Source organism: Dermochelys coriacea, chromosome 2 (assembly GCF_009764565.3).
Source record: "Dermochelys coriacea isolate rDerCor1 chromosome 2, rDerCor1.pri.v4, whole genome shotgun sequence".
Lineage (NCBI taxonomy): Eukaryota > Metazoa > Chordata > Testudines > Dermochelyidae > Dermochelys > Dermochelys coriacea.
This window is the reverse complement of record NC_050069.1, coordinates 59,047,301-59,191,479: the sequence shown is the minus strand read 5'-3', so window position 1 is coordinate 59,191,479 and position 144,179 is coordinate 59,047,301. Positions and strand designations below refer to the sequence as shown.

At 41.2% G+C, this 144,179-nt stretch overlaps 1 protein-coding gene and 1 long non-coding RNA gene across 2 annotated transcripts in view; both read right to left on the bottom strand.

Annotated features, from left to right (window-relative positions):
- Positions 1 to 41,633: 41,633 nt before the first annotated feature.
- Positions 41,634 to 101,923, bottom strand: TRPA1 (transient receptor potential cation channel subfamily A member 1). Its single transcript, XM_038390381.2, has 27 exons — positions 101,807 to 101,923; positions 99,635 to 99,797; positions 98,972 to 99,147; positions 95,679 to 95,786; positions 94,297 to 94,405; positions 92,632 to 92,777; positions 89,585 to 89,721; positions 87,337 to 87,385; positions 77,630 to 77,729; positions 76,408 to 76,508; positions 74,471 to 74,640; positions 74,219 to 74,383; positions 73,403 to 73,517; positions 71,798 to 71,964; positions 66,517 to 66,610; positions 66,084 to 66,143; positions 60,176 to 60,274; positions 59,010 to 59,080; positions 58,257 to 58,404; positions 55,740 to 55,829; positions 55,351 to 55,520; positions 52,156 to 52,285; positions 50,822 to 51,004; positions 49,451 to 49,519; positions 44,932 to 45,042; positions 44,226 to 44,323; positions 41,634 to 42,822 (listed from the first exon to the last, which is right to left on the bottom strand). Exons 1-27 carry the CDS (start codon positions 101,921 to 101,923, stop codon positions 42,624 to 42,626), a joined length of 3,345 nt encoding a protein of 1,114 aa, XP_038246309.1. The 3' UTR covers positions 41,634 to 42,623.
- Positions 101,924 to 141,556: 39,633 nt separating this feature from the next.
- LOC122458445 overlaps positions 141,557 to 144,179 on the bottom strand; it is a 3,643-nt gene continuing 1,020 nt past the window's right edge. Inside the window, exon 2 of the long non-coding RNA XR_006278494.1 lies at positions 141,557 to 141,635. This is a non-coding gene — a long non-coding RNA (uncharacterized LOC122458445). The remainder of the gene's footprint in view (positions 141,636 to 144,179) is intronic.

Below are 144,179 nucleotides of genomic sequence, written 5' to 3'. Positions count from 1 at the left end.
GTTCACTCATTTAATTCATGGTTCAGTTTAATACAAGTGAAGCCAATGCCAAGGTGGATGCTGAACAAAGGAAAGTGTGTTTACAGTTCCAAGCTTGTACTGTGTGATGTCAGGAACTAGCCTGTAGAGAGACTGTAAGAACATAGCTCGGGCACTAACTATCTTACCTCCTCCCGTGATACTGTGCACACTAACAAGAGTAGACAATCCATAAAAGACAGCATGATAGTGTAAATCACCAGAGGCCAGATTCAGCCTGGCTCTTAACTGGATGCACAGTAGGAGAGGAAGGAAAGGACACAAGCAATGTTGCCTGCATAAAGGCCAGGCAAAACTGCAGTCCCTTCACTTTGGAGAGTGCAGAGACTGCTCTATCCCTACTCTTTATGGAGCTCATGGCATCCCAAGGGATGTGGGAAAGCGGGATACCGGGAAGTGGGATACCAGCAAGTGGGAAAGCGGGATACCGGGAGGAAGCACAGGCAGGAATGTCTGTGAGGGGAGGGCTCCTGCCTCATACTGGGATTGAGGGGCGATCAACAGGTTATCTCAAGTGCTTATATACAAATGCACAAAGCCTTGGAAACAAGCAGGGAGAACTGGAGGTCCTGGTGATGTCAAGGAATTATGACGTGATTGGAATAACAGAGACTTGGTGGGATAACTCACATGACTGGAGTACAGTCATGGATGGTTATAAACTGTTCAGGAAGGACAGGCAGGGCAGAAAAGGTGGGGGAGTAGCACTGTATGTAAGGGAGCAGTATGACTGCTCAGAGCTCCGGTACGAAACTGTGGAAAAACCTGAGTGTCTCTGGATTAAGTTTAGAAGTGTGTGCAACAAGAGTGATGTCATGGTGGGAGTCTGCTATAGACCACCGGACCAGGGGGATGAGGTGGATGAGGCTTTCTTCCGGCAACTCACGGAAGCTACTAGATCGCATGCCCTGATTCTCATGGGTGACTTTAATTTTCCTGATATCTGCTGGGAGAGCAATACAGCGGTGCATAGACAATCCAGGAAGTTTTTGGAAAGCGTAGGGGACAATTTCCTGGTGCAAGTGCTAGGGGAGCCAACTAGGGGGAGCGCTTTTCTTGACCTGCTGCTCACAAACCGGGTAGAATTAGTGGGGGAAGCAAAAGTGGATGGGAATCTGGGAGGCAGTGACCATGAGTTGGTTGAGTTCAGGATCCTGACGCAGGGAAGAAAGGTAAGCAGCAGGATACGGACCCTGGACTTCAGGAAAGCAGACTTTGACTCCCTCAGGGAACAGATGGCCAGGATCCCCTGGGGGACTAACATGAAAGGGAAGGGAGTCCAGGAGAGCTGGCTGTATTTCAAGGAATCCCTGTTGAGGTTACAGGGACAAACCATCCCGATGAGTCGAAAGAATAGTAAATATGGCAGGCGACCAGCTTGGCTTAATGGTGAAATCCTAGCGGATCTTAAACATAAAAAAGAAGCTTACAAGAAGTGGAAGGTTGGACATATGACCAGGGAAGAGTATAAAAATATTGCTCGGGCATGTAGGAAAGATATCAGGAGGGCCAAATCGCACCTGGAGCTGCAGCTAGCAAGAGATGTCAAGAGTAACAAGAAGGGTTTCTTCAGGTATGTTGGCAACAAGAAGAAAGCCAAGGAAAGTGTGGGCCCCTTACCGAATGAGGGAGGCAAGCTAGTGACAGAGGATGTGGAAAAAGCTAATGTACTCAATGCTTTTTTTGCCTCTGTTTTCACTAACAAGGTCAGCTCCCAGACTGCTGTGCTGGGCATCACAAAATGGGGAAGAGATGGCCAGCCCTCTGTAGAGATAGAGGTGGTTAGGGACTATTTAGAAAAGCTGGACGTGCACAAGTCCATGGGGCTGGACGAATTGCATCCGAGAGTGCTGAGGGAATTGGCGGCTGTGATTGCAGAGCCCTTGGCCATTATCTTTGAAAACTCGTGGCGAACGGGGGAAGTCCCGGATGACTGGAAAAAGGCTAATGTAGTGCCCATCTTTAAAAAAGGGAAGGAGGAGGATCCTGGGAACTACAGGCCGGTCAGCCTCACCTCAGTCCCTGGAAAAATCATGGGCAGGTCCTCAAAGAATCAATCCTGAAGCACTTAGAGGAGAGGAAAGTGATCAGGAACAGTCAGCATGGATTCACCAAGGGAAGGTCATGCCTGACTAATCTAATCGCCTTTTATGATGAGATTACTGGTTCTGTGGATGAAGGGAAAGCAGTGGATGTATTGTTTCTTGACTTTAGCAAAGCTTTTGACACGGTCTCCCACAGCATTCTTGTCAGCAAGTTAAGGAAGTATGGGCTGGATGAATGCACTATAAGGTGGGTAGAAAGCTGGCTAGATTGTCGGGCTCAACGGGTAGTGATCAATGGCTCCATGTCTAGTTGGCAGCCGGTGTCAAGTGGAGTGCCCCAGGGGTCGGTCCTGGGGCCCGTTTTGTTCAATATCTTCATAAATGATCTGGAGGATGGTGTGGATTGCACTCTCAGCAAATTTGCGGATGATACTAAACTGGGAGGAGTGGTAGATACGCTGGAGGGGAGGGATAGGATACAGAAGGACCTAGACAAATTGGAAGATTGGGCCAAAAGAAATCTAATGAGGTTCAATAAGGATAAGTGCAGGGTCTTAGGATGGAAGAATCCAATGCACCGCTACAGACTAGGGACCGAATGGCTCGGCAGCAGTTCTGCGGAAAAGGACCTAGGGGTGACAGTGGACGAGAAGCTGGATATGAGTCAGCAGTGTGCCCTTGTTGCCAAGAAGGCCAATGGCATTTTGGGATGTATAAGTAGGGGCATAGCGAGCAGATCGAGGGACGTGATCGTTCCCCTCTATTCGACACTGGTGAGGCCTCATCTGGAGTACTGTGTCCAGTTTTGGGCCCCACACTACAAGAAGGATGTGGATAAATTGGAAAGAGTACAGCGAAGGGCAACAAAAATGATTAGGGGTCTAGAGCACATGACTTATGAGGAGAGGCTGAGGGAGCTGGGATTGTTTAGTCTGCAGAAGAGAAGAATGAGGGGGGATTTGATAGCTGCTTTCAACTACCTGAAAGGGGGTTTCAAAGAGGATGGCTCTAGACTGTTCTCAATGGTAGCAGATGACAGAACGAGGAGTAATGGTCTCAAGTTGCAATGGGGGAGGTTTAGATTGGATATTAGGAAAAACTTTTTCACTAAGAGGGTGGTGAAACACTGGAATGCGTTACCTAGGGAGGTGGTAGAATCTCCTTCCTTAGAGGTTTTTAAGGTCAGGCTTGACAAAGCCCTGGCTAGGATGATTTAACTGGGACTTGGTCCTGCTTTGAGCAGGGGGTTTGGACTAGATGACCTTCTGGGGTCCCTTCCAACCCTGATATTCTATGATTCTATGATTCTATGTGGGAGGAATGGGAAGAAGGTGGACAACATGCTGTCACCTGCACCAGTCCAGGGATTGGGACTGGAACTCAGGAGAGGAGCAAGCTACAGAAGTGTAGTAGCAGGCACACTCCCCGTCCCTATGTGCTGGGGAACTTATAGGGTCATTCCTGTATTACTGCTTCCAGCAGAACCCCAAATCATGCAGCATGCGCATGAGCTACATGTATTCTACCAAACAAGCTCAGAAATCCCCACCTAAGTGGGTAAGCTCTCTGTGAGTCATCTCTTTGTTTCCCTGACTATTTTCTCCCATTACTGCTCATTGTCCTTACACACAGGCAATTCCATGTCCTCTGAGCCAATACCCAGCATGTAAGTGAATGTATCTCAGTACTGCATGCAATAGCACAGTATAATGTATTGCACCTGAACAATGCAGCCAGTTCCAAGGCCACAATTGCTCCAGTCAGACAGTGAAATTGCCTTTTCAGCATTCAAAATGTCTTCTCCAGGGTGTTCTTTGTTCATCCAAAGGCAACATTGTGTTTTCTCAATGCCCTCTTCTGGAATGGGCAGATGGGGTTAGCAGATAAGAGGCACGTCTACAACCAAAAGGGAGCCAATTGGAGTCCTTACAGGCCTACTTGTCCTGTCTAGCCATTCATGTTGCATCCCATATCCCATAAGAAATGGGAGCTTAAAACTCACATCTCGGAGCCTCATATCCACCTGGATGTTCAAGACAGAGGTATGCTCAAGTTGCGTCTAGAACATCTCTGTATGTGCCTGGAAGTAGCAGCACTATAAAAGGTGCACAGCCATATGAATGGAATCCTGGTCATGGTCCCTGATTTACCTGAAAGCCATCCAGAATTAGCAGACATGACCCTCAGTTAAGAACATAAGAATGGCAATACTGGGTCAGACCAAAGGGCCATCTAGCCCAGTATCCTGTCTTCCGACTATGGCCAATGCCAGGTGCCCCAGAGGAATGAACAGAACAGGTAACCATCAAGTAATCCACCCCCCCCCCCCCCGTTGTCCATTCCCAGCTTCTGGCAAACAGGCTAGGGATAATGACTAATAGCCATTGATGGACCTATCCTCCATGAAATTATCTAGTTCTTTTTTGAACCCTGTTATAATCTTGGCCTTCACAACATCCTCTGGCAAGGAGTTTCACAGGCTGACTGTGCATTGTGTGAAGAATTACTTCCTTTTGTTCATCTTAAACCTGCTGCCTATTAATTTTATTTGGTGACCCCCTAGTTCTTGTGATATTTACTTTCTCCACTCCAGTCATGATATTATAGACGTCTGTAATATCCCCCCATATCCAAGCTGAAAAGTTACAATCTTATTAAACTCGACTCATACCAAAGCTGTTCCATACCCCTAAAGATTTTTGTTGTCCTTTTCTGAACCTTTTCCAATTCCAATATATCTTTTTGAGATGAGGTGACCACATCTGCAGGCAGTACTCAAGATGTGGGCATACCATGGATTTATATAGAGGCAATATGATCGCTTCTTTCTTATTATCTATCCCTTTCTTAATGATTCCCAACATTCTGTTCACTTTTTTGTCATGAGAAGAACCAGGAAAACTGAATGGGACATGAGTGATGACTTTCCATGCACTACAAACTGCATCTTGAAATGGCTTCTTGTTCATTATGAAGTGGAATCTCTGCTGCACGTTTGCAAAAAATAGATTCTCTGTGATGTTGCTGGCAGCTTAAGGAAAATCAATCATACAGTCTACATGATATTTGAATGCTGCAGTAAACTGGGTAAAACTCGGAGACACTGAAGGCTGTGATAACTCAGACTTCTGCAGTTATTGCCCTGGAAAGATCTTTTTGATTCACCATTACTTTCTGTGTCTGGGACAATTTCTAGAGACTGGGGTTAGCTGCTCTGCCAAGTGATAACAGAATGCAGCATGACTCCCTCTTTGGGTCTGAACCCATTTATTTACCTATTGTTTTTTAAGCCCAAACCAAAATTGACTATGAAGAGCCAATCTGCTTTCCTTGTGGGGCCTGCGTTTTCTTGGGCTGGTGCATGTCATTATAAAGAAGAACATGACTGTCCAATATTACTCCACTTGTCCATCAGTTAACTGTTCAAATCCACATGATTACTTTAATAAATAGATCTGTAATATAGTGCTCAATTGTCTCACCTGGCTTCTTGTAAAGAAAATGGCTATTTATTCTATATAGGTTCTTATACCATGACTTTCCCAAGTGACATTTTTGCATGGATCATAGTATTCTTGAAAATTTGAAATGACTTTGTCTAGCAGTTTGCATTCTCCTTTATTTTCACATTGGAATTTATTGTAGAACCCCATTATTTCCAACTTTTTCTTCAAATACCACTTGCTTTTAGGAACAACTGGCAGCACCAAAATCACCTGCTTCAGTTCTCTCACAGTTTCCCTTCTATACTGAAGGATACAGACACTTTCACTTGTTCAATTTTTGACAAAAGACCTAGTTTCTAAACACCATGTAATCTAGACACGACACACAGGAGTCTTTGAAAGAGACCAGTCTGTATTCTCTGGCACCAGCCACATAACATTGGTCATGTTTCTAAAGGTTATGCCCTGGTGACATGGCAAGGATCAGTATTCACTGACCTGAAGGGATGCTGTTCCACTCAGATGCTCTGATGAAGTGCTGCATGCCCTCCATTTAATTTAAATCAACAGGAATTGAGGGCTCCTGGCTCCGAACAGATAGTGGTCAGTGGGATGATTGAGTCCTATGTGACTTCTCATTTTCCTATTGGCTAGAAATGCATGGAAAATGCAAATGGTGATATATTATTGCAATGGTTGTTCTAGCCAGTAGCTGTGTTTAATTAAATTAGGTTGATGACTGAGATCTATAGGACAGTATTTGAAAGCAATGTGGGAGAGAAGTGTCTGGAAGCTGGTTGTATTGTTATAGTCATCCTTAGTATGCCTAGACATTTTTGTTCTCTGATTCAATAACAGTACATCTTTGGTTAAAGAAATCCAAGGATATTTTATAAATTTTGAATGTCCTGCAGGGAATATTTGGCAAGAAGGATGGGATCTTGTTAAGATTAGCTAAAGGTTTTCTAGTTTGCTCCCAGACAAATCATTTTTGGATCTGATCCCAAGAGAACAGTACATTTCTAGAAAAAAAAAACCTTCAAATTTTCATTTCTTTTGATGAAAATATTAAGAGCTTTGATGCTTATCTTAACCATTTGGAAAAGTTCTTTATAGCTAATAATAGTGCCAAAGGGGAAAAAAGGTACATAATGTAATGCTGTATTTTTGCCCATTGTGGGAAGAAAAACATACACATGAATATCAGAAGCCAAATTTTGTTTGCAATTCTTCTATACAGTAGAACCTTAGAGTTATGAACACCCCGAGAATGGAAATTGCTCATAACTCTGAAATGTTTGTAATTCTGAACAAAACATTATGGTTGTTCTTTCAAAAGTTTACAACTGACGTTGACTTAATACAGCTTTGAAACTTTACTAAGCAGAAGAAAAATGCTGCTTTCCCTTTTTTTTTAGTAGTTTACACTTAACACAGTACTGTACTGTATTTGCTTTATGTGTGTGTGCGTGTTTCTCTCTCTCTCTCTCTGCTGCTGCCTGATTGCATACTTACAGTTCCAAATGAGGTGTGTGGTTGACTGGTCAGTTTGTAACTCTAGTGTTCATAATTCTGAGGTTCTACTGTAAAATGCTCAGTGACAGATTTGTTTGTGCACAAAGTCCTGAGCTACAAGATCACTTACGGCAAGCTACTCACACAAAAGACTTAACACTGTAATTTCTGTGGGGGGAAAGCAGGAAATTCTTCAACTTGTTCAAAACTTCAACTTCAAAAATATTTGAAGGCTTATTCTTTATTATTAACCTATTCAGTGAATCCCAGTGAGCTTGCAAAATGTAGCAGATTGTCCAGGCACAGTCCCCAATGCAAGCCCACAACTGCTCTTGCTCAAAGGTGCTTGCCTGCAAACATTTGATCTGAACATAAACAGCACATGTGCACTTATAAAGGAGATAACTGAAATCAGTGCCAATGAACTTAGAAGCCACCAGAGCCTTAGGGTCTGTACAGGGTCTTTTTACAGGATCATTTTCATTGTAGTCTGTTTACTGAGTTTATAATCTGCCATAAAAATGTGATATGATCCAATACTTTGCTAACTTCTAACTATATGTCAGCTTGTGCGTAAATGTTTCTTACTAACACCAAATGTGCATATGTTAAGTCAGAAATAGTATTCTCTAGAGTATAGTGGGCTTAAATATTAGTGTGGATAAGATAGTAGGTATTAAGAACACAAAATTGAAAATGTTGGAAATATTAACACTTTCAACTCAGCTGCTATGATTGGCTAGTGAGAGAAGGTGGATGAAGTAATATATTTTACTGAACTAACTTCTGTTAGTGACAGAGACAAGCTTTTGAGTTTACACACGGACATTTTAAAGCATAGAATCATAGAAATGTGGGGCTGGAAGGGACCTCAAGAGGTCATCAGGTCCAGCCCCCAGCACTGAGGCAGGACCAAATAAACATAGAGCATCCTTGACAGGTGTTTGTTTTCTTGAACATATTCAATGATGGGGATTCCACAACCTCTCTTGAAAGCCTGTTCCAGAATTTAGCTAGTCTTACAGGTAAAAAGTTTTTCCTAATATCTAACCTAACTCTCCCTTGCTGCAGGTTAAGTGCGTTACCTCTTGTCCTACTTTGTTTGGACATGGAGAACAATTAATCACCATCCTCTTTATAACAGCCCTTAACATATTTGAAGACTTATCAGGTTCCCCACTGTCTTCTTTTCTGAAGCTTAAGAGGACTCTTTTTTTAATCTTTCCTCTGAGGTCAGGTTTTCTAAACTTTTTATCATTTTGTTGCTCTCCTCTGGACTCTCTCCAATTTTTCCACATCTTTCCTAAAATGTGGCACTCAGAATTGGACAGAGTACTCCAGCTGAGGCCCATCAGTGCCAAGTAGAGAGGGACAATTACCTCCCATATCTGACATACAGCACTCCTGTGAATACCGCCCAGAATGATTATTAGCCTTTATTGCAACTGCTTCACATTGTTGATTCATATTCAATTTGTGATCCATTATAATCCCCAGATCTTTTTTGGCAGTATCATCACCTACCCTCTCTTTGTAGTTATACATTTGATTTTTCCTTCCTACATGTAGTACTTTGCACTTCTCTTATTCGAATTTCATCTTGTTGATTTCAGACCAATTCTCTAATCTGTAAAAGTTATTTTGAATTCTAATCCTGTCCTCCAAAGCACTTACAACCCCTCCTAGGTTGGTGTCATCAGCAAGGTTTATAAGCACTCCATTATCCAAGTCATTAATATTGAATAGTACCAGACACAGGAGTGACCCATGCAGGACCCCACTGGATACACCCTCTCAGTCTGACAGCAAGCTATTGATAACTACTCTTTAAGTACAGTCTTCCAATCAGTTGTGCACCCACCTTATGTGTAAGAACCTACCGGACTGGAATTTGGGACTATGAGGGTTCTATACTGCTGCTGCTGCATCACCACTGGAGGCTTAGGCTGGGCTCCTATGGGAGGTCCATGTGAAGCTGGCCTTGGCAGGAAGTACCGCCCAGCAGGACCTAAGTGAAGTCCCCTCACGGCCCACTGATTGGCTGGTACCAGTACTTAGAGCAGAAAGCCAAGATGGGAAGCTGCCTGAGCAACAATGCAGACTGTCTACTTGTCTTCAGTCACTAAAATCAAGATATATCACATTTACTGTTTCCCCCATCAACTATGCCAGTAACCTTGTCAAAGAAGGAAATAGGTTTATTTGGCATGATTTGTTCTTGACAAATCCATGCTATTTCTTATAACCTATTATCATCTAGGTGTTTACATATTGATTATTTAATAATTTGTTTGAGTATCTTTCCATGTATCAAAGTCAGGCTGACTGGTCTATAACTCCCCAGGTCCTCTTTGCCAGTGATGCAAGTGGAATCCATTTCTTACCGGTACAGGAAAATGTGGGGGGCATGTGACTGCCTCACATGACCCTCCATTTGACTCCTCTCCACCACACCCCCAGCCAGGGCCACTACGCCCTCCCTGTCCCCTCTCCATGATCCACCCCCCTTACTTGGGGGGGGGGGGAAAGGCCCTCTATCCTCCTCCCGCTGCGCTGGAGACTTCGGAACTGCAGCAGCGAAAGGAGCCAAACGTGGGCCCCATGCCTGCAGCTTCTCCGATGTGGCTTTACCGCCCCAGCCCTTCCACGCAGGGTCTCCTCCATCTGTACAGCAGCGCCACTAGAAGATGGGGCTGGGGGCGGTACAGCTGTGCCAGAGGAGCTGTGGACGTGGGGCCACGCAGTAGCCCTACGTTCTGCTCCTTTCCCTGCTGCAATTCCCGGGAGAGCCCTGCGGTTCAGGACTCCAGCCCCGCCCCCACCCTTCCACGGAGCTGTCTCCCCTCCGGCTCCATCTGAACAGCAGCAGCCCCGCTGGAGGACAGGGCTGGGGGGCGGGGCTTGGGGCAGTACAGCCACCGGAGTTGCTGCCAGCAGGGCCGGCCCACAACATTTTGGCACCTGAGGCGGGGAACTCAAATGACCCCCTCGTCCCCCCTCACTTGGGCCAAAACTTTGAAACTCTGGGTCCTAGTGGCGCCCCCCCCTCCCCCACGGCCGCCTCAGTTCGCCTCATGGTAAGGCCAGCCCAGAGTCAAAGCACACAGAGTGGTGGAAATTCTGGGCAGTGGCGTGACCCATAGGGCAGTCTGGCAATAGTGCTGCAACTTAGTCCGCAGGGCTGCGTGTTCTGTGCTGAGCCTCCTAGAGGCAAAGTGCAGAATAGCATCCTGTGTTTATGCATGCGGGCTACAGCAGAGATGTTACACTAAAAGCCTACATTTTTAATGGTTACACAGAGCTCTTCTTCAGCACTCACCCAAAGAAGAGCTCTGTTGAAGCTTGAAAGCTTGTCTCTCCCCCCAACAGAAATTGGTCCAATAAAAGACATTACCTCACCCACCTTGTCTCTCTAATATCTTGGGCCTGACATAGTTACAACACCGCTGCACATATTTTTAAGAGCAGCAGGAAGAGTTTGCGAAAGTCCATATAGGCAGAGCACACTGGTAAACTTACTGCCTAATAGCTTTTGTTTAAGAGTTATTCAGTAGTATTTCAAATACTGTTTAATATTGTATTAAATGTAAATATTTGTTTGCTAAGCAAATTGTGTAATTCTGTCTCTCGGAGGGTGAGTGGGAGTTGTTACTAACTTCTAAAATCAGGGTTTTGAAAACAATAGCCCTGGGCTTTGTCTCTGTAATGCTTCCTGAAAAGTACTGAAAGAACAAAACACTGTCCTGGGCTTTAGCAATGAGTCCAGCTGAAGTTCAGGAAAGGGGAGTGTAATAATAACTGTACATAATTTAACCCGTCCCACTCAACATGATTTTTGCATGAATCCATAATAAAAGTACCAACTGGATTTTGGATCTGATCCATTGTATTAGACTAGCTGCTTTGGAACCATTATATTGATCTCTGTGATGCTTTTTTGTCTGGTCATCTGTTAACTTGCCATTAATTAAAGCACCAGACATAATTCTAACCTTCTTTGTTAGGTACCCAGAATCTCAAATATTACAGACAGCCTCTCAGTTCAGCAGCCAAACAAACTCTTGAGTCTTTCTCTGACACATCTCCCCACTCATTCCACTAAATACACTTTTACATTCTTGCATTATATATATTTATTCAGCAAAAGAAGGATCCCCTCTACAGATGGACTATTACAATGTAGATACTTGTGAAATCAGTCCTGCAAACAATTTCCGCCAGGTATATTGCTTACTAGCACGGACTTCAATAGGAATAGCCATGATAATGCTTGCAGTATTGGGCCCTTGATCGAGTCCATGGAAGCCATCCCATGATATTATATTATCTTGTCTGGAGTTAATATTATGATATATATTTCCATTTCAGATTCCTTAACGACGGGAAGCTGTTCCAGAATGAAAGTCTGGTGGGAAGAGATGGGATCCACCTGATCAAGAACATGAAGAGCATCTTTGAAAAAAGAAAAGGAGTACTTTGGCACCTTAAAGGCTAAAAAATTTATTTGAGTATAAGCTTTCGTTAGCTACAGCTCACTCCATCGATGCATGCAGTGGAAAATACAGTGGGGAGATTTATATACACAGAGAACATGAAACAATGGGAGTTACCATACACACTGTAATGAGAGTGATCAGGTAAGGTGAGCTATTACCAGCAGGAGAGAAAAAAAAAACATTTTGTAGCGATAAGGTGGGCCATTTCCAGCAGTTGACAAGAATGTGTGAGGAACAGTACGGTGGGAAAATAAACATGGGGAAATAGTTTTACTTTGTGTAATGACACATCCACTCCCAGTCTTTATTCAAGCCTAATGTAATAGTGTCCAGTTTGCAAATTAATTCCAATTCAGCAGTCTCTCGTTGGAGTCTGTTTTTGAAGTTTTTTTGTTGAAGAATTGCAACTTTTAAGTCTGTAATCAAGTGACCAGAGAGATTGAAGTGTTCTCCGACTGGTTTTTGAATGTTATAATTCCTGGCGTCTGATTTGTGTCTATTTATTCTTTTAATTAGCGACTGTACATGGCAGAGGAGCATTGCTGGCACATGATGGCATATATCACATTGGTAGATGCGCAGGTGAACAAGCTTCTGATATTGTGATTAGGCCCTGTGATGGTGTCCCCTGAATTGATATGTGGACACAGTTGGCAATGGGCTTTGTTGCAAGGATAGGTTCCTGGGTTAGTGTTTTTGCTGTGTGGTGTGTGATTGCTGGTAAGTATTTGCTTCAGGTTGGGGGGATGTCTATAAGCAAGGACTGGCCTGTGAGATCTGTGAGAGTGATGGGTTATCCTTCAGGATAGGTTGTAGATCCTTGATGATGTGCTGGAGAGGTTTTAGTTGGAGGCTGAAGGTGATGGCTAGTGGTGTTCTGTTATTTTCTTTGTTGGGCCTGTCCTGTAGTAGGTAACTTCTGGGTACTCTTTTGGCTTTGACCTACCAATCTGGTCAGGAGGGCTTTACAATAATTTCAAAGGGGGCAGATGACAAAAGCCCACCAGTAAGCATGAAAAGGAGACCTTAAAAGAGGGCTAGATGTTGGGGGAAGAGAAGGGATGGAAAATTGCAGTAGGGGCAGAGGAGCAACAAGAATAAATCTGGGGGATTCTTCTCTACATATGAGAAGTCTATATATAAATGCAAGGTGTATGGGGAATAAAAAGGAAGAACTGGAAGTATTAGTACATAAGCTAAATTGTGACTTGGCAACACAGAGACTAGGTGGGATAAATCTCATGACTGAAATATTGGTATAGTGGGGTATAGTTTGTTCAGGATGGATAGGCAGGGGAAAAGGGAGAAGGTGTTGCATTATACATTAAGAATATACACTTGTTCTGAGGTCCAGAACAATGCATGAGGCAGAGCAGATGAAAGTTTCTGAATAAAGATAAAAGGAAGAAAATAGTGGTGACATCATGGGACAGCTCTACTATAGACCAGCAAATCAGGAAGAAGAGGTGGATGAAACATTTCTAGAACAGATAACGGAAATATTGAAAACACAAGACCTGGTAGTAATGGAGAACTTTAAGTATAAAGACATCTGTTAGAAAAGTAGTATGACAAAACACAGCATTTCCGATAAGTTCTTGGAATGTACTGGGGACAACTTGTTGTTTCAGAAGTGGAGGAAGTAACCAAGGGGCTGGCCATTTGAGACTTGATTCTGACTAACAGGGTGGAATTGGTTACAGATCTGAAAGTGGAACGCAATTTGGGTGAAAAGCAGGGGCGGTTCTATCAATTTTGCCACCCCAAGGAGCTGCCGCTGAATTGCCGCTGCCACAAGAGCGGCAGAGCTGCCGCCGAATTGCCGTCGCGGAACACAGACTGCCGCCCCATTCTAAATGCCACCGCAAGCACCTGCTTGGAAAACTGGTGTCTGGAGACAACCCTGTTGAAAAGGATCATGAAATGATATATTTTATGATTCTAAGGAAAGGAAGATGCGAGAGCAGCAGAACAAGAACAACGGACTTCAAAAAAACAGACTTTAACAATCTGAGAGAACTGATAGGTAAGGTCCCATGGGAAGAAAATCTAAGAAATAAAGGAGTTCAGGAGAGCTGGCAGTTTCTCAAGGAGACATTATTAAAGGCACAACTGCAAACTATCCCAGTGAGAAGAAAAGATAGGAAGAATAGTAAGAGGATAACATGGCTCCACCAGGAGCTTTTTAATTATATGAAAATCAAAAAGGAATCCAGAAAAAGTGGAAATGTGATGAATTGCTCAGGAGAAGTACAAAATAATAGCACAACTATGTAGGGACAAAATTAGAAAGGCTAAGGCACAAAATGAGTTACACCTAGCAAGGGACATAAAGGCAATAAGAAGAGGTTCTGTAAATATATTAGGAGCATAAGAAAGTCAAAGGAAAGTGTAGGACCTCTACTTAGTGGGGAAGGAGAGCTAATACCTGACAGCTTCAAGAAGCCTGGGGGTTTAATGCCTCTTTTGTTTTAGTCTTCACAAAAAGGGTTAGTGGTGATTAGATACTTAACCAAATTAATATTAACAACAAGGGGGAAGGAACACAAGTCAAAATAGGGAAAGAACAGGTTAAATAATATTTAGGTAAGTTAGATGTATTAAAGTCAGCAGGGCCTGATGAAATTCGTCCTAAAATACTTAAAGAATTAGCTGATGCAATCTTGGAATCATTAGGAATTATCTTCAAGAACTTGTTGAGGACGGGTGAGGTCCCAGCGGACAGGAGAAGATAGTATCTATCTTTAAAAAGGGGAACAAAGAGCAGCAGTGCAAGTAGGGCGGTACACTCCGGTATGCTGTATCAGCAAGATATTTATAGCTGGTACAGTATACCAGAAAGAAACAGGAGGAGCAGCTGTACCGCCCCCAGCCCTTCCATGCAGGGTCTCCTCCATCTGCACAGCAGCCCCACCAGAGGACTGAGCTGGGAGTCGGGCTGGGGGTGGTACAGCTGCCCAGTGGCCCCACATACTGCTCCTTTCCCTGCTGCAGTTCCTGGGAGAGTCCTGCGGTTCAGGGCTCTCCCAGGAACCGCAGCGGGGAAAGGAGTAGAACACCGGCAGCCAGGGCTGGTCTTACCATGAGGCGAACTGAGGTGCCAGAGTGTGGGAGGCGCCACTAGGACACAGAGTTTCAAAGTTTTGGCCCAAGCGAGGAGGTATGGGGGGTATCATTTGAGCTCCCCACCTCAGGTGCCAAAATGTTGTGGGCTGGGCTCTGCTTTGACCCCATCCAACACACCCCTCCTGCCTCCATTCCTACCCCCTACATTATGAGTTCTTAGGGGCTCCTCTGGAGGAAGCCTTATGACTCTTCCACAGTGCTTTCACAGGAGTATCCTCCCCTGCGGATATACAAGGCTTTTAGGGCCCCTTTACACCACTCTAGCTCTTTTACTTGGTGTAAAGGGACCAGAGTGCAGGGAAGGAACTCAGCCCATTCTTCCCCTGATATTCTTTCAGGATGATTTTCTCCACTTATCATGTGGCCCTAACATGCAGTGTGTGTCATCTCGACTCTGGGACTAGAAGGCGAGTGCAGAAGTCTCTCAGACCAGACTTAAATACTTGTCGGCAAAACAGAGGTCTGATCAGTGCATCCTTCTAGCTGGCAGCTCTCAGTCTTCCACTAACAGATAATGGCCTCTCTTCAGCTTGTACATCAGATAGTTTTAGTAAGATCTTGTCTATAGCAAAGCTATTACAGATGCTGATACCCAGCCCTAAGAGCCAACACAGCTCTTGGCCTTGTGTCATCTTCATCAGCCAAGTTCCCTTAGGGCTTTCAGTAGTATCTATATTTATAACATTCCCCTTTAGCTCTGATTCACTCAGCTCTCAGGCTGAGTATAGGATATGCAGAACAGCCTGCCCATAATGAAGACTTTCTATATGGCTTCAAGACCCCTACTGAGCATGCTCAGTAACTACTACACTTGTCTTCTGGATGTTTCTGGGCTCTTACCTACCCCTGTTCCCTGCACATGTGCAGAAGCACAGATGATTTCAAATATCCATCTTTATTCACCATTGCTGCTCCCCCTTTTTTGCACTTAAAAACAAAATGGTGCAGTATCAAGCATACGGGTTACAACCATCAAACACAGGAAAGTATTACAGTTGAATGAAAAAAATATCAGTTCCATTTTTCCTCAATGCAAAATTGATATATGATTTTCATGAAATATTCCCATTGCCAACTATGATGAGAAGCCAACCAACTAGAAATTACAAGTTGCGCCCCCCCTCCCCCCCAGTCCACAAATTGGTTGCATTGTGTGTCTGGTTAAGTATTATACTTCACAGCCCAAATACTGTTTCAATACATACTTCAGTGAATGGTTAGTCAGATAAATTATGAATATTTTTAAAATATCTAAATATATTTGGGGCCTGATTCTAAAATATACAGAGCCCCTTTACACAGCTCTGGTAATGTAAGGGGGGGTCTTAAAAAGGGGAAAGCTGTAACTGGGTTACCTTGGGCAAATTGCTTAATCTCCCTGTGCCTCAATTCCCCATATGTAAAATGGGGATAATCCTACCAGCCTCAGAGGGCTGTAATGAGAGTAAATGTGTGGGAGACACTCACATACTACTGTGATGGGTGGGCCTTGTAAGTAAACACAAAGGATGAAATTCCATCCTCAGTTCATTGTGCTCATTCATTGCTGGGGCTCCTGAAAGCAGGGATCATAGGGCATATGCAGAATGACTCTAGAATACCCTTTTAGATGTATTGCAACTCATAGGCACAATACACAGAGTTAAGCATGGTGTTTCAGACTTTGACATTTCCTAGCTTTTGTAGGCTTACTTTAGAACTTTAATGTTGTCTGAATAGAGTTTCCTGTGCTTTACTATGAGAGGCATTGTGTAGCTATATAGATGTTAATAATGCAGGTTTCATGAATTAGAAGTAAAGATGGTCAAAGCCTACAGCATAAACTCAAAATTTATAGCTGGAGGAAAGGGGAGGGAGTTATTGTTCAGACATCTTGATTGCAGGCTACAGTGAATTCTTCTGTACTTCAGTTTTACAGTGCTCAGGTTGATAGTTATGGTAAATACATTCCCGATGGCACATGTTTTTAAGGGTCTTGCCTTCATCTTTTTTTCAATTAAGCTTTTCTCTTAGCCACATATATTTTAAAAGACCATTTTCACTTGCTTTGTAGTCAGTGACAATATCAACTTAAAGCAAAACTGGAGAGAAAATGAAAATCAGTTCAACTGTTATAAATTAATAATTGAACGGGTGAGATTTTAATGGAAAGAGTTTGCAGTAACCAAGACATTAGACAGAACCATTATTCAAATCAAAATGTCTTACCATAACTTCAGATCAGTCTAAAGCCCTTTTTAAAAACACATTCCATAAAATAAGGATGGGGCTAAGACTGAGTTCCCAGACAGACAGCAATAAAGTCTCTGTCATGCCACTTCATTACACATTCCATCAATGCCACTTGTTTTGTTTCAGTTTTGAAATCGTTTAGTCTGCCTTTACTTTTTCCTCCTACAAAGTAGATTACTCACTATGAGGGAGATGTTCAAAGGCACAATTAGCAGTTAGGATCGCAACTCCCCACTGGCTTTCAATGGGAGTTGGGCACCTAAGTGACATTTGTGCCTTTGAAAATCTGCCTGTATGGATAGACAAGGCCAAACAGAGCAGATGGAACTTCAGTGACTTCAGTGCAGTTCACTGGGGCCCACATCCGTGCACCTGGTATGCACAATGCATACTGTTGGGAGACAGGGTCACCAGGGGCAGAGAAGGGATAGTTAGCCTTGCGCCCCCGTTTGAGAGGGGCCCAAACCAAGTTGTATTGTGACCTGGCAGGCCGTGTTGCATCACCACTCATGTGGGGGCTGCCGGGCCAAACCTGAGTAGTGCTGAAACCTTACGTGGCAGGTCGCAGTGCCCAGAGTGCGGCGCCAGGGCCAGCCCCAGGAGAAATGAGCCACCACTACAGTCCCAGGATTGAAGTAAGTGCACTTTTAAAGTTTCATTGGTATTTTAATTTTGTAAGTATCCAAGGTAAAAATGTATAATACATTTGCCTGATGGTTGACATTAAATTAGATTAGAAGTTGTATTAATATAATCATTATCGTTTTAATTTTTTACTGCCTCTTTTGCCACTAAGTGTATGTGTAGACACTATGCTAAGTTAAAGTGAGAGTAGTTCAGTTGTAAATACCATGTGAAAAATTTCTGGGGGCATACCTTGTTCTCACTTACACCAGGGTTGACTCTGGTTTAACAACATTTGCCTGCATAAGGAAATAACTGCAGCTATGGGGCCAAAGTCACTTCATTTCTCCTCTCCATCTATTTTAGAGCTTTTCATAGAATGTTTCACCATATAAAATGAAATTCTGGCCTCAGTGGGAGTTTTGCTGCACAGTTAGATTCAACTTGCATAAATGAGGTCTGTAGTGGACTTTGCAATGTTTTGAAATCTAGACTGTGGAATACAGGAATTGGTGTGACAGTTACCGTAACACATTACTACAGATAATAATTCCCAACAACAAGCTAAGCACCTCATAAAAATGACATAGATTCTATCCTTGCCCTGACATGCATACAATCTCAGATAACAAATGGTAGTCAAAAGCAAACCAGAAAGAAGAGTGGGGAAATGAAGCTGAGGATGACATGTCCCCAGGGTAACACAGTAAGGAATGTACAAAGCTTGATGATCCTGTAAAAACTCTTTTAAAATGTGTTATTTTTATTCTCCATTGTTTCTCATAGGTGAGAAGAAGAATTTCCATCCGGTGAAATAATCGTAGTTAATATACTGAACAATGAGACCTTCAGTAAATCAGATAAAAACAATGAATGGCAGAGCTGGAATTCGCTAGCTGAAACAAGGTAGCTAGCTAATTAGAGATGACTTGCCACCTTGATATTGCTTAAGGTCTACAGTTACATTCTTAACACCTGGTCCTGTGAAAAATCCATCTCTAAGAGAGGAGAGTCATGGAGCTGCATAATCTCAGATTTAAAAGCATTATTGTAGATGTGACAATTTTACTTGCTGTTAAAATAAAAGCTCCTATTGCAGCAAAAATCATGTGTTTGTATTTCAAGAGTCATTCCACATCTAAAATCCTCAAATCAATTGGGCATTGTTAAGAACAGAATTGCCAAGAAAGTTCTGGGAAAGTTATGCAATACAATGAATGTAATGGAGCGTCATAAAATCTCTCTCTCCAACATCTGTATATGAGAGAAAATGCTGTAGGCAAGTCTTTGAAATGTCTGGCTGAGCTTCCCTCCCCATCCCCCGGATCTGAATAAGACTTCGATTCACGGTGCAACTTCTGATCTTGATTTGAATTGTTCCCTCCACAAGATCTGTGCATAGCAGGGACATTCCCTCTGCAGATCTCACTGCCTGATGGCACTGCCCCATCCCCATCGAGGCCACTCTGCAGGTCTGGGGTTTGCACTGGGAGAGGTGACTAAGAAAGCTGAGGGTGTGTGGGGGGATACACATTGTTCCCCTCCACTCTGGCCCTGCAGAGAATGCCTGGAAAGCATGATACTGTCTGGGGCCACAGCTGAACTGGACTGGTGTGTCCTAAAGGCAGAAGTCTTTGTATCACTTTATCAACTCTATCTACAATAATCATACATACTATTTATATACTATATCTATATAATAATGTTATAATATGTCTAAATACTATGCCTTTATAAATGTACACTATAGTATACTATATACGCTATAACACTATATTACTGTGTTGATATGACATGTAACAAGGCTTCTCCATTTTTTCCCTGGTGTGGACCACATCTTAATAGTGTCTCATGGATCACGTCCCTTTCCATTTTTGATCATATAACATTTCAGTGGCAGCTACAGCATTTGCTTACATGAAAGATTGATATTAGGGATATATTTTAGCTGTCTTTAAATGCAAATATCAGCTGAAAACAAGGACAGGACAGCAGCATGTGACCAGCCAGTATGCCGCAGACCATGGGCCAAAATCTGATAGCCACTAGCATACATTATATCTCTACCATATGAAGAATCTGATACAATGTTTCCCCTGAGACCCTTTCCAGAGTTGCCTTTGTAATTAAACAATATCACTTTGGTATTCATGGTATTGCCTAAACTTCCCTGTAGTCAGTATAAAGAATAACTACCAGAGGGAATACATGTCTGAAGTAATATTTATAGTAATCTCAGGTAACTGAATGAAAAGCCTTTTAAAAAGGTGATCGCTCGTATTGTATATCTTACATTTTATGAATGACCTAATAGCCAAAGAATAGGAAGTACAAATTGTTTTATCAAGTTTTCTTCAGAAAAGATGTTTGGTTTCGATTGGGATTTAATACAATGAGTACATTACAGTAGTAGAATCATAGTAATTAGATCTGGAACTGACACTGACAAATTCTTCAGTACCATTAGCTCATCTAATCTATAATTCTAACCAAAACAGGATTGTTCTTGACAATATATTCCCAAGATTTTTGTCCAATCTACTTTTAAATGACTCAGGTGATGAACTTCTGTCATTTTCCTTAAGAGAATTTTCCCATCTAATAAATCTGTTAGGATATTTTCATGGTATTCAGACTAAGTTTGCCTTCCATTTACATTTCCTTTGTTCTTTCCTTCCTGTTCATTTTTTAAAAGCATATATTATCATCAAAACAGAAAATATTTTTTCTGTAATCGTTATGTGTACCAATACAATAATATTTTAAAATATTTTTTTCTAGTAAAAAGTCCACTTTTTTAAAGTAGGTCCTAGTTTGGGGGAGCTGATAGCTTTTTCAGTCAGTTTGTCTTCCATTTTAACTCAAACACATCACAATATGATCCAAATTTCAGAAATAACATAATAGACAATACACACCCGGCCATCTCTCTGCCTTTGATGTTCACAGATAAAATCATTTTATAGGACCGACATACTGTAAAAGAGAGGGTATTAGAGGTGAAATTAGGAACAAATGAGCGGCTCCAACCCAATGAAATATATCTGATCAACAGTGCAAGATATCTTTATCTTCTAACTCCTTCTAGTCTCCTCTCCCCACCAAGGTCAGCCACTCTGAGGAGCAATTTATAAACTCACAGCTCATATTGTGGTTGCAGTTCCAGAAATGACATGAAATTAAATCAGTCTTGAGTGCAGTAGGATACAAAAGTTACCTTCCTAGTTTAGTGAGCCCTTCACAGCTCCCAATAAATCTTCGAAAGGTAGCATTCCACTACAGGTTGCCTATCTTTCTTTCCTTACAAAAAGACCTTGAAATGGAAACAGAGGGGTTTTCTTTGAAGTCATATTTCATACCACAGAAAAAGCCATGCACGGAAGCAACTGACTTAAGTGGTTCCCCCTTTTTGTTCGAAGCATTTTATGAAAAGTTTTAAATGGGACTTTTCCCTTAATCCCCAGCATTCCTAATTGCTGCAGCCACATTAAGTTAAAGAGTTGCTGAAAAAGCATGAGCTGATGTCAACAAAGACTTCTTTTAAAAAAGATAAAGGCAAAGCTCTTTAAAACATGTGGGCCAGCAGCAAAGTAGGGTACTTAATCTAACTATAGCCTCTCCTGCAGATTGTAAAACTCAAGCAAACATACATTAACAGTTGGCCTGGAATTGATATTGATCACGGATGTGTATGCAGCATATGCATGTATAATAATTATTAAATACACTAGACCAAATTCATCTGATAGAACATCCTTAATTTCAGTAGAATTAGATCTAGGCTGAATCAAGCCCAATCAGATTAGATGTTTGCATTTATACTTCATAACGCTGAACAAAATAGATCTCTCTCTGAAGACCACATGTTGGGCTTGATTCACTGAGGGTCTGTAGGCTTTTGTTGCTGCATAGCCTTGCACAGGTCTCCCTGCAATAGTAAGTATGCTTGGATGGGGTATGAGGTATCCCAAGACACTCACAACCTTCCTTCTACTGGGAGACTTGTAGCCAACTAGCATATCTCCAGAAGTGAGTGGCCTGGGGGATGCACCAATTAATCACATCCACATTGAAACCTGCAACACAGGGTTCTTCTGGAGTTCTCACCTGATATTAACATGCTCCTTGATTGATGCATCCCCCAGAGGGAGGGTGGCAGTTGAAACACTGGTTTCCTTTCCCTGAGGTATTCCCTGGCAAAGAAGCCCTTCCTGGCACACCAGCAAAGGTTAACCTAGTCCACTCTTTAATAAAGTGTTATCCTAATTTCTTTGGTACTGGACCAATAAGATTCTCACTAGCCTAGAGGGTATATATTAGATATGGACTTAAACAAAACCTTGAAACCTAACCCCTTCCAAACTTATATCCCAATCCAAATCCAAACTTTGTGACTTAGGCCCACCTCTATTTTATATACAGAACCGTCCCAATCTCTCTCTCTGTGAATGTGCTCTGAAAAGAACTCCCACATGAGAGAGCTGTGAAGACTACATTTTTTTGTTATGCAGCCTAAAGTGTTATTGGAAAACTTTGTAGGGCAGCTCAAGGGAGTGAAAATGATTTGCCTAGGATGAATGTAACCACCAGTGCATTACTTCACATAATCTAAACAGAGTTTCAGGCACACTTCATCTATCATTCCTTGAAAGAGAGAGGCTGAGTTAATGCTCTCTGACAAATATTATGTTTCCCAAGCAGCCCTGGTGCTGTCTTCCACATTTCCTGACCTACTTTGATTAGATATATAAACAGAAGGAGTAAAACATAGTTTGAGTTTTGCTGTTAGAAATACAAGATAAGGATTCCATAAAGATTCATCAACACCCTAGTGCTTTCTGAGTGAGATGTGGAGCACTCAGAAGATCACAGATTCTTTCTCAATGCTGTAAGATGAGTCAGTTGGCTAATAACTATGATTTATAACAGAGTTTTAATAGATCTCTGGGCTCTCTAACTAAGGCAGGAAGGGGTAAGCGGTAGGGTGTCACACCTCAGGATGATTGCCTCCCTTAAGGGAGGCTGGAAGGAAGGGAGACATTAAGGTGAAGTGGGACAGTAATCTTGCACCAGTGAGATATCTAATATCTGACATTGTTAAGGGTGCTGGCAGACTTGCAGCTGCTAATAAGCATCATTCAGAGCACTGCTGATGAAGACACAAAGAAGCTAGAGAAGCATGTGAAAGGGAGGGAAGTTGATTAAGTCCTAATGAAGGATTCACAGATAATGGCATTTTCCCCTGAATCTAAAACTAATGTTTAGGTCACGACATAAAGCTGACAAAAGGCAAGAACATTCCATCTCAAATCCTCTGTCTTCTTTACAAAAACAACTCTTGAATAATGAACATTCGGCATGTTTTATTTATTGCAATGAATGCACAAGAGAATGGGTTAGTCAGCTCCAAAGAACAGTTGTACATAGTTTATTGTTATTTATTATTATTTATTTTTAAATGGCCCCATCCAAAGCTCTGGGAGCATGTACAAAAAAGTAATCAAAAGAAAAATGGAACATTATCATGAATATAAAATCCTCCCACACCCATCAAATTAGGATTCCTCCACTATCCAGTGCAATGCACTCTGTCCACATTCCCAGAAAGAAGCTTTACAGCATAACCTGATAGTCAGCAAATGATGTACCTGATACAAAAATTAAGATTCTAAACCCTTTGGATGGAGAACTACCAATAAGAACAGAAACATTTTTTCCTATCTCTGATTTCTATAACACCCTCCCAAAACTTTTGCTCTCCCAAGGAGGAACATTGAATATTGGTGAAAGTACTGAACTACAGAGCATTGATCTGGGTTTTGGTCCCAGCAATGACCCTGACTTGGGTGACCTTGGACAAGACATGTGTAAGCCACACCCACTCAGCATAGCATTCTGTCCCCCTTTAGTAGTGGCTGAGCCACACACAGAGGCTGAGGAACTTACTACAGCCTCAGCTAACAGAGGTGGGACTTTTAGTTCAGACAGTGGAGGCTCATTCTTTAAATCCAGAGGTTCTGGGTTTGATTCCCTCTGCCAACTAGCTGCCCAGGGGTGTCATGGTACACATGCAATTAGAACTGGATGGGGAATGGTGTTCACCTCCTTCAAGAATTTTTGAGATTTCAATAGTCTTTCCTGTCCTATCCCAGGACAAAAAGTCAAAATTGCAAAAATCTTTGCAAACTAAAAATGCAAAAAAAAAAAAAAATCCAGACCAGGTCAATGAAAACATTGTTTTTATAAACATCAAGGGTTTCAGCTTGATGTCAGCCTTCTTAATTTACTCTGCCTCCCTATCTGTAAAATGAGATTAAAGTCAGATACCTCCCCGTGGAGCTCTGAGGTGTACAGTTATTCAGTAGTATTTGGAAAGCACTTTTTAAGATGCTTGGATGAAAGATGAGTGGAAAGCACTTTTTTTCCTGGGAAATGTTTTTACAGCTCCACTTCATGTTTCTATCTAAAATTTTCTGCAAGCTGCTAACCGGACAATTACTATAATGCATAGTGGCTACGTAATACACAGTAGTGAGGAGCTTAGTTCCTTCATTGAAAAGAGGGAAGATGCTAATTTTATAGATGTCTAACTTAAAGTCTCTTTTGGGAGTGTGAATACGAAGAAGAAGAGCATTCTAGGGTCATTTGTGTTGTCATACTGTTTGTTATGTGCTGTCCCAAGGTACTTCCTCATCTACCAAGGGTGCTGCATGGCCTAAGGAGTTTGTGGGGTTTCTTATTCATAACACTCACACAGTCTATTTCTTTTCTCCAAGTGTACCTTTAATCATAAGATTCCAAGCACTACAGAATATAGCACAGACATGTATCAGGGGGAGCCTTTTACCCAGCTTTCTCTATCCCAACCAGCTCACTCTCCCAGGCCTCCCCCCTTACTTCCTCTTCCTGGCAAATCTATATCTTCCCTATGGAGCTAGTTACCTCATTAGCCCAATCATTGCTCCAGAGTGTCAACAGTCCCCACCACAGCAGGTTAATTGATTCCAATTAGGCCTGTAATCTTCTACAGCTAGCACTCTGTCATCTGCACCTATTTGTATTATGTTTAATGGAACTGTTGTAAATGATGCATGCTCATATTTTGAATGGTTTTCAGAAAAATATTTATGAAAATAATTGTTCCTAAGAAAGCAAATCAGCCATTAAGGAATTTCCTTTGTGGGTTTGCTTTTCCTTAGATTGGATGGCTCTTGAGTTATTATCAAGTAACAATATTTCAGGTAACTTTAGGTATCTCCATTTATTACAGCACAGAGTTAGGTTCTATGACTATCCTAGATTTTGTGCAGTAAGCCTTCTCATCTAATAAACAAATTATCTACGTAATAAAATTGCAAATTAAATCTATAAAGTAGTATGCACTAACTAAGGCCCAGAATCTAAAATTAGCAATGCTACTTGAGAGTTAAGGTGGCCCTCAGCATGAGTAAAAGTAGCAGATTTTGGCCCTAATAAGATAGTGGTCAATGTACCCATACCAGTGCATCTTGTGAGTCATAAAGCAATAGAATATGCATAATCAGCCAAATTACTAGTTACTTAACCTTATTATTCTAGACATCTAGCTTCCCTTCAGCATTCTCTACTAATAAAAGAAAGGGACAGAAGAAAAAGCTGCTCCCCTTGAATATATATAGAGTCCAACCCCACCTCTCTCCCAGGTGTCAGTATTTAGGGATCATATTCTTTCTAACAAGCTTCAGCTAGCTCTGGGCACTAGCAGGTTGATCAGTTAATAAGGAAATTGATGTATCTTCTCTAGCTTATTCAGAGAAGCTTTAGCCCTTTATTTGCATCAAGATACTTAAGGGTGTGAGAACGGCCATCTGAGTTCACAGGTGGGCTTACACACTTGAGTTTTTGGGGCTTGTGCTCTACCTTGTCTGGGCAGAATGCTTGTTTGCTCCTGCTTGAAACCTAGTTCCTGGTTCAAAATGTAAGTTACCTCCTGGGTTCAAATGATGCTCCATCTTTCTTCCTGGGTTTGAAATGAGATGAGAGTTGATGTCTCATGAGATTTAGAGCCCATAAAAGCTGGAGTCATTGGACCTGATTCTGAACAAACTCACAACAGGAGCAGCTTATTCAGGAGTAGCTCTGTTGGAGTCAGGAGCGTTTCAGTAAAGCTATTTTCTCCTTTTGCAGAGCTCTCCCTGCTCTTCCTCACAGTGGGCCTGACTCAACTCTCACTGTGGGAATTCACCTCTATGCTGTAGCCACTTTGTGTCCTGTGATGGGTAGGAGCAGGTTGGGGAACGGGTAGATGGTGAGGAGAAGAAGGCATGGCCAGGATGGATCTTCACCCTGGCAATTGTGTGTCACTGCGCTTGTCCATAGCGGACAGTGTAATAGGGGCCACAAATTCCTCAGGATAGCTCCACGTGCAAGCTAAGGCAATCCCCCAAATAGAAAGGAACAAGCTGCTTCCCTCAATATCTGCAGCATCCCACATACCCCTCCTCTAGCCTACTCCTGACATGTCACTGCCTGCCCTGATGCTGCCTACTCCAGCCACATCAGGGATCTGATCCAAAGTCAATGGGAGTCTTTCCATTGACTTGAGTAAGTTGTGGATCTGGCCCTTGTGTTACTGTGTTCTGTTGCAGGAAGTGGTAACTGCTATATAGTTGAAATTAGCTTAATTAATAATGACCTGTGTGGGAGAGCACTATAATAGATAGCTACTTTGCCAGTACTTTTATTGCCCTTCCATTCCTGGTGTTGCTGAACTGTGTTGCGAGTAGCTATAAAATGCCAACATGAGAAATTATAGCAAGGGCATCCACAAATGTCTGTGACTCGGAAAGCTTTTGGAAGGGTCATCTGGCTTCAGTTTGTGGAAGACCACACACATTCCAGTAGCAGTGCCACCTGTTGTGCATTTCTTGCCAGTTACTGCACTATTCTGTTATGGTGCTGCTGGGACACTGGATGCCCTTAAAAACATTCCCATTGTGAGAATTAGACAGCAGTACTGCAGTAGTCCCGATATTTTGCTATGTGCTTATACCTAAGGCATACCACAGACACAGCGTACACTATTATTTAGCAAAAGCAAAAACAGTTTGTCAAGGTGATCTCTCCAGCAAGCTAAATATTTTCTTGTTTAATAAGGGCACACCCGTGGCTCAACACTGTTTTGGAGGGTTGTCTTTCTTTGACCCTCTTTAAGACAAACAACACGTGTTACAGCACCTGTTGTTTTGTCCTCCCACTTATTGCTTGGTTGAGTCAACCTCCCCTGAGGCGAGTAACACAGCTCCTAGGACTGTACCCAAGCACTAGCTGTGCTCCCCAGCTGTATGCTTCCTGGCAGTGAGTGCTGTGTTGTGTGCCGTAGTTACTGCTACTGTAATAAAGATGCTCGATGAGCAAGAGCACTCATTTGTGCCACTGCTGCTTTTGAGGGTGTGAGGCTGTGGGGTTCACCCAGACTGCTGAGGGGCTCTATCACTGCCTGCCCTTTAACCTGCAGTCCTCTGTGCTCTGTATAGCCCTGACACCAGCCACCTGCTCACAGCACTATGGCCTCACCCTGGCTTCCACCAACAGGCTTACTCCTTGCAGGGTGACGCTAACAACCCCTCCAGTCCCGAGTCTCCCCCAAACTGTCTCCTCTGCAGTGTCCTGTTCCTGTCACTGGCCCCTCACCGAGGTTATTCAGTTGGCTGCCTCCAGAGAGACAGAGCACACACCTTCTGAGTGGTTTAACCAAAGACGCACACTTTACTTTGTTACATAGCACTGAGATCATTTTCTAATAAAGAAGAGTAAGTTTATTAACACAGACTAGAGATTTAAGTGATAACAAATAAGAATAGAAGACTCAAGTATGGTTACAAGTAAAACAAAACAACGCACACTTTCCAGTGACTAGAACTTAATTTCAGCAAGTCACATTCTTTGTCTATTCAGGTTTCTCACTTACCTAAAGTCTCCAGCAACTCTTGCATTCCAGGGTAATAGGATCCAGTTTTCAAAGGCTCAGAGGGTGCTGTACCCTATTGTCCCCTCAGTAATGGATGCCAAAATGGTTTTCTACTTCTGCTTATACTTCCCAAAGTCTATTGTCTCTGTTTAGAACCAGGAAGTCTTCTTGGGGGTGCAGGATCCATAGTCATGGTGATCACTAAGCAATCTCCCCACCCCTAAACCCTCCTCATTTAACTTGATGGCTTTGTTTGCCTTCTATGTAGATGTACTTTTCATTGTCCATTTAGGGATCTGGGGCAAAAACTGGGGATTGTGCCTGCTTTGAGCAGGGGGTTGGACTAGATGATCTCCTGAGGTCCCTTCCAACCCTGATATTCTATGATTCTAACTTGTGAAACACCTTTTAACAACATATTTTCAAGCATATATAGTGCTTTACACACCACCAAGGCCAACATGTTACCAGTTCACATACAATACTCTCATGACAACTTTTAGATACAAATTATGACAACAGTGTATTTGGGTAATGAGTGTATCAGGCCAGATGTGAGTTATGATATGGTATGCCCTCTGTCAGTTGGCATTGAGGGACTCCCTGGGTCACCAGGGGTATTGTCTCTCTAGAGCAGTGGTGGGCAACCTGTGGCCTGCAAGCTGCACACAGCCCATCAGGGTAATCCGCCGGCGGGTTGCTAGACAGTTTGTTTACATTGATTGTTTGCAGGCACGGCAGTCTGCAGCTCCCAATGGGTGTGGTTCGCCATTCCCAGCCAATGGGAGCTCTGGGAAGCAGCACATGCTGCAGGGATGTTGGGAAAACAAAATCTAGTGATCTTACTGTTAGAAAACAAGAAACAATTACTGTGATAGTGAAGAAGCCCTTGGCACCAGCTGCTACTGTAGCAAACACCTAGGAATGAGAGATACTGTATTCTCTCATGCTTTGGTACGGCAAATGGTTTGCTACTATTCTAGGTGGAAATTTCGGTAATGAAGAGTCATGTAACATAGGGCAGGATGTCACTGATGATTCAACTAGGGATGAGTTCAGCAACATTGATGCTGAATACATTTCTGAATCTGAAAATTGTTTTAATATGCCAGCGGTTACATGAATCTCTCAGGGTTTGCAAAGAATGTCTCAGGCTGGAAAGATAGCAACTGAAATAAGGTAGCAGCAAAGAGCTTAGAAGAATTAGCATCTAGCAAACTAATTGCTCTGTCACAGGTAACAGTCTGGAAATACATACGTTATTCTAGGGGCAAATCTTGGCTCCATGGAAGTCAAAATAAGTTTTACCACTAACTTATTTGGGGCCAGAATTTTACCTCAGTATTGATCCAATCTGTGCTATTGCTACGAAGATGTTCACCTTGTTTACAGCTTTCTGGTAGGATCACTCTGTGGAAGAGAATGGATAGTCCTGTGGTCAGGGCACTATCTTAGGACTTCAGAGACCTGGAATTCCCTACTCCACCACAGACTTCCTGTGTGACCTTGGGCAAGTCAATTAGCCTCTGTTTCTCTCAGCTCCCCATTTGTAAAATGAGGATAATAACTCTGCCCTACCTCACAGGGGTGTTGTGAGGATGCACACAATAAAGATGCTAGACACATACTTGGGACAGATACTACATTGAAAATAGTGCTATGTCAATGAGCGCTAGTGCAGGTATGCCCCCTCCAGCTTGGAATCAAACACTCCAGCTTGAAGTGTAGACATACCCAAAGAGAGAGAGATTTTGATGATGCATCATTCAAATAAATACAACATTAAGACATGTCAGGTATATGGGATGGAACAGAAGATTTATGTTTGCTGACTATAAGATTACGAAATGCTACTTCGCTTTTACTGAAGTATTTTGCCTTCCATGACCTTAGCTAGTCAGATATATTAGAAAACAAAAACAAACAGCCAAGGATTGATAAACACTTAAATAATGTTTTATTTTTATTTTCTTCGGTCTCTCATCTCTCTCCCTGACTGGTCAGATTAACATATATATTTATGACTATGCAGGAAATATGGGAGGGAAGATTTTTCCATGATTACACATGTATTGTTACTCAGTGTAGTAATCCAAGATTCAGCCCATCACCAATCAGTTTGGCTTTATCTAGAGGCCATTGTCCTGTCACTGATGTAAAATAGATTTGGAGACAAAGAATTAAAAAGCAGTCTTTTAAAACAGAAAATGCTCAGTGCCGCAGTTAGAATTTCATTGTTTATATATGGAGTCATTAATACATGGTTTATGAGTTGCTTAGGACTATTTTGTATATTTTTGAATTTATTCAGAAAACTGGATGATGCTTTTATGACTCTGCTGGAGAACAAACAGAGCTAACGGGTGACTCACAGCGCTTGTTCTGGACTGTTGACTCCATTCTTAACTCCCTCAGCACCTCCCTCCTTTTATCTTTCTTCAATGAACATTATGAGAAGTCTGCCCTTTGTTTCTTTTTGAAAAACACAGAGACATATAGCTCCATGGCAGCCCCAAAGCCAGGTACCTGCATTCTCCTCTGATCTACCTGTATTTTGTCCCCTCTTCCATCCTATCAGTTCTCCCATTCTCTATGGTTCCAATTCAGATTAGAGATAAGCATGTGCTTAAGTGCTTTGCTGAACTGGGGCCTATCTGATTCAAAAACCTGCTTCCTGGATCATGCATTTTCACCCTCAGTTGTCATCTCTTGCCTCCCCCTTCTTTATCCTTATAACACTTTCCTCATCCCAAATAGACTTTTCCTGGTCTCTTGCTGACACCCCCATCTTTGGAAAAATTCCTTGCTTGATTTCTTTTCACTAACTATCAACATGGTCATTTTCCCTTTTTATAACAAAGTTCTGGAGAAAGTGATTTCTCTTGCCTCTTTGACCACTATTGCTAGTTTGCTGCAGCACAAACTCCTTGTCTACTTTCACTCCAGCTTTTAGTCCTTCCCCAGTACCAGCCTTGCTTCTCCCTGCTTGCTTAATCACCTATGCTTCTGATCATGATTCTTTTGACTCCTTTTATCTGACATCATTTCACTGTGACCTTTATTTCTCCTCCAAAATGTTTATTCAATAATACTACAGGGTAACAGAGAACCTTTAAAGACAAGATACAGTTCAATTGTCTCTGGTGAAAGAATGAAGATAGCAGTGCAGTGTGCTATTAGCAACTTGACCATATTAATAAAGAACTCCATAAAATAACAAGATTGTTTTCACATGTTCGTGGCTGTGTTAACCATGGAACGAAAAGTATGGTGAAATGTTTGTATTGTGTTCATTGTAATATCATGAAACAAGTGAAAAATTAGAATAGAAAACTTGGAATCATGGGGTGAAATCCTGGCTCTATTCAAGTCAATGGAAGTGTTGCAACTGAGTTTAAAGGGACCACGATTTCTCATATTCATATAGACAAGTAGAGAGATGCTTGCCAAAAACAAAATTAAGCAAGCAAGCTCAGATCTTGTGCAATAAGATGCCCTCATGAACCTTACACATATAATGACAAGGTGAGAGTTGTGAAGAATAAGATATGAGCCCATGTGGAGGATTAGCAACAATGTTTTTGACTAAGACAAAAGTTTTCTCTGGTGGAATCATCCCATTCTACTGCCAGATAATCAGTCCATTGTGTCTTCATCTTATTTTTCCTTGCCAGGTCTATCTTACATAGTGCTTTATATAAATATGGAATAGCTTTTCATTAAACTATTTTTTAGAAGAGGAAGCTTCCAAGTAAGTACTTTGGTCAGTTATTTGTGTAATCTTCTGGTGTTTGTTACATATTTAAACTGGTAGTGAAATAGGTCAGAAGGAGGTGAACTGAAGAGTCACTGAGCTTTCTCAAACATAGTAAGTTTTTTTTCCTTTTATATGTCCTTGTCCCCTTTTCCACTAATAATGTACAAAGTAGCACTCCACCCTCACAGCTACTAGTGAACACTGGGAACAGAGCCCATGAGCGCTGTTGGACACAGTCTAACGTATTCTCTTTGCTAAGGCAAAACTTGGGTGTAGCAAATGGGAGCTACTTACACCTACTTATGTTCAAACATTGAGCCTATTCCGCACAATCCACGCAGACTTGCTAAATGTTACCACCCTGTCACCTGGGTGCCCCTCAGTGCTACCTGGCAGAGAGCTCTCATTGTACTGTAATGCATATCAGGCCTGATGCACTCATTACCCCCAGCACGCTGTCATCATAATATGTATCAAAAAGGTGTCATGTGAGGTATCATAGGTAAATTGGTGACATGCTGGTCCCAAAAATCATTGTGTGACATATGTTCGACTTGAGTACAAAGAATTATAGATGCGTGCTGGAAATATGCTCTTAAAATGGGTTTAGGAGGCAGGGGATACACCCAGCCTGCCCTAGACAAAAGAATGTGTATCTACATGTCTGACCAGCCTGATTACTGGCAGAGGACCATGAAAGGACATTTATATATAAGGTAAATAAAGCCATTAAGCTAATGAGCTGTAGAGAAGACAGTTTAGAGATCAATTTGGGGGGTAATTTCAAAGAAGCTACATGAATTCTTTACATTAGTCTTCACTGCAGAGGATCATGAGGGAGATTCCCGCATCTGAGACATTCTTTTCAGCTGACAAATCTGAGAAACTATCCCAGAGCGAGATGTTGATAGAAGAGGTTTTGGAACAAACTAATACGTTAAACAGTAATAAATCCCCAGGACCAGATGGTATTCACCCAAGAGTTCCAAAGGAACTCAAATATGAAATTGCAGAACTACTAACTATGGTATGTAGCCTATCACTTAAATCAGCCTCTCTTACAAATGACTGGAGGATGGCTCACAGTTCTAGTGGCCTTGAGCGGATATCATACACGCTTTCACCCTGGCCCTAAAGATTCCGAGACATTTCCACAGCTCACAATGCCCCGGAGTGTCCAAATACTGCTCACAACCCATAGGACAAAACCACCTTGGTGCACCACTACTGACACAGTCTATAACAGTGGTTCTTAAAGCCGGCCCACTGCTTATTCAGGGAAAGCCCCTGGCAGGCCAGACTGGTTTGTTTACCTGCCGTGTCCGCAGATTCGGCTGATCGCGGCTCCCACTGGCCGTGGTTCACCGCTCAGACCAATGGGGGCTGCGGGAAGCAGTGCAGGCCAAGGGACGTGCTGGCTGCCCTTCCCAAAGCCCCCATTGGCCTGGAGCAGCGAACCACGGCCAGTGGGAGCCACAATCAGCCAAACCTGCGGACGTAGCAGGTAAACAAGCCGGTCCAACCCGCCAGGGGCTTTCCCTGAACAAGCAGCGGACCAGCTTTGAGAGCCACTGATCTATAGAACCCAGCATTAAAATGAGGCTTATGTGATCCTTAGAAGTACAAATGAACCTCTCCTCATATCACAGGAACAATTATGCCACCCTGCGCTAACTAATCCCCCACCATTCAATATAACTACTACTAACACGCTGGGGAGAGATGTCCCAAGAGGCCCCACAACTGCTAGATCACACTAGCGCGCTTTTCCTGCTTCAAAACTTCACAAGCCAATTCCTAGGGCTAACTAATAATAATGAGCCCTTCTATAGCACTTTGGGGGGCTAAATTGTGGCCTAAAACTACAGCTTACACTGGGGCACATGGAGGTGTGCCACCCCCGTGAGAAGTGTCAGAGGTATTGTGCCTGCCAGGCAGCACAGTCAGTGGACACTCCCTCCACAGTCTCTGTGGAGGAAGGGAGTGTCATGGCCCTACCATCTCCCAAATTCACCAGGAATTACACTGGTCTCTGCCAGCAGAACTGCATACAACTCAGGTGGACGGCGATTAGTGTTTCTGCCATTGACCTCCATCGGGTTTCTACCAGATGTGGGCAGCTCTTACTCCTATCAGGGGTCCAAAGGAGCTCCCCTGGCAGGAGGTTGACTGGTGCACTACTAAATCAGAAGGCTCCCCAGATGCTCTGGTGACACAACTTTTCCTGACACCTCCAGTCAGTATTGGCTCTTTTTCCTTAGAACTGAAATTGCCTTTTTTTTTTTTTGCCACCACATGCTGAGGCCCTGGCAGGTGCCACCACCAAAAAAACATCCTCCAAGGATTATTGGCCCATTGGCATCACTGGCTCTTAATACCTGTTTAAATACAGATCTGTGTGTAAGGTGCCCAAATAAACAACATACATTTGACAATTTTCACTAGTCAGGTTTCCAAAAATAGTACGAAACAATTTAAATAATGATTTATAAGTAAGGGTGTATATGTGTAAAATGACTGTATTCATTATATATCATGTTTGCCTTCTCAAACTGTTTTTAAAAATGTCAAAAGTGTTTACCTCTCCCCAAATTACTACTTTTCTCAGCACCCTGATGCACATTGATTTGGGATTCTGGAGCGAACGGTGGGATTTGGGATCGCCTTGGATTTTCAAGCTGTGCTGTCATCCTGATTTATGGAAGAGCTGTGGCTATAAATTTCATCTGGCTGTGAACCTGCGAAGTCTAGTTCACAGTAAGTAAAATAAAATAAAATTAAACCACTTGGAGATTTGGGAAGTTGCTAACAACAGCAGTCAAATGGTCCTCTCTGCCAGCCAATCCTCAGAGTGGCTTTGGGGCTAGCCTTGGATGTGTGTGTATGGGAGGGATGGATATGGTTATCCATACTTTCAACCATAATGACAGCTGCTAAGTGAGTACAAGAGGCAAGAACATAAAAGAATGAAAATGAAACATTTCAAATTAAAAGTTAAAACCTAAGAGCTGATTAAGAGCCCCCCGCTGAAGGCCCATGTGCAAACTCCTCTGAATTCTGCACACGAAAGGTTTACAGAATCAGGCCGTAAAACTCCAGATGGTGATTGCTTCTGTTCTGAAGTAACTGTGTTGCTTCCCTTAAAAGAATATTCTAAAGATTAAAACTTCTTAAGAAATATTAGAGAGACAAGGTGGGTGAGGGAATACTTTTTGTTGGACCAACTTGTATTGGTGAGAGAGATATGCTTTTGAGCTATGCAGAGCTCTTCTTCATAGCTTCATGTGGCTCGAAGGCTTCCCTCAGAAGTTGGTCCAATAAAAGATATTACCTCACACACCTTGTCGCTCTAATATCCTGGGACCAAAACAACTATAACTACACTGCATTTGGAAATATTGTCATTCACTGCCATCTAGTGTTAATCTGAGAGACTGCCAAAACCAGCAAATGACCGTTCTCTGATTTTTATAGATGTAGTGGTTTTTCATTTGCAGACCCCTAAAATATTTCGAATGGAGGTGTGGACCCCTTTGGAAATTCAACCTGTGGTCTGAGGACCCCTACCATATAAGTTTTAGACTGAAAACTGACTGAACAGAATTTAACTATAAAGGTAGCATGTGCTCAGCCTGGCACTTGACACAGAATGAGAAAGGACATTAAACTGTGGGCTTCTATAGTACTGACACCACTTCCGACTTTTGACCTGTAGGTGGGGGTATTTGCACTCTTTTGATGGATCAGAAAATGGAATGCCTTTTCTGGGATCTGAAACTTTATTTTCACAAAAAGAAAAGGAGTACTTGTGGCACCTTAGAGACTAACAAATTTATTAGAGCATAAGCTTTCGTGAGCTACAGCTCACTTCATCGGATGCATTTGGTGGAAAAAACAGAGGGGAGATTGATATACACACACAGAGAACATGAAACAATGGGTTTATCATACACACTGTAAGGAGAGTGATCACTTAAGATAAGCCATCACCAGCAGCGGGGGGGGGGGGGAGAAGGAGGAAAACCTTTCATGGTGACAAGCAAGGTAGGCTAATTACAGCAGTTAACAAGAATATCTGAGGAACAGTGGGGGGGGGGGAGAAATAACATGGGGAAATAGTTTTACTTTGTGTAATGACTCATCCATTCCCAGTCTCTATTCAAGCCTAAGTTAATTGTATCCAGTTTGCAAATTAATTCCAATTCAGCAGTCTCTCCTTGGAGTCTGTTTTTGAAGCTTTTTTGTTGAAGGATAGCCACTCTTAGGTCTGTGATCGAGTGACCAGAGAGATTGAAGTGTTCTCCAACTGGTTTTTGAATGTTATAATTCTTGACGTCTGATTTGTGTCCATTCATTCTTTTACGTAGAGACTGTCCAGTTTGGCCAATGTACATGGCAGAGGGGCATTGCTGGCACATGATGGCATATATCACATTATCAGAGGCTCGTTCACCTGCGCATCTACCAGTGTGGCTGATGTGATTAGGCCCTATGATGGTATCCCCTGAATAGATATGTGGACAGAGTTGGCAATGGGCTTTGTTGCAAGGATAGGTTCCTGGGTTAGTGGTTCTGTTGTGTGGTGTGTGGTTGCTGGTGAGTACTTGCTTCAGATTGGGGGGCTGTCTGTAAGCAAGGACTGGCCTGTCTCCCAAGATCTGTGAGAGTGATGGGTCGTTCTTCAGGATAGGTTGTAGATCCTTGATGATGCGTTGGAGAGGTTTTAGTTGGGGGCTGAAGGTGATGGCTAGTGGCGTTCTGTTATTTTCTTTGTTGGGCCTGTCCTGTAGTAGGTGACTTCTGGGTACTCTTCTGGCTCTGTCAATCTGTTTCTTCACTTCAGCAGGTGGGTAGTGTAGTTGTAGGAATGCATGATAGAGATCTTGTAGGTGTTTGTCTCTGTCTGAGGGGTTGGAGCAAATGCGGTTATATCGTAGAGCTTGGCTGTAGACAATGGATCGAGTGGTATGATCTGGATGAAAGCTAGAGGCATGTAGGTAGGAATAGCGGTCAGTAGGTTTCCGATATAGGGTGGTGTTTATGTGACCATCGCTTATTAGCACCGTAGTGTCCAGGAAGTGGATCTCTTGTGTGGACTGGTCCAGGCTGAGGTTGATGGTGGGATGGAAATTGTTGAAATCCTGGTGGAATTCCTCAAGGGCTTCTTTTCCATGGGTCCAGATGATGAAGATGTCATCAATGTAGCGCAAGTAGAGTAGGGGCATTAGGGGACGAGAGCTGAGGAAGCGTTGTTCTAAGTCAGTCTAAAAATGTTGGCATACTGTGGGGCCATGCGGGTACCCATCGCAGTGCCGCTGATTTGAAGGTATACATTGTCCCCAAATGTGAAATAGTTATGGGTGAGGACAAAGTCACAAAGTTCAGCCACCAGGTTAGCCGTGACAGTATCGGGGATACTGTTCCTGACGGCTTGTAGTCCATCTTTGTGTGGAATGTTGATGTAGAGGGTTTCTACATCCATAGTGGCTAGGATGGTGTTTTTAGGAAGATCACCAATGGACTGTAGTTTCCTCAGGAAGTCAGTGGTGTCTCGAAGATAGCTGGGAGTGCTGGTAACGAAGGGCCTGAGGAGGGAGTCTACATAGCCAGACAATCCTGCTGGCAGGGTGCCAATGCCTGAGATGATAGGGCGTCCAGGATTTCCAGGTTTATGGATCTTGGGTAGCAGATAGAATACCCCAGGTCGGGGTTCTAGGGGTGTGTCTGCAGATTTGTTCTTGTGCTTTTTCAGGGAGTTTCTTGAGCAAATGCTGTAGTTTCTTTTGGTAACTCTCAGTGGGATCAGAGGGTAATGGCTTTTCCTCCTTTCCCCCCGCCCCTGCTGCTGGTGATGGCTTATCTTAAGTGATCACTCTCCTTACAGTGTGTATGATAAGCCCATTGTTTCATGTTCTCTGTGTGTGTATATAAATCTCCCCTCTGTTTTTTCCACCAAATGCATCCAATGAAGTGAGCTGTAGCTCACGAAAGCTTATGCTCTAATAAATTTGTTAGTCTCTAAGGTGCCACAAGTACTTCTTTTCTTTTTGCGAATACAGACTAACACGGCTGCTACTCTGAAACCTTTCATTATGCAAGGCACTGAATTTAGGCATATATAGAGTGGAAATCTGTCAACTTCATGAAAAAACTTGTACAGATACAGACAGACATCATCTTCCTCTCCAAATGTAAACAGATGGACATCATACCGAAAGGACTGAAGGTAAAAAATCCATTACAATCTACATACCACACAGACTATGCTGACAGCTTGTGCCACACACTCTCAAAGAAACTGCGGAACCACCTGATCAACATCCTCTACAGCAAACAGGGAAAGATTAAGAATGAGCTCTCAAAACTGGATACTCTCATAAAGAACCAACCTTCCACACAAACTTCCTCGTGGCTGGACTTTACAAAAACTAGACAAGCCATTTACAACACACACTTTGCTTCTCTACAAAAGAAAAAGGACACTAAGCTATCTAAACTACTACATGCCACAAGGGGCCACAACAATGGTTCCCGTAACCCACCCAGCAATATTGTTAATCTATCCAACTATACTCTTAGCCCAGCAGAAGAATCTGTCCTATCTCAGGGCCTCTCCTTTTGCCCCTCCACCCCATGAACATGATACAGTTCTGTGGTGACCTAGAATCCTATTTTCGACGTCTCAGACTCAAGGAATATTTCCAACACACCTCTGACCAACATATTAACCCACAGAGACCTTCCTACCAACACTACAAAAAGAAGGATTCTGGGTGGACTCCTCCTGAAGGTCGAAACAGCAGCCTGGATTTCTACATAGAGTCCTTCCGCCGACGTGCACGAGCTGAAATTGTGGAAAAGCAGCAACGCTTACCCCATAACCTCAGCCATGCAGAACACAGTGCCATCCACAGCTTCAGAAACAACTCTGACATCACAATCAAAAAGGCTGACAAAGGAGGTGCTGTCATCATCATGAATAGGTCGGAGTATGAACAGGAGGCTACTAGGCAGCTCTCCAACACCACTTTCTACAAGCCATTACCCTCCGATCCCACTGAGAGTTACCAAAAGAAACTACAGCATTTGCTCAAGAAACTCCCTGAAAAAGCACAAGAACAAATCCGCACAGACACACCCCTAGAACCCCGACCTGGGGTATTCTATCTGCTACCCAAGATCCATAAACCTGGAAATCCTGGACGCCCTATCATCTCAGGCATTGGCACCCTGCCAGCAGGATTGTCTGGCTATGTGGACTCCCTCCTCAGGCCCTTCGTTACCAGCACTCCCAGCTATCTTCGAGACACCACTGACTTCCTGAGGAAACTACAGTCCATTGGTGATCTTCCTAAAAACACCATCCCAGCCACTATGGATGTAGAAGCCCTCTACACCAACATTCCACACAAAGATGGACTACAAGCTGTCAGGAACAGTATCCCCGATACTGTCACAGCTAACCTGGTGGCTGAACTTTGTGACTTTGTCCTCACCCATAACTATTTCACATTTGGGGACAATGTATACCTTCAAATCAGCGGCACTGCGATGGGTACCCGCATGGCCCCACAGTATGCCAACATTTTTATGGCTGACTTAGAACAACGCTTCCTCAGCTCTCGTCCCCTAATGCCCCTACTCTACTTGCACTACATTGATGACATCTTCATCATCTGGACCCATGGAAAAGAAGCCCTTGAGGAATTCCACCAGGATTTCAACAATTTCCATCCCACCATCAACCTCAGCCTGGACCAGTCCACACAAGAGATCCACTTCCTGGACACTACGCTGCTTATAAGCGATGGTCACATAAACACCACCCTATATCGGAAACCTACTGACCACTATTCCTACCTCCATGCCTCTAGCTTTCAACCAGATCATACCACTCGATCCATTGTCTACAGCCAAGCTCTACAATATAACCGCATTTGCTCCAACCCCTCAGATAGAGACAAACACCTACAAGATCTCTATCATGCATTCCTACAACTACACTACCCACCTGCTGAAGTGAAGAAACAGACTGACAGAGCCAGAAGAGTACCCAGAAGTCACCTACTACAGGACAGGCCCAACAAAGAAAATAACAGAACACCACTAGCCATCACCTTCAGCCCCCAACTAAAACCTCTCCAACGCATCATCAAGGATCTACAACCTATCCTGAAGGACGACCCATCATTCTCACAGATCTTGGGAGACAGGCCAGTCCTTGCTTACAGACAGCCCCCCAATCTGAAGCAAACAGTCATAACAAGCAACCACACACCACACAACAGAACCACTAACCCAGGAACCTATCCTTGCAACAAAGCCCGTTGCCAACTCTGTCCACATATCTGTTCAGGGGATACCATCATAGGGCCTAATCACATCAGCCACACTATCAGAGGCTCGTTCACCTGCGCATCTACCAATGTGATATATGCCATCATGTGCCAGCAATGCCCCTCTGCCATGTACATTGGCCAAACTGGACAGTCTCTACGTAAAAGAATGAATGGACACAAATCAGACGTCAAGAATTATAACATTCACAAACCAGTTGGAGAACACTTCAATCTCTCTGGTCACTCGATTACAGACCTAAGAGTGGCTATCCTTCAACAGAAAAGCTTCAAAAACCAGACTCCAAGGAGAGACTGCTGAATTGGAATTAATTTGCAAACTGGATACAATTAACTTAGGCTTGAATAGAGACTGGGAATGGATGAGTCATTACACAAAGTAAAACTATTTCCCCATATTATTTCTCCCCCAACACCCCACCCCCCACTGTTCCTCAAATATTCTTGTTAACTGCTGGAATTAGCCTACCTTGCTTGTCACCATGAAAGGTTTTCCTCCTTTCCCCCCCCTGCTGCTGGTGATGGTTTATCTTAAGTGATCACTCTCCTTACAGTGTGTATGATAAACCCATTGTTTCATGTTCTCTGTGTGTGTTTGTGTGTATATCAATCTCCCCTCTGTTTTTTCCCACCAAATGCATTCGATGAAGTGAGCTGTAGCTCACGAAAGCTTATGCTCTAATAAATTTGTTAATCTCTAAGGTGCCACAAGTACTCCTTTTCTTTTTATTTTCACAATCACCTTTTGCGGGCCCCTTAGACAGTCTGTGGACCCCGAAGGGTCTGCAGACCACAGGTTGAAACCCACATTTAGGCCAACATTTTCATACATGTGGAGCTGAAGTTAGATACTTTACTTCATAGTTTTAAAAAAGTGGCCTGATTTCCAGAGGTACCAAGCACCCCCATATTTCACTGACAGTGGGAACTGCAGATGCTCAGCAACTCAGTCAGGCCATATGGCAGGACTTCCCTGGAGCCCCAGACCTTGGATGCCCATCCGAGGTCTTCTTTGCTTCATAGCAGGGAGGAGAGACTTAATTAGAGCTGGATCTCTCAAGGCTTCCAGGACTTGCAGGCTCTTGGCTCAGACTAGCTCTATTTTAAAGTAATAGCTCTGTTTAGTCAGTGGAAGCTGCATGAACTTGGAACCTTTGAAAACCAGACCATTTATTTTGATGCCTAAATATGAACTAAGGTGCCTGACTTTACCCTAGTTTCAAAATCTGACCCCCTGCTGCCACAGTTTGTCTGTGGGGTGTCACTCTGGGAGTGAAGAGCCACCTGATGAGCAATCTCAGAAAAGATTCTGGACATCTTTACAGAAGCAGCTCTTAGGAGAATGGTCACCACTTGAACTTGAAAGCAGGAGGAAAGGGGGAGGGGCAAAGCTGGGAAATGTCCTTCATCTCCAAAAGAAACGATCAATAGAAGCTGTGTCTACTTGAACCTGTGGCTGCATTCAGGCCACAGAACTCAAGAGGCAGCAATGGCTCAGTAAGAGTTGCATTGAAGGGCAGAGGCATAGTGGCCCTCCTGAGTCTTCCTGTTCTCCCATAGGAATCCAGGAATTTTCAGCAATCCAGCAGCTGACTGCACTTCAGTCAGTCCCAGCAGAATAGCTATGAGAACAGAGAGAGCAATGTTTGTTTCCCTGTTCTCATTCAGCAACAGTGTCAGGGAGTATGAAGATGAGCAGATACTAATTAGCTCCAGCTCTGGACTATAGCCAGTTTTGGGTTAGAGATGTTGAGTGAGGTGATATCCTCACTGAAATCATAGTGTGATGTTATCTATGCTATCTCACTCTAGGCAGTTTTAAAGCACAAATGCCATTAACTTGCACTGAGGGTCCCTGCCTTTTGTGTAGATTAGTGAGGTTCTACATAGTATGACATCATTCCCAGTACTTAATTTACCATTACCTGAATAATAAGGTATTCTTTAGAGAATGAGTAAAATGATGTGCAAAGGCTAAAAGTAAAATATGTCTGAACACAAAGGCAGAGCACTAATGGTGACAACCAAATACAGACATAAGCAGTTTATTGTTACAATTTCTGAAACTGAAAATACATTGCAGCATTTCAACAGTGCAGTTTAATTAATGTTTATGTCATACATACATGTATATTATTGTATTGCACATATGCATTTTATATTCTGTAAATAAATAACAAGACCCAAAGTGCAGATTAAGCTAAAAGATGAGTTCTTATGGTAGAACCATAGTAAAGGTATGTCTACAATGCAGCTGGGACCATGCTTCCCAGCCCAGGTAAACACATACATGGTAGCTCTGCAAGGCTTTGGATAGGTACCCAGTGGGTTGGGCAGGTTTGGACTCGGTTGGCTATCCTGAACCACCACTCATGGTGCCACAGCACACTGCTATTTCTAGCACACTAGCTGGAGCAGCAGTAGTGCGTGTCTGTTCACCTGCGCTGGAAAGTACCGTGCCAGTTTCAGTGTAGACAAACCTTAAACATACTACATATAAAGGACAATAGTTCAAAGCGACTGACAGAACTAAATTCTGCATTCTGCTATTTGTATTTTAGGATGTACTTATCTGATGGCAGAATCTGGCCTTTCAGTTGCACAACAGGTTCACAATCTTACATTTATTTTGTACCTTTCAGGGCCTGATCCTGCAGTCCTTACTCAGTCAAAACTCCCAATGAAATCAGTCTGGCTCAGCTTCTTGTTTTACATTAAATGATTTTTGACAAAGTGATTCCTTTCCTCATTTTCCCCCAAAAGTCAGGTTATTATAGGAATTAGTATACTTTGAATCCGTGAAAAAAAGATGTTCATAATAGCAGAACAGGTCAGTAAATACAGAGCTAAGAGGTTTATTGTATTTCTTGTAAACCCTAAATAGCAACCTGTTCTATACTTGTGTACATGATGTGAGTAACATTAACATTACACATGGGCATTAGAGGAGAGGAGACCCTAAAGTAAAGCAATTTTACAAATAATATATGATGTGACAGTCATGTTCAGAAAGTTGTCGTTTTCAGCTGTGCTAGAGCTAGGGACATTTTGATTTTACAGCTTTTAACACAGTATCCCATTTACTGTTCATGTGTTCTAACTGCTGTTTCCTAAACTTATGCTGAAATAAATCATTACTGTCTTCATCCTCAGCCTCTGATACTATCTCCATTTTTTGTATGATCAGTTTAATGAGCTCATGCTGTTTTTCCAAGAGCGTTGACATATCCTTAAGCCTAAAACAAAGTAAGTATATACATAGAGTAAATTTTATAATCTAGTTTTACAGCAGATTTCATAGAATCATGAACAGTAAAGATGCAAAAAACCTATTAGATCATCAAGTTCACACCTATGCCAAGAAAAAAAAAAGTTCCCTAGAGTATATTTAATATTTCATGCCATGGTGCTTCCCCCATTTCAGGAATATTGGGCTGGAAATTGAGCTGCATGGTCCTTAAGAAAAGTGATATATAACTATACATTTTAAATATAAGAGCAGAGGTCTGTCCCATCCTGAAGTAGAATTATCACTTGCAGGGCATGATCCTGCAAATCCCTTTCTATCCACAATAGTTACTCATTTGTATAGTGCCACTGACGTAAAAAGGGCCAGATTTTTAAAAGTATTTAGGTGCCTAAAGAGGCAGATTGATGTCTAGAGGATTTTTTGAAAAGTGCTTTGGCACCTGCCTAACTAAATCTGGCCCAAAGGGACTACTGACATTTCCAAGGATTCAGTATTAATCCTATAGAATGCAATTAGACATGTACATCTTTTGTTATCTTTTACAAAATAAATTAATTACAGAAATGGAAACCATCTCCAGAAACTGTCTCCCATGAGTTATTGAATGAGTGTTTTGAAAACTCCAGTGGTGGTCCAGTGGTAGAACAATGATACTCAGACTGAGGCTCGGGAATTGCAACGGGCTCTTTAATGTGTTGCCTGTGGCTCTTTGCAGCACATGATATTAAAACATTCTGAGATTTAATTATTAACCAATCAGGATCCTTTTACTATGTTATTAATCAATTGTAGAATACTTGGTCAGTCATTTTACTGTGAGAATTACACACACACACACACACACACACACAGAGCAAAATGACTGACCAAGTATATAGTAAATGAAACAATGAGTTCACACTTCTGTAGCTCTTTTGGGTAATGCTGATTGCTAATTTGGCTCCTGAACCACTGAGATCTATCACTGGCCTAGAATATGGAAGACCTGTGTTCAAGTCCCTGCTCTGTCACAGATGTCCGGTGTGACCTTTGGCAAGACATTTAGGCCCAAATTTTTTTAATAAGATTTAGGCTCCCTAAATCCTATGGGTTACAACGCTGAATGTAGCAACACCTAAATATATTTAAAAATCTGGACCTTATTGTCTCTGTGCCATAGTTCTTCACCTGTTAAATGAGGACAAGAAGACTTCACTACCTCACAAGGCTGTTGTGCATCCAATACATTAAATATTGTGAAATATTCAGATATTGTGATGAGGGCCATCTGAGTACCTTAAATAGATTTCATTTCACTTTATGAGTACAACACTAAGTGCTATGACACTGGCAATATATTCGCAATGCTGATTCTGCTTATTAGTGCAGAAATAAAACAAAAAAAAATACCTGTATTTCTGCTTCAAAATTTCCAGTTCTAAAGTTGTGTCAGCACTCTGAGCGTCTGTGACAGTCTCTTCAAAACCAAAGCAATAATTGAACACGCTCTAAACAAGAAATTGTTTAGACATTACAATTCAGACATTACAGTGATGCACAAGACCCTAGGGAGATAAATGCAGCAATTTCTCCTCCCTAGAGTGAAAGTTGCAGCTTCTATCATAAAGCTATATTTTAGCACCCTTATAACTTTGGTTTAGAAAATGTATTTGGCCTGAAAACAGCTAGATTCACTTTGCCAGCAAAATAACATGTTCCCTCAAAGTCTGGAAAAAAATATTCTGTGCTGCAGGTCATTAAACTATTACCCTTGTTTGAACTATATTAGTTTATCTCATATTTCTTTGTCTTTCTCTGCCAAGCTTCTCACATGGTTACACTTCCCTGAAAACTCATGACCAACTATAATTGTTTAATCACAACTTGTTTCTTCAAAGTTACGTTATTTTTGTTGTGGATAGTTTGAGGCCTAATCCTGTGCCCAGTGATCTCAATGTAAGATTTTGCCATTAACTTTAATGAGGGCAACATTGTATCTTCTGGTCCCACTCTTGCACACAGAAAAATTAATGACAACATTCCTATTGACTTCAGTCCGTGAAAAACAGAGCCCCAAGTGTGTGTCAGCATTTTACTCTAGGATACATCAACTTACCATAAATCCACAGTATCTTGGCCTATTAGGATACACAGTGATTGATTCCTGGTCCACCCGACTTAGGAACCAATATGGCAGCTTCTTCTCTAAATTTGTGTGAAGATTGACCTAAACATATTTTTGCATTTAGAGTAGTAATTAACATAGCATAACAAATTCTCTTTAGATCAAAATCATGATTTGGATGATGTAAATGCCCTTCATCTCACCAATGTCCTACTCACTCTGGTAACAGGTTAAAAAAAAACCATTTGCTTCATTGTTTTGAAATTTAGACCTTCATACAATGTATATGTAAGGCTGGCTGTTATGGCCAAAAAGAGGAAAAGTCATGTGTTAGTCATAGCAAAATAATGCAAATGTAAAATATTTATAGAGAAAGAACACAAAAAGTCACTGGAGACACTTGTTTAGCGGATGCTAGGTGGGCTGGGAAACATCTGGAGTCCAGCATGGTTTGTAAACCTGAGTCTCAGAGCTCAGGATGGGTGGCTTTGTGCTTAAGGCTCTGGATGCAGATGTCAGAGACTTGAATGTTCTGCTCTACCATAGACATAATGTGTGACCTTGGCCAGTCACTTACTGTCTCTGTGCCTCAGCTCTCCATCAGCAGAATAGGAATGCTAGTAATTCCGTGCTTTTCAGCAATATTGTAAGAATAATACAATCAATAATTATGAGGCTCTCAGATACTCTGCTGATGAGGGCTATGTAAGCAGCTGAGATAGAGAGACTGGTATTTGTCACAACCCAAGGTAAACAACCGGGCTGGCCAACTGTCGGTCCACCACAAGAAACAACAAAACCCCCCCATCTTACAGCAGGTTCTTGTCACGTACACCAAAAGGAGCCATGCGCAGACCCCCTAACATAAAGGGCACCAACCTGGGACCCGGGAGGCGAAAAAGCGTGTCAAGTGCATAAATCAAAGGTGTCGTGTGCAGAGAACCAAAAACAGACCCGCTGACATAAAAGGGCCCCAACCCGGAACCTGGAAGGCGGAAAAGCTAAGTGACCTATAGCAAAACGACACGACCCCAACAAAGCCCCATAAAATACAGCAGCCAACAAGTGAAACGGGGGGATTTTCCACGTGTACGCCAAGGAGACTGATCATCCCTCAGCCGAGATAATCTTCCCGTTAGCGCCGGTCGTGTTTATTGTAATTTACCCTATGCCTACCATGCGATTGGTGTCTGCACTGCTGGTCAGTTGGCTCGGATGTGTGGTATGTATGTAACTTCTCCTATCACCTTTAAGTCTGTAACTCCCCCTCCTTCCCCTTTGCCTAAGAGGTTGTATAATTTGAATTGTCTATGGGCAAGCCATTCGCTCTATTCCCCAGCCACCGCATAACTTTGTTTATCCAATAAACTTTGCCGCTGTGCATTTTTATCAATTCACTTGTCAGTGGGTTTGTGTTTTACCCAGTAAAATAATTCCCGAGCCCGCTAGTGCCACAGACAGTATTGAGGGTTTCAGTTCAACTCGGGAATCATGCAGTTGTCAGAAGGTTAGATCAGAGAGGATTTCCATCACTTGAAGAGGTTGGGTTTGCAGGACTATTAATAAGATTAGTAATAATAGGTATTAGGAGAGATTCTTCAATAGGGTGATGGTTGGGTTCTTGTCACTGTGGTAGGATCTGAGACAATTCAGCAGTCGGAGTGGGTATTATGATGCCCTGAAATGCAGGGGGCATGGGTCTATAGTAGGGCGCTGTAGGGCAGCCTAAGTTGCCTTGTGTAAAACTGGTTCCAGTAGAAATTCTCCCCTGGCTTGATTCAGGGCTCCACTGGCCTTTTTACACTGCTGCATGATGAATCCCTCTGTGATGGGGTGTAGAAACTCCATCCTGTGCCCACAGGGGTTAATGGACAATACTGGACCCAGGTAGCCTGCCTGCAGCGCATGCTCCAGCTTGAGAGGAAGCTTAAAAGGGAGCCACTCAGCTCAGAAGAGAAGAGGCTGGCGAGAAGACAAACCTACCCTGAGGGCTCCTGAACAAGGGCACTAAAGAAGCCTCACTGTGAGGAAGAGGACTACCTGCTGAGCTGGGACTGAAGTTGTCTTTTCTTTTGCTATCTTATATTTAACTTGGAGACTTTGGGGGAGAGGGATGGTAGGAAATGACTCAGGGAGGCAAGCTCTAGGGCACTCCGAATTGTCCCACATTTTATAGGGCCTTGGGTCTGAGGCTGGTGGAGTGGTAGGGCCCAGGATCCCCTGTCAACTGCTCTTGTTGCAGGAAGGGCATAAATCTTATTCCCCCACTCCCCAAGTAATGAGAGACTAAGGATGTTGAAAATGCTGAGGCAAGGATAAGCCACATACAAGAGTTAAGAACTGGATGGAAAGTCCTTGCTGCTGGGAGGTGAGAGACTGGAAACTGGGTTCTGGCCCTTTGAGGACTCTACTACACCCTCCATCCATTGAAACTATTAAGGAAATACTGAACATGTATACTTATTTCTTTAAACATGAAATACTATATCAGCTCATTTCCATTATTCATAGCATTGGTATTTCATGTTTTTGTCAAACATGGAAAAGATCACATAGGTCATTTGAAGTTTCAAAACACAGATATTTGAGTTTTCTGATAGCCAACTGTGCTCTACATATCACTGGATGACTCCTAGTGACCATGCCTGGGGAATAGCATTCTACCAGTCTGATGCCCCATCCTTCAGTTTCTCATCTATGGTCTCACTCTCTCTGGAGTCAGGTTACTCCTTATCTTCTCTTTCCTGGTTCTGGATTTACCACTGGAGCCTACTCAACTCCCGTGGCTACTTCACCCCTCCTGGCCTCTTACCAGACTCCTTAATCCAGTACAGGATCCCAGGGCTTGCTCTCCCACTGGACTTCCTCTTTGTTCCTGGAGCTGCCTTCTTCCCAGGGAGCAACTGCAGACTCCTTCCCCTGCAGCCCTCTTCTGCTTTCAGCCTCTTGGTTTTATAGTGCTGACCCTGCCATTCCCCATCTGGGCTTCACTCTCAATTAACCTTGGCCCTCCTTTTTTCAGGTGATGCAAAGTGAACTAACTGGTCTCTTAGACCTTCATTATCCCTATCAGAGCTGATGTGGGGCGCATACCCCATCACACCAACCAATAACTAAATAAGTGCAAAACATGCATTTCTTCAAGAATTGCCTCTGTATTCCATCCCAAATCCCTGTCAGTCATTCAGTCATTTGTATCTCTAGCAAAAGAAATTCCTTTTGAGATGAAATTTCTCATTCCGTAAGCTAAAAGCAAATTTTTAAAAGAAGTTTCAACAGTCAGTTCAGCTAATTGTGAGTTTTGTGAGCATCAAAAGAAAAAGGTTACTCACCAGTAAGTGTAGTTCTTTGAGTGTATTGCCTCTGCACACTTCTGGGACATATGCTGCAGCTTTGTGAAGCTCTGGGAACGTTCTAGAAAGCAGTGCAAACCAGGGCCACATGTGCACCCCCTATTGACATTGAGTTCCTGAACGTTCAAAGCTGGAACTAGAAAACAGCTGTACACTCCCAATCACCTCGGTTCCTTCCACCAAACTTTGGAGCCCTAGAGAAGTAGAACTCCAAGGTAGTGTGAGGATGCAGAAGCAATACATTCACAGAACTATAATTAATGATAAGTAACCTTTACTTCTTATTTGACAATTGCATATTCTTCACATTTCCACTCGTGGAAGTCTAGTGGTCATACAACCTATAGGTAGGTGGGCTGAGTTCTAAATAAATGTGTGTACAGAACTCCAAGCAGCAGACCTGTAGATTTCTTAAGTGAAAACATTACAAAGTCATGTCACCTAAGCTGCCTTACCCCAGTAATCAAGCCCCAAGGCCTAGATTTTGAAAGGATTTGGGGCACCATAAATGCAGATAGGTTCATAGTCAGGTTTCCAGAAGTGCATAAATGAATTAGGTGCTCATATACTTTTGAAAATCCCACCATCTGTATCTTTAGGCACCTAAATACCTTTGAATTAAGTCCCTTATTTACTGTCATTGGCTACTATATAACACATTTCAATACATAGCCTCTGCCCAATTGAGTGAGCCTTTAATATGTTGCAGTGGATCTGGTGTCCTTCACATTTTCATGAATCTTGATCATTTTTAGGCTAAATAGATTCTCCCCTTCAAAGGGAAAGCAATAAATCCCCAAAATTACACATACTATTTTTGGCTTTTATGCTCACATAACTAAAATAGGCTGAATTGACTGTTCAAACTTACTTTAACAATTTATTTTTAGCTAAAAGCATGAAAAATTTCATCCTATAAGGAATTTTTGTATAGTTATACAAATGACCAAAAGCTGGGATTTAGGATGGCATGCACATGTCAACCTACCTAGCTTACAGAGATGTTTGAAAATAATTTTACCATAGTGATAAAAATTATATTAAAAACGACACTAGAGACCAATAATATTAATGCTAAATAAACCAGTTCTTTCAAGGTGATGTTTAAGCAATTATATCTGCTACTTACAACCTAAAACCGAACATACACTACGAACCTGCATTGCAATCCTTTTCAGTGCAGCATATTTTTGCACCTCAGCAATGTCTCCAACAGCCAAACCAATCTAAAAATACAACATAGAATCAAACAAGTATTTTTAATTACCTGATTTTTTACATTGAGTGGTTTAAATTATATTCCTCACTGGTATTATGATCTGAAAAGCCTTTTGCTAAATCATATTGTATCAGCAGAACATTACCAACTAAACAGAGAAGATTTGTGCATGTCTAAAATCCATAATCAAGAAAGTTAATTGTTTGTTTAATGATATTTTCATTTTCTTAGCAAATTATATTTGGCAGACCTGATGCTCTTTTTAACTACTTCTAAGAACTGTTCAAAAACTAATACAGTTTCTTTAAGGTCCTTTATTGCTTTCATTGACTTCAATTGAAGCAGGATCAGGCCAACATCCTGTAAAATAAAAATCTTTGTATCATTTCCTCTCAAACATGTTGTTTAATGGGGCATAGGCAAAGATGACGCATTAAATATTTTCTCTCTCGTGCTCTCTTTGCTACAGTTCCAGTTTGCTGATCCTTTTTATTTACATCAGTCCTACCATTTAGTGTTCAACAATACTTCCAAGGGGATAAGTGGTTCATTTATTTAATACAACCCACTGAGATTTGCTTAAGCAATTTGTTTAAATATGGCTCTAAGAATATCAAGCTGTAAATTACTATAGTTAGGTCTATATATTTGCTTTTATGTTGGGGATGGCGGCACTGTTAAGCCACATCAGTTCAGGAGAAGCACTGGAGAAATTATGCCTCAGACAGGCACAGTCTCTGCTATGGCTTCTCCATGGACATGGGTAGGGGACACAAACTGCTCCAGCCATTAGGCAGGTACAAATTGCTCTCCAAGGTTGCTCTCCTTGCTCTGTCAGCTGGTGTGGGGCCATGATCTTGCTTTCTTCTCTGTCCCTTTTTGGGTTCATTGCTTCCTAAGGGAGAGGGAGGAACCGGTAGTCTCTGGACTCCATGGAGCATAGGGGCTAGTATTGAGGGACGGCAACATAAGGGGCTGGATTCTTGCATGCCCACCTTATACTTTGCAGTTACACAAGGGCCATCACAATCTGGCTCTAAATACATAAATACTTAAACTTGTTCTGCAACAATGACAGTAAAACACTTGTTTTAGGTAGTAAAATGAAGGAAGAATGGAGAAAACAGAACCAGAGAAAGGCAAAAGGGAACACCTCAATGTCTTATTAAAAAAAAAAGTCATGTTGCTAACCAATCAACAAAGTTTTCTGCAAATCAGCATGCATATACACAAATTATCCTATCCAATAATGATGCGTATAAACAATTATGTTCCCAAATCTCCAGATTTTACTATGTGAAATACTTACCAGTAAGTTCATAAGAAGAATTGGAATAAGCAAGGTGAAGACAATGAGAACTGCATAACTCAAGAATGGATAGGGCAAATTATCACTTAGCAGTGGATCAAGGAAAGCTTCATGATAATTAATATCTCCCAGCATCATAGCAAATGTCTGCATTACAGAAAGAAGCGGAGTCTTGTAATGTTGCTGAAAAAAGAAATAAGGCAGGCAATGTAAACAGGTACATTTTTAAAATCTGTAATGTCACCTCTTTTTTTTTCTTCTTCCAAATTCTCAATTCATGAATATTGGTTGTGGTGTATTTAAAACTTGCACATAGATCTGTAAAATTTACAAATACAAGATAAAGGGACCAGATCTTCTGCTGATGTAAACTGGTGCAACTCCATTAATTATTTAGCCTTGCAAAAACTATTGGTCCTAAATACCATACTGAGTGATTCAAACTGGAGTGATGCACTTCTGGAGTGGATTAACTTCTGACTGAAGAGAAATGAGGAGACACAGAATCAGGATATTCTCTCCTATTCTATTTTTATTTACAATGTTCACATAGAGACAAACTGGGCTCCCATTTGCGCTACTGTAAAAGGGCTTCTGACAGTTGAATTTGACAGTTTCTCTGATGCACAGGGCACTAAGTTAAATACTTTGCAGAAGTCTAAGTATATTATATCAACACACATACCCCTTTATCAACCAAACAATCTCATACAAAAATGATTCCAAGTTCATTTAACAAAACCTATAGTATTTTCCACACAACCTTATAGACTGGTATTGATCATGTTGCCATTCTTTAATTCTTAATTGACTGAGTCAAGTGTCAGCCTTTCCATTATTTTACCTGAGATTAATGTCAAGGTACAATTATCTAGATACAATAACCTAGGTTATGTAGGTTTTTTCCTTTTTTAAATACTGGCACCCTGTTAGTACTCTTCCAGTCCTCTGGAACTTCCCCAACATTCCAACATTTATTAAAAATTAACATCAACAGTCCAGAGAACTTCTTGTCCAATTTTTTTTTTAAATCTTGGGGAAGATCTATGCAAGAAGAGCTCCAACAACTCTGGGGTTCTTATGGGGCAATCTATCCTTCTAGATTTTCTTTTATAGGGAAAAACAACAGTAGCACCTTTTGGATTGGTTTCTGAATTATTATAGATATGTTATTTTTTCAAAGATAGAAATTATTTTTCACTATATTATAAATTGTCCTAATTTTAGACTATTAAAGTACCTCATCAATAGATATCTATCAAATATCTGAATACAGAAAACATACAAACAGGATTATTAATAATAAAAACAAATAACTATGCCATTAATCTAACCTGTGAACATAGAAGGACAAAGAAGCTGAGTCCAAAGGCCAATATCAGGAAAAAGAACACAACAGCAATCCGAATCAAAGTCCTCAGAATTTCCCAGAACATTACAATGTAGATTCCATAGTTTTCAAATCTAAGAAAATGTTTGTAAGTAAAAATTAACCACCATCAAATACTATGACAGATTACTTTTCCTGCCATATCTGTAAAGCAGAGCACAACCCTAATGCAAGCAGCCTGGTTGTCATTTTGCTTCTCGGAAAAAAATTTTAAATGGTCAGTACATTTTTCTGATTTCATGAATACAAAAGTGGAAAAAGTCCAATTTGCTACAAGTTTAGAATAGGGGTTCTCAGATTTTTTTAATATGGTGCATCACATTTTAATTGAAAGATGATTGTCTCATGGCTGGCTTCTCTCCCATTCATGATCCCACCTCCTCTTCCAACTAAGAATGCCTAACCCCCCTGTACCATGTACAGCAACTGATTACATGTAAAAGTAATATTAGAAAACCAGTCCATCTATTATAGCTGTCTTTTAATGTGACTTAGTCACTAGAAACAAAGAGAGCTGGTACCACAAGATAAGCCAGCTCTCCAATTTATAAGATCTTCCTTCTTTCGCAACAAGGGATAAAATGTGCTATGCCTCTAAAAGCTGCAGCAAAAAGCTCACAGTTGAGGTCAAGGGGCAAACTACCATGGCTTCAAGACACCTTTGTAGCCTCCTGATTTTGTGTTACAGATGCTGCCTATGTAACAGTTGTTTCAAGCTGGCCTATGCACAGAAGTGCTACCCACAATCCCTGCAGCACTATGTCTGAAGTCACCCACCCAGCCTGAGATATTCCCCTCCCACTCTCTGCCTCACCCTCAAAGCTGCCCCAACACCAGGGATTACAGTGGGGTTCTCATAGGGCACTAGAGATGCCTTATAGAAAGCTTGCACTGGGTGAATTCCCACACTCCCTCCCCCAGCCAGATTTAGGGCTTTCACAGCTCTTTGACACTGCCGCAGCAGCATAAAAGGGCCATAGCAGATGGAAAAATACCAACTTTAGCGTTTCTCCAATGATATATTATGCGTTAGTTCAGAGGAGCAGTTTTAGGAATAGAGGACCTAATCTTTTTTCTGTTTTATGTTGTGTATATCAGGAGTAACTCCATTGAATGCAAAGGAGTCATACCAGTGTAAAATGATGCAACTGAGAAAAGAGTCAGGCCTACTATGTTAGAAAACTGATGTAAATGGTACCTAAAAGTTTCTGCTGCCATACAAAACTAAAAGTGTTTTGGGGAGAGGAAACATTTCACCAGGTCAAAGAAGGATGGTCGAGCAGTTAGGTTATCAGCCTTAGACTTAGGAGACCCTGGTTCAAGTCCCTGCTTTACCATGTTGCTCAGTGCTGTGAAAAAATTTGTAAGCTGTGCAAGATAGTTAGATAGAGTTAATCCCTCTGTAGCTGCGGTTAAGATGACAGAAGAATTCTTCTGTCTACCTAGCTACTGCCTCTCAAAGAGATGGACTAACTACATAAATGGAAAAAAAATCTTCTGTTAATGTAGGAAGCATCTATACTATGGTGCTGCAGCGCCATAGTTGTGTTGCTGCAGCAGCTGTAGTGTAGACCCTTAGAGTATGTCTACACTTCAAACTAAAGGTATCACTTCCAGTTCCAGTTCCAGTAGGCAACGTACCTACATTAGCTCTTATTGAGCTAGCATGCTAAAAATAGAGCATAGCTGCAGCGATGGGAGGGCTAGCTGACCTGAGTACATGGGTTATGTTCTTAGGGCTGCTACTCCTTTCCACCACTGCAGTTATATTGTATTTTTAACATGCTAACTTGATCAGTGCTAACGTAGGTACATCTTCTCAAGCTTGAATTTTATACCAAATCAATCTGACTTGGGTCAGCAAGCACCTAGGAGCCTGGTCCTGAGATCTTGCTGGGGGAGCTTGGGTCAGAGCACAAGTGCCCCTGTGACGCAGGTCCCCAAGCCCTGTCATTTTACAGCGTGGACAGAGCTCAAGCTGTAGACCTGAGTCAGAAGATTTGCGCGGATCAGTATGGCCATGTTAGCACAGCTGAGAGACCCAGGTCGAGCAATTGTAAACCCAGGTTTACAATGCAATGTGAATGTTCAAACACAGGCTTGGAAACACCGAGTCCACAAGCTAATGTCCCACAGACCCGGGTTTATAAAGCAGTGTAGACATACCCTTAATAGCTCCGTGTCTTGGGTTCCCAATTAGTTAAATAGATGTAACTACTTCCATAGCTCACAGGGATGTTGTGAGGATAAGTATACTACCGCTTATGAGGTGTCCTGACGCTATGGTCAGGGCCGGCTCCAGGCACCAGCATTCCAAGCAGGTGCTTGGGGCGGCAGTTAGAAAGGGGTGGCAGTCCCTCCGGCCACAGCGGCAATTCGGCGGCAGCCTCTCTGTTCTGCCCGCAGAGGCAGCAATTCGGCAGCAGCCTCTCCCCTTTGCCGCGGAGGCAAATCAGTGGCAGCTTCTTCCTTTTGCCATCCGTGGCGGCTGTTTTTTTTCACTGCTTGGGGTGGCAAAAACTGTAGAGCCAGCCCTGACTATGGTAATGGGGACCATATTAGTATCTGATAGACAATCAGTCAGCCATGGAAAAATCTTACCCATCCCAGGTCCTTGTTCAAATATGAGGGTAGAAAATTTTTTGTTTTTTCATTTAATCGATAAAATGATACTATGAAGTTGCTCTGGAGTAAAAAACAAACAAAAAAACCCAACTTTTCCTCAGTTGAGGGGCAGTCTCCATAGCTAAAAACTAAAGAGCAGGCTTCCTTAGGCTAGTGGAGGCTGCTTTCTTCTGGATAGAACCCAAAACAAGAAACATTTCCTTTTATTAGGCGTAACTAATCTTTCTCTTCATTTTGTATTTAGGCCACTAAAAAGCCTAGGGATCCTTTGTTTTCTTACAAAGTGACATGGAGAGTGTTAGTCACATTATCTATTATTTCTTCAATTGGTGTTATGTGCTTTGAAGTTTTCATTATGAAAAACAATGAATCACAATTCAAAATTCCTTAGAGAAAACAGAAATAGAGCAAAGGCCTAATCCATGCATGTGTTATAATTTTACCCATTAAATTATTCCTAATGAATTAAATGTTTGTATTCTAAGTGTCTGGAGAATCAGGACCTAAATTTTACCTTTGAAGATAAAGCAAGAAGTTCATCCAAGATAAATATACAGAAATTGCTCCACATTCCCACTGCAGGCGAGCTGGGATATTAACAAATAAGGAAGACACAAAAATTATGCTTGAGGTATAAATTATCCAGTCCAATAGATTAGAGTAATCCAACAGGTACTTCAATTTCTAGGATTTGAAAGAGAGAAAAAATTAGCATTCTGACAAGTATGAAAACATTGAAAATAATAAATTATATAATATTTTTCTGCCCTCTTAAGTTTTAATGTATTTTGAGTATAACCCTAAGTTAGGATTTCCCTTATAATAAAAGAAAAATACAGCAGTGTTTTTAATATAAAACAAATTATTAAGACAAATAGAGTATAATAAATTATATACATATACCTGTTGAAAGAGCTGAAATATCTCTTTGCAGATTCCAAATAAACTCATGGTAAAAACTAAACACATACATACTCTTATGAAATATGAATCCTGAAACAGAAACCAGAAAGGACAACAAAATGGTAAATGTAATAGAAACTTTGGCTGAAGTTCTAATTAGGACACTCGCGTTGCATTGACAAGTCAGCTAACTCTTCACAGAACAAAATTTTCCAGGAGAATATCATTAAAAATAGTAATAAAAATGTTATATTAACATTTATGGTGAAATCCACTCCACCTGCATTGTGTTCAGACAATGAGGCTCTATACTGATAATAAGGCTCTATACTGGACAGTTGTAGAGGTAAAATCCAGCCCTACAACTCAGAGTCTTTGACCAGGACTGCTGTGCAGCCTCCCTAGAGCGGCTATTCAAGCCTATGAGCTGAAATGGTAGCCACTGCCCATCTATACCACTTGCACAGGCTGTTGGGACCACTGGATGTGTGTAATCACTGAACCTGTGGCCCATCATCTCTGCACCATTATGATCTTCCATGCTGGCCGACAGTATTCACGGCTAGCAAGGGGATCCTTTCCATGATACTTAAAGGGTGTGCAGGCACCCTTAACTGGCTACTCTCCCTTGATGTCTCCCAATGCAGCCACTATGAAAGACATTAGTGACATGGAATTCTTCATACTGACCCCCACACCACTGGTGAATTTCATACTCACTAAATAAATTCAGACTATGTCTTAGTCATATCTTTTCTCAGACACATTCACAAGCCAGCAGCAGAGCTGCTCTCACCTCCTTTCCAGTGTGTCAACCATTATCTGAAACGAAGAAATTAGTTTTAAATCTACACCATAGGCCAAGTTCTGCCTCACATACACTGTGCTGCCTCAAGTACTTGGCTCACACCTGGTCATATCTTGACTTCAGAGTTGCTGCATGGTTTTAAGCAAGGCAAGGCAAGGGCAAAACTTGGCCACATATTCCAGCAATTTCCATAAGATGCAAAAGCCTTGGCTGCAAAGTCACACACAGAGTTACTGTATGTCTTGTTTCTGGATGTTTTTGTCACTGATCTCACCAGTACACCATGTGTTCTGGATTTTCCTCCTAGGCCCGAGGCACATTTAATCATTTATAATTATATTAACCATGTATATATAACCGACACACTGAAATTAACATTATTTTCAATGTTTTGAGGTTTTTGTGGGGAGGAGATATTGCAATATAATTTAGATTTCCTCTCCCCTTTTCTCTGTTCCATTCGTTGATTTATATTCACCTTAATATTCATTTTGAACATCATGATATCACAAAAGACAACAAATATGCAGTATTTTAAAATCATTGTTTGAGTGTTCTTGGAAACCTGAAAAGAAAAAGAATCAATACCACCACCACCACACCAAACACTGAAGTTGCATATGTGTGATACTGCTATTGTAAACTTCAACGCTATTTTTTAGTTTTTAAGTTCTTATCTCACCACAGTATATCAACATCTATCCTTCTCTCTAGTTTCCTCTGCCCATTAGCTTATTTCTTTTTATTAGTGTGTAAAGCACAATGCTGACTCATAGTGCTGTATAAATAATGAATTCCCATCAATATCAACAGAATATTGAGGATACTGGGTTAAGCAGATGACAAAGTTACAGTTGCATACACAACCTTTACTTGTGTGTATGTGTTTTGATTAAGTCTTTGATATGCAATAGCATTCTATTTCCCAAGTAAGATATCATAAATATTGTCGCACAGCAGCCCTTCTTCAACACTTTTACAATTTACAAAGTGCCTGGGCGTTGTGGGAAGAATCCTGAAAAAGAATCTTGAAAATCCTTGAAATATGTGCAGGAGCCTCTCTTTAACCCCTTACAAGATGAACACAGGCTGAGGCAATGGCTTAGCAGTATTCCTACACTACATTTTTTCACTATAGCTACAGCTGAGTTAGTCATGCACAGTACAACCCTTCTTAGCTGCATACTTTTTTGAGCTTAGTGCAAAATGTGCTGTGCTTGTGTGGCCTGTGAATGTCAAGACACAAAACATGACCAAGTAAAACCCAATGTTCACTGGAATATTCAAAAGTACTATCCATGCCAGATTTCAAACTTGCAAGTTTGGACATTACCCATTTTGCTGCTTTTTATTTTTAAGAAAAAGACAGAAAGTGTATTTTTTTCAGTCACTTCATACTAAAAAGCAGCTTAATCCCTTTTGTTCAAACGCTGCCTTAGGGCAGAGACAGAAACCGGAAAAAAAATGTGCCCAAGAGGTAAAATTTTCAGAAAATGAGTAAAAATAGAGAAAAATACTGTGCAGTTTATACAGGAGTTACCACTTCCCATTCCAGGACAATAGCAGCATGAGAATAGATTGTTTGGATGTATATGTTTTATAATTATATGCCTTATTGTTGCAAAGTGACTAATAATTCTAGAAAATCATTTCAATTATCATATTGCCTTGTTTTAAAATGAGAAATTGTAACTAATTAAAAATTGTACCTCATACTCTAATGGTCCTGTTTGATGGGTTTCTGTTGCATTGGAAGATATTCCTGGTTGTATGCGGGTGATCAGAAGAGTCAGAGGAATGAGACCAAGAGAATACACACCGAGGTTCATAATATGTGCTCGGAACCCATAGGCCATCCTGGAAGATGAAAAATGAAAAAAGGTTATATTTGGGAGGTGGCATTTCCAATGGTTCTTTTGTGATCATGGGGAAATGCACATTAAAGGTTGCAACCATGCAAATACAACTGTATAAATATTCTTAGTGACTGGCCTTGCCCGGGAGTTCAAGGTGAACAAAGCTTTAATGGCTGACTTTAGGGTCTCTGGGCCCAACTCTGCTCTTGTTTCCTTTGAAGTTAATGAAATTACATCAGATTTTCTGTGATGGAAATGAAAATAAAACTTGTGCCAATATAGATGGGGGTGAGTTTCTGCCTCTTGTAAGGTCAAATGAATCTGCAAGAATCTTTGCTAACATTCAAGCAACCTTTTTATTTTATCTGCTAATGGTTGTGATATTTAAATATTCTTATCAGGGTGACTGGATGGGAGTGAAATTGACTTAAATTCTACAGTTAAAATTATCTTTCTTTGTAACAAATCTTTTCCATAGGACATATAAACGTTTTTATAGCAATGGGTTTCTTTGTATATTCCATTTTATTGAAAACCTGATTAAGAGATTTAAAAACATAATTTACTCTAATATCTGTTTTGTTGGTCCAATTAACAGATACATACCACTTCATGAGCAAATATTCTTTACATACAGGATGATTGAGAAGCTCCATGCGATTATGACGTACCATAGCCTACAAAATGTGTAAGCAAATGTATCAAACATACAGTATATCCAATTCAGTTGAGTGACCCAGTTACAAACCAATTATTTAGATTACCTGTTTCAGTACACTAGAACCCCATTTATCTGAGCCTCCATTATCTGGCTCTCCATATCAACCAAATCACCAACTGCCCGGGGCTGACAGTGGGGAGTCCCACCGTCCATTCTCTGGTTTATCCGGATTTTTTATTATCCCATTTGGCCCAGGTCCCAGTTAGATCAGAATCCCACTGTACTTTACATGAATTCTAGCCTACTGAAAGGTACAGTACATTTGAAGTGATCTCATTTATCTAATTTTATTATGATTGAATTGGAAAGAACAGAATATTCTTTGAGGCTAATGTTGTGTGAGAACATTGGAATTTGTTTTAGATCAATAAAACATTTTGCAATCTGCATGTGAAGAAAGGAAATGGTGAATACATCATGGCCACTTGTACCCTGGTCAAATCCCTTCCTTAAAAATGCTTTTTCTGCAATTCTGTTTACATTTCAGGATGTGGTCACAAGTGATGAAGGATGCATTTGCTTAGAGACATGCACATCCACACACACACTGTACCCTTTCAAAGTATCTGAAGTGCAGGCTCACCTTGATTATCAGTACAAAAAGGTTTTTTCCTCCACGCTCTCCTGCTGGTAATAGCTCATCTTAAAGTGAACACTCTCATTACAGTGTGTATGGTAACACCCATTGTTTCAAGTTCTCTGTGTGTATAAATCTCCCCACTGTATTTTCCACTGAATGCATCCGATGAAGTGAACTGTAGCTCACGAAAGCTTATGCTCAAATAAATTTCTTAGTCTCTAAGGTGCCACAAGTTGTCCTTTTCTTTTTAAGTTCATAACGTCTATCTATACCTAATAACTGATTAAAATATTTATTATATAAACTATAAGAACTTCCACTGGCAAATTAATGCTCAAGTTTCAACCCAATGTGCTTTAAAACTGCTGAGTTACAACCCCCGGAAAAGAGGGTTTACAATGAAAAAAACTATATCTTTAGCTCCAACAATACCAATGTACAATATTTTGATAGTTAAAAAATGGAACTTACATTTAGAGTGGTAAGCGGTTCATAGACAATTTCTTCATCTGCCTTTACTTTTTTGTTAAGTATTAGTGGACACTGGAGATACCTGAAGTTATATTCAATCTGTACAGTAAATACACATATTAGTGTGTGTTTATGACAAAATTGATGTAGCAGTTCAGTCTTGGTACATCAAAGCAAACAAAACAAAAAATAAATTAAATATTCTTCAGAAAAAATATGATGGTTGTGGCAGAATAACTATCAACATGGACACTTTGTACTTATCAGTCACTCAGTAAAACTATGCAATCTATATGACCAGCTATGATTATTATGGATTTTCATCACTATCAGTAAAATAAATGGGATCTTAAAATACTCTTAAAGAGTATTTCCTCTAAAATATTATAATTTTAAATAATTGTTCTAGATTTTTATTTTATTTTAGCATCGACTACAAGGTAAACATTATATAGGTAATATAAGAAAGAAACCTCATAGTACTATATTAATTTTCCAAATGATCTCTTAATGTTGTGGACACAATCCAATGAAAATCTACATGAGATGTTTTAATATAAATCCAAAATTAGCACAATTGTAAAAGCAACAAAGACTTAAAAATATATCCTGCTTTCTTGGATATCTGTAAGGTGACTACCTGTTCTTTTAGATTTTGGAAGTGATAATAAGATGTGCCAATTTTATATTCAGAAGCCATTTTCAGGTTTGGGCTGGTTTAGAAGGGCTGTGAAGGCATTTATAAAAATTAATGTCTAACAAATGGAAGAAAGGGGAAGTTGATAGTAATTAATATAAATCAGAAGTTATGAATATAGAAAATGGATATGGGAAGCCAAAGGACATAAGAAGAAAGCTATGGCCTGCAGAGTTTTTTAAAATATAGTAGGAACAAAACGAATCCTGACAATTGCATTGGTCCATTACAAGATGGAAATGGTAGAATTATCAACAACAACAGAGAAAAGGCAGAAGTGTTTAATAAACATTTCTGTTCTGTCTTTGGGGGAAAACAGATGATATAGTCTCATAATATGGTGATAACACTCCTTCCATTCCATTAGTATCTCTGAAGGATGTTAAACAGCTGCTATTAAGGTTAGACATTTTAAAATCAGCAGGTCCAGATAACTTGCATCCAAGACTTTTAAAAGAGTTAGCTGAGGAGTTCACTGGACCATCAATACTGATTTTCAATCAGTTTTGGAGCTCTGGAAAAGTTCCTGAAGACTGGAAGAAAGCTAATGCTGTTGTGCCAATATTTAGAAAGAATAAACAGGATTACTTTGTTAATTATAGGCCTTACATCAATCCCAAGCAAGACAACTGAGCGGCTGATATGGGACTCAAGTAATAAAGAATTAAAGGACGGTATAGTAATTAATGCATATTGCACATATTAATGCACATGAGTTTATGGAAAATAGATCCTATCAAACTAACTTGATATATTGTTTGATGAGATTACAAGTTTGGTTGATAAAGGTAATATTGTTGACATAATCTATTTACCTTAGCCTTCTCTAAGGCATTGCACTTGGTATCATATGGCATGCTGATTAAAAACTAGAATGATATAAAATTAATATGGCACACATTGAATGGATTAAAAACTGACTAACTGCTATATCTCAAAATGTAACTGTAAATGGGGAATCATCACAGAGCAGTTGTTTTTCTAGTGGTGTTCTGGAGGGATAAGTTCTTGGCCCTACGCTATTAACCATTTTTTTTTATCAATGATGTGGAAGAAAACATAAAATCATCACTGAGACAGTATGCCAATGACACAAAAATTGAGGGGAGTGGTACATAATGAAGAGGACAGGTCACTGATTCAGAGTGATCTGGGTACATTGGTAAAAGGCGTGCAAGCAAACATTATATGTTTGAATATGGCTAAATGGAAATGTATACGTATCAGAACAAAGAATGGAAGCCATGCTTATAGGATGGAGGGGTCTATCCTAGGAAACAGTGATTTTGAAAAAGATTTGGGGGTCCTGGTGGATAATTAGCTGAACATAAGCTTTCTGTGGCCAAAAGAGCTAACGTAATCCTAGGATGCATAAACAGGGGGATCTCAAGTAATAGTAGAGAGGTTATTTTATCTTTGTATTTGGCACTGGTATGACTGCTGCTGCAATACTGTGTCCAGTTGTGGTGCCCACAATTCAAGAAAGATGTTAATAAATCGGAGAGGGTTTCAGGAAGAGTCACAGAATAATTAAAGGATTAGAAAACATGCCTTATAGCGAGACTCAAAGAGCTCAATCTTTTGACCTCAAAAGAGAAGTTTAAGGGGTGACTTGCTTAGTTTATAAGTAGCTACATGGGGAACAAATATTTGATAATGGACTCATCAATCTAGAAGAGAAAGGTTTAATGTGATCCAGTGACTGGAAGTAGCAGCTAGACAAATTCAGATTGGAAATATGGTGTAATTTTTAACAGTGAGAATAATTAACCATGGGAACAATTTACCAAGGGTCATGATGGATTTTCCATCATTGACAATTTTAAAATCAAGACAGGATATTCTTCTAAAAGATCTGCTCTAGGAATTATTTTGGGGATTATTATTATTTGGGAATTATTCTATGGCCTGTGTTATACAGGACATCATACTAGATGATCATAATGATCCCTTCAGGCTTTGGAATCTATATGCAACTCTATGAACACTGAAGACAGCTGCACCACTTAAACCAGGTCTGCGTTTGACTCAAAAAATGAACATTTCACCTGTTCTCATGGTTAAGAAATTAGCATATATTCTAGAAAATTTTATAACCTTTGATTCCAGATTCATTTCAAGAGGTATCTTAGCAAAGTTGAAGACCTATAAATTGCTAAAGTTTAAATTATAGTTATAACAATTTCTAAACATGAAAATCTCAGCAACAGACCTTCAAAACAGTTTGCAGGACAAAGAGCAAAATAAGACAACATACCTGGAAGCATATATTTACGTTATATGTATGTTATGTATCTGTATATGTACATATCATTGTGTGTGTGTGTGTGTGTGTGTGTGTGTGTAAAATTATATACAAAATTATATACACCCACTGAACTGCTAAGCCAATTGTGAATGTGTCCATTTCAATCTCAACTACTATAAACAAAAATGATCAAGGGTATAGAACATCTTCCATACAAGGAGAGACTAAAAAGATTAGGGCTATTCAGCTTAAAAAAAAAGAGAGATGACTAAGGGAGATCTGATAGAGGTCTATAAAATCATGAATGATGTGGAAAAAGTGAATAGAGAAGTGTTATTCACCCATTACCCAATATAAAAACGAGGAGTCACCAAATGAATTTAATAAATCTCAGGCTTAATACAAACAAGAGGAAGTATTTTTTCACACAATGCACAACTAACCTGTGGAACTCATTGCCATGGGATGCTGTGATGGCCAAAACTATACTATATTCAAAAAAGAACTGGATGAGTTCATGGAGGATAGGTCCATCAATGGCTATTAAGTCAAGATGGTTAGGAATGCAACCCCATGCTTGGGGCAACCCTAAACCTCTGAAAGAAGACTGGGTGGAACACTCCATAATCACTCTGTTCTGTACACTCCCTGTGAAGCTTTGATAACTACTAAGCAAGTGGATCACAGTCTGTCTCGGTATGGCAGCTATTATATTCTTATGTTCTAATCTCATGCAGAGGTGAAAAGGGTATACCAGGGGCATCTCTTGGTACAAGATAGTTCTTCCCTTGTCAATATAAAAAGTTTTTCACCAACTGGCCCATATACTCAATAGATGACTTAGGTATCAGATTTGAAAGAGCCTTCAGTTCAAGAAACTACATAATATGAATACTGTAGCCTTTTATGGGTTCCTGATTAAGTAGAATGGCTTTAGCAGTGCTCTCCTCCAAAAAGCAAAGTGTTGAGCTGTCTCCTCCCCTTGTCTCCAGAAAGATGTGTAGATTTTAAGGATATTTTTCTATTGCCTTTAAATGGCAATTCTGATTTCATGAATCCTCTTTCTTTTTCTTCTTATACCAGTTTGGCTCATGTTACTGAACCATCTGGGGAGGAACATGCATCAACACTTTAAGCATGACATCAACACAACTTGTGCTGAAGTTGCTGGAGCCAAAGATGCTGACTGTACTGAAGCATATTATGAAATTGTGTGATGACAGCTTCAAAGGTTAGAGAACAAACAGGGATGTTAAATACACACATCATGATTTTAGCACCAAAACCATCTAAGGCCTAACCCTGCAACTCTTGAAGTCAATGGAAATTTTGCCATTAAGTTTAATGGAGGACATTGAATCAGTTTGGTAGGGGGAACTACTGGGAAACTGTTTTCACCAGTTGATACACGTACACAGATTGAGAGACGTGAAGTCAAGTGATAAAACAAGTATTCACCATTTAAATACTGGAGTACTAAGAAAGACACTGAGGACTTGAAAGATCAGAGTTCTCAAGGAGTTTGAAACAGACATCAAAAGCAGCTAAGGTATCTGTGGTAGCAAAAGATCACCACAGTGTAGCCTTAACTTGAGCTTTGTAGGACACTCATTTTCAGTTGAGTTCTCCTGAAAAAGGATTTTTCAACACCTACTCCTTTGAAGCCAAAGTGGGTCCTCCCATCTTGTATTTACAATAGACGAAGGAACATTTATGGTGTGGTAGTGTTTCTGTAAAGTCTGTCTCAGCAGACCTATGCAAAAGCAGGTAGTAAAAGGAACACCATTACAAACTGCAATGAAAAAGGGACTGATAATGACTGCACTGCATCTTAAGATGGGGGGGGCTGTTGTCTGGCTTGCTGGGGGAAGGAGTATACCTCTTTAAGAGGCAGAGAAGCACTAACGCTGGTGCAGCCAATGAGCAGCTCAATGTGGGGACACTGAATCATCCCTCCAGGTGACCAGACCAGAAGGGAGGGGAAAGTATATAGAGTAAGCCAGGTGAGGAAAACACTCCCTCACCTGGACCAAGGCAAGGTGGGGGATTTTTTGTCTTCCTTGTAGCAGGTTTAGTGGGGCATAGGTAGGGCAAGCAGGAACAGGAGTTAGGCTATGATGTCACAACTCATTCTGTAAGCATGGGGCAGATGTCCTGTGCAAGTACTCCACAGGAAAGGGCTTGAGTGATCAGATAAATGGATTGGTAAAGGAGGCATTTGTTAAACAAGTGGAAACGGGGATTTGGTGCTGCCATGACTAGAACAGCAGGGAGCTACCCCCTCTCCTTTAGAGCCCATCTTAACCCTAATTCGAGGGTGAGGGGATGGTAAGAAGCCAGCAGTGGATTGGCTGGGAACCAGGATGGAAAAGGGGTAGTAGGGCTTATGGAAGCCCCCTGGGTAGATAGTGAAATGATCATGGATTTACCTGCACTGTACACTGTTATCTGCCAGGTACTCCCTGACAATTGCAGTCTAATTAAACCATATCCAGTGTCTCCTATCCTTCATCTGGTATAGTTGGACAATTAGAGGCAATTGGTACCACTGAAACGCATGACCAGGTAAATTCATGCTACCAACTGATGAGGTGATTTAAATGATTTATTCTAAACTAAAGGGATTCTTGCCAATCACACACTGGGAGCACAGACCCACGAGTTTACTCAGCTTACCTTTGGTGAATTTCAGTTGCACAATGATCCAGATATAAACTATCTAAAACATGTTAAAAAGGGATTAAACTTTACAGAATAAGCAAGTTTAAGCAGATATAAACTACACTGATGATTTGCCAAAGTTCAAAAAGTCCCCAGTTCACTCAATTTACTACAATCCAAATTTCTCACAAATGATTTATCACTACTAATATATTGCAGGTACATTATGACATATCTTACTGTAATAAGAGTTTTAATAATTAAAAGGTACTAGTTTTAATTACTTTTTTTCTTCCACTTACACAGAAGTCTTGACTTGTCTTTTCCTCTGAAGACTCAATCATACAGTTGTCCAAAACCAACTTTCAGGGTGGAAAGAAAAACAATTAATTTGCATAAATTCATTATGATAAGTACTGAAAATTAGGACTGTTCAGAAAAAAAGGAAGACTTCCATACTTTAGAAAAAAAGTTTCCATGGTCTTCAACAATACAGCAGCCCTTCTAACAAAAATGATTCAATCCACATTTACAGCATACAGAGATGTGCACAACTTATATTTGTACATATATGTTAACAAACGAGAAATTTTACCTTGTTTACATGGATGTATGACAATTTGCACTTGCATGTGCCAAGTCTTTATAAATACTCACACTTGCAGATTTACTTGAAAACTTCACAGAATTTTTGGAATGAAGTAAATTCTTAACGTGTAGACTAAACAATCTTACCTTTAACGATTCAGGTACATATTCAACCATTTCCAACAAAGGACACTTATTGGCAGTAGAAGAGTGAGAAAATGTTGTCACAGCTTCTTCCCATCTGCAACAATAAGTTGAAATAGTGGAGACTGAATTCTTTGCTTCTCAGCAAAGGATAAGAAGTTAAACATCAACTTTATAATGAAAGAAAAAATGGATTATGTTATTTTGAAATCTAATCATTTTTAGACTAGATGAGCTATTATTTCAGAAATTATTCTGCGAATTGCAATGTATAACAAATTCATATGCCATGAAGTGAAAATCAGCAGTTGAGACCATAATTGAATAATATCCCTGAATGTTTCCCATTCCCAAATAAGAATGATTCATGTTTAATCCGGTTTTCAGATAAGCAGTGATGTTTTGCAAATCACAGGATATACTGAGCTCTTCTTAAAAGCTTGGACTCATTATGAGCCCTACACTGATACTGGAAGTCTGTATCTTGGGCTCACAAAATTCTGAAGGTAATAAAAAATACTGGGTGTCATCCTGCTCCTCTTAGCATGAGTGGTGGTTACTCATGGTACAATTCCATCGGTCCTGAAATGGGCCCAACAGGCCTAGCAAACTGATGGCATATAGAACATGTCCCATCTAAATTTCAACAAAACACTCATAAGAACATAAGAATGAACAGAAGAAGATAAGAACAGACACACTGGGTGAGACCAAAGGTCCATCTAGCCCAGGATTCTGTCTTCTGACAGTGGCCAATGCCAGGTGCCCCAGAGGGAATGAACAGAGCAGGTAATCATCAAGTGATCCATCCCCTATTGCCCATTCCCAGCTTCTGGCAAACAGAGGCTAGGGACACCATCCCTGCCCATCCTGGCTAATAGCCACTGATGGACCATTCCTCCATGAACTTATCTAGTTGTCTTTTGAACCCTGTTATAATCTTGTCCTTCACAACATTCTCTGGCAAGAAGTTGCACAGATTGACTGAAAAATACTTCCTTTTGTTTGTTTTAAACCTGCTGCCTATTAATTTTATTTGGTGCCCCCTAGTTCTTGTGTTATGAGAAGGAGTAAATAACACTTCCTTATTTACTTTCTCCATACCAATCATGATTTTATATACCTCAATCAGATCCCCCCCTTAGTCGTCTCTTTTCCAAGCTGAAAAGTCCCAGATTTATTAATCTCTCCTCATATGGAAGCCATTCCAAACCCCTAATCATTTTTGTTGCCCTTTTCTGAACCTTTTCCAATTCCAATATATCTTTTTTGAGATGGGGCAACCACATCTGCATGCAGTATTGGAGCTAGTTAACAGGGGACTTTTGTGAGGGAGTTCTCTGGATAAAGGAGGAGCGTTTACGTGACCCTTGGGGTAAGATTGTTGTCTGTAGTGTGTGTGTGTGTGTTTGTGTTTGTGGTGTGCTTGCTGCTTTACTGAAATATACTATGTGGTCTGTTTATTTTGGGCACCGTGTGCTGAACCTAGCCCATCAACCCTTAACCAAGGGGCGGAGCTACTCAGGAAGACTAGGGCTTTAAAAAGCCTGCTCCTAAGCAGCCAGAGGAGCTAGTGAATAGGAGTGGCTAATGGGAGTTTTGCAAGGGACTTTAGAGTGGGAGTGGGAGGGGGGACTAGATACACTTAACATTCTTTAAACTTAAAGCCAAAACCAGCCCCTGATAAAAACAAAACATCAACAAAGGAACGAGCTGCAGGAGTAAAAAAAGAATGCAGACACAAGTCCAGCAACAGAGTGGGGGCTATGCAGTCTATTGTACCCAGTGTAGCATGTATGATTACCTGCCCTATGGGGAGGTGGCATGTGTGTGCATTCGGTGCAAGGAGCTCCTGGCCCTCTGAGACTGTGTAGACCAGAGTGGCTGAACTGTAGGAGCTAAGGGAGACAAAGAGGTACGTAGATGAGACTTTCCAGGACACAGTATAACAATCCCACCCTGGTCTGACAGCCTCTGTGCTGTTGAGGAGAATGAAAGTCTCAGGGAAGGAGAACATCCAAATGGAGCAGAGGGAAATGATTCCATAGCTGGGACCCTCCTTCCAGATGATGTTGTGGTATCCTCTCATAATGATGATACCTCTTCAGGGGTAGGAACTCCATTTATTAGGAAGAGACAGGTAATAGTTATGGGGCATTCGATCACTAGAAATATAGATAACTAGGTTTGCAATGACTGGAAGAACCACATGGTGAGTTGCTTGCCTGGTGCAATCTATTAATGGAGATTCTCTATGTTCTAGTAAGGAGGAGAGGATGGAAGATGATAAAATACAGGTAGAATCTGATGAGAAACAGTCAAATGAAAAAGAGTGCCATTCAACTATATCATGTAATGTCAGACAGCTAAAAAGTGAAAAGTTTTTAAAGTGCTTATACACAAATAATAAGATGAGAGAACTAGAGTGCCTCGTATTAAATGATGACATTGATATAACAAGCATCACAGAGACTTGGTGGAATGAGGATATCAATGACACACAGTAATACCTGGACACAAAATATATCAGAAGGACAGAACAGGTTGTGCTGGTGGAGGAGTGGCACTATATGTGAAAAAAAGCATAGAATCAAATGAAGTAAAAATCTTAAGTGAACCAAACTGTACCATAGGATAGTAATTCCATGCTCTAATAATAAGACTATAGCAGTAGGGCTATATTACAGACCACTAACCAGGATGGTGATGGTAACTGAAATGTTCAGGGAGGTTAGAGAGGCTATAAAAATAAAAAACTCAAAAATAATGGGGGATTTCAACTATCCCCATATTGACTGTGTACCTGTCACCTCAGGACGGGATGCAGAAATAAAGTTTTTTGACACCTTAAATGACTGCTTCTTGGAGCAGCTAGTCCTGGAACCCACATGAGGCAATTCTTGAATGGCCATACTGGGTCAAACCATTAGTCCATCTAGCCCAGTATCCTGTTGTCTGACAGTGGCCAGTGCCAAATACGGACAGAATGAAAAGAACAAGGAAATTATCTATTGATCCGTCCCTTGTCGTCCAGTCCCAGCTTCTGGCAGTCAGAGGTTTAGGGACACCCAGAGCATGAGGTTGTGTCCCTGACCATCTTGGACAATAGCCACTGATGGATCTGTCCTCCATGAACTTATCTAATTCTGTTTTGAACCCAGTTATACTTTTGGCCTTCACAACATCCCCTGGCAACTCGTTCCACAGGTTGACTGTGCATTTTGTGAAGTAGTACGTCCTTATGTTTGTTTTAAACCTATTGCCTATTAATTTCACTGGGTGACCATTAGTTTGCATGTTATGTGAAGGGAGAAAATTACACTTCCTTATTCTCTTTCTCCACACCATTCATGATTTTCTAGACATCTATCATATCCCCCCTTAATTGTCTTTTTTGTTTAAGAGCCTTTGGTGAGGGACCTTGCCAAAGGCTTTCTGAAAGTCCAAGTACACTATATCCACCGAATCACCCTTGTCCACATGTTTGTTGACTCTCTCAAAGAATTCTAATAGATTGGTGAGAGAGGATTTCCCTTTAGAAAAGCCATGTTGACTCTTTCCCAACAAATCTTTTTCATCTATGTGTCTGATAATTCTGTTCTTTACTATAATTTCAACCTGGTTCAAGTTTGCCTGGTACTGAAATTAGGTTTATTGCCCTGTAATTGACAGGCTTGTCTCTGGAGTATTTTTCCTAAAAATCAGCGTTACATTAGCTATCCACCAGTCATCTGGTACAGAGGCTGATTTAAGTGATAAATTACATACCACAATTAGTAGTTCTGCAAGTTCATTTCTGAGTTCCTTCAGAACTCTTGGGTGAATACCATCTGCTACTGGTGACTTGTCACTGTTTAATTTAATTTGATTTGTTCCAAATCCTTCTCTAATGACACCTCAGTCTGGGATAGTTCCTCAGATTTGTCACCAAAAAAGAATGGCTCGGGTGTGGGATTCTCCCTCATATCCTCTGCAGTGAAGATCAATGCAAAGAATTCATTTAGCTTCTCTGCAACAGCCTTTTCTTCCTTGAGTCTTCCTCATGTACTTAAACATTTGCAACAGTTTTACCCAGCAATTTTAAATTAAATCCCTGGAATTATGTGATTTGTGCTCAGGATTTGATAAAAATCCTGCATCCTTGTACCATTACAGTATCATATTCTAGGGAAAGAACTACTCATTCTCTTGGTTTCTTGCCATGTTTCTTGCAGTTCTTGAACAATTGCCCTGACATGGAGAGGATTTCCTTCCTATAGCTGGTTATTATTTATTTACCATTTCTTCCCAATTCTCATTATACATATTATATCAGTATTAATCTCTTGAATATGGAAAATACGTATCTGATCAACCACAGTATATTACATGCTCAGTACTTTAACAGCCAGCGAAGAAAGAGAAGACAATGGACACTTGTCATAAATATAAAGGGAAGGGTAAAACCTTTAAAATCCCTCCTGGCCAGAGGAAAAACTCTTTCACCTGTAAAGGGTTAAGAAGCTAGGATAACCTCGCTGGCACTTGACCAAAATGACCAATGAGGAGACAAGATACTTTCAAAAGCTGGGGGGAGGGAGAAACAAAGCCTCTCTGGCTGTCTGTGTGATGCTTTTGCCGGGGCAGAACAGGAATGGAGTCTTAGAACTTAGTAAGTGATCTAGCTAGATATGCGTTAGATTCTGTTTGTTTAAATGGCTGAGAAAATAAGCTGTGCTGAATGGAATGGATATTCCTGCTTTTGTGTGTTTTTGTAACTTAAGGTTTTGCCTAGAGGGATTCTCTGTGTTTTGAATCTAATTACCCTGTAAGGTATTTATCATCCTGATTTTACATAGGTAATTCCTTTTACATTTTCTTCTATTACAATTCTATTAAAATTAAAATTCTTCTTTTAAGAAACTGAATGCTTTTTCATTGTTCTTAAGATCCAAGGGTTTGGGTCTGTGGTCACCTATGCAAATTGGTGAGGATTTTTATCAAGCCTTTCCCAAGAAAGGGGGTGTAAAGGTAAGGGAGGATTTTGGGGGGAAAGATGTTTTCAAAAGGGCTCTTTCCTAATAATAATAATACTGGCTAGACGTTTGGTGGTGGCAGCGAAAGTCCAAGGGCAAAGGGTAAAATAGTTTTACCTTGGCAAAGTTTTAACCTAAGCTGGTAAAAGAAAGCTTAGGAGGTTTTCATGCAAGTCCCCACATCTGTACCCTAGCGTTCAGAGTGGGGAAGGAACCTTGACAACACTAAACACCTGAAACTATTAAAAAGTGTTGTATAGGCAGCTCACCTTTTATTCAGAATGACAGCAGACACTACATCTTTATGCCTCTTGTGTATCGCTTCATGGAAAAAAGAGGCTGATGCTTTGTTCAAGATTATTTTGGCACCATCATCAAGAAGCAGTCTCACTGCTTTTGCGTGCCCTTCTTTTGCAGCATGATGAAGAGCTGTGTTCTTTTCAGAAAGACAACATACCAAAACATTATTAGGAATCACTATGCTTAAAAGAAATGTATAACCCTTTCCCCCTCCCCTTCCACTCCTCAAGGACAAGATTCTGCTCTCAATTCATAAAACCATAGAACTGGAAGAGACCTTGAGAGATCATCTAGTCCAGTCCCTTGCACTAATGGCAGGACTAAGTACTGACCATCCAAATCACTTCAGTGGTGGTATAAAAAAAAAAGAGAATTTTGTTCCAAGTGCTTTATTGTATATGCCTGTACCATTACAGAGAAAACAAACTGCATATAGGAAAGGGCAAAGCGCATACAAGGGATACTAATTATTAATATCGCATAGTTTTGCAATTAATAACAGCAAGATGTTAAAAATAAAACTGTCCTGTGTCAACAAATCCACAGAATTTAGGGTCAGGAAGAGAAGAATCCGAAATTAGTTTCCACCAGTATGGTACTACACATATGTCTGCAGGGAATTACTTGCAAGCAGCTCTCTGGAAGGAGGCGTTTGCCCTCAGTGACTTGCACAAAACCAAGGGAAATAGTTGTGACTTTCAAAAGCACTAAAAGGCCTTAGAAGCACAAGTCCCATTGCAAGTTAGTGGGCAGGAAGAGAAGTGCTTCTAGATATCTTTGGCACTTTTGTGAATCTCCCCAAATATCAAACCATCCAGTCTTCTCTGAGCAATGTACAAATAAGGGACTACACAATGGCTTCTCATTAGCTTCTAGTGCAATCTGAAGTGCTGTTTTTAATCTAGCAGGTCCTAAATGCTTTGAGCCCTGACTACCTAAAAGATTGTCTCTCTCCCATTTTGGTAAAACAACAGCTGCTTGAGCTGAACATCCCTTGGTTTCTGAAAGGGGGCTGTTGATGCATCATTTTCTACAAGAGGTCTTCAGCTCTGGAACTAGATTCCTCTCCTGGCCAAAAGATCTTGGTTTTGACAAACTTCAGAGCAAGCTGCAAGCATAGCTACTAGGCTTTGCCAGGGGGAGTAGACTGAGAGGTTTGAAGAGGTTTGTTGGTGAGTCATTATTTATGGTGGGTTTCCTTTCATTGTTATGAGCTCTTCGTATCGTGAGTTTATCATGTTATTATATTCTGCTATATTGTTATGTAGTCATGTGGCATAGTTAGTAGAATCTAAAGTGCTTTGTACTTTACATTTTGTGTTATTGATGTTGATTTTCTGTTGTGTACAGCTCCTAGAACTTGGATGGGCATTTCACTAATTATAAATAAACCTAAACAATATATGTTAACAAGATCAAAACAGTTAGGGTTTTATAACTGCCAAAAGAAATATATTATCATAAACACAGTCTCTCATAATCTTCAACAGTGAAACAAGTTTGCTAACAGGGATTACCTGTTTGATTGCAATGAGACAACAGAGTGGAAAAACAAAAATTATACATATACATACCCCTTCTTCATCCACTCTGTCTGTAGATTTTACATTAGTATCCAAAATTATCTGCATTGTGCGAGTGTATCCTCCGAAGGCAGCATGGTGCAGGGCTGTCCAGCCTTTATAATCACTTTTGAAACAGTAGATATGATGTTATTCACATATTTTACAAGTATAACCTACAACCTTGAGCTCATGGGACTGATTCTCCCCTCCCTCACAATAGTTTCCCCACTGTTGTTCTCCATCAATGTCAATGTCTTTTTGCTGAGTAAAGTACGATAGTCTCCTACTAGCACTACACTCAGCCATGTAAGAGTAATCTCAACTGTGTAGAAGTAATAGGGTCTCATAAAGGCATATATGTGATCTTGTGGGATCTTGCCTGTTTCATGGGATTTGCCTCTGAAATGGGTGAGAAACTTACAAGACCCTGGTACTAACACTTAACAGCTGATGCTGCATACAACACTGTAGTACTATTGAACTGTATATTTAAGGCAACTGACAAACATTAAAAGCACACAATTTTATTTCTATTAAAATTATTTCATGTTAATATTGTGACATCCTATGTGTTACTGAATTGTCCTGGACTAATAAACACATTATATGAAAAGCCCCCTGAATCAGGTTCATTGTAGAATATTCTTAATGACTTAAACAAAAGTGTAATATACATGTTAGTGTACATGTGATAATTCATATCTTAGCTTTAATGCAAACTTGTGTGGACAATCCAGCACAACTTTAGAGATGAGTACAAAATGTAAGTAATAAAGTAGCTCAGTAATTCTAATTATTTTAAAGAAAGAAAACCCATACACTTACCACAGGAAGAGGGCACCTTTCTTCAGTAGAAATTGGACAACCTTTTCATGACCACTTTGGGCTGCCAAGTGAAGGGGAGTCATTCCCTTCTTATCACCTTCATTCAAAAGCCTTGTGTCATTCATGCCTCTAAGAAGTCGCTGACAGGTGTTGATGCGCCCATAACTTTAAAAGATTAACATACAAGTTAATACTGAGAAAATCTGGATGGATAAAATGGCATTGATACATTGTGTAGACTGCACCACTTACCTGGCTGCAAAATGCAAAGGAGACTTCTTGTCTCTACTTTTAGAATAGGCAGAAACATTCAAGTCAAGCAAACTATTTACAGAGAAGGGCACTCCTTGTCTGCATGCATAATGTAGTGGAGTGCATCCCTCGTCATCTTCTTCCACTACAAGATCTTTAATATGTTTCATCTGTTGGCAAAAGGAAATGGTTGTATACATATTACCAATGTTACTCTGGGTCCTAGTTAGTTAGTAGTAATTTTTGAAGCTACATTTTAAAAAAAATTTTTATGGAACTTTAAGAAAGGTAAAGTTAAAACAACAAAAACAAGAGAGCCTTTTAAAAATATGTATGCTGATTGATGGTTTTCAGTGAATTTACACCACACAAGAAGAACTCAGCAACTTGCAGTATTGGGCCCTCAAGCTCTCTATTTATCCACAGAACAGGTACAAAACAGGAAGTACAAGATTCTCTTACACTGCCACACCATGAACCTCAACCACATCAGGGAGGAAAATGAAGGCATTTCAGCCTACATGCCTCCTGAGTATTTGGTCTCCCTGTGAGGCCATAAAGAAGGAGGCCAGTGAGGATGTTGGTAATTTTGCAGTGTGGACAACTGCAAAGCCATCAGCAGGTGAAAAAATTTGGTCACAAATTACCTGAAGCTAAATTTGCCCACAGTAGTACAGAGAGGGAGAAACTGAACTCCTGTGCAAGTGGGAGCAGCTGCACTACAGCAGAGATTCAATCTCAGGAGGTGGGAGACAGCTTTTGCCAACACCCTCCTCTGGGGGATTCAAATGGAAGTGAAGACCTTTAAAGCAGATGTGTCAAACTTATTCAGAGGAATGGAATGAATTCTGTTTAATTGTGTTCCATGGGCTGGGGTATAAATTTAGGAGTATATATTCCCCACAGTATACAGTGGAATGCCCACTGATGTCAGTAGGTTAACACAGAGAGCAATAGGAGAATAGAGTCTTTAGGTAGTAATGAAACATTTAGTTATTTATTCAATGCCTCATTGTCACATTCACTATCAGTGAGGGAAAATACTTCTCTTGAGGCGTCACTATTTCTGCTTTGTGTTTCTCTTCCTTCCCAATCCTTTCTCTTTCCCTCCTCTAATTTTGTGAGTTTCCTCTTTTTTCTGCATTTCCCTTCCTGTGGCAACTTCCAATTCCCAGTCCAGTGTACTTCACTCCCAGCCCCTAACCCCATTCCACCCACTGATCAGTGATTAAATAATTTTAAAAGTTGACAATATGACATGCTAATATCATCATTGTTCTTTAAAGTTGATTCTCCAATCAGATTAATATGGGGCGTTCACACCTCTGACTCATAGTTTCAAGCTGTCTGCATATTCAGGCAGCTATAACTGCAGCAGTTATATTTGGCTCACATCTGAAAAGTTATCTCTGCAACTATGAGGGCTAGAAACTTACTATATTTTCTTTAAATGAAAGCTTAGATTCCAGAGAATCTGAATATTTCATGTGGCCCATATAAATATATCAAACAGGCCAAATGCAGAATTATGTTTGATACTCCTGTTTTAAAATATGGCTGGCGATTTACTGAAACCCAGGCAATGGAGACTTCCTTAAGAATCTGCTGCAGCATGCAGCATGTCCCAGGGTTTGAGTGCCTATTAATGGGCAAAGTAGGAGAAAAGGTTCTATAATATATTGCTAATCTCCTGAGCCATTCAATCCCCTGACAGCAAATAGCTTTATTCCTTTGCCTGCCAGAGAGATCCGTATTATTGGGTTGGTCATGTTTATTTTTATATTTGTATCTATTTAAATTAACCTGTGGGGACAGTGAGGTGAGTTTACAAATAAAATGAATTTCCATAAATATTCTGGAAGAAAAGAGAATCCTTAAACAGCTGGACAAAGATATTGAATTCACCAGAGAAAGATACAAATAGATCCTCACTGTACCTGCAGAAATTTCTCATCCAGATGTTGTAATCCTCCAGGCTGCAGTACTGTCAAGTGCAAGAAATTCCGACCAAGATGATCTTTTAAAGATATATTTGCTCCTAAATAAATATGGAGATAAATACTAGCAATTCAAAACTGCTGGCCTCTGATAACTAGCCATGTTTGATTAAAATACACACGCTAAGATGAAATTAAAAATACAATTATTTCAGCAATACAACAACAAATATCACACCAAGACTTCTACTGACTCTAAGCTTTCAATTTCCAGTAACGTATGAATTTCATGTGTTCCACTGTAGCACTCAGATTTATAGGGGTCTAATATTCGGAAACGTTGAGCCTCCACAACTGCTGGTGTGAATGCAGGCTGCATGATCAACAGCTCTAAATATATCAGGTTCATAGTGTACTGCTGCCGTAGTCATATTGTTTCAACTGGAATTCTATGTTTTAATATCAGTTTACTTCCGTGCTGTTATATGAATAATCTATTATAACATTATAATAGTTGGGCAACACGGAAATGGAATGTCTTGCTTATTGGAAGCAAGAAAGTGTCTTTCTAAAGTCCATAACAGTTTTACTATAAGCTTTCTATTTAAAAAAAAGAATTGTTGTTAATAAAAATTAATGTTATAAATACTAATGAGAGAAATACTCAAAAGAATATTTACAGTAGCTTATTCTTAAAAATGTGGCAACTGACAATTAAAGATGAACGTTCATTAACGGTGTAGTAGTTAGTAAAGTTTCAGGTGACACTACACTGTGACCACTTACTGCAGTTTAGGTTTAATACTTCAAATCCATTAATGGTCAGAAACTTGACCATGTCAAAGTGGTATCTTCATGTTCAATAATTCTGTTCCCTCTCTGTGTACTCAATAGTGCAGAGCTGCCTTGAGCTTGTGGAGAGTGCAGGGGGAGTGCACACCAACCCTTAGGAGGGTGCAGCATGTGCTTTCCTTCCACAGCCCACACACTCTGTAGGTTGATGTGGAGGGGCAGGGACATGGTCCTGACTCCTCCTTTCCCTTTCTGAGGATTTAGCACTCTAGAGGGTGCTAGCATGGAGCAATTCATGTGTTCACTTGTGCCTGCCATCTATGTAGGAGGCTTGAAGAGGAGTCCCTTGGGAGAGAATCTTAACTTGTATGGATCCTTCTCAGAACGCCCCCACCACCACCACATATAATACTTGTTTGTTCCTTTGTACCTTTTGAGAGTAGTAAATTCACAATTTTCCATGATGCACAGGAAGTAGCCAGCAGAAGTGGTGACCGACCTTCAATGTCAACACTATCAATATTTGCTCCCTGCAATGAAAAAACCCAGGTTTATCATGGAGTCATGAACAAATTCTATTTAGCAATAAATAGTAAACCGTGTAGAATTACAGGCATGGTTAGACACTTTCACATGCTTTAAATTATGTAAGTTCAATAAACAAATTCCTTCTTAATTTAAATGAATTTAGATCAAAGTTTTCAAACTCGAGTGCCTAAGTTAGGTATCTAAATCCATATTTAGTCATCTAAATAACAGCATCTTGATTTTAAGAGGTGCTGAGCTGGGGAATATCAGGTCCTTTATGTGGAGTTAGGCAAGGCCGGATTTAGGGGCAGGTGACCACCTGGGTTGCTGGGCTTGGGGAGGTGCCAAGCTCGGAGTGCTGTTTTTGTTGTTAGTGACAAAAGGGAAAATAGAATGTTTGAAGTAAAATGTTTCAGGTATTCTGTATCTGGATTCATTTTTCATTAACATCCTAGAAAGTTCCGGACCGTTGTAGAATCTCATGGAACATTCCAGACTTTCTGAGAACTATATTTTCCTTGAACCTCCTAGAATGTTGTCAGCCATGCCCTCGTGGTACAAAAGGGGCGGGGCGTCGCCAATCAGTCAGTTAGTGAGATATAAGCGTGAAATGAAGTGAATGTCCAGCTGCAATACTGTGAACCTTGCTTTATTGTGTAATTGTGAAAGTGTACTTGTGTTTTAAGATTTGAAGAGTGTAAGTAGCAACTAATAAAGGACATATTTATGATGATAGATATCTACCAAGCCCCTCTCTATGCAATAATATAAAAGAAATACTGTTACTTCTCCTGACATGCTTAACATGTAATGTTTTATGACTTTTTAAGACTGTGGTACATAGACTTTTGCTCTCCCTAATACCGTCTCTTTTCCCCCCACAGAAAATAAAAGATGCCCCTGAAGAAGCCTTCAGGAGCTCAGTATAGGAAGCAAAAAGCTCAACTGCAACCTAGTTTGCAGCAAGGGGCAAATTTAATGGGAAAATATCTGAAACAGAACAATATAGACTGGGCTTTAGGCAGTAGCAATCGTCCAGTGCAGAAGAAATTGAAGAGTGAAGTATAAATGATGGAAGTCCTATTACTAAGGAATTAGCAGATTTACATGAGGACAAGTAATGGAAATGTGAAGAAAGTTATGGAGAATCTTCTTTATCATCACTCTCCTTTAGCTTGCCAGGAAAACTGGATGAATATGGCTCACATGAAAAGGAGAGTAATGACAAAGAAAAACCTGGTTTACATGAAAAGAAGAGAAAAATATAAAGAAGAATCAACCTCACATGATGACAGAAACAGCAGTGAGAAACACTGCACACCACAAATTGATACATCAGATCCTGCTTTATGGCCGGTGATCCTAAACTCTGCTGATATTGATCGTAAAATTTTGAACGGGCCAGGCAAAATTGAGGATATAACGCTTCCACTAAATGAGCAGAAGTGACATTTCTCAAAGTCACCCTGCGAAAGAATGCTCGAGAATGGTGAGGAACTGAATTGACGATGGCTAGCTTATTCAAAATCAACTGAGAAAGTGCTCCGGTTTTGTTGCAAAATATTTGACAAGAATGTCAAATCATTGCTTGCACTTTCCAAGTAAAACTACTGACATAACTTAGCTGATGCTGTGAAGCAACATGAAAAGTCACCCAGTCATTTTACAGCCTACTCCAAATGGATGGAGGTTGAGTCCAAGCTCAAGCTGAATAAATGCGTAGATGCAGAAAACCAGTGCATTAATAATGTAGAAACCCATTATTGGAGGAATGTGTTCAAGTGTCTGATCTCAACTGTCCTCTTCCTTGCAAAGAATAATTTGGCTCTCCCAGGCTCATTGGATAAATTATTCACTGAACATAATGGTAATTTCCTCAGTTTGGTAGAGCTCTTTGGGAAATATGACACTGTCATGCATTAATACCTACATCGAGTAGTTCATAAAGAAGCTATGACCTATTCCTGTAGCAAAACAATTCAAAATGAATTGATTGACCTTATGGCAAGGAAAGTGCTTGACAATGTATTTATGCGACTCAGCAAAGCGAAGTACTACGCTGTAATAATAGACTCCACTCCTGATATTAGTCACAGTGAAAAGATGTAATTTACGGTAAGATTTGTTGATGACAAGGATGACTGTATCCAAGTAAAGGAATACTATCTATTTTTAAGTTTGTGGATGACTCTACTGAAAAAGGCCTAACAGAACTATTTATGAACATTTTGAATGAGAATAAAATAAAGCTTTAGGACTGCCATGGCCAAGGCTAGGACAACAACATGGACATGAAGGGAAGAAACAGTGGTGCCGAGGCAAGGATCTTTGCATTGAATCCAAGAGTTTTCTTCGTGACTTGTGGCTACCATTTCCTCAACCTGGGTTGTGTCAGATGCAGTATCATCTTCTTTAGATTCAGTTTTCAGAGTAGCAGCCGTGTTAATCTGTATTCGCAAAAAGAAAAGGAGGACTTGTGGCATCTTAGAGACTAACAAATTTATTAGAGCATAAGCTTTCGTGAGCTCACGAAAGCTTATGCTCTAATAAATTTGTTAGTCTCTAAAGGTGCCACAAGTACTCCTTTTCTTTTTTTAGATTCAGTATCTCTCTTCGGAGTACTGCAAATAATATACATCCTATTTTCAGCATCAACTATCAGGTGGAAGATCCTCATGGACAATGTTACAAATCAGACCACAAAGCCGCTAAGTGACACTTGCTGGGAGAGCCACATTGACAGCGTGAGGCCAGTGAAGTACCAAATGACTGATGCGCTGATGGCACTGGCACAGTCAAGTAAAGCCAAGGCTGGAATGCGATACGAGGCTCAAATCCTGACAAACCAGATCACTAACTTCAAATTTCTGGTCTCAATTGTGGTTTGGCAAGATATCCTGTTCCAAGTAAACATTGTAAGCAAGGCGTTACAAACTCAGTTGATGGACATTGCTACTACTTTGATGAGAAAGCTGCCTTGATTTCATTGTGGCCTACAGAGACAATGAATTTGAAGATGCCATCACTGCTGCCAAAGAAATGGCAGAAAACTTAGGAGTTGAGCCTGTCTTCATGGAAACTTGTTTTCATCCGAAGAAGAGACAGTTTGATTCTGAGGGCAGAGATGAGGTGATGGGAAGCTCGGAAGAAAAATTCAAGAGAGTGTTGTTTTGCTCAGTCATTGACACTGTTTGGGTGTCCATCAAAGAAAAGTTTGGATAAATGAAACACCATGAAAAGACCTTTTTTTGTATGACCTTAGTAAGCTACCAGTGGTCAGGTAACCACTCTTGAACAACTGTACAGACCTTCACCAGACACTGATATGTGGGGAATGTTCAGAAGTCAATGATAAAACTCTCTATGGTGAATTAGACAATATTTATTACATTTTGCGACATGAGACACACTCGTCACTCCAAGTTCTCCAATTCATTTCTGAAGCAGAGCTGAAGGACACTTTTCCTAATGTGTGGATTCTGCTCATGCTGCTGGTCATAGTCGCAAGTGGTGAGCACAGTTTTTTGATGTTTGGGCTCATTAAAACATATCTTCGATTGATGATGGCTGATTTGAGACTGACATCACTTGCTATTTTATCATTTGAAAGTGGCATTGGCTAGTATTTGGATCTCTCTGATGCTGTGCTTCAGTCCATGAGGGCAAAGATGAGAAAAGTGACCTTTTGAACTCAAGGACTAGGATTAACATTCTAAGGCTGTCACCTACTGTAATACTATTGAATACTAGTCCACTTCATACACAGTTCAATATCTTGATGTTAGTACATTTCAGTTATTCTTAAAATTAAAAAGTTTCTATAAGCTTAGAGAAAACAATCTTTTTGATTTGTGTACATGTGGCATACAGATTTACAGATCCTAGTGTGCAAATTTATCAATTTATATGACAGGGATAAATTAAACATGCAAATTGTGCATCAAAGTCATGGAATGGGCTAGAAATGCCATAAAAATAAGGTATTCAAAAGTTTAACAAATGTGGGGCACCAAAGAGACTCTTCACCTGGGATGCCATTTGATCTAGGGTCAGCCCTGGAGTTAGGTGCCTATTTTAATGGACCCAAGTTTGAAAATAATAGACTTAGTGGTCTGGAAAGGTACCAAAATTACAGCCCTGATTAATAAGGTTCCCTACCTATTCACATAATAGGCAACAACAGTGCAAGCCTGTTCCAAACCACCATACCACTGCATTTTACACCTGTCCTGGAGGAATCACATCCAGAAATTAATGTAGTTTGATCTCTCTGCCCATTAAATCATTGTCTTCTCTGCTCAGACTGCCAGGGAGTGCAAGTAAAGGGCCAATACATGGCAGCTTCGATGGTGGATTTTGTGATGTGGACATTTCTAGGGTTGAGAGACGAACTAATCTAACATCTAATGCAAATCTGATCCAAAGTCAATTGAAGTGAATGGGAGTCTTTCCATTAAAATCATGAGAGAATTATTAACCAAAGCCACAATCAATATTTAACTTGAGGAATAATAAATCTTGTTGTTCATAGAAAAGTGGTAAGTTGATTGTCATATACATAATGACCAGAAACACCAGGAAGTTATCCAGCAAGGCCATGAATTTCTTAAGGATAACAAATAATTCCCTGCCCCCTGCCTTTCAGTTACCATTCATTCTATAACTTAAGAGGGCAACTGAAAAAAAAAAGTGTTCATTTCTCATAAGCCAATCAAACAGAGATTTTCCTATCCGATTGTCAATCAGAGATTAAATATAGTTTCAGATGACACAGCTGCAGCAAGTCACAAGTAGCCATTTACATAAACATTCTGAGTAGTTACCTTTACTCCAGACATTACTATTGTTGACCTTTCAGGAACATGAATTCAACAATATTGTACATCCTCTATGTTTTAATGTATTTAACAAGATTAAGAGCAGTATATTAAAATATATATTTAACAAGGACATCAGGAATAGAAGATAATGTATATTTATAACATGCTCAAGTTATCGGTGCTCTACAAACCTTGAATTTTCTGACTTTTGTGTAATTTAGTTCTCCTTAACATTACTTGAATGTTATTCCTGCATTTAATATAGTTTTTTTTAATTGAAAAGGGAGACAAAGAAAATATGAAAGGAAAGAAGATGAAAAAAAGAATAAAGGGCTAATAAAGAAGCCCCTTAGTGATATAAAATCACTTCAGGGAGAGAACCTTTCATTAAAAGATGCCTTAACTGAGGCAGTCCTTAAGAGAGACATCCTTAACTCAGGAGGTCTTGAGCATGTAAAGAGATCTCAAAGCTAACTTGTCCAGTATACAAACTGGATTCTAAATCATGATAGCCTAAAGTCCTAATGGACAATAATACAACCAATTCTAAAGCACATTTGTGAACATTTTGACTTTGCTGTTCTGATTTTTTTAAATTACTCACACACAACTGAATGCCTAATATGTGTATGCAATTACATCATTTGTGTGCACAAATCAGATGCTTTCCAATACAGTAAAGACAAAGGAACTGTCTATCTGCATATGCAAACGCCATAGTTGTGAATTTAATTGCACAAGTATTGGATACACAATTGACCACAATTTGCAAATATCCTTTTTAAAATTAGATTCATAAAGTTCAAAACATTTAAAATAATGACCTAGATTTTCTTTTTCAAGCTTAATTTGTTTTCCTTGTTAAGGCCCTGATTTAGCAAAACCCTAAAGCATATCAATTTCTGTTCAAGAAATAACTTATGCATATGCTTAAGTCCCACTCAAGTTAAAGCATCTACTTAAGAGTTATGCTGAATCAGGGCCTACATGAGGACGACAAAACAAACTATTAGTTCAATTTTTAGCTGCAGGGCTTAATTCTCCACTGCTTTGCATCTTGTGCAGTCATTCACATTGGGCACGAGTACAAAGTGGGTGCATAATGCTAAAGGAGAATTCTGTTTTTGTGGGGATGATCAGGCTCTCATTGTCTAAAATACAACGTATAACTTTATACCTGTTAAGAATGTTTTGACAGCTGCCATTTTTATTTCCAAGATAAATGTTTATACAAGCTAACATGCCTGAAATGAGATGCGGATTATTAAAGGATACAAGTGATAATCAAACCTAAAGTCAATATTTCTCTTTTTTACTATGGAGACAATGGGCAGGATCCTTAGTCATGTTGTGGCAGGAAAGCTGCACTAAACTGGGATCTCATGAGTCCCATAGAGCAGTGAAATCTCTGGCTGACACAGTCAGCTCTATACCACCCTTTCCCATTTAACCCTGCTCATATCCCATGTAGAAGATGCCACAGAAGCATGCAAGGAGAGAGGAAACAGAGGTAACAGCTGAAATGTGCAGTGTTTTGTTGATCTTAGCTGGTACTTTGGGGGTTATTAGAAGACACTGCAAATTACAGGCATCCTGAGGTGATCTTAATTAAGCTCCAAACTGCATCAGGGAGCAAGAAGCGCAAAGACAGCACATAGTCACTGTAAATAGAATGCTAAATTGTGTTATACTGTTCAGCCACTAACCAGCGATGAGTGTATAAATACCTTATGTAAATGACCCTCAGCCATACCTGGAAGACCACTGAAGGATCTTATGATGAACATACCTGGTGTGTATAAGCAAGCTCTGAACCCTGTCCATACGAGATATAGAAACATTACATGGTGTCAGGAGTAAGATAAGAACAGAAACAGAAGGAAAACAGCTATAAAGGTTGCAGTCAGAAGGAACACAGCAACAAAGGTTGCAGGATCTCATCAACATGCCAGTCTTCAATGCTCCAGAGAACTTCAGTTTGGATAAACCTTCAGAATGGACAGACGGGAACAATATTGTGAAAAATTTTGCATTGCTACCAAGCTACACAAAGAAACTGAAGATATACAAGTATCATCTTTAATTTATGCTATGGGAAAGCAAGCAGATCATATCTTTCAATCCTTTGAAATTACTGAAGACAGTCACAAAGATGACTATGAAAGGGTTTTGGCTATGTTTCATGCATACTTTATATCTCAGAGAAACGTGGTTTATGAAAGAGCATGTTTTTACCAGAGAACTCCAAACCAAGGAAAAATGTTGAATGTTTTATAAGAGCTCTACATATATTGGCTGAAAACTGATTTGGGGAATGCAAAACATAAATATATCAGAGACACATTGGTTATTGGCTTAACAGTTAAAAACCTTTCACAGCAGCTACAACTGAAGATAGATTTAATTCTAGCCATCGCTATTCAAATAGCAAAATAGTGGTGAAACAGGAAAACCTAGAGAAACTTGACAAACTTAAAAATGTGAAACTAGCTTAGCAACTGCAGACATTTGAGTCTTAAAAGTCACTATCTTAAAACCCCTGATGCAAGAAGAGAGGGACACATTCCAGCCTACATGCACAAAGTTTGGAAAAAGTCATATCCCAAGAGATGATGAATGTCCAGTTAGAGGCACAGGTTGTAATAAGCATGAAATATGGATATTTTACAGCTGGGAGTTAACTCAGATTACAAACAATCAAGAGCCCTTGTTTTGGGGACCTATCACTTACAATGACATAGAACCTGCCTGGACAGTGAAACTGAATATTCATGGCATGACTATTGACTTTAAAATTGTCTCAGGAGCTGATGTCTCAGTCACCTCAGACAGCACTTACAATCACCTTCAATCCCTCCCAGAGCTGAAGACACCTGACACAGCTCTGACTAGCCCTGGAGATACTCTGAAATGCATAGACCAATTCATCAAGAAACAACTTACAAAGACAAAAGCTTTGTATTCAGAGTGTATGTGATCAGAGGATCTAAGACCAACAACCTTCTCAGCACCCATGATGGGCCTAGTGAGAAATGTGGAGGAAGCTGATGATATCGGACTTTGGGGCAGAGATTGAGCGCAAATCAATTTAAGAGATAATGCTGAACCACAGTATACAAACACCCTGTACCAGAAAGAGCTTGGAAGAGGCTATGACAGATTTATGCAAATTCAGAGGCTATCATTACCTGGTCATTGTGGACTATTTTTTCAGGTAAATAGAAATAATGTACTTGAAAGACCTAACATGTTGCAGTATTATCGAGAAACTGAAGAGCACTATTGCTTACTTTGGTATTCCAGAACAATTAGTGATGTACAATGGACCACAATTCATTGCAGCAGAATTTAAGTCATTCCAAATGAAATATGATTTTGGTCTGGAGGCTGACAGCTCGCGACCCCCAAAGTAATAACCTCGTGACCCCCCGAGGGGTCCCAAACCCCAGTTTGAGAACCGCTGGTGTAAATACTGTAAATGGTAAGAATGTAGAACTTAAAGGGGGAGATGTAATGGACTGCTAAAGCTAAACTGTATTATACTGTTCAGACATAGATGGCACTTTGTGTAAAATATCTTATTTCAATGAACCTCAGCCAGACATGGCAGAGCATTAACAGGTCTAATGATGAACTCATCTGGTGTGTATAAGCAAGTTTTGAGACGAGTCCATATTGGGTACAGGAACATGATAGTCACCTTCACTTCCCAGCATGGATCCTATGTTGAGCATAGCTCAGCCAGACCTCAGGAGTGCAACAAAAACATTCTAGAGAACATCAGAAAGGAACGCAAGTTCATTCTTAGCAAATACAGTGTTAAATACTGGATTTTCATCCTTTAGGCTCTAATTGTTTGTACACACGGACTTCCACATTCACAAACTAGTGCCTACCCTTCACAGGCGAAAACATGTATGTGCCTGTTACTACTCAAGGATAAGTTTAAATAGTCTAATGCCAAGTGTCAGCATTTGCTGATGTTTAAAAAAAAAAAACCTGGTTCCGTAGCTCACTTTTACTAAAATTCCTAAGACAAGGACAACACAGAGGATATAGCAGAGCATACAGTGAATATAAAAATCTTACAACCTATATCGGTGTTAACGTGCACCCACATTCTAGCCAGCAGCAGCCTCAACTATGTTTCCCCTTTTTCTTTCCCAATTATTCCATGAACAAACCCAATAAAACTCCTGTGGGATGTGTGTGTGTGTGTGTGTGTGTGTGTACACAAGATATTGCTGGACCACACATGAACCCTTTTCCCCGCCTAGAAACATCTGTGTGATGCCTGTAACACACACACACACACACACACACACACACACACACACACACGGTGGGTGTGAGATTTCACTTCTGAAAAAAGCAAATGAATTAAATTAAATGTATATTTAAATTTTATTTCCTTTCCTTGTTAATTATTTTAAAAGTGAGGCCAACTGAATCATTCTGGCATATTCTATAAACACTTCTGCATGTTAAAACTCTGTCTGAATAATTCAAATACAAATACAGATTCAGTTTTGCAGCATCATTATGAACCCTTACAGAACGCTACAGTGGAATCATAACTACCGCAGTACTGTAATTTGCAGCTGCGTATTATGAAATATATTTAAACAAAAAAACCCTTTTCCTGAAGAAACATCCCTCTTTGTAATTTCCTGTACTTAAAAATAATTTCCTGTTTAGCAAATAAAAGTCTTTAATAGATGTTTCTATACAACCTGCATTAGTAGCTAGCAACAATCTTTGTTAATATATTCCTTGATTAAATATTTACCTTTGAAATTAAATACTCTGCCAGTTCATAGTGATCAAATAATGCAGTCCTGTGGGGGGAAAACATATAGTTATTTTAGAAAGATCAATGAACTTTAAAAGTAAAGGCCAATGCTTTTCTACATCTTCTGCCTTCTTTCAGTCTTTCAAATGATTTTCTTTATATAAACAGAGAGAAAGAGAGAGACCAAAAATGCTTCCTGCATAATAAGCTCATAGAATAAATTATTGTGGACCTTGTGGATTCCCTGTATTGTGGACCTTGGATTTTTAACCATGTTCAATTCTACAGATATGCTAAAAACTCACTGAGTGAAATCCTGCCCCCGCCCCCGTAAAGTCAACGGTAAAACTATTGACTGCAATACAGCCAGAAATTAGTACCTTTTATAATACCACAAAATGTTGATACAAAGTATAATGCACCAGGAGCTCAACTTATTCTGTGTACACCTGAAACTCCAAATGATTTCAATGGGATATGGCACTCGGAACTCCTACTGACCCTACTGGAAGCTTTGGATGTCTACAGAATGCCAGATCAGGCCCTGCAATTGCATTGAACCTGCTCAGGGAATATTCTGACCATGGTAATCAATTCCATACCAAAACTAGAGAACAAATTAAAACATACCTCAGGGCAAAAACTTTTGTAGTGATAATCAAGATGGCTCATTTAGACAGTTGACAAGAAGGTGTGAGGATACTTAACATGGAGAAATAGATTCAATATGTGTAATGACCCAGCCACTCCCAGTCTCTATTCAAACCCAAGTTAATGGTATCTAGTTTGCATATTAATTCAAGCTCAGCAGTTTCTCTGTTTTTGAAGCTTTTCTGTTGCAAAATTGCCACCCTTAAGTCTTTTACTGAGTGGCCAGAGAGGCTGAAGTGTTCTCCTACCAGTTTTTGAATATTATGATTCCTGATGTCTAAATGGGCGATCTTGATTATCACTACAAAAGTTTTTTTCTCCTGCTGATAATAGCTCATCTTAATTAATTAGCCTCTTACAGTTTGTATGGCAACTTCCACCTTCTCTGTATGTGTGTGTATATATATATTCTTATATATATATGTTCCATTCTATGCACCCGATGAAGTGGACTGTAGCCCACGAAAGCTTACGCTCTAATAAATTTGTTAGTCTTTAAGGTGCCACAAGTACTCCTGTTCTTTTTGCAGATACAGACTAACACGGCTGCTACCCTATACACAGGAGATATCTCCTGCCAGGAAGATCAAATATTTAGCATATGGACAAAAGAAACTCCAAGATGACTGAACATAGGCTTTGTAAAATATTCAACCTGAAGCCTTAAACCAGGTCTCTAACTGGGTCTCATCCCACACACACTTGCTGCCCTTAACAAATTAGAGCTCCTACCTACCTTATGGAGTCTTCTGAGGAATCCTGTTAACAATGAACTCTTCTTGTGATGCCTGGTGGCACATTCCTCAGCCAAAATTCATTGGATGGTGACAAAAATCATCTGCTGTTGAGCAGAATGACTGCTTTCCTATTTTTCTGCCTTTCTTCAACAGCAAAATCCTGATCTTGCTATTGCTGCTGCTTTAATTTACTCCAGGCTGAGATGCAGTTACATGTATAAATGGCCATTTACAAATGCGTGATTTGCATAAGCAGGCATAGAAACGGTGCATGGATGTGCAGTTGCACCGTGATTTTTCTGAAAATCAGGCACTAAATGGCTTTGTTATAGAACAGTGAAATAGACTTCAGTGCGTTTTTGACATTCCTTCTTCATTCATTTGTTTGGGAAGGTCCACTGAATCCTGTTAAACCAAGTTTAGCATTTATTTGGGCCTGGTGCCTCAAGAGGCTTTTGATAGTTCCAAAATGTCATCTTCTATCTTCCCATGAGTATCCCTTTTCCAGTACTGCAATTTCTTTCAGCTGGTCTGCCAATGACCCTACACTAGAGTAGTTTTCCAGTTCAAAGAGGTAGTGTACATTGCTGAATGTACCATGTGAGATGCCAGAATCTCAATGTCTCTCTGGTCTTGACCCTAGGCACAGGACACCAGGTAACCAGCAGCTTGATCAATCAACCAATTACACTGTGTCCTTGTGAGATCACCTACCTACTGAATCCCCATATCAGTGAGAAATCCCTCCAGATGTGGATGCACATCCCCCGTTTTCTCTAATTAGTTGAAGTTATATTGTTCAATATTGTTGGAACTGAAACAGTGATTATGAATATAATCTTAGAGGATTCTCTTACCTGTGAAGCAGTGTTTCCTTATTCCCATCTACTGCATCAATAATAGATTCATCACCAGCATAGGATGACATCATTAATTTAACAATCTCAGTTGCTCCTTGGGTGGCAGCAAAATGAAGAGCTGTGCATTTTTCATTCTGGAAACAGGATTATAAGGCACAATTTAAAATCAAATTATTTTTCAATCAATTCAATCTGCTTAAAAGATGAGTCATAGCCTGGTAGCCTGACTTCAGTGATATGAATTGCCATGCAGGAGACCACCCTTCAGTTCGTATACTTGGACTCTTACATATTAGGCCACAGAAGTCTAGGAATAATGCAGTGTTAATTGATGATTTTTAAGGTTTATCAGATACTCTTAGTCATTGAATAGCACCCCCTTGAACTGAATGACATACATGGACTGTGAAAAAGTCCAAGCTGTCTTTTGTAGCTAGAATAATAATGGCCAGACTGAGTAGCTTTGAAGGTTGGATGATAAAGAAGAGGAAATCATCTGTAGGTAGTCATTTTTTGTCATGTTAATTATTATATTTGATTTATTTCCTGAGGTACATTTTCCAATTTCTTCATTTTATAAAAAGTAATTGTTTACTTGTTAGCCCTTACTAATATGTGATCTGTTTGACTGGGTGAATCATATCCACCCTTGATAGATGTCTGAACGATCCTGTGTTTTTCCTTTTGGCTACACAGGTATAACTTTTAATGATCAGAAAGTCTCATTGAATTGAAATAGTTTTTTTCATGATGCCATATCCATGCTTAAATACTCCCTGCACCATCCACTCACCAAAAAGAAAAAGCACAAGTGTTGTATTAACAGTTTCACCACCGGATGATCTAATTTAGATTCTACATATCCAAACAATACATACATAGGAAAGACATATATTTTTGTCATTAAGAGCCAAGTCATGCAAATCCTTACTCACAGGAGTAATCTATATTCATATGAGTAGAATTCACTCACACAAATAATCTACTATGTATTTGCTAAAAAACAATGAAAAACATAAGACTGTTAATACAACATTTGTTACATAGGTACTACTTATTACAATCAGACTAGTGGTCAGAGTGTGGTGAGCAGGATTTGACTTTTTAGATATAAAAAGTACTACAGTCTTTAGGTGAGTAAATGTTGCTTGATCCAGCATATCCTTACTAATAGTCCTTACTCACACAAGGAGTCCTGTGGAAGTCAATAAGATAGCTTGCATGAGAAAAACAAACAGGGTCTGTTCAATAATTTGTTCTCCTAGAGCATTCAACGTCCCGTTTGTCACTGCAGGCCTTTTCTGCAAAGTTTCTCCCTGAAATAACCGTTTGTAAATACCATATGCTTTTCATTTAGCTTTTATAACAGAAATACATTGTTTTAAATGTCCCAACTTCCAGCAAAGTGCTGTTAAGAACTGTATAACTGGAAGTGCACTTCAGAACACAAATACATGTCAGTAATATTTTCGCTTTCAAGCCTATCCTCACATTCCACAATGTTTCTCTGGTTTCAGTGTTTCTCACATTTCACAGTATTTCTTACAGTTGGCTTTCAGAATTGAGGAGTAGCTTCTGACACTGCTTCGTCTGCTACAAAGGGGCCTTAAAATTGCCTTAGCCAGCTGAGGATTTCTCCTGACTTCAGCATGTTGCTGCCCATCTTCTCACTTGCACAACCACATTACCTTCAAACAGCTCTGCTATCGCAACGTTTATTTCAGAATCAAGTTCACAACTACCTTCTCTTGTGGTGAAATACTGGCTCCATTTAAGCCAACAGGAATTTTGCCATTGACTTTAACAGGGCCAGGATTTCATGCTTTGTTTGTATGAGTTTTCTTGTGTTTCGATTTGCTACAATCTCCCTCAGGAACCTTTTCTCATTCTACTCTCCTTGATGATACCACTAATCTAATCAGTGGTCGAGAGAGGGTTTTCTCTTCTGCAGTTCTTGCCATCTGGAAAAGTCTTCTTGTATTTCTCTATCTCTGGTTCTCCATTTATTTACAAATTTCACCTGAAACCTTATTTTTTTTTCTCATTTGTTTATTCCTCTTAATTTCCCTTAACTATCTTTGGAATTGCATTATTTCTCTGTGTAAAACTTTTCAGGATACAGTTTGTAAGGGAAAAAAGCTACTTAAAATATTTTTAACAGATACAAGTATATCGTTAGGGCCCTTCATATTTTGTTTTTATTTAATTTTTCCCAGGAATTTATCAGTGTTTATTACTACAACAACAAAAACAGGTGAAAATTGGTGGAAGAAACGTAGATTACGTGGGTAAATATTGAGGTTTATTTTGGTGGACTGAAGGATGGGAAAAAAGTATTCAGTAGATTAATGCTTTGATGAATGGAATTCAATGTGGTTTGCTGCAGAACTAAAACAGAACTCAAAACACAATGCCACCTCTGAGTTTAAGAAAACAGTATCTCTCTAATCCCCCAATAAAACTTTTTATTTAAATAAACAGTTTACTCTTGTAGACTTAGAACTATTACCCTATAAATGTTTACATTAAATAATGGGCCACATCATTTGCAGTGCATACACTCAATTTAATCCTTTTCTCCAGTTTTTTTTCTTTAAACTTTCAAATACTTCATTATGTTCTGAAATTTATTCTGATACAGATTTTCATTATCTTCCCATTTTAGGATGTAAATCTTTAAACTGTTATCTGCTAACAGCTTGAAACGTGTAAGCGACGGGTATGAGATCATCAGTAGGTTCAGATGTGCACACACTTCAGAGCTTGCATACTTGCCTGTTTGTTTATTGTGTGTATCTTCTAGACTTCAACAGGCAGCTTTTCATATACACACAGACTGATGTTTTATTGTAATACATATATCTCATGCAATATATTGTATTTTCCTACTAAAACATGTTATTTTTATACATTTGAATAATACAAAAATAGGGTGAAAATCAGAAAAAAATGAATATTACTTTCTGTAAAATCTGTCATTTTTTCGGTAAAATTAGTTTAAACTGAAAATAAAGGGGATTATGTATTGTTTTATATTATATTACCTGTTTCAGATCAATCTGTGCTCCAAATTCGATGCACATTTTAATCATTTCCAAGTCTCCACTCTGAACTGCCAGATGGAGAGGACTGCACTTTCCATTATTGGTAAAATTGATGTGACTTTCAGTAGAATGACCTAACTCTTCACCTGAGAAAGAAAATAAAATACAAATGTATTAAATAAATATAACACAAGAAATCAAGATTTAAAAAAAACAAACAAATATAGGGATATATTTTCCCCCTCAATACCAACATGTAATTCCTGTTAACACTCATGGAGTTCGGTGAATGCACTGAGCATACGAGTTAAAGCCCTCATTGTATAAGCACTTAGTCATATGTGTAACTTTACTCACTGAAGCATGCTCATTGAACTTGTAGAGAGTTATAGTGTGTAAACATTTGCAGGATCAAAACCTTTGTTTGCACAGCCATTTGAGAAGCAAAGTACTAAATACGCACTAAGTGTCACTACAGGTATGTCTATATTTGAGTTGGGAGATGCGATTCCCAGCTCGCTTAGACTTACCCGCATTAGCTCTGCTCGAGCTAGTGTCTAAAAATGGCAGTGTGTCTCTGCAGCACAGGAGGCCACATGGGGGCTAGCTGCCGCAAGTGTAATCCCATCTGACCCCTGGGTACATACTCAGGTGGCTAGCCTGAGCCACTGCCTGTGCCACCATGGACACGTTACTTTTTTAGGCACTAGCACAAGCAGATCTCAGAGATGTACATCTACATAAGCCTCCCAGCTCAACTATAGACATACCTGTAACAGGACAGGTGGCCCATTAAATGAAACTGGGTTCAGCTCTCCTGTCCCAGTCTAGGTGCGCCCAGTTGGGCCAATTAAGAGGATGGGGCTGCACCTGGGGGCATATAAAAGGTCAGTTAAATGTCAGAGCTGGGTGAGTCAGACAGAAGAAGGGAGAGAGAAACCTGCCATAGAGAGAAGACAGTCTCTGGGAGAAATCTAAAGGCAGAAGAGCAGCAAGAAGGGTTTGCTGGCTGGCTAGCACCCTCAAATCAGAAAGCCAGGGCTGGAGAGGGCTAAAGGTAGTAATAATAGGAGGAGGAGGAGCAGCATCAGCAACAGAGAAAGGGATTCCTCCTGGCTCAAAGCCAGAGCCAACAGCCAGAAAAGGCTGAAGGAAGGGGCAGCGGCAGAGGGGCTTACCAGCTGATGTCTCCCTGCTGGAGAGCTGGATCCAAAGAAAGAACGAAAGGAGGATACTCCCAGAAGAGAGGCTTTGGGAGTTCCCATGAGGACAGCGGGGTTGCCCCCCAAAAGGAAGGCCTGGAGTAGCTGTCATAGCTGAAGAACAGAGGACTGACAACGAGTCCAGGTACAGCAGAAGATACCAGAATGTGGTCCATGTTATGTTAGTGGCCAAAAGGATAATGTGCTTTTTAAGGACTACTTGCACTGGGATGATATGGACTATATTTTGGGACTTTGCACTAATGTTTTATTAATGAACTGTGTGTGGATTAGAAGATAAACCTCCATGGAGATACTGGGGACTCAGAAGGGAAAATGAAGTGAGGGGCCAATTGAAGGGCTGCCTTGAGGTCACGAGAGAGCAGCTGAGAGGAGGCCACTCATTTACAGTACCCTATAACTAATAAGGATGAAACAAGAGAGATTTGGAACATTTATTTACCTTTTTTTAAAATAATTTCCATGCATGCTTTTGCACCTGAAAAGGCAGCTGCATGGACAGGCATACATCCAGTTTTGTTTGATTTACATAACTTTCCTCCATTTTCAAGCTGAAAAATAGCGTTCACATATAGTTAAATGGCATGCTGCAAATTATGACCAAATAACACATTATCATAGATGTACTTTCTCACTTGTAATGTCTGTGTCTATTCTATGTTTCGATGATCTTTAAAATACATGATTCATTTGAAAAAAAAAAAGAATAGCAGGTTAGACTTATACATATAAATCCAATAAACAGTGAAGATAATTCCTCAAGGAGCATGCTTGAAGTTTACCCAACCGTTTTCTAAAATTCACATTTCCAAAATCACATCTCATTTGGGGTTTTCTGGGGTTTTTAAAATATACTTGATCAAAGTGGGGTGAGTTTTTTCACCTTTCTCACAGAAGACTGGGGACGCAGTGGGGAAGCTTAGTAGATAGTAGGTGTAGCAGCTGTCCAGTGCAGGCACAAGGTACAGAGGGAATACAGTTCCCCGATAAACTTGATTTGGAAAGGGATTTAGGGGAAGATACCCTCAAGGAAGCTGGGGAAATGGGGCTGGGGCTCCTAACGTCTGGTACCATAGGGAGACAACCCCTAATTCCCTTTTTGCAGTCCCCCATAACCGTCATTCAATGGTGCTGGGGTCCCAGCGACAGACTGGGACCAGGTTGGGAAGGGGGAGGGCAGACAGCAGTTCTCCCAAATAGGAGAAAACAATTAAAGAAATAATGATGACCCACACTGTATGATTTTTTGCTGGGTATTCCCAGATATTTTAAGTGAATAAAGTTGCAGCCTAATTAAACTACATCCATTGCCTCTTGTCTTTCTTCCAGCTTGGCCAGGACAAGCTATTTTTCCTCAGGAATGGGCATTGTTTTAACATAATGCACTCAAGAATCTTGTTAACACATTTTTTCATAGTGCTGCTGTAGGTACAAAGAGATTTAAAAGATTCCCAAGGAAAGACAGGCATATGCTGGCAGATAAAACACACTGCATTTCAGAAAAAAGAAAAAAATATACCTCATGCAAGATGCTAAAATGTCTTTTTTCTAGCTTAAGACACCAATTTTGCAAATAGATGCACCCTTACATGTAATGGAACTATATGAGAGCACAAGGATGTGACACACTTATTTGCAGTATTATAAGAGTCCATTGAAGTGAACGGGGCTCCACTCAGGCACATGCAACTTGCCATACTGAGGCTTTAAATTTATGCTTACACTTCTTTGGTTAAGCAGAGCTATACAATGTAGAAAAACAGACAACACATTGTATTAAGATAAGTGGAAGAACATTAGGGGAAATCAAATAATTCTACGTACCAGAAGTGTCAGTGCCTCAGGATTTTCTTTGTAACATGCTACTATTATAGGTGTGTTGCCAGTTTCTCCTTCCAGATTAATATCTGTACTGCTGTGTTGGACCAACACCTAGAAATAAACATAAGAACGGCCATACTGGGTCAGACCTATAGTCCATCTAGCCCATTATCCTGTCTTCCAACAGTGGCCAAAACCAGGTGTTCAGAGGGAATGAACAGAATAGGTAATCATCAAATGATCCACCCCATCACCCATTCCCAGCTTCTGGAAAACAGAGGGTAGGGACACCATTCTTGCCCATCCTGGCTAATAACCACAAAAGAGAAACTTTAAAATTTTGCACTAATTTAATTGCTTATCATGCATCATTTCTTATATTAGTGTTCTATTTGAGGAGCACCAACAGCACGCAGAGTAATGGAAGGAGAGGAAAGGAGTTCCAAATATATGTACCACAATGCAAGAAGATATAGGTGAGAGTAGGCTAGGGTAACAAAGCTTATGTTTACAGTGGAGAATCACTAGTAATTGAACTAGTGGGACAATACTGCTGTAAGCACCAACAGTAAAATGATTCCACACTAGCTATACTATTTTGAGTCAAGTTCTGATTCAGTTTTGCCCTGTGTTTACACTGGCACTGAACTATATACCACTGAATTTCTACTGCTGTCTGGATATCAATCAAAGTTACCAGAACAGGTCTAAGAAGTAATGGATTCTGGGAGAGCTGAGAAAAATTAAATGTCTCTAGATATTATCTATATTTCTCTTTCTGTGTTTTCTCTTGCTAAATAAACTTTACTTTATTTCCCTTTCAAATAACTCCCATATGCCTTGTCGGCACTGGAGAATTTGGCATATTAACTTACTTTTGGAAAGGGAAACAAAGGGAGAGTTAGGTTAAATAGAGGAAAGTGTGGAGGAAGACATGAGAGCGTATATGTAAGCATGAGCAGACTTGTGCAGAGTCTTGAAGGTGAATTTAGGCCCATATCCGGAATTTAATTTTCAAATTCCGTGTTCCAGATTTATTTTTAAACACACAATGCATATGTGCAAAATTGTGAGGAGGAAGCTGGAGGTTTTGGCAGCTGTTTAGGGGAATCTCTTACATCTTACAGAACTTTAGTTACATTATGGACCACAGTGGTGTTTTCTTCCTTTTTGTGTTTGAGAAAACTATCAGAAGAGTTTGGATTCAATTTAGAAAAGTTCTTTTCTGGTGATGTTATAACAAATGCATGAGCTAGTAACTTCCAGAATTCTACTCACACAACATATGCCTCATCAAAAAATGGGGAAATAGTTTCTGCAAAAAGAAAAAAGAGGACGTGTGGCATCTTAGAGACTAACAAATTTATTTGAGTGCAAGCTTTCATGAGCTACAACTCACTTCATCGGATGCATGCAGTGGAAAATACAGGGGGAGATTTTATATACACCGAGAACATGAAACAATGGGTGTTACCATACACACTGTAACAAGAGTGATCAGGTAAGGTAAGCTATTACCAGCAGGAGAGAATAAAAAAACCCCTTTTGTAGGGATAATCAAGGTGGGCCATTTCCAACAGTTGACAAGAACGTGTGAGGAACAGTAGGGGGGGGGGAATAGTTTTACTTTGTGTAATGACACACCCACTCCCAGTCTTTATTCAAGCCTAATGTAATGGTGTCCAGTTCACAAATTAGACTGCAAAGAGAGACTGTTGAATTGGAATTTTTTTTAAAGTTTTTTTGTTGAAGAAGAATTGCAACTTTTAGGTCTGTAATCGAGTGACCAGAGAAATTGAAGTGTTCTCCGAGTGGTTTTTGAATGTTATAATTCTTGACGTATGATTTGTGTCCATTGATTCTTTTATGTAGAAACTGTCCGGTTTGGCCAATGTACATGGCAGAAGGGCACTGCTGGCACATATCACATTGGTAGATATGCAGGTGAACAAGCCTCTGATAGCGTGGCTGATGTGATTAGGCCTTATGAACGTGTCCCCTGAATAGATATGTGGACAGTTGGAAAAGGGTTTTGTTGCAAGGATAGGTTCCTGGGTTAGTGTTTTTGTTGTGTGGTGTGTGATTGCTGGTATTTGCTTCAGGTTGGGGGGCTGTCTGTAAGCAAGGACTGGCCTTCTCCCAAGATCTGTGAGAGTGATGGATCATCCTTCAGGATAGGTTGTAGATCCTTGATGATGCGTTGGAGAGGTTTTAGTTGGGGGCTGAAGGTGATGGCTAGTGACGTTCTGTTATTTTCTTTGTTGGGCCTGTCCAGTAGTAGGTGACTTCTGGGTACTCTTCTGGCTCTGTCAGTCTGTTTCTTCATTTCAGCAGGTGGGTATTGTAGTTGTAAGAATGCTTGATAGAGCTATTGTAGGTGTTAGTCTCTGTCTGAGAGGTTGGAGCAAATGCGGTTGTATTGTAGAGCTTGGCTGTAGATAATGGGTCATTTGGTGTGGTCTGGATGAAAGCTGGAGGCATGTAGGTAAGTATAGCGGTCAGTAGGTTTCCGGTATAGGGTTGTTTTTTTGTGACCATCTCTTATTAGCACTGTAGTGTCCAGGAAGTGGATCTCTTGTGCGGACTGGACCAGGCTGAGGTTGACGGTAGGATGGAAATTGTTGAAATCCTGGTGGAATTCCTCAAGGGCTTCTTTTCCACGGGTCCAGATGATGAAGATGTCATCAAAGTAGCACAAATAGAGTAGGGACATTAGGGGACGAGAGCTGAGGAAGCATTGTTCTAAGTCAGCCATATAAATGTTGGCATAGTGTGGGGCTATGAAAGCTTATGCTCAAATAAATTTGTTAGTCTCTAAGGTGCCACAAGTACTCTTTTTTCTTTTTGTGGATACAGACTGACACAGCTGCTACTCTGAAAGTTGTTTCTGTTTCACAGGATTTGGAATAGTCCCATTTGCTGCTAAATTTTTCATAACATTGTGTCAACATTTTAATTTCAGCTTTATCAATATTTGCATTGAAATTGTTTTCAATATGGTTATAAAATGTTTTGTTTACTAAAAACCAAGTTTTCTTACTAAAAACCATGGTCAGAACAAATCTAAATGGATAACTTTGTTGGTAAGTCACTTTTTTTTCGCAACTTTTGAGTACAGTTTCTCTTTTGTGAGTATCTGCCATTTGAAGAACTTAGAGGGCTATATTTTCAGTGGGTATAAGCTTCTTGTGTGTGAATTTGTACACTTGGAATGTTGCATACAACTAGTGAAATTGTGTTCCCAGGTGGCTCTTAAGCCCTTTATGCATGTATATTTACTTGGACTATAATCTTACCTTAACTATTTCATTGTGAAGGCACTGCACAGCTAGATGAAGAGGTGCCATCATACTGGAGTTTAGAATGTTTGGGTTAGCACCTCTGCTGAGAAGTAATTTAACACTTTCAGTCTGGTTTTTTTTTGTGGCCCAGTGCAATGGGGTGTTTCCAGAGGAGTCCATCACATTTAGCGCTAGATCAAAAGGTAAAAAAAACAAAGTACATACTACAATAAACATGTAGCTGGCAAATGTTCTGATGTAGTTAACAGACAACTGATTTTCCTGTGAAATATCATATTTTCAGAAGAGCTTCTCTGTCACTGGGTTTGTTTGTAGGTTTGTTTAAATAAATCATCAACTGTGAAAGACTCTTGCTGCTATTACTAATGTGCCAGTTACATTATAAATTAATTTCAGTTAATTAATTACATCCTATGCTGAATCCACAATGTTATTATTGAGAGGTAATATTACATTAAAAATGTCATCATACAACAACAGAGGAGAGCAAGGATGAACATGTAACAAAGATAACAAAACAATGTTAAGAAAATCATGATTCCTCTGTGAAGATGGCAGTAATAAATCCGAACACCAATCTACACCAATGAAGTAATGAATGCTTTTATTTAACTATTTTTATTTAATGATACAGAAGATAATTTAAAAATGTATTACCTTCATTGGAAGAATCATCTAAAATCATCTCCATTAATTCTATGTGACCTTGTCCTGCAGCATGATGCAATGGAGTGGCATTCAGTTCATCCAATTTGCTAAGCCCAGAACGATTTTTCTTAATGAAACTCCGTAATCTGCAAGCACTTCCATGTGAAATCACCTAATTTTGGGTGCAAATATTGTAAATTGCTTTATTTTTTTTTCCAGTAAACTAGACTTTAGTAACACCATATGCTAAAAAGTAGATTAGAATAAAATTTCTCTCTGTCTTGTTTGCCTATCAGTTTCAAAAGCAGTTGGACTCCATCTATTACTTTTACTTAGGACCTTGCACACGTTTTTCATTATGTGACATATAAATGTGTGATCTGTTCCTGGCCTTACCATTCAATTAGTTTCTAAAAGTAAAAGCAGTTATTTCTGAAAATGTTCAATTTTTTTCATTGATTTATCATATAAAATCTTATAATTGATTTGAGCTTTCAATATATCAAAGACAAACTAAATGGATCAACCAAATATATAAACCAGCTGGCAACAGAAAATTAAAAAAACAGACACTTTCACACCAATCCAAACATGAAATACAATATTTAAAAGTATAAGTGTAATTCAGCATCCCTACTCCAACTTCTTCTAATTTTCCCTTTTGCTAAAAAGAATGGCAAAGAATAAGAATCAGAAAGTATCACATGAATTGCGTATATTTTTTATATTATTGCTCCCGTCTTACAGCCCGATAATGCATATAAATAGCTGTATTCAAATACTGATACGAGTATGTGCTCTTTGCAGGTTGGTATAACCGGAAACCGCTATAGCTCACCAACTGCACAATTCCATGCTGAAGGAATCAAATCCTGCTCCACTGAAGTCAATGGCAAAACTCCCATAAATTTATCTGAGCATAAGCTTTCGTGAGCTACAGCTCACTTCATCACATCCAATGAAGTGAGCTGTAGCTCACGAAAGCTTATGCTCAAATAAATTTGTTAGTCTCTAAGGTGCCACAAGTCCTCCTTTTCTTTTTGCGAATACAGACTAACACGGCTGCTACTCTGAAAACTCCCATTGACTTCAATGAGTGCAAAATCAAACCCAAGACAAGCAGCAAAAAGAAATTATCAAAAATGTAAGTAATCTAGACTCAACTGTTTTCCCTTCTGCATAAAGTCAGAGATCTTCCCACCCACCAGCCTCTATTCTGTTCCCCTGTGTCCGGGGGGAAAGAGTTTAATGGTCAAGATTGTTTATTTTCCTTCATCCTTTCCCTGAACAGAACTTTACACTGAGATTGAGAACGATTCGGGGCTGCGCGTCCAAGTCACAGTTCAAGGAGAGGGGGCTCGTGCCTTCAGGATTCTGGGCTGCTTTGGACAAAAAAAAAAAAACCCATTAAAATGTTCACAGCTGCAGGAAATTATGCAGGTGCATGTCAGACAATGGAAGGGGTCCGACAATCATTACTTAATGAGAGTAAACACTGAGATTCAAAACGTGAACGCTTTAGTACCATTAACATCTAAATTGTCAATATCCCATCCCCAAATATACCAAGTAACCTTAGATCAAACTCTGGTAAGTTCTCCAGGGACACAGGGCGGGTGAGGCAACATCTTGTATTGGGCCAAATTCTGTGGGTGAGAGAGACAAGCCTTGAAGCCACGCAGAGCTCTTCTTCACGTCATAGTAGCTAATAATCATCTGGGGATACCCAATATCATCCGATGAAGCGAGCTGTCGCTCACGAAAGCTTACGCTCTAATAAATGTGTTAGTCTCTAAGGTGCCACAAGTCCTCCTTTTCTTTTTGCCAATATCATAGTAGCTACCATCTGAGGACCAACAGGGCTGCACCATCACTGCAGGCAAGTTCTCAAGCGGCATTTTCCTTCCTTCCTTCCCCGGGCTGTGCATTTGCTCTGTTATCCATGGAAATACAGTGGGGGGGGGGGCGGGGGCGATAGTGGGTGGAGGGGGAAATAGAGGGTTGCTGACATTGACCCTTCCAAGCCTCCTCCCGCCCCACGCCCTCTGCTGCCTCCAGCCTCTCCCATGCCCCCCACCTTAGACAACTCAGCCCCCCCCCCCCCCCGGCAGAAGCTTCCCAGCGCCTGCCCGTCCCTGCCCCATTCGCCAGCCCGTCTGCCCCGCTTCTCTCCGCACCGACCTTAAAGACGTCCTGCGAGGCGAGGGAGGCGGCGTCGGCCTCGCACATGACCCCCTCGTAGGAGCCGCACGCCGCCTTGTCCCGCGGCTGGCACATCTTCAGCAGGGCGCGCTTCATGGCTCTGTCCGCCGCCCGCTCCCGCCACCTGGAAGGGAGCGAGAGCGGCAAGGGAGTCCCGCGCCGGGGCAGCCTCAGCTCCCCTCCCGCCCGTGGGACCCGCCGCGGGAAGAGGCTCTGGGGCAGCGAAGCGCTGGGGGCCCTCCGGAGACGTCTCCCCGCCTGGCCAAGGCGAGCAGCCCCTTGCCCGCCGCCAGCCCTGCAGCCCCGGCCGGCACGACTCGGGGGGACGTTTCCCTGAGCGGCGCCCGGGAGGCTGAGCCCGGGGTCTTTCCCCTGCCGGCCAGGAGCGAGGGGGCGAGGAGAGCGTTCGAGGGGGGGAAGGGGGGGAAGGGGGGGAATTTCCGCCCCCCAGGGGCCGGCGAGAGGGAGATTCACAGCTGCCAGCCCTAGAGGGGGCAAGGTGGGTGAGGTACATGGGACCAACTTCTGTGGGGGAGAGAGGCCAAGCTTTTGAGCCACACAGGGCTCGCCCTCAGGTCTGGATAAAGGCTCTCCCAGCCTCAGGCAAGGTGGAACCGCTTATTTTAGCATGAAAACCTTCAAAATTGCCCTGGAGTTCTTGTTGACCAAACAACTGGACAAGCTCTGAGTCGAAAGAACAACTCAACTCGCCAGCGAAAGCTTCGAAAACGTTTGAAATGTCAAATGTTGATATTTCCTTCAGATCAAGCAAAGATTTCCCCACTGACGCTGAGGGACCTGAACAGCCCCATCTTGAAATCCCAATTTTTGCCCCAGCAAAATTGTGTATTATTATGATCACTCAAAATGAAATTATGAAAATGGTCACCAAATTTTTAAGTGTTCTGTGGGGCACCGGTTACAGACGTATAACCAGAGTGATGTCAGTAAGGTGACACAGTTGTAAATTAATTAGGGTGTTAATTAATAAATTCATTTCTTGAGTGCTTCAGGATTTCCAGCATGTCAACAAGTATGAGGTATTTATAGAGCTCTGCGTCATGCACTAAGTATAATATTAAATGCAAAAACTCCAGTGCAGTTAACTGAAATGAAAAAAAAATGCAAAAACTTAATGCATTGTTGCACCCTAACTGCTGAAGAATCAAATCCTCGAATCAGAAAAATTCTACAACAATGTTGTCTTTGCCATAGTGCACTGCTGGCAATGCTGAGCCCTGGGCACTCTGTGGGAAGGGGGGCAATCCTGGCTATACTAGGTTCCCAGAAATAGAAGGTAGCCTTTGGGCTGATCTGTTTTACGTTTTGCTTCCTCTGATCCCCCCAGGGTCATTCCAGAAGCTGGGGATTGGCCATAGGTTGTGGCTCATCCCTATCCACACCTCAACATGCTGCCTATACTGAAGGTTGTGAAGGAGGGTATGATAGGGTCAACTAACCCCATGATAGGCAGCTGATTAAACTGACTTCAAAACTGTTAGCTGGGGTCAGAATTTAGTCTTGCATTTTTATGCTATACATGCATATCTGCAGCACTGTATAAATAGTTATAATTCTGTATACATTTAATATGAACTATAATCCTGTATATTATGATATACATTTCTGAAAAATAAAAAATAGAAATTATTTGTTGAATGTGGCTGACAATGTTGCTTTGACTTTAATTTATTAATTTTCTGAATTTTTTATGCTTGATTTCTCAACATTTTCATTGCATTAATATTTTTTTGCTATTTATTTAACCAGGGAGTAGGACAGAGTTCGGGAGAGGGAGGGAATTAAAAAAGCACTACAAAGCATTTTAAAATACTAAGCATCAAAGCAATTTTAACTGAGACACTTTTAACCTTGGGGTCCTTACTGAGTTATCCTGAATTTAGGAGATCTTAACAGAGGGGTTCTTAACTCAAGTAGCCATATCTAAGATGTTCTTAAGAAGTATGAGAGCCTTAATGTTAAAATGGTTAGAGTTTTATTCATCTTAGGCAACCGAAAAAATGGGGAGGGGGGAAGTTCTACTGCACATGCTCTAATATGTACTATATGAATCTTCAAAAATGTCATAAAAATGTCTATAAATTATTTAACTACCTGCTTATTGTTACAATTAATTGTGACTGAAGCAAATAGGGTGGTCACTCATACACTACAGTAGCTCAGAGGGGAAGTCACTAATGCCTAGAAGTATGAATTACTAATTAATTATGAAGAAGCCCATCTCCGAAATGGTGAGTTGTAAGTAATTTGTAGGTTACACTGTTTCTCAGAGCTCAGTATAGACTGCAATACTGTTTGTTCTCCTTTCGAGATTTTACTTTTAGGCCTTGTCTACACTACACAGTTTTGTCGACAAAAACCAGCTTTCATCTAACAAAACAATGGTGGTGTACACACTGAAATGCTCCTCCTACCGATGTAATTCCCCTGCTATGCTGACATAATAAAGCTACCTTGATGAGAGGCGTAGGACTTACCGGTAGACACTGCATTCCTTACATCAACTGTTGGCTGTCATTCTTGTTAATTTCATGGAAGAACTGTCCCCCACTGGGAGCCCTACTGCCCCCCGGGGTCCCTGCTCCCCGCTCCCCACCAGGAGCACAGCAGCTGACCAGACTCCAGGCGCAGATATTCCCACCAGAGGGGAAAAGCCCCCTGCGGCTGCCTGCTGCCCCCACCCCTGCTCCCAGCTGGGAGCAGTAAGGCGAGAAGTAAGTTTAACATTTGTAAGTTCAACTTTCATTATGAAGAGATTGCACTACAGTACTTGTATTAGGTGAATTGAAAAATGCTATTTCTTTTGTTTTTACTGTTCAAATATTTGTAATAAAAATATAAAGTGTGCACTATACACTTTGTATTCTGTGTTGTAATTAGAAAAGGAGTACTTGTGGCACCTTAGAGACTAACAAATTTATTAGAGCATAAGCTTTCGTGAGCCACAGCTCACTTCATTGGATGCAGCTCATGAAAGCTTATGCTCTAATAAATTTGTTAGTCTCTAAGGTGCCACAAGTACTCCTTTTCTTTTTGCGAATACAGACTAACACGGCTGCTACTCTGAAACCTGTGTTGTAATTGAAATACATATATTTGAAAATGTAGAAAACATGCACAAATATTTAAATAAATGGTATTCTATTATTGTTTAACAGCGTGATTGCGCGTTTAACTGTGATTAATTTTTTTAATCGCTTGACAGCTACAGAAAAAAGTGATTTTATTTTCACTCTGACATGACTAAAAGAAGGCTAAATCAAATTTGGTTAAAAATTATACAAAAATCACATTCAGGCTGAAATCAATCATGGAAAGTTTCAGACTAAAATTTGTTTTGTTTTGTTTTTAAAGAAAATGATGGTCAACTAGTAAGAGGGATTAGTGTGGAAAATATGGCCAGGATATTCAAAAATAGATGCTTAAAGTTAGGTTCCTAATCTATATGTAGGCACCTGAATAAGAAGAGTGATATTCAAATATGCTGACAGCCCAGCAGCTCCCTCACTGAAGTCATCCAGATTGGAAAACCTTTGGCTTTTACTATACAGTAGTTCTTGCAATAGATGGACCAAATTCTGTTCCCATTTACACCAATGTGAATCTAATGGGAGTCAGATGAGTTACCCTGGGTATTCCAGTATTATAACTGAGCGCAGGATTTAGCCCAGTGGATTTACGTTAAAGCGTTTAAAGCGTTTGGGCTTAAGTATACCAAGAGTGGAATACTGAAATGAATTATGGAGGAATTTATGCAGTCTTTAGCATACACAGAGGTCATTGAGACTTCAGCAACTATAAATAAGTGCAAAAATGTAATACTAAAGGGAAATACAGTGTTACATTTTGCTTTCAATTCATGTATGGCTCTCCAAATGACATCACTGGAAGCTCTATGTAATTATCAAGGGTAGTACATAGTCCACAGTTTCCCACTATCATCTAATCATGTACCCAGTAGCAAAACTGTATACTGCTAAAAACAAAATAGTTCAATAGCTGGGTCACCAAACTGACAAGCAGAGCATAGAAAAATCGCTATAGCGCTCACAATAAAGTGTCAGAAGATCTATACCATGTAAATACATACTTTAAGTCAAATAATGGCTTCCCCAGGCGAGCGTATTAAGGGAGAACAGGTGCCTCTTTCCACCAGAGCTTACTGCCTGTTCAGGAGCCACATAAAAGGCTGTCTAGCGTTCCTGAGCACAGGGGGCAGAGGGCATGGGTGGATATTAGCACTGCTGGCAGCACTCTAACTCAAAATAGGCATGTTCAGATAGCTTGAAGGGGTGGCCTTGCTCCATACATGAGACCTATTCCATAAAAGTGTAGAAACAGCCATTGATGAATGATCCTCACAGCATACTTGCATCCCCATCTCTGAGCACTTCCCCAGTAATTCCATCAAGAGCAGGGAATAATGCTCCCAGCCACCACTGAGAGCAATACCTAGACTGGCTTGGGCAATGGGGGCCGTTGTTTTAGTGTACTCTCCTATTTTTTATTAGAAATACAACAAAACATCTGACATTCTAACTACACTAAGAAAAAAATAAATGCCATTTTCTGCAGGGGTGTTTACTTTGTTATGAAGAGCATAGTATACCAAAGAACTAATCTGTAGTTTATATTTAACTAATATTTGTTAGGATCATATCAGCCATCCTCTTTTACATAAAATTCCCATGGACTTCAGCCAGAATTCCTTGTGTGGAACAATGGAAGGCTATGCCTCCAAATAAAGTGCCAACATTAGACTGTTACACTTGTTTTAGTGATATTCTTGAGACCGATTATGCTTCAGTTTTCTTTTTCCATCACTGTCAGAAGTCTTACAGTGATGTGTAGAGGAAATGTTGGGAGTGTGAAAAAATAATATGAATATTTTTAGTTCCCAAGAGGAATCAAATGGAATCATAAGTCTACTGACCACAGATTCAGATTTCTACTTAATGACTTGACATAAGAAACTAATTCAAATAAGCAGTCAAAAAGTAACTCTTCTTAGAATCGTTTTTCTTAGGGTGGACTGAAAACACATTTATACCATTTTCTTTCAGATATGAGCTCACTAATGGTAAAACAATGGCTCCATTAGTACAGCAAAATTCCACAGAGAAAATTTTAATTGAAAATATGACTGTAATAACTGAATTGCATGTGGTAAATATACTAGGGCCCAAGGCAGGCAAAACTTCAAATGAAGTCAAGTTTCATAGACATAGGCACTGCAAAATCAGCCCTGCATAAATAAATGGAAAGATTACGCTATCATTTTTACTATGAAGGTGATCCCATTTGGTAGTATTGACAGATAGGAATATTGTAAAATTTATATGCAAAATATTATTTAGAGGTTTACATTATTAACTTAATTGAATAAGCCATATTAATTCCTGGTATAACTCTACTCAAGTCAATAGAGTTACCCAGAGATTAATTTGATCCACTATCTAGATTTACAAAATTATGGTCCCATAGTAGTTTGTAATAAGCACACTAGTATTCCTTGACCTTAAAGAACAACAATATTGTCTTTATATACTTGTCTTTTCCTTTGCATAATCCTGTTTCTTTTAACTATGAATTTAATTTAAAACTTTACACAAATCTCATGAATCATTTTACTGCATTATCTCTTAATGGAATTTTACTAAGGATTACACTGATTGCTTTCAAGAAAGTGGCTTAACTTGCTGTAACAAATGTGTAATGTGCCTCATAAAATCAAAATGGGGACTGGAAAACGAGAATGGATATTATCACCAAATCCTGAAATGCTGAAAAATATTTTTAAAATATACAGTAGGAATATGAAACAAGATCTTGAACTGTAGTACTGCCCTAGAATATTGTAACATAAATGTGGAGAAATGAAAAAAAATTGAATAGACAGAGAAATTTTTTTTGCACTGTCCAAAGCTGATGAGGTGGAAATATGAAACATGAGTGCCTGAAGTTAATAGGTATTTACACTGAATGTAGGCCCCTCTGCCTAATAAATATATCCCTAATCAGGATATCTCACAGGGAGTCAATTGAAGCCTGACAAATAATTAAGCCAATTACAGTGGTTGCTGCTTAAGGGAGACAGATTCTGCTTAATGGATATGTGTTCTTGTGACAAATTGCTTATCTTAGTTCTGGCTATGTTTCTGTCTCCTGCTGGGTCTGTATGTTTACTCCTCTGACAGTTCTGTTCAGATTTTTTGAGCTGTGACACAATCGAAAAGTGCTACTGCCTGCTCTTAGCTTGACCCTTCCACATCAGCTACACATGCTAGACCAGTGGTGGGCAACCTGTGGCCCACAGACTGCATGCAGCCTGTCAGGGTAAACTGCAGGCGGGCCGCCAGACCATTTGTTTACATTTGCACGGCACCCCGCAGCTCCCAGTGGCCATAGTTCACCATTTACATCCAATGGGAGCTGCAGGAAGTGGCAGCCATGCCCACACCGCTTCCCGCAACTCCCATTGGCCGGGAATGACGAACTGCGGCCACTGGGAGCTGCAGGTGGCCATGCAAATGTAAACAAACGGTCTGGTGGCCTGCGAGCAGTTTACCCTGACAGGCCGCGTACAGCCTACGGGCTGCAGGTTGCCCACCACTGTGCTAGACTATCATTGTGGTCCTTACAATTAGTGCCTGTTCCTAATGATTGCCTCTTCCTAATTACATAGACCTGTTCTGTATGTGTGACAACCTCACTAGCTTCCCGGACAACAACATCACTACTGCAGTGACATTTTTCATTAACCAGGAATTCTGTTTGCTCAGGACAAAAGGCCATCTATAGAGATACCTTGGTTAAATAGATCTTACTCTATCTAGCAGTATAATGAGTTGGAAAGAGCCCTGCGTTGGACTATTTTTTTAATCCCACTCTCATTCCACCTCACAATACCCACTCCCACCTGTTCCCACATTGTTTCTTGCATTTTTATCGCACTCCTACCCACAGAAACCTTAGATCCCACAAATCCCACAAGAGACAGATTCCCCCATGTTGTTAAAAAAAGTTGAAAGAAAGAAAGAAAATTCAGACACAATTTTTATGTGGTAAACTGACAAGAGATTTAGCGTTCTCCTGAAAATTACTGTAGTCTGTTTTGGTTGTTCACCGAATCTTACCCACTACAAAATATATTTCACCCACAAGATCCCAGTCCCACTGCAGAGATTTATAAAGGCACTTCCAATCAAAGACATCTCTTCTTCCAGTGGTGAATATACATAACTTGCATTACCATTCATGGGTAATAAGTTCAATTTATCAATAGCAGACTAAACCATAGGTTGTTTAGATATAGTACTGTGTTTCAAGAACAAGAACAAATAGTGGAGCTAGGCTATTGCTATCTGAGGATCTGACCCAATAATTCAGCACACTGCTTAAGATTATAACTAGTTACATGGAAAAGTAATATTAGGAAAATATTAGTGTATGCTACTGCTAACTGTTTTTGATGCAATAAGTGAGTTTTTTTATTTTTGAAAAATTAATCACTCTTTTTGCTCTTTATTTCATGTCCTCTCTCACCTTTCTGTTCCTTTCTCCCTGGCTTCCCTGCTTATAGTTCTAGACTGCTTGATACCCTTCTTCTCCTTTCCTTCCCTGCATATACTTAACTTCCACTTGTTTTCCCTTCTCTCTGGACATACTGTCTAGCCATCTGGCTCTCTTCTCCTCTGAGTCTGCTGATATTCCTTTCCTTTTCCATATTAACAGCAGATACCAATTTCTCCAACTTTCCAGTGTATCAATGGCCATCAGGCTGCTCCTCCTTGTTTCTAACAGCTTTTATAGGTCTCCGTGTCCTTTGCAGTAATTAACCTGGGCACTTGGAGAAGCAGCTGAAAGCAAAGAACAGAACCAGCATCCTAGCAGAAGTTTGCTTTCTGCAGGTCACCAGAAGTCTGTAAACCACAGGCTGGGAATAGCTCAAATAGGGCATCCATTTTTCAGAGTACAATTATGGTACACACTGGTTATGGCAGGTTACACTGCCGTCACCTACTTCCCAAGCATATCTGATCAATCATTTGGCATTCAAGATGTCGGTAAAAATGTATATATTGATCTTAGCACAATGGGGTCCTCATCCATGACTATTTATATTGTAATATAAATAACAAATAATCATAATAATTCTGCTTTCAGTTATGTTCATGCAACTCCACTGATACCCCACTGAGCTGAACTTGATCAATTAAGTGATTTTTCTGGGTGGGATGGGAGAAACGTGCTAAAAATGTAGAATATGTAGTCAAAAGGATTCTTGCAAAATATTGCAAATGTATCAAATGAAATCTCTGCTTTCATTAAAAAAAACAAAAATAAATTTAAAAATGGGTTATAGTTTTGCTTTAGACTTGCCTAATTATATATGGTTGAAAATCTACTATGGATTTAATCTGGAAATATAAAATGGAAATTATATATATTTCCTTTTAAAATTACTTATGCTGATTAAACCAGCAGAATTCAGGAAACTCCAAGTGATGAGTCAGCTTTCATTCTGACATGTCAGTTGAACCAAGAAGGTAATCAATAATTAAACACATTTTAAAAAACAAACAAATCCTTCATCTGCATGAAACGGATTTCATCCAGCACTCTGGCAGTGTGGCAGTTTGTAAGATATGTCCTGTGGGCTCAATGCAGCAAGACACTGAGCATTTTTCGCCCAACCTAAGCAGACGAGGAGTCTCACTGAAGTCAATGGGACACCTCATTTGCTAGAAGTTCAATAAGTGCTTCACCGGTTCAGGGTCTAAGTGCTTAAAACCTTACAGGGGGAAGTCCTGCATGCTTAATAGAGTACAACAACACTGAATTGGGGACCTATTTGAAATATATACGCTGCATAGTGTGTTTAGTAGAAATGAACTGATCATTACCACAGCTACATTATTCTTATCTAATAACTGCATAACCTCTCCAGAAGCAAATATAATTAATTATGTTTCAAACAATACTTAGTATAACTATAATTACTGTACTAGTAACTGACATGCCTTGTTTAGATATACTTTTTTTCCTATGGCAGCAATGCTTACTGGGATCTATTTAAGGAAAGAAACAATATATTTCGTATGGTAAAAATAAAAAGCTACTCAGTGAACAAGTTTACATGATGAAAAGTAATTCTGTGGTGTATTAAAGAACTGACATTTTCATATTAATCTTATTTTTCTATTAGGAGAAAGTGGATTTTATTAAAGTTCATTATGGCACTTAGAATACAGATTCTTCATTAGTTCAAAATTATGCTAAATTTATATCTAAAATAAATTGCAAGATAATTCATCTTGTATTTTACAGTATAAAGAAACATATTTTAAAACAAACAAACAAACAAAAAGAGTAACATACCTAGGCTGCAATGTTATTTGATCTACAGAAAAACAATATTATACTTACCCTTCAAAGAGAGTTGCAGAGGCTGATGATCTTTTGATTGTAACACCTACATAAAGATATCAAAAATAAGACTCTCTGAATCTTGATTTGCTGATACATTTATACAGTGGTTCCAATCAAGCTTGCATCCTGCAGTTATGTCACAGGGTGGTTTGCACTGTTTGCGAGAATTCTTTTATTTACTAAAGGTGTCCCTGTAATGGACACAGTGGGAGGAGTATCAATATCCATAAAGTGACTCTTAAAGAAATTTTTTTTAATATCTGACTAAACCCATCCATTTTCATTATGGGCTACAAATGTACCTATAAATGTACCTAGCATTTCAGAAATTTTTTTTAATGCAATATCACAGAGCAGTTTTAGATTTGGTAGGTGGTCACTAGAGGGTATTTGTTTACCTATTTGCAATGAACTAATTGCTTTTAATGGATAATCCAAACATCAGTGGACAAGAATGTAGTCTACTTATTGAGATCCATTGTACTAATAAATGTTTCAAAAAACAGAATTAGTATATAAAAGCACAAAGTGATCAATACCTAATGCAATATGGAATAGTAGAAAGAATTGCATGTACTTTCTTTCTGAAATATAAATTGCACTTTATTTTCTCTATTTTACTTTGAAACTGCACAAATTTGTTTGGTTTATTTGAACTAATTCTCTAAAGGGTATGTCTACACTACAAAATAAGGTCGAATTTTTAGAAGTCGATTTTTTAGGAAACGATTGTATACAGTTGATTGTGTGTGTCCCCACTAAGCGCATTAAGTCAGTGGAGTGCATCCACAGTACCGTGGCTAGCATTGGCTTTCGGAGCATTGCACTGTGGGTAGCTATCCCACAGTTCCCGTAGTCTCTGCCGCCCATTGGAATTCTTGGGTAAGCTCCCAATGCCTGATGGGGCAAAAACATTATCGTGGCTGGTTTTGTGTACATGTCGTCAGTCACCCTTCCCTCCATGAAAGGAACAGCAGACAATCAGTTTGCGCCTTTGTTCCATGCGGACACCATATTGATTTCTGCAGATGGTGCAGTAGGACTGCTAACCGTCATCATCGAACCTCTGCAACTCTGCTCTGCTGCTCGTCTCGATAGCGAATTTCTCCATGTTGGCTGTCATGGGCTCCCCCTTCCACTGCAACTCCGCACTCCTGAATCCACCTCTCAGGTCCTCTCGTCATTCTCTATAAATATCTATTCTCGTGGCATCTGTCGTCAGCCAGCGCTTCTGCTGCAATTCTGCTCTCCTGCAGATGCCATACCACGGCAAGCATGGAGCCTGCTCAAATCACCATGGCAGTTATGAGCATTGTAAACACCTCGCGCATTATCCAGCAGTGTGTACAGAACCTGCAAAAGCAGGCGAGGAGGGAATGGCAGTGCGGTGATGAAAGTGATGAGGACATGGCCATAGACTTCTCTCAAAATACAGGCCCCAGCAATTCGGACATCCTGGTAGCTCATGCCGTGGAATGCCAATCCTGGGCCCAGGAAACAAGCACAGACTGGTGGGACCGCATAGCGTTGCAGATCTGGGATGATTCAGATCTTTTGGATGCGTAAGGGCACTTTCATGAAACTTTGTGACTTGCTTTCTCCTGCCCTGAAGTGCAGGAATACCAAGATGAGAGCAGCCCTCACAGTTCAGAAGTAGCGATCACCCTCTGGAAGCTTGCAACACCAGACAGCTACCGATCAGTCAGGAATCAACTTGGAGTGGGCAAATCTACTGTGGGGGCTGCTGTGATCCAAGTAGCCAACGTAATCACTGAGCTGCTGCTATCAAGGGTAATGACTCTTGGAAATGTGCAGGTCATAATGGGGCTCAGACTTTGACTTCAGCACCGGGCCTCACAAGTCTAATGCCAGCCCTGGCAACCCCATTAAAACAGGGTCATGACACACTATGGGGTCTACACCCACATTTGAGAACCACTGCCTAAGTGATAACCACTTTTGGTGTAAGATATTTGTGTAATATTACAAATTAAGGCATTTGAGAGGGAGTGGGGCTCACAGTTGTAGTAAGGTTATTAATGGAATCTCCTTTCAGTGTTTCCAAATCAAAAATGTTCAGAATTTCTGTTCTGGAAGAAATTCTGAAATTTTGTCTTTTGATTCCAATTTGGAACAAAATCTAATTTTGAAATGTCAGGAATAATTAAATGTTTGACATAATGTGGGACAAGAATCCCATTCACCTCCATCATAACACACTGAAATTCTTCAAAATGTTGGTATTTGTGTGGGCAGCTGATGTCAATATCAATTAGAGCTGCTTGGAAAATGGAATTTCCATTCCATGAGAATTCTGACATTTCAAAATTTGATTTTGTTTCAAACTTGAATGCAAAGACAAAAATCTCAGAATTTCTCATAGGACAGAAAAAATTGGGGAATCCAGCCTACCTGATGTTGCTCTAGTATTAAAGTCAAGTTTAATAACAACTGCTCTAATATGGACAAGTGATCTTCATCCATCACCTCATTTATCTAAGGCACATGTTCCCCATTACCTGAGCACCTCACTATCTTCAGTGAAACGGAGAAGGAGAAGGACCTTGGAGTACTGGTTGATCATAGGATGACTATGAGCTGCCAATGTGATATGGCTGTGAAAAAAGCTAATGCGATCTTGGGATGCATCAGGAGAGATTTCCAGTAGGGATAAGGAGGTTTTAGTACCATTATACAAGGCACTGGTGAGACCTCACCTGGAATACTGTGCGCAGTTCTGGTCTCCCTTGTTTAAAAAGGATGAATTCAAACTGGAACAGGTACAGAGAAGGGCTACTAGGATGATCCGAGGAATGAAAAACCTGTCTTATGAAAGGAGACTCAAGGAGCTTGGCTTTTTTAGCCTAACTAAAAGAAGGTTGAGGGGAGATAGGATTGCTCTCTATAAATATATCAGAGGGATAAATACAGGAGAGGGAGAGGAATTATTTCAGCTCAGCACCAATGTGGACACAAGAACAAATGGGTATAAACTGGCCACCAGGAAGTTTAGACTTGAAATCAGACGAAGGTTTTTAACCGTCAGAGGAGTGAAGTTTTGGAATAGCCTTCCAAGGGAAGCAGTGGGGGCAAAAGATCTATCTGGTTTTAAGATTCTACTTGATAAGTTTATGGAGGAGATGGTATGATGGGATAATGGGATTTTGGTAAGTAATTGATCTTTAAATATTCAGGGTAAATAGGCCAAATCCCCTGAGATGGGATATTAGATGGATGGGATCTGAGTTACCCAGGAAAGAATTTTCTGTAGTATCTGGCTGGTGAATCTTGCCTATATGCTCAGGGTTTAGCTGATTGCCATATTTGGGGTCGGGAAGGAATTTTCCTCCAGGGCAGATTGGAAGAGGCCCTGGAGGTTTTTCGCCTTCCTCTGTATCATGGGGCACGGGTCACTTGGTGGAGGATTCTCTGCTCCTTTAAGTCTTTAAACCACGATTTGAAGACTTCAATAGCTCAGACATAGGTGAGGTTTTTCGCAGGAGTGGGTGGGTGAGATTCTGTGGCCTGTGTTGTGCAGGAGGTCGGACTAGATGATCAGAATGGTCCATTCTGACCTAGGTATCTATGTATTTATACTCAAAACACCCGTGTGGTAGGGAAGTATTATCTGCAATTTACAGATGGGGAACGGAGGCATTGAGAGACTAAAAAAAAAGGTTATGTCTACACTACAAGCACTACAGTGGCACAGCTGCAGTGCAATATCTATGCTGCTGTACTGTAAACACTTAGACCTTGTCTACACTACACAGTTTTGTCATCAAAAGGCAGCTTTTGTAGACAAAACAGTGGAGGTGTACTCACTACAATGCTCCTCCCACCAACAAAATTCTCCCACTTTGCCAGCAAAATAAAAACCATCTTGTCAAGAGGCATAGAGCTTTTGCAGCAATGTTAGATTGACAACTGTAGACACTGCATTCATTACATTGCAATAACTGGCCTCCAGGAGTCCCCCCTCATTCCTGGCATCTTCAGCCTCTGTCCCCAATAGCCGAGCCCAGGCAGAGAGAAGGCCACCACTGCCTCCCAGCCTGGCTCTCTGAAGCAGATGCCCCACTGCCAAGGAGAGCTACCGAATGTGTTGGGAGAAAAAGGCGCAGGGAGAGAAGGACAGAGCCCCTCTCCCTCCTGCCCCTTGCAGGCCAATCGGGGGGGGAACACTTGACCCCGCATGTCCCCCCTTATTGTGGGATAACTGCCCACAGTGCACTGCTCTGTGTCGATGCAAGAGCTGCTGTTGTGGATGCGCTCTGCCAAAAGAAGAGACATGTGGACATGCAACAGCAGTTTAATTACAGTGGTGGCTGTATGTCAGCATAACTTGCGTCAATAAAACTTTGTAGTGTAGACAAGACCTTAGGTACCTCTACACTTAAATTGCTACAGCAGCACGGCTGCAGTGCTGTAACACTTCAGTGTAGACAATACCTCTGCCAACAGGAGGGGTTCTCCCATCGGGGAGGTAATCCATGACCCCAAGAGATGGTAGCTAGGTTCATGGAAGCTGTCTAAACTGGGAGTGAGGTCGGAGTAGCTGTCTCTCTCAGCGGTGTGAATTTGTCACACCCCTAAGAGACAGTTATGCCAATGTAAGTCTCCAGTATAGACCAGCCCTTACAATAGCAACACAGTAGTAAATCTACCCCTCGAGAGGTGGTAATTAGGTTGATAGAAGAATTCTTCTGTTGACCTAGCAGTGTCTACAACAGGGCTTATGTCAGCTTAACTACATCCCTCAAGAGTGTGAATTGTTCACACCCCTGAGTGACCTAGGTTAATCTAGGTTTTAGAAGTAGGCTAGACCTTAGTGATTTGCCCAAGGTCACACAGAAAATCTGTTGTGGAGCATGGAATTGTACCCTGGTCGCCCAAGCCCTGAACACTGGATCATCCTTCCTCTCATCAGGAGAAGGATACTGGTGAAATATGCTTCTGGTAGACTAAAGGGGAAATGGAGAGGTCTATGGATGTGCAGCATTAGGAATACTTGGTCCCGTCTCAATGCAGGGGGAGGGACTAAATGATCTCTCGAGGTCCCTTCCAGCCCTACATTTCTATAATTAATGATCTTAAATACATCTGCAAAATGACTAGTGTGTTCTCCCCAACCTTTGAAAAAACAATGGAGAATGTTATGCCAGGGCACAGGTCTTTACAGCAGCCTGAAATATGAGATGTGTGTGAGAGTTAGGGTGGGGTGCGGTGGAGGGAATATGGAGAAGGCGGCTTTTGCCAGATGAACGAGACAATCAAAGGAGGGATATTTTGTATCACTGTTGTGCCAGTAGAGCAGCTGCAGAGAATGTGGGCTCATATTAAAAACGTGCATCACTGATGCTCACAGAGCTCTTAGGGCAACAATAGAGTTGCAGGTTTTACATATAAATGATAGCATTGAGCTAGGTAGATTAGTATTACTGAGTGACATGATTCCTATTTCCAGGTATATTAAAGGCTGATTCTTTCTTTGTAAAGAGTTTATATTTCTTTTTATTCCTTTATCAGTGTGCAGTACTTACAATATGCCTCAGTACTGAAAGAAGAGGAACACTGGGGTTTGGAAGCCAGAAGAGCAAGAATTCAGAGGATGGGAGGAGGAGTAGTAAGGAGTTGGAGGGAGGGATGTGGGACCAGGAGCAGAAGGATAGAGATTGCCAGGTGAAGAGAGGAGCCAGAGCAAAGGGACAAAGGCAGTTTTGAGGAGTGGGGGGAGACTGGTGAGCTGTGAGAGACAAACTAGCTATAAGTCAGGTAGATGAGCTACAGGAGTGTTGATTAATGAGGAGAAGGAGTAGCAGTGTGCTGGCTAATAGGAAAGGGAGAAGCTAGATAATATGCTACTGGCAGGCCAATTTGAGATGGGGCAATAGAAATTGCTTAGTGAGGATGAAAAGGGACAGGACAGGCATGAGGGTGGAGTGAAAGCCAAGGATGTTGTTGAACCAACAGAGACCCAGAAAGGAAGAGATGCTTCCCTGACAATTTGTTAAAATAAAAGGGTATTAGCACTGCAGGAGTATTGCAAATGCTTTTTCCTAAGACCATTTCAGGTGCACCACTAAATGGACATGTCAGAACAACGAGGCAAATGCTAAAGTGGTGGAATGCTGAAAAACTTGATTAAAGGCACATCACTGTTAAAGAAGTTCAGTAGGGCAGCTTATTGGCATCCGTAAACACTGAGTCAACTTAAGGCCTGGTCTATACTAAAGTGTTAGGTCGAATGTAGCAGCATTAGATCGATTTAAAAATCAACTGCATCCACACAACCAACCCAGTTCCGTCGACATTAAAGGGCTCTTAAAATAGACTTCTGTACTTCTCCCCGATGAGGGGAGTAGTGCTAAAATCGACCTTGCTGGGTCGAATTTGGGGTAGTGCGGACGCAAATTGACGGTATTGGCCTCTGGGAGCTATCCCAGAGTGCTCCACTGTGACCGCTCTAGACAGCACTTTGAACTCCGATGCACTAGCCAGGTAAAGGGCCGGCTCTACTGTTTTTGCCATTCCAAGCAGCATACCGAATTGCTGCCGCCGCGAGCAGCTGAAGAGATGGGAGCTGCTGCTGATTTGCCACTGTGGGGGACTGAAGATAGAGGCTACCGCAGAATTGCCGCCGCTGTGGAAACGCCCTAACGGCACTGCCACCCCTTGCAGATTGCCGCCCCAGGCACCTGCTTGGAACACTGGTGCCTGGAGCCGGCCCTGGCCAGGTACACAGGAAAAGCCCTGGGAACTTTTGAATTTCATTTCCTGTTTCCTGTCAGCATGGCGAGCTCAGCAGCACAGTCCCCCCATGCAGTCCCCCCAGAATCACAAACAAGCTCCAGCATGGACCAAAAGGGAGATACTGGATCTGATTGCTGTATGGGGAGAAGCATCTGCGCAGACCGAACTCCGATCAAGAAGAAATGCAAATATATTTGCCAAAATCTCACAGGGCATGTTGGACAGAGGCTACAACAGGGACACACAGCAGTGCCGCGTGAAAGTTAAGGAGCTCAAGCAAGCCTACCAAAAGACAAAGGAGGCAAACGATCACTCCGGGTCAGAGCCCCATATATGCTGCTTTCATAATCAGCTGCATGGCATTCTAGGGGGGGGATCCTACCACTATCCCACCGCTGTCCATGGACACCTGCAAGGGAGGAGTCTCATGCAACAGGGAGGAGGATTTTGGGGAAGAGGAAGAGGTGGAGGAGGAGGAGGAGAATGCGTAGCAGGCAAGCAGTGAATCCATTCTCCCCAGCAGCCAGAACTTTAACACCCTGGAGTGAATACCCTCCCAAAATGGGATCCCTGACCCTGAAGCCGGAGAAGGCACCTCTGGTGAGTGTACATTTGTAACTACCAGTACAGGGTTTAAAAGCAATTGTGTTTAATGTTTGATTTACCCTGAAGAATTGGGATGCTCTCCTGGAGGTACTCTGAAAGCCTTTGCAGAAGGTTTCTGGGGAGGGCTGCCTTATTTGTCCTCCACGGTAGGACACTTTACCATGTCAAGCCAGTAGCAAGTATTCTGGAATCATTGAAGCACAAAGCATGGGAGCGAATGGTAGGGATTTTGGTTGCATTCAAGCAACATTCAGTCTGTATCTTTCTGTGTTAGCCGCAGTAGAGTGTTATCATTCATGGTCACCTGGTTGGGGAATAGGGGAATTTTTGTTTCTGCTGACAGGCTAAGAGGTATAAATATAAAGATAACCCCTGTGTAAAGGAAAGTTTAGCACTTGCACTGCAATGGCTTCTGGCTGGATGTGTGGTTCACATAAAAGGAGGAAGTATACATTTTGTTGTATAGACTGATGCAAGACTGATTACTGAAGGCACACTGCAAACAATTTATTACACATTTGTTTCGTAGACAGATCCTATGTTATTTTACTTAGTAGCTTGGAAATACTAAGGGGCAAATGCTGATACTTGTATACATGGTGAGTAGTACCTTACTCCTCGTGCAGTCCAGTTAGATTCAAAGAGCAAGATACTACTCAATATGTGTAAGGACATCAGTATGTGGCCTTAAATTATTAAGGTTTGTTGACAAATCTATTTCAAACCAAATCATTATGGCCCAGGTTCTCTATCCTGGCCAAACTAGGAAAATTAGAGGTGCCTTAAAAAAAAACCCTTTGTTTTTTCCATATCCTGGCCCCTGGCATAAATCAACACAATCTCAAAACTCTAATGTAGATTGGTGGCAACAGTCTACTAGTGTCTGTTTCACAGCTGAGACTAGTAAGAACACCTCCAGCGCAGTTTCCAAGCGTGTGCTGGAGACAGTAAGGGAGGTAGCAAAGAGCCATTCCAGCAACTGTATGGTGCATTGGGAACTCTAATATACTAGGACTGTTATGGCTGTTTCCATCATGTTTCTGGCCTGCTTATGCCACCAGTGAAGTGTAAAGGGAGCAGATTGCAATGGAAAATTTGGCCTTTTCACAACTGAAAAAATAAAATATACAGGACAGATTACTTAAAAAAATACAGGTATGTCAAGGACTTACTTATGTTTCCAGATATCCTACATTAACTATTAAACAAGTATAATAAATTGTGAGCTTCTTTTCCTTTGAGTCTAATTCACTCATGTGCTGAACTTTCTTTATGTATAATAGATATTGTATCCCCATTTTATATTTGCATTCAGGAATGAAAAATATTGATAAATACTTGAAATATGCCTCATTTCAACATGCATGCAAGTGTGACATAAATAAGGCACACAGGTTCATGCAGATGTTATACATCAAAGCATATGGTGCAAGAAAATGGCAGAAATCAGAAATGAAAATAGAACTCTAAAAAAGTTGTAGTTGGTTCCTTGATTTTAAATTAGAGGAAATAGTGGGTTCTCTAACACTAACAAGTAGCAAAAGGTGTAACTTTTATTGGGAATTGTATCTTAACAGATATTGATATGGTAAAGCTAGACAAATACCTCAAGAAGTGTTCTGTGAATATTCATTAAAACCCCATTTTCTGATGTTGTGCCCTTTCAATAGCCAAAATTAGTGGCTGAGAATATTAAGAAATGCTGTCATGTGTTTGGCCGAACTGCAGAATTGGTATGGGGACTCAGGCCATGTCAGACTAGAAAATTCTGCCAGAACAGTCATGTCAGAGGTATGATGAGGTGCAATTTGTGACCAACATACTCTACAGGCAAAAGCCCTAGTGTAGACAATGCTTTTGCTAGTATATTTTATTTCACAGGAAAGGAGTGGGGGTGCAGGACTGGAATAAGTTATATTGTCAAATGCATAGTTTTGCCAGTATATGCTGCATCCACACTAGGAGCACTTAGCTATACTTGTAAAGTGCAATCCTAGGGCAAGCCTACACTACAAAATTAAGTTGACCTAAGTTATGTTGATGTATAGCCACTGCAGTAATTGAATTGGTTTTACATGTCCACACTACACTCTGTGTCGGCAGCATGCATCCTCACTAGGAGTGCTTGCATGGATTTAACTGCCAGTATGGGGCATTCTGGGATGGTTTCTGAAAGGCAGCAACAGTGGATGCAGTGTCTGCACTGATGCTGCATTGACCTAACTACATCAACTTTAGCACTACACCTCTTGCAGAGGTGGAGTTATTAAGTCGGTGTAGTGGGTGAGTTATGTCAGTGGGAGCTACATTTTAATGTAGACACTTACAGAGTTAGGTTGATGTGTCAACCTAACTCTAATGTAGACCAGCCCCTTGTGTAAATATTGCATCAATCTCTTTGATTCAGTTAGCAATGGGCCTGTGGGACAACGCAGCAGATTCTCAGATGTAAACATTTAGTGAAACAATTGTACTAATTCCCTTTGGTCTCACTGAAGGTTTCATCTCACGAACTCAGGAAACCAGATCCTCAGTCTCATACTATTTCACACAATGGATAATAAAGTTCTGTCATTCATGATTAAATGAGGCACCCACGTTTGGTATGTGTAACAGAGACCTACTTGAGTAAGTCAGTTGGTCACCAAGCCTGCAGATTTTCAAAGCTCACAAGTGAGACATTTCACACAAAAAGTCTGAGTTTTTGTGGGTCTTGTTGCAAAATATATTCAGCCTTCTAAATTTTGTTACAAATTAATAAAAAAATTTAGGGAGGCAATTATGTGACACAAAACTGGCAAAACATTTCAGATGAATGTTCATGAACTGCTACCACCCCTTTCTCCCAGCTCTAGTTCTAAATAAGCAGAATTTAAAAAACACACACACACACATTAGAAGAAGGGAAGACATTTGGCAAGTAATTGATTTTAGGTGCCAATTCTTTCTCTTTCTGGTTTAGCCAGTGGGAGATAATAAATAATCTGATTTTTCGTATGTACATGTAATTTTTGTATAAGTTATCTGCTTAGCTTGTTTCTTCTTTATATTTTTTCTATAAAACAGAAGTAGGCAATTGTGTATTTCCTCTAAACTGGGATTTTCAAAGGAGCCTAAGGCAGATGAAAATCTATTCAAATTAGGTGCCTAACTCCCATAGCCCCTAAGAAATTACGTCTTTCTACAGTATGCCAGCTTTACATGCAGTACTAAACTTGAAAGTGTCTGTTTTGAGAGGCCACTGTGCTAAATTAATCTCACTGTCTAATTGAGTATAGTAGCAAATATGATGAGATAATTGATTAGTACTGGAGTTTTGAACAGCAACTCACATGATTGCAGTAAAACTTCACTCTTAGTCTGTGACTCATTGTATTTGCTGAGAGTGATTAGCTATTGGAAAAATTATATTCCTGTGAGCATGGTTAAAAATGTCACTGAGATCATTAGTCACTCTATCAAAAAATGTAATTATCTTGCTGTGATACTATGCATATGAATGGTTGCAAGGGATTTGAAGGGTGACAAATGAGAGTGGTGACATGTATGTGAGGGTGAGAATCCATTTGTAAAATGTTTCTTGTAAGTCTATCAGACTCCTGGATATACCACTCAGAAAGCTGGAAAAGAGTTCTGGGTAGAATTAGTACTCTTAGGGTATGTCTACACTGCAGTGTAAGCACATGCTTGAACCTAGGGTTAAAATACAATGTAGATGCTCAAGTCCAAGGTTCCCTAACACAGGTCAGCTGACTCAAGTCCTACTAACTGTGGGCTTACATTTCAGACATAGCCTAAATAGATTATAAGGTAGATAGATGAGATATCAGTGTGGTAAATTTCCACTAAGTGTCTTTTGTAGTATAGACCATGCAAACAACATTATATGGATTATGTTAGAATTATAAATATTAAGGATGTTCTTGCAAACATCATGATATGGAACTTTTTCCTTTTTAGTTCAGATTAAAAATATAGCAGGAAAAGAGGCAATGTGATCCAGACCCCAGTCAATTACACAATCAGAGATACTGTTGCACTTTGTTTCAGTGTTCTTTTGGTAATTAACAAAAAATAAAACGGCATCATCTTATTGCATGTGGCAAAATCATCAATCTGTACTGTACATGCCACTTGCATTGAAATGGTCCATGCAAACAGTCATCTTTCGGGGAATAAAATAGGTTTTCCAAAGAGAAGATGAAAAATTTGACTGAATTCAGCATTAGATACAAAAAGCAAACAAACACTTTAATAGTAGATGTTGCCTGGACATTTATAGGCTTGATTAACAATCTGAAGAAGGGAAGGAAGTTGGACAGGACACTTCTTTATAGAAAAGTAATAGGGAGCTGGAGACTTCTCCTACAAAATAATCTCAGAATTACAATTTGGTGTTATTAATGGAACATCTATTATGTTCAAGAGCTATTAAAATGAGCCAGCCTGGAATGAAAGCCACCTCAATACACTTACTAACTTGAAAAAATGTGGTTCCCTAAAAAATGAGGCCGAACTGGGAAGTGAACTTAATAAATATTATAACACCATTTTCCCTAGCATGGGTAAAGTGGTGTTTGCACTGCCATTATAAATTCTGTCTTTGCTTATACAACCTGTAAATAAAATTTTTCTGTGGGTGTTACTCATTATCTAACACAGATGAGAACAAACTTTGTTTGATAGAGTCTAATCCAAAGGAGCCATTTCAGTATATTAAGATATAGTATGTTATTAAGTACTTAGTTTAAAATCTGCTGTCTTATGTATTTACCCAAGAAAATGCAGTAGCTCAGGGTCCTTCTAGTCTCACAAGTAAACAGTTATGTTTACACATTAGTAGGAAACCTATTTTTCCTTTAAAACAAAGACAGGGAAAAGGTATCCAGTTTGCTATACCGCTGACACAATATGAAGCAGTTCTAGATGACTGAGTGACACAATCATACCAAAAAAACCCAACTCAAACTGCTAAGTGTAAAGGTCTCCAAAATGCAGAAGAAGAAACATCCCAGCAAGTTTAAGAGTAGCAGCCGTGTTAGTCTGTATTCGCAAAAAGAAAAGGAGTACTTGTGGCACCTTAGAGACTAACAAATTTATTAGAGCATAAGCTTTCGTGAGCTACAGCTCACTTCATCGGATGCATTTGGTGGAAAAAACAGAGGAGAGATTTATATACACACACACAGAGAACATGAAACAATGGGTTTATCATACACACTGTAAGGAGAGTGATCACTTAAGATAAGCCATCACCAACAGCAGGGGGGGGAAAGGAGGAAAACCTTTCATGGTGACAAGCAGGTAGGCTAATTCCAGCAGTTAACAAGAATATCAGAGGAACAGTGGGGGGTGGGGTGGGGGGGAGAAATACCATGGGGAAATAGTTTTACTTTGTGTAATGACTCATCCATTCCCAGTCTCTATTCAAGCCTAAGTTAATTGTATCCAGTTTGCAAATTAATTCCAATTCAGCAGTCTCTCGTTGGAGTCTGTTTTTGAAGCTTTTTTGTTGAAGTATAGCCACTCTTAGGTCTGTGATCGAGTGACCAGAGAGATTGAAGTGTTCTCCAACTGGTTTTTGAATGTTGTAATTCTTGACGTCTGATTTGTGTCCATTCATTCTTTTACGTAGAGACTGTCCAGTTTGGCCAATGTACATGGCAGAGGGGCATTGCTGGCACATGATGGCATATATCACATTGGTAGATGCGCAGGTGAACGAGCCTCTGATAGTGTGGCTGGACAAAGCGATGGTCACATAAACACCACCCTATATCGGAAACCTACTGACCGCTATTCCTACCTACATGCCTCTAGCTTTCATCCAGATCATACCACTCGATCCATTGTCTACAGCGAAGCGCTACGATATAACCGCATTTGCTCCAACCCCTCAGACAGAGACAAACACCTACAAGATCTCTATCATGCATTCCTACAACTACAATACCCACCTGCTGAAGTGAAGAAACAGATTGACAGAGCCAGAAGAGTACCCAGAAGTCACCTACTACAGGACAGGCCCAACAAAGAACACAACAGAACGCCACTAGCCATCACCTTCAGCCCCCAGCTAAAACCTCTCCAACGCATCATCAAGGATCTACAACCTATCCTGAAGGACGAGCCATCGCTCTCTCAGATCTTGGGAGACAGACCAGTCCTTGCTTACAGACAGCCCCCCAATCTGAAGCAAATACTCACCAGCAACCACACACCAGAACCACTAACCCAGGAACCTATCCTTGCAACAAAGCCCGTTGCCAACTCTGTCCACATATCTATTCAGGGGATACCATCATAGGGCCTAATCACATCAGCCACACTATCAGAGGCTCGTTCACCTGCGCATCTACCAATGTGATATATGCCATCATGTGCCAGCAATGCCCCTCTGCCATGTACATTGGCCAAACTGGACAGTCTCTACGTAAAAGAATGAATGGACACAAATCAGACGTCAAGAATTACAACATTCAAAAACCAGTTGGAGAACACTTCAATCTCTCTGGTCACTCGATCACAGACCTAAGAGTGGCTATACTTCAACAAAAAAGCTTCAAAAACAGACTCCAACGAGAGACTGCTGAATTGGAATTAATTTGCAAACTGGATACAATTAACTTAGGCTTGAATAGAGACTGGGAATGGATGAGTCATTACACAAAGTAAAACTATTTCCCCATGGTATTTCTCCCTCCCACCCCACCCCCCACTGTTCCTCTGATATTCTTGTTAACTGCTGGAATTAGCCTACCTGCTTGTCACCATGAAAGGTTTTCCTCCTTCCCCCCCTGCTGTTGGTGATGGCTTATCTTAAGTGATCACTCTCCTTACAGTGTGTATGATAAACCCATTGTTTCATGTTCTCTGTGTGTGTGTATATAAATCTCTCCTCTGTTTTTTCCACCAAATGCATCCGATGAAGTGAGCTGTAGCTCACGAAAGCTTATGCTCTAATAAATTTGTTAGTCTCTAAGGTGCCACAAGTACTCCTTTTCTTTTTGCGAATACAGACTAACACGGCTGCTACTCTGAAACATACAAAATAGTGACCCTCTAGGGCCCAGTAAGGACTGTTTCTTAGAGGGATTCCTGGGATATTTAGGGCCGCTTTTCCAAACAATTCATATGCCCCCAGGGGGGCTTCCCATCCTCCCGAGTGGGTACAAGGGAGGGTATTCCTAATTGTGCTGTTCAAATTGCACTCACCATAAGGACCGCTGCAAACCCACCATTGGCCTGCTATAGTGGAAATATTAACTGAACGGCAATTTATATTTCCTGACTCTCCTTGTGGAAGGATCTCGTAAGAGTTTCCCCAAAAGGAGAGGAACCATTACATCCACACTGTTGACCTCCCCTCTCAGTTTTTATCCAATATCCATCGGCTCACTGTGTAATAACACAGGAGCTCCTTCCCACAGGATGCCTATAGTGATCAGATTGGTTTCAGGTAAAACAAAACACTCCCTCAGTGAGCACTGCAACTGAATACTCCTGATCCTGGTCGGTAGCTTGCTGCAAAGAGATCTTATCCCAGAACGGTGAGTCCGTTCGATTTCTACTTTCCTGCTCTTTGGTGGCGGCTAATTCTGCTAGGGTTAAGGGCAGCATGACAAGGGGCACTCCTGTTCTGGGGGAAAGTGGAGTCGGAGCACATACCCAGCAATCCGTTTGGTTTGTTAAAGTAGCAACATGGTGCGCAAGTAAAACAAAGGAATTATGTTCCCGATATGCACAGTTTAGAAATAACAGCATAGAAAATAACAGGGTTACACGATTAATTATTACGGGGGTCCTCCCGGTCCAGGGTTTCCAGTTTTTGAGTGGGCCCATTTTGGTGCTAAGGTGCCCGCTGTTTGTGTCTCTTAAACAGTAACGTTAGCCTGAGATCATCACTAGATGAGGAGTCAACGGGATGGATGCTCCACTGCTCTGCTGATGAAGGGGTGTGTACTGCCTTCAGACGCGAGTGATGGATCCGGTTCTTGTGTCCCTTGACCTCTGCCGCCGTATGGGAGATCAGCAGGACAATGTAGGGTCCTTTCCACTTTTCCTGGAGAGGCTCGTCTTTCTAGGTGCGAACAAGCACAGAGTCACCGGGCTGTAAGGGGTGGACGGGAGAGTCCAAGGGAAGAGGCTGGGAGTCTTTAGTATACCTGTGAAGAGACAAGAGAACAGCAGACAGGGAACACATATACTGAGACAAAAAAACGATTACCCAGCTCCCACTCCCCTGACAGAACCGGTGTGCCATTCATAGGCCATACCCTCCCAAACATAATTTCAAAGAGACTAAGCCCTAATCTACCCATTTGGGAGAGCACGGATGTGGAGCAGGACGAGGGGTAAGGCATCAGGCCATTGCAGGGAGGCTTCTTGGCACACTTTTGAAAGATGTCGTTTAAGGGTCTGATTGGTACGCTCTACTGTGCCGCTGGCTTGTGGTCTCCAGGGCGTATGGAGTTTCCAGGGGATCTGCAAGGCATTCGAGATGCTTTGGACGATCTTTGATGTGAAGTGTGTCCCGTTGTCAGATTCCATCCTGGGGAAGTCCGAAGCGAGGAATGACCTCCTTAAAAAACTTAAGGGCCACCATCCTGGCAGTGCAATTGTGGCATGGGAAGGCTTCTGGCCATCCGCTGAATCGATTCACTAAGACAAGGAGATATTTGTACCCTTGGGTCCGAGGAAACTCAGTAAAATCTATTTGCCACACCCGCCCGGGGCGGGTTCCAGAGCAGCGGGTGGCTCTGGGTGTCCTGGTTGGGGTCATTCTTTTGTCAGACTAAGCAGTCTGTCTGTACCTGGGTAGCCAGGGGTCGGAGTCCAGAAGTTATAAAGTATTTCCCCATCAGTTGGATAAGTGCTTCCCTGCCAGCATGAGTGGTTTGATGTAATTTCTGTAACACTGGCTGGATCAGGCCCTTCGGTAGAAGGACCTTCCCTTCCGGGGAATGGAGCCATCCCTCCTTTTCCTGGGGACCGAGTATGTCGGTTAGTTGTCTCTCCTCTCCAGAGTACTGGGGGGTCGGAAGCTCCCCCACGGATGGGATAAGGGCATGCATATGGGCATTCTCAGTCTGAGGGGATATCAGGGTGGCAGCATGCTTAGCCTCTCTATCTGCTCGGGTGTTACCCCTGGCCACATCTTGATCTTCCCTTTGATGGGCTTTACAGTGTACCACCACCACTTCCGAGGGGAGTTGTACGGTTTCTAGGAGCCGGAGGATTTGGGGCCCGTACTTGACTGGGGAGCCTTGAACTGTCAGCATTCCCCTTTGCTTCCATAAGCCAGCATGAGCATGTAGCACTCCAAAGGCATATTTTGAATTGATAAAAACATTGACCCGCTTTTCTTTTGACAGTTCAAGCGCATGGGTGAGGGCGACTAGTTCAGCCAGTTGGGCAGAGATCCTAGTGGGCAAACCCTTGGTTTCCACAGTGTCATGGAGGATTACGACAGCATAGCCCGCCCTCCTTTGCCCATTTATCACAGTGCTGCTACCATCAATATACCACTCATGGTCTGCATTTAGGAGGGGTATATCTTTTAAGTCCGGACGGCTAGAGTATTGGGCATCTATGATCTCTAAACAATCATGTTCCGTTCCTCAGTCTCCGGTAAGAGGGTGGCGGGGTTAAGGGAGGGGCAAGACTGTAAGATGACTTCAGAGTTCTCCAGAAGTTTAACCTGGTACTTAGCCATCCGAGCCTGGGTGAGCCAAAGGCCTCCCTTTGCATCCAATAAGGCTTGGACCCTATGAGGGATATATATCTGTATTGTCCCTCCCAAAGTTAGTTTCTCAGCTTCAGCCAGCATCAGGGCTGTGGCTTCAACTGCCCGCAGGCACGCTGGCCATCCCTTTGCCACTTGGTTCAGCTGCTTAGAGAAATAGGCCACGGGACGTTTCCATGCTCCCAACAACTGTGTGAGCACTCCTAGGGCCACCCCCTTTTGTTCATGTACATACAATGAAACGGCTTAGTGAGATCCGGGAGGCCCAGAGCAGGAGCTTCCATCAGTTTCCTTTTCAAGATTTTAAATACCCTGTCGGCCTCTGGGGTCCAATAGAAGGGGTCATGATCTGCTCCTTTTACACAATCATACAGGGGTCTAGCCCACAGTCCAAATTCCGGGATCCATATCCGACAGAACCCCACCATGCCCAGGAAGGCTCTGAGGCGTTTACGATTAATGGGAACGGGAACCCGGCAGACAGCCTCCTTCCTCTCATTGGAAAGCTGACGCTCCTCCTACCTTATGTAGAACCCCAGGAATTGTACCATCGGGAGGGCAATTTGAGCCTTGCTTCTTGATACCCGATATCCTCGGAGGCCAATAAAATTCAGGAGACCCACAGTGGCTTTGAGGCATGGGGTTAGGCCCACTGTAGCAATTAACAAATCATCTACATATTGAAGAAGAAGAGCCCCCTTCTCGTTGTTCCACTCTTCCAGATCCCTGGCCAAAGCCTGACCAAAAAGGGTGGGAGAATTTTTAAACCCCTGGGCCAATACTGTCCAGCATAGTTGCTTTTTAACCCTTTGTGTCCTCCCACTCAAAAGAAAAGATTTTTTTGGGACGAGGTATCTACGGGAATAGCGAAGAACGCATCTTTCAAATCGAGGACCAAAAAATGGATATACTGGCCTCCTACAGAAGCCAGTAAGGTATACGGATTCGGAACCAGGGGGTGCAGAGTTTTAACCCGTTCATTAACCGCCCTCAGATCCTGTGCCAAGCGATACGTGCCATCAGGTTTTTGTACGGGCAGGATGGGAGTGTTCCAGGCTGACTGGCATTCCCAGAGGATTCCATATATTAGGAACCGATCTATAGTGTCCTGTAAACCTTCTCTGGCTTCCCTCGCAATTGGATACTGTTTAACTCGCACCAGGCCTTTTCCTGGCAGGAGCTGAACCTTAACAGGGACTTGATGGGTAACTTTTCCTGGGACCTCCGCTGCCCACACTAGAGGGTACACCCGGTCTTCCTACAGGCTCCATTCTGGGGCTTGCATAGCTGAGGGCTCAACTGTAAGGGTCATGATCCATGCATTCTCGGGGGGTAGGGTAAGGGTTATTTCGTCTTGAGTAAACTGCAAGGTGGCACCTAGGCGACAAAGCAGATCCCATCCCAGCAGAGGCGTCGGGCACTCGGGGGGGGGGGGAGATAGGACTATATCTCACAAGCTGGTCTATTTCCCAAAGCGCATTCCGCTGGGGCATACACTGGGCACTTGGTGCCTGTGCCTGTAGCACTCACCATGTTAAGGGAGTCTGCTACCGGCAACTGAAGGGGTCGATTCACGGCAGTTCGTGCCGCTTCAGAGTCCACTAAAAAGTCTATTTCCGAACTTCCCACCCACATCTTTACTCGAGGTTCCGGGGGCAGGGCGGTCCGTCCCCCTGACACCCCTATTCCTGTTCCTCCATTGCCATCATAGGGGCGCCCTTCTTTCCATTCCTCTCTGGGCACTCATTCTTCCAGTGTCTCTCGTCTACACAAGGCACACTGGTTGTGACCCAGTCGTCTCTCCTGCGGGTCCGGACATCCGCGTCCACGGCTCCTTCCTCCCCAGCCACTTCCCATAGTGCTGGCCTGTACCGCCGCTACCATCATTCTAACTTGCTTTTTCTCCTTTTCTGCCTCCCTTAGACTATAAGCTCAGTTTGCAGTCTCTAAGATTTGTGCCATGGTCATGCCCATTAGATCCTCTTTTTTCTGTAACTTTCTCTTAATATCAGGGGCTGCTCTGCTCGTGAAAATTCCCTTAATGATTGCCTCAGTTTCCTGATCATCGGGGTCTGCATTGGTGTTCTGTCAAATAGCATCCCGAATACGCTGTAGGAAGGCCTCTGGGCTTTCCTTTAGATCCTGCATTACCTCATACGGTTTTGCCCAATTATTATGTCGGACAGCCGAGTGACGGAGTCCATGCAAAAGCAACTGCTTATAGGTGGTAAGCCGGGTCACACCCTCAGGATCATTTGGGTTCCACCTGGGGTCTACTCAGGGGACCTGCTCATCTGGGTCAGGGACATTATTACGATCCTGGCCGTACCATCTCTGTTCCTCTTCCCTTGCCTTGGACATGACCTGTTGTCGTTCGACCTCAGACAATAGGGTGCATAGGAGGACGTTGCAATCGTCCCAGTCTGGCTTATAGCTGCTAAGGCAGCCCTCAAAAACTGAAATAAACCTACTTGGGTTGGTGGAAAACTCCCCTGCCTGTACTTTGAAAGCAACCAAATCCATAGGGTTAAAGGGCACATGGGTATAGACCCATGTCTATATGGTCGCGGCCGGACGCTCACCCGTGCCAGTACGGGAGATCTTAGTTTCAGTAAGTAAAGGATATAAGCCCACTGTAGGGGCCCTATCAGGTGGGGGCATAGGGGCTGAATCATAGAATCATAGAATATCAGGGTTGGAAGGGACCCCAGAAGGTCATCTAGTCCAACCCCCTGCTCAAAGCAGGACCAAGTCCCAGTTAAATCATCCCAGCCAGGGCTTTGTCAAGCCTGACCTTAAAAACCTCTAAGGAAGGAGATTCTACCACCTCCCTAGGTAACGCATTCCAGTGTTTCACCACCCTCTTAGTGAAAAAGTTTTTCCTAATATCCAATCTAAACCTCCCCCATTGCAACTTGAGACCATTACTCCTCGTTCTGTCATCTGCTACCATTGAGAACAGTCTAGAGCCATCCTCTTTGAAACCCCCTTTCAGGTAGTTGAAAGCAGCTATCAAATCCCCCCTCATTCTTCTCTTCTGCAGACTAAACAATCCCAGCTCCCTCAGCCTCTCCTCATAAGTCATGTGCTCTAGACCCCTAATCATTTTTGTTGCCCTTCGCTGTACTCTTTCCAATTTATCCACATCCTTCCTGTAGTGTGGGGCCCAAAACTGGACACAGTACTCCAGATGAGGCCTCACCAGTGTCGAATAGAGGGGAACGATCACGTCCCTCGATCTGCTCGCTATGCCCCTACTTATACATCCCAAAATGCCATTGGCCTTCTTGGCAACAAGGGCACACTGCTGACTCATATCCAGCTTCTCGTCCACTGTCACCCCTAGGTCCTTTTCCGCAGAACTGCTGCCGAGCCATTCGGTCCCTAGTCTGTAGCGATGCATTGGATTCTTCCATCCTAAGTGCAGGACCCTGCATTTATCCTTATTGAACCTCATTAGATTTCTTTTGGCCCAATCCTCCAATTTGTCTAGGTCCTTCTGTATCCTATCCCTCCCCTCCAGCGTATCTACCACTCCTCCCAGTTTAGTATCATCCGCAAATTTGCTGAGAGTGCAATCCACACCATCCTCCAGATCATTTATGAAGATATTGAACAAAACGGGCCCCAGGACCGACCCCTGGGGCACTCCACTTGACACCGGCTGCCAACTAGACATGGAGCCATTGATCACTACCCGTTGAGCCCGACAATCTAGCCAGCTTTCTACCCACCTTATAGTGCATTCATCCAGCCCATACTTCCTTAACTTGCTGACAAGAATGCTGTGGGAGACCGTGTCAAAAGCTTTGCTAAAGTCAAGGAACAATACATCCACTGCTTTCCCTTCATCCACAGAACCAGTAATCTCATCATAAAAGGCGATTAGATTAGTCAGACATGACCTTCCCTTGGTGAATCCATGCTGATTGTTCCTGATCACTTTCCTCTCCTCTAAGTGCTTCAGGATTGATTCTTTGAGGACCTGCTCCATGATTTTTCCAGGGACTGAGGTGAGGCTGACCGGCCTGTAGTTCCCAGGATCCTCCTTCTTCCCTTTTTTAAAGATGGGCACTACATTAGCCTTTTTCCAGTCATCCGGGACTTCCCCCGTTCGCCACGAGTTTTCAAAGATAATGGCCAAGGGCTCTGCAATCACAGCCGCCAATTCCTTCAGCACTCTCGGATGCAATTCGTCCGGCCCCATGGACTTGTGCACGTCCAGCTTTTCTAAATAGTCCCTAACCACCTCTATCTCTACAGAGGGCTGGCCATCTCTTCCCCGTTTTGTGTTGCCCAGCACAGCAGTCTGGGAGCTGACCTTGTTAGTGAAAACAGAGGCAAAAAAAGCATTGAGTACATTAGCTTTTTCCACATCCTCTGTCACTAGCTTGCCTCCCTCATTCAGTAAGGGGCCCACACTTTCCTTGGCTTTCTTCTTGTTGCCAATATACCTGAAGAAATCCTTCTTGTTACTCTTGACATCTCTTGCTAGCTGCAGCTCCAGGTGCGATTTGGCCCTCCTGATATCTTTCCTACATGCCCGAGCAATATTTTTATACTCTTCCCTGGTCATATGTCCAACCTTCCACTTCTTGTAAGCTTCTTTTTTATGTTTAAGATCCGCTAGGATTTCACCATTAAGCCAAGCTGGTCGCCTGCCATATTTACTATTCTTTCGACTCATCGGGATGGTTTGTCCCTGTAACCTCAACAGGGATTCCTTGAAATACAGCCAGCTCTCCTGGACTCCCTTCCCTTTCATGTTAGTCCCCCAGGGGATCCTGGCCATCTGTTCCCTGAGGGAGTCAAAGTCTGCTTTCCTGAAGTCCAGGGTCCGTATCCTGCTGCTTACCTTTCTTCCCTGCGTCAGGATCCTGAACTCAACCAACTCATGGTCACTGCCTCCCAGATTCCCATCCACTTTTGCTTCCCCCACTAATTCTACCCGGTTTGTGAGCAGCAGGTCAAGAAAAGCGCTCCCCCTAGTTGGCTCCCCTAGCACTTGCACCAGGAAATTGTCCCCTACGCTTTCCAAAAACTTCCTGGATTGTCTATGCACCGCTGTATTGCTCTCCCAGCAGATATCAGGAAAATTAAAGTCACCCATGAGAATCAGGGCATGCGATCTAGTAGCTTCCGTGAGTTGCCGGAAGAAAGCCTCATCCACCTCATCCCCCTGGTCCGGTGGTCTATAGCAGACTCCCACCATGACATCACTCTTGTTGCACACACTTCTAAACTTAATCCAGAGACACTCAGGTTTTTCCACAGTTTCGTACCGGAGCTCTGAGCAGTCATACTGCTCCCTTACATACAGTGCTACTCCCCCACCTTTTCTGCCCTGCCTGTCCTTCCTGAACAGTTTATAACCATCCATGACTGTACTCCAGTCATGTGAGTTATCCCACCAAGTCTCTGTTATTCCAATCACGTCATAATTCCTTGACATCACCAGGACCTCCAGTTCTCCCTGCTTGTTTCCAAGGCTTTGTGCATTTGTATATAAGCACTTGAGATAACCTGTTGATCGCCCCTCATTCCCAGTATGAGGCAGGAGCCCTCCCCTCACAGACCTTCCTGCCTGTGCTTCCTCCCGGTATCCCGCTTTCCCACTTACCTCAGGGCTTTGGTCTCCTTCCCCCGGTGAACCTAGTTTAAAGCCCTCCTCACTAGGTTAGCCAGCCTGCTGGCAAAGATGTTCTTCCCTCTCTTCGTAAGATGGAGCCCGTCTCTGCCCAGCACTCCTCCTTCATGGAACACCATCCCATGGTCAAAGAATCCAAAGCCTTCTCTCCGACACCACCTGCGTAGCCATTCGTTGACCTCCACGATTCGACGGTCCCTACCCAGGCCTTTTCCTTCCACGGGGAGGATGGACGAGAACACCACTTGCGCCTCCAACTCCTTTATCCTTCTTCCCAGAGCCACGTAGTCCGCAGTGATCCGCTCAAGGTCATTCTTGGCAGTATCATTGGTGCCCACGTGGAGAAGCAGGAAGGGGTAGCGATCCGAGGGCTTGATGAGTCTCGGCAGTCTCTCCGTCACATCACGAATCTTAGCCCCTGGCAAGCAGCAGACTTCTCGGTTTTCCCGGTCAGGGCGGCAGATAGATGACTCAGTCCCCCGGAGGAGAGAGTCCCCGACCACCACCACCCGCCTTCTCCTCTTGGGAGTGGTGGTCGTGGAACCCCCAACCTCAGGACATCGCATCTCATGCCTCCCAACCAGCGGAGTCTCCTTCTGCTTTCTCCCCCCAGACATATCATCTGGTCCACTCTCCGCATTGGTACCTGTGGAGAGAACATGAAAGCGGTTAGTTACCTGTGTCTGTGTTACTGGAACCCGGACATTCCGCTTACCTCTTCTGGAGGTCACACGTTGCCAAGCTTCTTCACTGGCCTCTTGGCTCCTCTGTGCAACCTGCTCTACATCTTTAGAGCTTTGTGCCCCTAGAAGGCTATCCTGAGTTTGGTCCAGAAAATCCTCAGTCTCTCGTATACAACGCAGGGTCGTTACCTGTTGCTCCAGACCTTCAATCTTCTCTTCCAATATGGAGACCAGCTTGCACTTTGTACAAACAAAGTCGCTTCTGTCCTGTGGAAGAAAGACAAACATGGCACATCCAGTGCAGGTCACAACAGCTGAATCCCCCCCTTCCATATCACCTACCTACTACGGAGCTTCCTCAGAGACGTTGGCAAGATGTAAGCCTCACTGGGCTCACTCCAGGCGAACTCCCAGGCAAACTCCTGCTGTGAGCTGCTCTGCTGTCCCCGCTGCTCAGCTGGTTCGCGAGGCTCTGGCTATTTTTAAACAGCCAGGCTTCCCTGACGCAAACACACAGACACCCTAATGCCCGCCCCCTGCAGGCTAGCAGCCAATCAGACACTCACTCAGGCTCCCTCCCAGCAAACACACGCTCGGATACTTCCTCAGCAAGCAAGGGGACACCGTCCTGCCATCACAGTTGGGGTGGGGGTCTGGGGACTAACATTAGCCACTACTGAACCAGTCAGAGTCAAATTACATCGCTGTAAGACATCTGATCGATTACACAAAGTCAAAACCAAATGTGCATACAGATATTCATTCCATTTTCCCATTTGCTGACAGAACAAAAGTAACTGGAGCATCGTATTTTAATTAATTGACCCTCCTGGTGGCCACCGCTCCTGGTCCTCTAGTTGATATTGAGGCCAGTCAACTCTACAGTATCATTTTAATTTATTCTTAGTCATCGGATCCGATCCAAATATCTTCCAATTTGCTAGGATACACTCTAGGGGCGTACACTGCGCCCTCCCTCCCTAGCTCTGTCCCTGTCCCATGCCTACAGGGTAACTCTGGGTGTCCCCTTATCCAAAGGACCGGTTCCCCACCATCGCCCGTGGCACTTCTCCACTTATCAGGCGCGTTGCACCGTTGTGCCCTACGGGGCCGGTTGGGCTATGCCCCTCTGAGACCCCCAGGAATCACCCCGGTGTGCATTGGGCGGAGTCCTTACCCGCCGGTCCCCACAAGGGATCCGGGCAAGGCTTGTGTTGTAGCCTCTCGCCCACCCAGGGAACGCCAAAAACTGTTGCTGGCACAAAAGCCCAAGGCAGTCAACAGCTGGATTCATTGCCCAGTGTGCGTAACCCAATAATCACAACGGGGTGGAGAAGTAGAAGATTTTATTTGAAGCTTCAAGCGGTACAGAGAGACAACAATCTTAAATCCTGCACACCAGCGCAAGCAGTTACACATATTTTATACATTCATTCTTTAGCATACTTATCCAATAGCAAGCTGCCCTGAGTATCCATATAGCCAATCCAGTATACCAGCCAGTTCCCCTTTTTCCTCTTATCATCTATTCCCCCAAATATGGAGTTGTTTGTTCAGCATTATCTAACATTCCTGTCCTGCTTGACCTAATCTTGCTCCATCCAGTCTGCGCCTGCAATACACTGTTGCAAACTTCTCAGCATGACTGCTGTGAGTGTCTCTGGGCAGAAAAGGGAAGGGGGGGGCCATCTGGGCCTAGAGCAAGGAGGCTTCATAGACACTCGTGGTCTTCCATCCCCTTGAGTTACCTAGTGGCCATGCCCAGTGTCCCCAACACTTCTGAGAGGAGTATAAAAATACTATGTGGTGAAATAAGATCAGGAATATTTAGTGTCTTTCTTCTTCCCCTTTTTTACCTCGGTCCATGAGTACACCACACCAAGTACATCTATAAACAGTTTAGATCTGCTGTAAACTGGAGATGTGATATTTTCTTTTGTGTATATACATGGAAGGGAAGTGGAATAAACAAGGTATTTTTTAAAAGTTTTCATTTCTTGCATGTTATAAAAAGTATCCACCCCATCCCTGCAACCACAAGTTGGACTCAAGAGCCAAAGCTCAGGATATCTTCAGGCTGCAAACCTTTTTCTTTGTATTTCTTTACAGTTATTAGCAAATGTAGCTAGGCAATGACTCACCAGTGCAGCACCTCCTGCTGGTTGTCCAGGGAATTAGATCTCCAGCATACAGAGCACCCTCTGCAGGCCGGTGTCTTGCCTGCCACAGGCCCCATGTCCCTCCTGGGCCCCAGTGCCCTTTACCTTGGGGTTCTGCCCTCTGCAGTACCCCCACTCTGGGTCTCCCCTCCTAGGGAAACCCCCAACCCTCTATCTCCACCTTGCATCAGTGGCTACTGCCAGTCATCATCCAGCCCCCGCTCACTGGGGCAGACTGTAGTCCGTAATGGCCACTCATCATTGGTAAGGGGTAGGACCAGCTGCCTCTGCCTATTCCCAGGCTTCCCCTCTGCAGCCCCAGTACCTTTCTGGGCCTTTACCAAGGCCTGTAGCCTGGGGGTTTACCAGGCTGGAGCTCCCCAGCACTGCTCCACTTAAGGTACTTGCTCTCAGGCAGCTAGTCTTTCCTACTCCAGGGCTAGAGTGAGATTCTTCCACTTCTGGCCCACAGCCCTCTTATAAGGGCCAGCTGGGCTCTTACTGAGCTTCCCACAGCTGTTCTCACTCCTCTTCCCCCAGCCATAGCCCTATACAGGGCTGCTTTAACCCCTTCAGGGCCGGAGTGGGGTGACTACCCTGCTACAGCAAACTACTAAGACCCTTCTTGAATCTTGGGGGTCTGAACATAGTAACAAATCATTCAATTTTAATTGTATCTGTTTTCTGGGGTTTTTTTGTAATATGTAACTTTTCCTTTATTATACTGTATGTTTGTTTATCCAAATACACTTTTTTAAAAGGGGAAAATATCTCTAGTTTTGCTGCTCATTCAAAAAACTGATTTTCACACTCCAAAGACAGACACATCTATTTCCTGTAAGTTTTCTGGACGGCGAAAGCAAACAGGATTTTCCTGTACTGTAATTTAAAACTACCACTAGAAGGCATTTGAAGCACTGTGTGCACCAGCATACATTATATGCATGATAGAAGAGACATGAATGAAAATTCTCTTTACATTTCAGACTTCCAAAATATCTCCTTGGTTTTAATCACCTGACTATAAGAAGACAGTGAGAGCCTGGTGGTTGCAGTCTCTTAAACCATATGCACCATTAAGGAAACAACAGAAGTGGAAGCCACAGAACTTTAGTTATTAACTTTTTATTGATGTTTTTATATCATCAGAGAAAGCAAATCCTCAGAATGAGTGGATTCAAAATACATTCTTATCACCCTTACTTTTGGATGAATAATCTCTGCATTTCAAAGCAGTTGCCTTTTTCAAAGGCTAGACAAGAAGAGAAAATAGGTTTACGGTATAACGGCTTCCACTCAAGATATTGTAAAGCAACTTCAATAATTTAGAAGCTGATACTGTAGAATTTATGTAGAGAAATGGGGCATCCACTATGCTTTCAGCAGGAGCAAAGGAAAGCTTTGGCCATTAAAACCTATTTTATTTTATTGAAAGGGGAAATATTAACCAGGATACCATAGTTATCACCTCTCGTACCTGTATAAGATAATGTCACTTTCGACAACTATCAAATCTGACACCTTTCACGTAGAAAATACAAGCAGATGAGACACAAAAAAAGCACACATGTACGTGTGTGCGCACACACCTGCAGTGGGGGAGGTGATTGATTAGGGAAGTCGCTTGTGCAAGCTGGTGGTGTGATTGCATAATAGTGGTATGACTGATTAGTTAGTAGAACTGATGTGGTGGTTCAGCAAAGCATGGTTGCCGTGAACTCAGCAACTCTTAAACATGATCCCCAACTAACAATACGTCCCCCAAAAAGACTCCCATAACTGTCACGTTTTCCATGCCTTTACCCACCCCTCCCCTGGAAATTCATAGAACATCGTAACAGACTCACACATGTTATCAACACCATAAAGTCTGAAGCACAGGTACTGCTATTGTGGAATTCCCTTAGCAAAAGGAAGCTCTCAGATGGTGCAGAGCCAGAATACTTGGACTAGTACCACCTCAAAATGCAGATTTAGTGGAAGGCAAGAGAAGGCGGAGGTATGATTGGAGTATAGTGCACTCTGACAATCCACAGGTGGTGTACAGTTGCTTGGGCTGGGGCAGAGTGGTCCGGAGAATTAGGGAGCTGTAACCGGCTCCATAATATCTGCACCCCTATGCTGAGCATAAAACAGGATAGCAGATTGTCTGGGGAATGAGTTATGTCATTGGTTAAGACATTCATATTAAAAAGTCAGCATTCACCAACGCAACCACATAGTGGTTTGAGATAGTTCTCTATCCAAAGTATTAGGCGATAACTGTGGCATGGCCAGCTGATCCTCTGTGGTAACTCCTAGTCAGTGATGACATTTTACATAAGTTCTGTTCTATTATATAAATTTTAGTTTAGCAAGTCACAGGTGGCAACTACACATGTGGCCAGCTCCTCAGCATAGCACCATTGAAGCTAGTGGAGCCAATTTACACAAGTAGATTGTCTGGACCTCTAATTTTACCAGTCATTTCACATTATAACCACAACTTCTAGATTGACAAGAAAAATAAAATCCCTCAGTTCTGTCAATAAATATTATCCTTAAGTTTGGTTCTTAATTCTCTCTTGGCCCTCTGAAAAGGTTCTTCCCCAACTATTTAGTCTTGAGTTATCTCTGTCTTTCTCAGCTGTTTCTTCATATAATTTGCTCTGAAATTCTTGTCTGAGGTTGAAATGGCTAAGAAGAGTTCTAATTCTATTTACTCTTAGGCAGACCATATCCAAAAGTATATCATGTAACCCTACAGTTCTGAGGAGGACTTCCAGGGGGACAACGCAAGAACTACCTGGTAATGTGAGACACATGGGAAGGTTGTCCTCCTATTTTGTCTGGGTCTACTAAATTTAATTGGGTTCAGCCTCTTGGAACTTCCTGTGAAGTTTGGAAGTAAATTATAAGCATAAAACATTGTCATTCTCCCCTGCCCTCCACCACATACATACCGTGCAGAAATTTAAATTTTGCAGTTTTTCAAAACTGATAAATTTAATCAATGTTCAAAATCTGCTATATTTCTGTGAAAAAAAACTGGTAGAAAAGCTAGAAAGGGTGGAATATCACCATAAGGCAAGTTTGCAAGCTAATCCATTCTTTAGGCTCCTAAACACTAGAAGGCAGGCATATAATCACTCATTAGAGCTGGACGGGAATTTGCTGAGAAAACATTTTTGTTGGAAAATGTTAATTTGTCAAAACAGGAATTGTTGGGTCAGTTTTGATAAATCTTCCAATCCTAAATTTTTTTTAAATTGTCTTGTTTTGACATTTTTGAAACAATAAAGTTTCATTTTCTGGCTCAGAATGACTTTTCATTTCAAAATTTTACTGAACCACTAAGAAAGAAAAGTTCTTAAAAAGTCAAAGTTGAAACGAAGCATTTCAAAATTATCAAAGCAAAATGTTTTGATTGATCTGATTTGACGTTCAGATTATCAGTTCATTGATATTTCAGATTTCAATCTTTCATCCCAATTTGTGATAAAAAAAAACCCTTCAAGATCTTGTGAAATGGCAAAACCATTACTTGGCTAGCTCCATCCAGCATGCCATTTTACATGAGAATTTCCAAAAACAGAAGAGATTGGAAAACAGCTACTCCAAAGGATGAGATGGGAAAAACCAGAGGTATGAGTGCAAACTGGATAAAGAATTCACAGGAGTGATGAAAAGTGGGTTGTATTAAAGTGGGCAATAAATCGTGAAAAGAAAGAATTACATGGGTGCAATTTAACTTCTACCAACCCATTTACACTGTATGTTGTGCAGAGAGTTACAATACTTAACTTATTTGAACTTTGAAGCACCTTACAAACACTGAGTAATCCCGATAGAGTCATGAGATAGATAACAATTGTTAGCCTTTCCACTGCACATATCCACCAAGCTGTCACATTTCTTGGGCAGAGACCCATGTCTCTCTCCCTCCTGAGTCCAATATTCCCAGGCTGCACAGTTCTGTTTACACTTTGAATTCCCCACCAACACAAGCTGCCTCAGTAGGCCTGATTTGCCTTCTCCTCAGAAGCTATGAACTGCTGTGACAGGATCGCCGGGATACAACCTGGAACTGTGGTACCACTGTGCCCCCTTAACTCTCCAGCCTGGGCTGTCTTTCACAATCTTTTGCCACTGAAAAGCAGCAAACCCCTGCAAGCATTGTTATCACTCAGCCAGTATGAAGAGACTCACCCAGCTAAGTTGCATGAATGCTCTCTAAGCCATTCATGAACTATAGAGAGGGAGAGACCAGCAAATCCTTCCAGCCCCCAGCCTTGTACCCCCAGAAATGTACCATCTTACACTGCTCAAGACTGTCTCTTAAACAATACAAATTCATTAATTAGTTCGCTACTTTGTCAAAGGATAGTGGCCATGCACCAGCCTTTTTAATCTGACCAGGTTCCCCAAGTACTTTTGACAAAATCACTGGTAAGGATAAAACATTAAAATAAGTTTATTAACTATAGAAAGATATATTTTAAATGATTATGACTGGTACTAACAGGGAATTTGTTTACCCTTTGTTTACAATTTGTAGTTGCTGTGTAACTTAATTTTTTTACTAATTTGTTTTTTTCTTGCCTTTATGTGGTTTTTAGCTAATTGTTAACTTAATTGTCCATATATGGTAGATAGAGGTGTATTTGACCAGTCTTTTATTTATAAAGCTCTTCATTTTTTTTCTTGATGCTTGAGGGTTTCTTTACTATATACTGATATCATCTGGTATTTTTGTGGTATGATATCTTCTGGTGTCTTTAGTCTGTGGGATGCAACTTAAACAGCTAGTTAGTCAACATAATAAAGGTCGGGGGTTTTGTTTTTGTTTTTGTCTTTTACATTTCTTTTGTTTTTAGTAACCCAAATTTAATTCACAGATTAATTTAGTGTGTTTACAATGTAATAGGGACAAGTCTTGTATAACACAAGCTATCCTTTTTGCAATTGTTGTATAGACATTTATATTTATTTGAGGTGCATTACTAATATTTTATACTAAATGTAATGCTTAACGGCTAAAATAAATGCTCACAATCTTGTTTGAGAAGTTATATTGCTTTCCCTTGCTGAACACTTTGTTTCACCAAAAGAGTCAGTAACATAATTTTAGCAAGCCTTTTAGAGTTAATTTTCTTGTGATACCAACTTTATTCTTGTTAACTGTTTAGAAGCACAAACTTTAACAACCATTGCTTCCCATTGGCATAACATAACAAAAAAATGCGTATAAAATTACATCAACTATAAAATTAAACCAAAATAAATTTTAAATATAGGTCCATGCAAATACTTTGAGGGTATTAAACTTTCATGATACTTTGTTTGGGAGCCAAAGGTGGAAACCTGTTGAAATTATTTGGTTAGCTTTATGCATAAATTGTTATTTTTAAATATTTGTGCTATCATATTTTTATAACTATATTCAAAAGTGTAAATAAGTTTATAAAAAGCCCTCACAAGAAATTGACATTTTGTTTGTATTATCTTTACCTTAATGTTGAGGTTTTCCCTTACATTTTTTCTTTGAATAACAAATAAAAAAAATTAAAAAACAAAACAAACTGTGATTGATAAAAGAGAATTCTTTTGTTTGCAATTTCATTATTTGTTGAGACAGAAATATATGTACATATATTTGTAACCGAAATCTTTTTCTCAAAACTTTGCACAAAAAATTGGTGCTAATAATACTACGATTATATCCCAACCATGATCTTAAAATAGTGTGGTACCACATATACATATATTTTTAAAAGGGTATAAAATTGACTTTTGTTGCAACAAAATAAAAATAATAAAAATAGTCACGTGACACACACAACATACAACACACGTGACATACAGGACAAACTTACAATTAAAAACAAATGGTGCCAGAATTCTATTTATAACTATACAAAATAAGGCAAACCAAAATACAAAATAAATAAAAGGGTTAAACATCTAAATAAGCAAGTTATTACCTTGTTATTTAAAACATTTAATAAAAATTGATAAAATTTAAAATTATAAATTCATATAATTTCTTGCAAAATTTGTTGTATTAATTTAGTAACTTAAGGCCTTTTCATTACTTCATATTTAACATTATTTTAAAACTTTGCTATATGGAAATAAGAAAAGAGTGTGCATTTTTGCTGCTTGGCAATCATATCTTTAAGAATAATTCCAGCTGTTGCATTCTTGAAGGGTTAAAATAATTAATTTACTGGATTTATGTAAAGTTTTTACCTTGTTTTCTCTTTGTTTGTTGTTTTGTTCTGTTTTCAATTGCTTTATCCTTTGGAGGTTTCTGTAAAAACTATAACTTTTAACTTTTAAAACAAAGAGATAGAGTCAAAGTGAGGAGAGGTGGGAGAAATCGGGGGTGAAGAGCAACCTAGGAAGGTAGCGAGATTAAAGTACAGGCAGCAGCAATGAGTTTAGCAAACTGAGCTGAAGTGAGGAGAGGCGGGTGAAATGGGGGGTGAAGAGTAACCTAGGAAGGTAGCGAGATTAAAGTACAGGCAGCAGCAGCGAGTTTATCAAACTGAGAAAGCATATAAAGGACAAAACTTAACTGGTATGTAAAAATATTTGAGAAAGAAGGTTATATTTTTAGATATGAGCGCGGAGTGTGGTTCCGTGGGTCAAAGCAGTTGGGAACCTGCACAGTTGGGAACTGTGCTCCTGGTTTTTATCCTGTCTTTGAGAGGACAGTGGGGGTAGTTACCTGCTCTTGTAAAACCTGAATTTGTTCCCCCAGTGTCTGTGGCTTTTGTGTGCATGCCAAATGGATGGCAGGAGTGCTCTTTTTTGCTGTAGTTAACTGTTTTGGGGCAACTCCATGTCTTAATGCATCAATTTTAGGTGTTAACCCGATTAATTTTGGGTTTTTACTTCAAAATTCTTTTTTATTCACTCCCCTGCAATTGAGTCACAGTTCCTGTCTCCTAATGTGCTCTGTGAACTGTTCCATTTTTTCCTTCATTTGATTTACCAATTCAGTGAAAGGATTGTGTGCTACTTTTTCCATTTGTGCACTTACTTGTCCCGTTCTCACAGGCACCAGTCTAGGTCTCAGTTTAAGTTTAACCAGAACCTGGCTTTTATTATAAGGTGGTGGTTGCAATGCAGTGGACCCAGTTTCATCTTTTAATTTTGCTAAGGCCACCTTTTTCCATTTCTGTCCCCATTCTTCAGGGACAGAGTAGCTACCTGAAGCCTGCTGTTTGCCAAAAATATTTATAACGGGACGGTACATGTATTTATTGAAGGTTCCTTGCAGCTGTTTCCAATGTTTTATTCTGTTCCTGTGCTAGCTGTT

Coding starts and splice junctions, on each gene's coding strand:
- TRPA1 (XM_038390381.2), bottom strand. CDS start 101,923: ATGAAGCGCGCCCTGCTGAAGATGTGCCAGCCGCGGGACAAGGCGGCG. Junction 94,406..95,678: donor CTGAGGCACTGACACTTCTG/GTACGTAGAATT, acceptor GCTATTTTTCAG/CTTGAAAATGGAGGAAAGTT. Junction 66,611..71,797: donor GCTGTCATTCTGAATAAAAG/GTGAGCTGCCTA, acceptor TTATTGTTGCAG/ATGGGAAGAAGCTGTGACAA.